General features: G+C 47.1%; 1 protein-coding gene across 5 annotated transcripts; it reads right to left on the bottom strand.

The window, feature by feature from the left end:
* Positions 1-4707: 4707 nt before the first annotated feature.
* On the bottom strand, positions 4708-114665 carry LOC108918519 (membrane-associated guanylate kinase, WW and PDZ domain-containing protein 3-like). 5 transcript variants are annotated; one of them, XM_018725861.2, is made up of 22 exons: positions 113414-113478; positions 94520-94593; positions 46621-46737; positions 42367-42486; positions 33633-33839; positions 32709-32877; positions 31605-31684; positions 31015-31072; positions 29175-29287; positions 23061-23252; positions 21160-21753; positions 16844-16875; positions 16205-16361; positions 15487-15581; positions 14913-15105; positions 14231-14425; positions 12971-13156; positions 12413-12509; positions 11070-11175; positions 9925-10062; positions 8374-8512; positions 4708-6631 (listed from the first exon to the last, which is right to left on the bottom strand). In XM_018725861.2, exons 5-22 carry the CDS (start codon positions 33706-33708, stop codon positions 5691-5693), a joined length of 3561 nt encoding a protein of 1186 aa, XP_018581377.2. In that variant the 5' UTR covers positions 33709-33839; positions 42367-42486; positions 46621-46737; positions 94520-94593; positions 113414-113478; the 3' UTR covers positions 4708-5690. The 5 variants fall into 5 exon arrangements, with proteins under 5 accessions (XP_018581377.2, XP_018581375.2, XP_018581374.2 ...); XM_018725859.2 differs by lacking the exon at positions 94520-94593 and having other exon boundaries at positions 15045-15105; positions 113414-114665; XM_018725858.2 differs by lacking the exon at positions 94520-94593 and having other exon boundaries at positions 113414-114665.
* Between the last annotated feature and the right edge of the window lie 14069 nt (positions 114666-128734).

Below are 128734 nucleotides of genomic sequence, written 5' to 3' on the forward strand. Positions count from 1 at the left end.
TTCTGTATCAGCTGTAGAGGTTTGATTGTAGTTGCAGGAAGGCCACAGAGGAGAGAGTTGCAGTAGTCCAGATGGGATGTCACCATGCCCTGGACAAGTAGTTGGACAGTCTGTTGTGAGGTATGGATGGATCCTGCGGATGTTATGCAGGATGTATCTGCAGGTCCGGGTTGTGGCTTCGATTGAGTCGATCATTACTCCCAGACTCTTAGCTGAGGAGGTAGGCAAGATGAGTGAGTTGTCCAATTTGATCGATATATCGATTTACTTTGTTCTGCTGAATGACACCTTGATTCAATACCTGGGGAGAGGGGTTGCGTTGTCAGGAAACAATCCATTTGGGTTGGACAGCGCTCCTGTGTGGTAGTACTGTCTGTTAGATTCCTGTTAAAACTGCACAAAGGATATATATGGAAGTGGGAATGAGGGTGTTGCAGACAAAAATGCCATTGCACTGAGGGATATAAAGGGTATGTATTTTTATAAGCCATTGTACTTTTTTGGTTGTACGGGGGCTGAGTGTATTTTCTCTTCTTGGAATGTGCTGTGCTGATTTTTTCTACATTCCGCTATACAGCCATGCAGCTGATCTTAATTATTTTTGTAATCATCTTGAGCAGAGTCGCAGTGATCCAGAGCCTATTCTTGAAGCATTGGGTGTAAGGCTTGGTTGGGGGGTGGGGGTGGGGCGTACACGCCAGTCCATCACAATCTCTCTGTATTCCCTGCTTCATAATATGTCGAATAACAATATGACAAATGAGCAGAAATTCTCAAACCCTTTTCATACGGTATTTTGTTAGAACTTTATTTTTAGTGTATGAACAGAATACCATGACCATGTTATTCACCTTTTCCCCAACTTTAAATCATCTTCTTTAGAATTACATACAAAAATAATGGAGCAATTTACAGATCTCATTTTCTTCTTTCTAAATGACGACTCAAGAGTATTTATAAAGGTGCTGTACAGTATGTAAACATTGACAACTATCACATGACAGGAAGAACACACAGATTATCTGTACCAAACCCAAGCAAAGGCCAAGTCGGTATACAGAGGAACACAGGTGATGGGGGCCAGAGGTGAGGAAAACGTGCAGAAGTGTAGATGACTCCAGAAGACAACAATATACAGCAGGCCTGTTCCTCTAACTGCACAATATTGTTGATTTGCTCTGATTACCTGTTAAGAGAGGGCTGTCTAAAAGGCACACCGGCTCCTCACCTTTCAAACACAATCTGGATTAGAGGTGTTCATAACTCGATTGGGTCGTAAATCCAAAGTCACTTTTATCGCAAAGTCGCAATCAATAGTAATACAAACATCCGTGGATTTATTGATGCCTTATGATGTTCAGTAAATGTCTCAGATACAGCCTTAAAAACATTAAAAAAAAACTTTTAATTTTGATATTTTATTAACTTTGAGCGAAACAATTGAAAAACCGAAATGAAAACGAGACTGAAATAAAAACCTCCTGTCTTCAAACTCCTATTCAACGTCAGCTATGATCCCTTAAACCCCTTGTGATGAGATCCCTTGATCCCTTGTGATCCCTGTATTTTCTATGAGATGTACGTCGCTTTGAAGAAAAGCGTCTGCTACATGAATACATGTAAATGTAAATGTAACCATGTGCAACTTGTGTCGTGTTACTGATCAGTGATAAGAGCAAAGTGAGTTGAACTAAGGTGATCTCACACTCCTCTTTGTGTGCATCTCACCAACACCTATCTGTAGGAAGCGTAGAAACATATATTCTTAGCTCCACAGCAATCAAATGTTAGGAGACAGGTACGTTAAGAAAACGCCATTAAAACTAAAAAAACCTAAAGTTTGTACCTTCAAAATGTCTAAGTTGGTTGTTTGAAACATGAGAAGCCAGCGTATCCCAAAGGAAAAGGCCAGCAGACGTGCAGCGAAGATGGATTGTGGAACACGCAGTCAGCTCTCCTAGGGATATATGACTTTAGTCAAAAACTGACCCATCTCAAAACCAAAAACAAGAAAAACCTGCAAAGAGGGTGGGACACGGTGTGAAGTGACCTACCATCAGCGTGAGTCAAGCCAGGCTGAAGGTTTGTAGTAACAATCTACATAGAAAAATATTTCAATGTGTCATTTATGTCATTTATATAAATTTTGAGAAGGCAATGAAATATATCATCTTCCTTTATTCAGTAAATCTCTTAAACACGTTCATGTAAACACTGGACTCACTGCTACATGTTGTGGTTTTATTACTTCTGTAACAAAAAGAGTTGTCGAGAGAACAACGTATGTTTCTAGAGACACGTCTACGAACGCGTCTTCCTTCATTTCGTTCGCCAAAGTCAAGACTCCGATGACATTGATTTATCTGTGTTTGGGTACTCCGAGGGGGGGAGCTGAACTTTTACCCTAGTTGAAGCTTTCTTCACATTCAAAGAGGCAACAGAAACAACAGTTACACTGTCTCGCAGTGACATGTAAACATGGTACGTTCTAGCGTCAGTTGATTCTGTGCGTAATCCAAAATTGGCGAGCGAACGTCCCAAATGACAGCCAAATGATGCGGCTAAAAACCTGCTTTGGCGTTGATATTTCAAGGGGAGTGAAAATGGGTGTATGAAAAGCCCTTGCGGAGCCACCTCTACGGGCTGGTATAGTCCAAACAAGGCCCCCCCCAGGAGACCTAATATGACGAACGCATCAAAACACACAGTGCATGCTAAAGACACGCCGGTCTGCTGTGTGTCACACAAAACTTGACCTAAGATGTTTGCTAACTGTGTACATGTTTTGAAGGACAGTGTGCGGTCAGAATGAGAAAACACACAATAGCTCACAATCAATGCACAGATTTATGTTCATCTATATTTTTTGATAATTGAATAAATTAGACACAATTTATTTTAAAGTAGGTAAACAATATACTTAGCCACAAGTCTCTGGTCTTTTATATATTTTTCAAATATATACATTAAAAAAATATTTAATGGAGTACCAAACAGTATATGATATTACTGTGAACAGGAATCTGACAACAGCACTCATTTTACACTTTGACAGTAATGTGTTGGGTGACATGATGGTTGAAAATATGAATACATCATGTCAAACTTGTAAGATCACCCTTAATTTCTGAAAATCTAAACCACTCACTTTTCATAACTGCTCATCCAAGTCAGGGCCATGGCAGTCAAGAACCTAACCTAGAAGCACAGGTACAAGACTTGGTGGGGTACAACATGGACCGGATGCCAGTCGATTGCAGGGTAGCCCCACACACACTCACACACTAGAGGCAATTTAAAGTCACCAGTTCACCTGAAACATATACCTTTGGACTGTGGGAGGAAACCCCCACAGACGCCAGGAGAACATGCAAACTCCACACAAAATGATCTGGATTCAAACCTACATCCAAACGGCAGTGTTGGCAGCACTACCCACTGCGGCAAAACGCCACCCAAAACCGAGCCATGTACACTTATCCCTCATTAACCAGTCTCAATATGTTCCTAAAAAACTGAATAGTGACAAAAGAGATAACAGATAATTAAGTACCTTATTCCATTATTTTTTAAAGGGAAAAACTCTTAATTCGTTCCAAGCCTATTCCAAATTAACCTCAAAATCAGCCTGAATGGTGCCGAATATGATATGGAATCACTTTAAAATTTTGAAAAATGCAGTTTCGCTTTTTTATCCCATAACCTCTACAAAGTGTTTTTCAGTGGCATGTGTGTCAGCAAAGGTTCTCTGAATCGCACGTGTGTGTGTGTGTGTGTGTGTGTGTGTGTGTGTGTGTGTGTGTGTGCGCGTGCGCACATGCCGGGCAGCTTTTTTCTGAAGCCGGAAACATAGGGCTGTATATAAAAAGCTTCCACACCATTCAACCTCAGACAGTTTTTTCCTACATCTACATTTGGAAAAGCAGTAAGAACAAGGAATATTCTTTTATTTCATTTTATTTTATGCTAACTTTACTTCTACATACAGAAATTTGTTGGAGATCCTTTATTCTGCAGCTGCTGTTTTTTTTTTTCTGGGCCGCCTTACTGCTGATGATGATGATGATGGTGTCAAGACCCAGTAGACGGTAAAGTAGAAGATTCATTCATTAAGAGTGTAGTCTATATGAAATAAATAGTGAAAAATAATGATTTTGTGAAGGAAACTTTGTAATCGCTTGTGCTGACTCCTTTCAGTAAGTAGAAGGCTGAAAGCGTGGGTACGCGGTTCCCACAATGCAGTGCGTCTCAACCTCTCTCGCGCAGCCACTTGGCACAATTTTGTATCGGACCGAATGCCACGGGTCCGGCCTGGACTGGACAGACTGGATAAATGACATTAATTGCTCGGGACCAATAAATGAAAAGTGGGATTACTAACCAGATACGTGAAAAACCCAATTTTGGGAGACTAAATAATGGGGGACAAGTGAACGCCAAAGTTTGATATTGGCTCCTCTTATAAATAGAGATAGGAATATTGACTAAATTTGAAACGTATGAAGTATGTTCTTCGCTGGAATTTCCTGAATCCAGTTAAACTGAAATACTGGTTACATGGGAACTATACATTGTCTGAACTGCTTGTCCCATACAGGGTCACAGGGAGCCAAAGCCTAACCTGGCAACACAAGGCGTAAGGCTGGAGGGGGAGGGAACACACCCAGGACAGGACGCCAGTCCGTCGCAAGGCACCCCAAGCGAGACTCGAACCCCAGACCCACCAGAGAGCAGGACTGCGGTCCAACCCACTGCACCACTGCGCCCCCACGCCCTCCTTATACATGGGAACTATAACTGTGCATAATATTATGAAAGACAAGCCTGCAGGGATATGAACAAAAAATTACATTTACACATATAGCAGACACTAAATTAAAACAAACTACAAAAAAAAATTAAAAAAACACTTTAAAGGAAGGACCTACCGTACGTGGTGACTGTGTGAGAATATAACCTATTCAACATGTCAGGAAAAAGCTGTCAACTTCTGCACCCCCAAAAACACTTGAAATAAATATTCACAGAAATTATTACATTTTTCTGTCTGTTTGGCACCCCATTTTATATGTTTTTCTGCAAACTATACATGATACTACGATCAGGAGATCCGACAGGACATGCACGTTCAAACTGGATTCCAACAAAAACGAAAGGCTACAGAACAAAAAAGCCTCCCGAGCGTCACGAAATGGCGCAGAGGAGGAAATAAAAGCAGACGAACCTTTTTTTTTTTTTGCATGCAACACACCAACGGCCCGAAAAAGCACACAGTGTGGAGATGAGCGGCGTCGTCCACAGAGGAGAACATCGCCCGTCCTTCTCGCCGACTTGACAGGGACCAGTGAGCGCCATCGCCTTTGAGTCAATTCCACTAGGAATGGGTATCCACGGCAAGGAGTCCGTAAGTAGGTAAGTTCATCTTGCCACGACGACAAGTCCCTGGTTGGCATGGAGGGGGTGGGGGGGAATGGGGGAAGTGGGGTTGAGGAGTGGTCACTGCATGGCTCCCCCAGGCTGGAACTCACTCCACGTGCTACGTAAGGCAAATTTTTGTACAGGAGGAGAAGGGAAAGAATAGTGACGCTTAAAAAAATCGACCTCCTCCCCCATCTCCCACTAGTTGGTGTAGGTTGGTGATAACTGCTCCCAAGTTTTCAAAAGGAAGCCCACCCCCCGACCCCAATGCATCAGTAATAGTCGCGCATGACTTCCGAATGGGACAGGATTCTAGCGGAGCTGGGCACCCTCCAGGGGCCGGGGGTGATAGGGCCCTTCTTACCAGGGGGGGTCACCTGGGAGCTGCTGGTGGAGCCTCTAGTATACCTTTCCCTCTCCCCCTCCTCTAACTCCATCTTGCTCTCCCTGCCCCTGCCCTCTGTTTGCACAGTTTTCTCCAGGACCTCCTCCTCCTCCTCCCCCCTGTGTGACTTGTTCCTCAGGCCCTGCTGCCCTGCATCTCGCCCCCCGCCCCTTCCCCCGTTATTCTTCTCTTTGGTGTGCCTCATCCCATCCCTCTTGCTTCTTCCCCCTTTCTTGACCTCCTGCTCCCCCCTCTCTCTTGAGTGCCCTTCCCCCTTCCTGCCGGCTCCACCGATGAGCTCCTGCTGCTCCGTGGGTCGTCGCCGCTCAGACCTTCGCTTTTCCTTTGCGCCGGTCTCTGCAAGCAACTCCATTTTTGGCTCTTTCCTAGGACTCGGGGACCGTTGAGATGACTTATCCCTGGTGGTCCGCTGCCCTGGGTTCGAGTCTGTGCTCTTACTGGGGTTGGTTTTTCTCTCCGTCGTCCGCAGCCGGTCTTTGGTGCCCGACGGTGTCCTATTGTCTCCTTGTGAGCCAGAAGGCCTGTGGCGGGAGACCCGAAAGGAGGCTCCGTTGGCCCGCTCGTTGGCCGGGTCTGGGACGGTCCTGCTGCTGCTTCCTGGACCGACGGCCCAGCTGGGCTGCGGTTCCGGTAGCCTAGGAGAGACTGAGCGGGCCTGCCGGTCCGGGCTCTCGTCTCGCCTGGTAGAAAGGGAGAAGGGCACCACGGTACAGCTGGCAGATGGAGAAGCGGGGGCCGGCAGCTCGGCAGAAGTGGGAACTTCTCTCAGGAAGCTTGTGGGTGAAGCGCTTATTTCGTCTGTTGAACCTGACATGAGAAATGGATAATGATGACTGCACACACTCTCTCAACACCGTGCCATTTGCTAAAATCAGATCTAAACGACGATCATTCATGCAAAAATGAGATTTGAATGTGTTCCCGACCCGTGTGTTACTGTAGCCCGAGATAAAACGGATTAGCTGGTTCTGAACTCGATTCAGGTTCAATTACAGCCTGCCCTGTCTCACATCTGTGTACAGCTCTCGCCTGCAGTACACACTGTAAACATGTACATAAATGCAATTTAGGGACACTCACGTTCATATAATGGAAGGTTATGAGATTAAAATTTCAATTTCACATCTGAACTGGGTACTTGCCATTTCTTAGGAGTTTTCCCTCATTTGATGCCATTCCACTCTCTGTTATCCTTTAGAAATCACGTCATGAGATGAGACCGGCATTTCTTTTAAGAAACAAGAGCCTGAACCCTTATGCCTCCTCTCTTTATGGATCGAGTTGCCTGCTGCTATGGGACAGAACAGCGTCTACTACATCACGTTTACTCATTTCCCTCACGCTCTTCTTCAGAGTGACTTGCAGTGACTGCTGCTCACCCATTTGTACACCGGGGTACTTTTAGTGGACCAATTCAGGGTAAGTACTTAAGTGCCCAAGGGTGCTATAGCTGGAGGTGTGATTCAAACCTCTGACCCTTGGGTCCAAAGGCAGCACCACTACAGGACTGCCGCATCTTTGCCCACAACTATATTGTAACGGCTGACGAAGAAGATTTCCAACCGAACCGTTTCCCGTCGCGGGAGATCACACTTGCTGCCGTATCCAGCGCTGCAATTGAAGCGAACAACACCCGTAGCGTACAGTACCATACCCTACAGTACAGTCCAGTACCTAGCTGCGCAAACGGCTAAATGCAACGGCCGCATTCGGCACTTTGAATAAAAATGCCTTTTGTACAGTTAAATAATGAGCGGCGCAGCACGTCTTGTTTCGCTTTGCATTGCTTGCACAAACAAATCAACACTTGGGGTTCATTCGTCGGCTCTAATCGGAGTACGGCGCGCATTTCCCTCGCGATCACAGACAAAGAGTGAGTCGACCGGAGCAGACAGAGGAGAACGAGGAAAGTCAGCAAGTCCTTCCCTGGAGAGAGGATGAGAGGAGCACTGAACGCAAGGCTGCGATACTTTCGGGACACCAAAGAAGAAGAAAGGGCAGGTGGGGAGAACAGGAAGTAAGAAGAGGAAGAAGAGATTTACCAGGGCAGTTAGGGACAGACCGAGAAGAGCAGTGGAGCCTTTAGTGATGGTGCTCAGCTGATGGGTAGTAGCACTGGGTGGAGGAAGCCAGGCCGCCTGGAGGAAGAGGAATAGATTGCAGCAGGACGAGAAGGGCAAGAAAGAGAAAGACCCTAGATTGGGCAATCACTCACACACACACAAACACACACACACACACACACACACAGGAAAGTGACAGCACCGATGGGCATGAAATGGCCCAAGGGAAAGCGCCAACGCAGATGGAACGCACAGGACAGGACGGAGCACACGGATACACACAGGTACATACCCATACACACCATACTAAAACCCGTGTCTCCTAGTGCACTATATAACCTCAATAGCTTTGCCAGTTCACATACATGGAGATGAACGTGCTCGTAATTCACACTCTAACACCCCCACAGAGTTTTTTGCTTTGCATATGCGTCAACGTGTGTGTACTTGCATCTCTGTGTGTGTGTGTGTGTGCTGTGCACTCACCGTGGTCTGGAACCAGTCCATGGCCACGCCTCAGCAGCAGCAGGACTTTATTGCCTCCAGCCTGGATGAGCTCGATGGCTCGGGTGTGTGTGATGCCTTGGGTGGGTTCCCCGTTGATCTCCACTATCTGGTCTCCCACCTGCCCATAACATATTTCATCACCATCAGATCAACAGCCTCAAAATTCTTAATAATAATAATAATAATAATAATAAGAATTTTTATGGATTAATTCTTAGGTACCACAGAAGTTGCTGCACCATTTCTGACAAATACTTCACAGTTGTTTTACGCTGCTGCTTCAAAGTGTGTGAACCCCTTGTGTCCCTTAGTTTTACCACGAAAGGGCTATTTAATGAGAACCAGTGTTTCTCATGTGACATAATAGGTGTGTAATGACCAATTCCATATGTTACTTTAGAGGAAATCATGTGTGTAGTAGAAACACAAAAGTAGTGCATCATAATTTATTCATTTTATACGTTAAAGGATTAACGTTCAGGTTTTATACAGAAATAATGATTATCCCTATAGGGATCACATACTTTGCAACAGAACTGTATTTACAGCCCTTGTTTCAGGAAAACACACAGACGCACACTGTCTAAAACCGCTTGTCCCATGGGGGGGTTGCAGGGAGCCGGAGCAGGACCCGGTCAAACCCACTGCACCACTGCACCCCCTTGCCATGAAAACAATTAATCAATATCCATCCATACTTAATCAATAGGGCTTTAAGAAATTATTTTTCATAATCATTTTTCAGTGTGGTTTGTTCATCATTGTCTCACATCATGAGCTTCACATAAGTATGACATTTACACACACACACATTTTCTGAACCGCTTGTCCCATACGGGGTCGCGGGGAACCAGAGCCTACCCGGCAACATAGGGCGTAGGGCCGGAGCGGGAGGGGACACACCCAGGACGGGACACCAGTCCGTCGCAAGGCACCCCAAGCGGGACTCGAACCCCAGACCCACCGGAGAGCAGGACTGCGGTCCAACCCACTGTGCCACTGCGCCACCGCGCCACCACACCCCTGTATGACATTTACATTTATTCATTTATTAATATACTTCTGCAAATCAACTTCCAATAAACTCTCTGTAATGTTATCAGCCCACAAACCTTATTCACTGCAGTGATTTACACTGCTAGATATGCTACTTACAAAGGGTCACTCATCCATACATCAGTGGAACACACTCTCTCTGTCACTCACTCACTGTGTCACACACACACACACACACACACACACACACACACACACACACACACACACAATGGGTGATTTTAGGGTCACTAATCCATCTGAACAGCACATTTTTGATTGTGGGAGGAAACCAGAGTGCCAGGTGGAAACCCACAGGCATGGGGACAACATGCAAACTCCACACAGACTGAGTGGGGATCGAACCCACATTCTCTCACCCCACCGTGGTGCTGTGTGACAGCAACGCTGTATGAGTACTTCGTAAAACAGTGTAATGGCCTTCAGATCCCCAGTGCAGGAGAGGCCGTCATCCAGTCATCCAGCCCGACTCACGTGTATCCTCCCGTCTTGCAGGGCAGGGCCGTCCTCTGCCAGCCGCAGGATGTACAGACCCATGTTGTACTCCTTCCCCCCCCGCAGGCTGAAGCCGAAGCCCCTGGGACCCCGTTCGAGCTCCACTTGGAAGCAGCTCTGTGCCACACACAGTACAAATATTTATTCACACTAAAGTACACAAATAGGGAAGAGAGCAAAGAAACACTCAGTGTAAGAAATGAGGCCCAGGGCTTCCACGTGTATTATTATTTATTCATTCAGCTGACACTTTCCTCCAGTGACTTACAGCGTTAGGTTTGTTAACTTAGTTATTTACCCACTTAGACCATTTAGACCTAGACTTACAGTCATTTACCTGGGGAAATTCAGGTAAGTACCACGCTCAAGGCTACCACAGCCGGAGTCGGGATTCAAACCCACGATGGGTCTAGCCACTGCGCCACCTGCTGCTCACTACTAATGACAACTCTGAGAAAACACCAGGGCCAGCCTTTACTGCGCTGCTTCCTCTTCCCGAATCTGTCTACGGGTTTTTTGCAGAACTGCTGACCAACTTGACTCGTACGTCTCCCGAAAACACACTTCTCAAACAACACTTTAAATGTGCTCTCTCACCCATGCACCTCATTAACAGTCCGACGGGAGAAGACTTTGCTAAATAACGAGGCGCTAATTAGGGGTGATGGATGCTGTAGGAGCCCTTGTGTACCACATTGTGAAGTCGATGCTGTGGAAGTGTTGTTAAGGTGGAAAGTTTGCCCTCTTATTTCAGGAACCTTCATGGACATACATACATACATTGCCTGAATCACATGTCCCATACAGGGTCGTGGGGAGCCAGAGCTTAGCCTGGCAGCACAGGGCGTGGGGTTGGGGGGGGGGGGGGGGACACCCAGGACGGGACGCCAGTCCGCCACAAGGCACCCCAAGCGGGACTCGAACCCCAGGCCCACCGGAGAGCAGGACGAGGTCCAACCCACTGCACCACCGCGCCCCCCCCTTCATAGACATTTTTTTTTTTTATCTGAAGGAGACAGAAAAGCGGGCTGATATTTGGGATATGAAAATGCGCACAGTCACACACCACCATGTAGTCACTGAGTCATTTGCTTCCATGGCCACTGGGAAGAGGTGTGTCTCACCTGTTTGGAGCCGATCACACACAGCGTTCCCTGTTCGCTCTGCGGAAGTGTCTTGTACTCCGCCCAAGCCACCCCGTCCCGCTTTTCTTCCAGCTCCAGGTTGTACCTACACACCACATGCGCCCAAGGGAGAGATGTGTGTTTGGTGCTTCTTTGGGCCAAAAGCGGCACTGGTAACCACTACACTACCAGCTGCCCCTTATAACAATAAGAGACACACACACACACACACACACACACACACACACACACACACACACACACACATCATCTGAAACCACTTGTCCCATACAGGGTCACAGGAATCCGGAGCCTACCCGGCAACACAGGGCGAAAGGCTGGAGGGGGAGAGGACACACCCAGAGCGGGACACCAGTCCATCACAAGGCACCCCAAGCGGGACTCAAACCCCAGATCCACTAGAGGGCAGGACCCAGGCCAACCCACTGCGCCACCGCACCCCCCAATAAAAGACTCATCGGATTTTCTCCACTCAGTTCAGCCAGTTCCAGGTGATTCAGGTAAGCGGGGGCGGGGCGAGGAGTGCTGTGGGCTGGTGAGTAACAGCAATAACTCCTCAAGTCGAGACCCCTGAATTCCTGTCGCTACGAGGGAAGCTGTAATGTTTGTGCCGCAGAGAAGAGGAAATGTTGCAGGAGCCCAAGTCAGTCATTCACAAGAAAGACACTAACCATGTATCTGGGATTAAAACACAAAAAGAGAAAGAGTCCGCGTGCGGCCCCCCAGTGTTTGGGGGGGTGGGGTCTGGGATAGCGTCATGGATTAGGGAGCCGACACAGGTAATCTTGTTTAAGGGGAACATCAAAGTGAGCGGGAGACTTGTGATCACAACAGGTGCCATTAATTCCCCCTAATCGCCCACCCGCTCTCTCCACGCTTACACAGATGTACGAGGGCCTGCGGTACTAAAGAACAGCACCCCCACCCCCACGTGCACGCACACCGAGCCTCCACCCCCAGCACTCAATACTTCCATGAGCTGGGCCTCCAGCTACGCCTTCAGAGGCATTTCTTGGAAAGCCCGATGCTTTCGCACGGCAGCGCAGACACGTGCATGTGTGTGCGTGCGTGTGTGTGTGTGTGTGTGTGTGTGTGTGTGTTGGGGGGGAGGCATTTCTGCAACGTTTGTTTTTTCTGGCCCTGAAGCATTTCTGGTTTGTAGGCATCAAGAGACATGTGTGGATAAGGAGTGATACTAGTGAGTAGAATCAAAAAGAGGAACCTTTATTGTAAGGCAACTTCCTGGGAAACTGTGCATGACAAAGCGTGACAAACGAAGAGGATGCGTGTTGATGGCCGTGATGCGGTGCGGCGGGTCGTACCGGTCTTCCCGATTGGCTGGCTGTTGACCCATTGCTCGGTGCTGCAGAGCTGGGCTGTGTTTGGCTGAGCTGGTTCCAGAAGGAGGACCAGTATACTCTGGTAAAGAGACAAGATGTTGTTACAGAGGCCACACAGCATGAAGTTCCACGTGCTGATACACACACACACACACTCAGAAGCACATTTCTGTCCTGGCCAACCCACAAGCTGAGATTCTGTTAAGTCTGTCCTCCATGTTAATTCCTTTAATTTAATCCTGAATATGTTTCAGTTCATATTTCGTTGTTAATACCAGTGCGTCAGGTCACACGAAATGAATTCCTACTCACTTCTAACTCGACACCACAACATACCATACACACAATGACACAGTGAAACAGCTTCAGTAACTGCAGTGCAGCAGCAGTATTATGATAACAGTATAGTAACCATCTCAGTACTACAGCATCAGTACTGTGGTAACGGCACTGTAGCACCAGCGTAGTAAGAGGAGGTACTGACACTATGAAACACATGCACGTTCAGTCTTTTTCCCTGCAGCGGTCGGGCAGACTTACCCTCTTCAGGCACCACAGACAAGACGACGGAATTGCCAGCGTCCTTGATGAGCTGCACAATGTCGTTGTGTGACAGCTGTACGATGGACTGGCCGTTGACAGCCACAATACGGTCACCTACGTGGAGTCGACCACAGCGGTCGGTGGGGCTGCCCTCGATGATGCGCCCGATCTTGTGAGGGATGGCTGCAGCGAGAGGGTTCGAGAACACAGCTCTGCCTCACACATGCACGTACATCCAAAGAGAGCTCACCGACCGACCCAGTAACTTATACCTTAAGGTTCTGGTCCTGGTCTTAGCCGACACCCAACGGAACTTCACCCTTTGCGAACCATAACCCCAAGGCTCCGACCAATTAAGGTCTTGAGGAGCGAGCAGACTGCTCCAGAGAACAGTGTGACTTCAACCTCTCTGGGAACAGGCTTTACCAGGGTAATCTTTAGCCAAGCCAACAGGCGGCACCTCCAGGGACGCAAACAGTGGTATTTTCCCAGGCCTTCGCACCCCTGTGCTACGCCACAGTCACAGCAGTTTTGAGCACTGACAGCCATGAAAACCTCAAAGCAGATCAACATGCCCTGTCTTGTGTTTGAGATTCGACTGTATGCCACAAACATGCTGCCGTTTTCTGTACGAACACGAGGGGTTGAGGGGGCGAGGAAACGCACGTCTGAACAGGAACGGTATCGGAAATTCAGGGTGGGGGACTCTGTCTTTGAGCTCGCTGATGGGTAGGGGCTGTAAGAGTGACCGAACGGCCTGAACACCTAAAAGGAAATGAAAGCTCCTCTCTCCAGTTCAACCCATCAAACTTCTCGTACAAAATTAATGGATTCTGCAGTTCTGGAATTATGAAATATCTAAAGCTGCAAGGAAAATCACTCATTCTGTTTACTGGTGTGGAAAACACTAATTGATACTAACCAGGGATTGCAATTTGTTGATGTTTCCTGCAGTTCCATCACGACCAATTAAGAGTAATGACCCCACTGTGACCTCTCAAACAGTATAAGGGGTGTAAGAGATCTGAATTATACCCAAAAAGTAATTACGAGGTATAGACACCTAACACTCCCGGGAGTCCTACTAAGCTACGTGAGATGCTCTTATGATGCTTCTAGATCCAGACCACAGATCTAAACAACTGAGAAATAAACAAAAGTAAAGACACCAGCTCTGGCTTTCAACATCTTTTTCATATTCAGGAACTTAAACATCAAATGAGGGCAGAGTCGCCAGACTACCAGAAGAGTCCTCACCTCCGGGCGGCGGCTTGCTCTTAGAGGTGAGGATCACAAATCCGAAGCCCTCGTTCTCCCTGCGCTGCAGCAGAATGTCGTACGAACGGTGCTCGATGGGGCAAGGCACCTCAGCACGGGGAAGCCTAGGCGAACCATTCGCCAGGGGGCAGGGGGCTGCCTGCTGCTGCTGCGTCCCCTCCGCGTCCCCGCCGTCTGAAAGAAGATGAGGTGGAGGCAGTCCGATAAGGACGGCATCAGCCAGGATGCTCCAGCATCCGCTTTGCTCGCATTACAAAGCTCTGCGATCTGCGAACACCTTTGAATGTTCATTAAATAAGAATGTCATCATATCATTAACATCTGGAGGTCTTGATGGAATTGTGAGGGAGACAACTGTGAAGAACTGATGCTAATACTGCCTGAATTCCCCTTTTTATTCAAGAGATCCCACATGTCTGGGTTTCTGATTTCGATGCAAATCCTTTTGGGATTTCTTTCATTGTTTGCCTAATTCCTTGTGAGACACGCACAAAACACGCATTTCTTGCAGCTTTATCAATTACACTGATTAAGGCACATCACACAAGTGGATTTGTTATCAACTGGATTATTCACAGATATCAACGCTATTCATAGCTGCTGTCACTCAGGTGAGATTAACCGTGTCTGAAGCCCTAACCGCCACCAGCTGTCTACGCACCCCTGTAGACCACTTTCCTCCGCACCGTCAGCATGACCTGGCCATTTCGGGCAGCAACAGTCATCAGCTCCAAAACCTGCTTGTGGGGCCTGCCCTTAACCATCACGCCATCGATGGCTATCAGCTCATCACCTGCCCGGAGACGGCCGTCCTTCTCTGCCGCCCCCAGGGGCACGATGGCACCGATGTACACCTGTGAGGACAAAACACGAGTATCAGTGCTCTGCCGATGTCAGTGGGGAAACGAGTATAGTATACATGTCATTTATTTAACACGATAAACTGTAACGGTCTGCCAGTGTGTCCAGAATATCCCCCGTTTTACATCCTACTGTATATTTCCTAAGATACGCTATCAATTACTATAACCGTGTCCTATAGGGCACGATATTTAGACGGACACATAAAAAACAGACAGAAAACCATAAATCATTCATTGCCCGTAACCGTTTGTCCAGTTTAGGGTCACAGTAGTCCGGAGCCTATTCCGGAAGCATGGGGCAAAAACACAAACTCGACAGAAAATAGAAGAATAAAGGGTATGGTGCGAGGCATGGCGGGACAGGGCACACACCGGCTGTTCAGGCCCCTCTCCGCCAAGAACTCGGAACCCAAAGCCGGATTCCTGGTTCCTCTTGATGAAGATGTCCAAGTCTTTTATGCTGGGGGCTGTACGGGAGAGGGACGGTTACAGTGCAGCATCACATACGTTAGCACATTCCTACAGCAGCCCAATGCACAATGACTCACACACAACAGTGTGTTCTACTCCAAGGAGTAACTAACTGCAGATGGTTTCAACTGTCTTTCCCTCAGGCAGGAAAGAACTGCAGTAAAGTGAGGATTCGCTAATGACCCCTGTGGGTGTCAGCCCGCCATAATCACACAGTGTGATTATCAAGTGTTTGTAGAAATTTACCATGCAGGACTTCACGTACTTCATGGTAAATTACTGCTGGTCTAAGTGCATGCACAATGTCTACCTGGAACCACCTATGGTAAATTTCAGGTACTAAAGACACTGAGCATTGATGAGCTCAATAGGGACCCTGTAGAGTTTTGGGTTTGTTGACAGCATTCTTACAGCAAAAAAAGGCAGGCTTATAAAACACCCCACATGAATTTCACCATTTTACTGCCATTCCTGTCCAACTCAGCTGAACGCGACTGTTTGGCATTTCAGTGGAAGTGGCACGATGGTAATCTCTGAGTGTATGAATGCTGCTTCAGCCTTGCAAGGAATTTGCCTGAAGGTGAAATGCTGAAACAGGTGTCTTGCTGGTCACACTCACGCCTGCTTTCCACCAGGGCCTTGGACTTGATGTAGAGCTCGGCTGGGTCCGGTTTGGGGGAGCCAGACCGGATGGCGCTGGGCGGGTAGGGCAGAGCCTGGGGAGCTGACTCCAGGGCACGGTCAAGGGCTTCTGTGCTGGAGGTCATTTCTTGCTTCTATAAACACAGAAGAAAGGATTTTCAGTTTCCAACCAAGTATAAGAGCGACAGCTTGCATGGCTAAGGAAATTTATTAGTTTCCAGAAGGTTGTTGGTGATCGTCAGGTGGAGACCTGGTATTGTATCCTGCATATCAATACATTTGAGCAACCGAGTTAGTAATTAGTCAACTGCAGCTGCTAATTTGAATGGAAAGAGTAAATAGAGTGAAAAAATGTGCCACAGGACTCACTGAGCAAACACGGAGACATCAACTAAACCACTTAGTTTCACTAGATGTGTCTGAACAGCTGTTCACTTGGACCAGTTCACACAATGTAGAACAAGAAACAGCAGCGGAGAGTTATTACCGCTTGTAAATATCCAGTGTACCTCTCACTATAAACCTGATTGTCAATGAGACCTCATCTTGAGCTAAGGAAGTCCAAAGGATTTCATTGAGCGGCAATCAAGTAATTTAATTGTTTACTGTAACTTACGGGTTTTAGAGTCTTCACCGGGGATGTCTGGCCTAAAAGTAGAGTGATACAGAAAGAGAAGTAAAAAACACAAAACAAATTAGAAAGAGCAGGGCTATAGAATAAATGCCAAGCACCTTAACTACATCTGGATAGGGGCGAACAAACCAAGTGCTTCTACGACGCAGATTTAACATATAGTTAACAATAAGTTAACAATAAAAAGCAATAAGACGTTATAACAATAAGAATAGCAGAGTTGACAATGAGAAGCCTCATGTCATAACTGCTTCAGTGGGCAGGAAATGTTCCAAATGTACATGAGTATATGATTTATAGTCATTCTGTGAATCCTTAACAGACATTACATCAGTAGTGGTATGAGCCAGCAGGTAGTTAGGTTAGGGCTGTTGGTTTGCAATGTGAACATCCCTTGTTCTATTCTCATTTCCGCTGTAGTACTGCTTCTCAACATACTCTGACCTAATGAGTTGGAATGCAACAGAAAAAAAACAGAAATAAAAAAAGAAAATAATGAAATCAATGAAAGGCCAGTGTATAAGCAATTTTGAACACGTGCATCTTAAGCCCGGATTTAAAGGTGTCCAAACCAGCTCTAACATTCTGGATTTGGTTTTGAAGTTCATATTTTTCTGTTAAGCACTCAGGAAATTTACATATGGTTCAGGTTTATTTGTTTGTTTATCTTTCAATCCCATTTAAATTGAAGGGATTAAAGAGTTCTTTTTTTAACAAGAACTGTTTTTAGGAGCAGACCTTCGCCAACAAATCACACTCAATCCATGAGGGAAGTGTGCACTTTTCATTCCGGTCAGGATGTTGACCACTAGATGGTAGTAGTATCATGTCAACAACGAGAGTGATGAACGCCAAGGGGCCAGACATTTTGGCAAACAGAGCTCCTCGGCGGAGGGTCATAAATACCTCTATCTGCACAGGAAGATTAAAGCATTTGAAAGGGTCAGACACAAAATCTAAGTGAAGAAGATGCCTCCTGATATCTGCTGCAAACCCACATTTGCCATCTCTTCGTGTGCTCATGCGGCCTCTTGGTGACGGACACGGACTGAATCCACGCATCCCACACAGTTGTGCAAGCGGCTTCCGTGGTGGTTAACGGTGGCAGGAAGTGTCTCGTCATTGAAAATATCCTTCTCAGGGCTTCTAGGGGGTTAGGTCAGTCGGACAAGGGCTGTGGCACTTTCATAGGGACAGGGAACCCAGTGACTTCTCTTTCTATTATGAAGACATGACCGCCGTGGCGGGAATGCGAGAATAAAGATGGTCCCGACACTCCTCAGTTACAAAAAATGGAGCTCCAACATAGTGAACTGCCTGCTGGAAGGAGAAAGGGGCTTTGGCCCAAGTGGAGCATGGTCACTCAGGGAGAGGGACTCAGACACCCAATCTGTGAACTGCCAGCACTTCCACTGAGCAGGTGCCAGTCTCCAGTGGGCGGCAGATAAAAGTGATCATAAATATCCACTGCTCCGTCACCTATGAGAGCGACTCAGGGCACCAGCCCGAGGCCAATGGGAGATCTCGGATAAGGGGCACCCCCACCCTCCCCGCTCACCTCTCTGCTGCTCTAGTGATAAGCCGGGACGTCTGGTGCTTATGTAATTCCTATGCAGAATGAGAGGGTAACGCTCCACTGCCTGGTATAGCGTCTCGGAAAAGCCTCTCTCTCTCTTTCGCTCTCTCTCTCTCTGGCTCTCTCAAATTACATTTGAGATAACATAAAAATAACAGTAGTAAAATAATAAAATGAACAAATAAATCAATAAAAATATATACATTAAAATAAATAAATAGAGAACACACACACACACACACACACACACACACACACACATTTTCTGAACCGCTTATCCCATACGGGGTCGCGGGGAACCGGAGCCTACCCGGCAACTCAGGGCGTAAGGCCGGAGGGGGAGGGGACACACTCAGGACGGGATGCCAGTCTGCCGCAAGGCACCCCAAGCGGGACTTGAACCCCAGACCCACCAGAGAGCAGGACCCGGTCCAACCCACTGCGCCATCGCCCCCCCTTAAATAGAGAACACACAGATGATAATAACTCCCTCTCTCTTCCTCCCCCTCTCTTTGTCGCTCGCCATGGGCCTTGGAGGTGAATAACTGAGGAAGACCAGAAAGGAGGGCAAGGCGGAGTATTCCAGGTAGAGAAGAGATGTGGGATGGCGTGAGAAGATGGAGGCGGGAAGCGAGTGTGTGCTGTCTCGCTGAGCTCTGCCTCTTTCACTTCAATGGGGTGAGCGAGCGACGGGCATGCAGTAAAAGAGCAAAATAACAAGAGAAGGGAAGGGAGCGAGGGTGATTCCATAGGAGCCGGTTCTCAGTGGCTCGTTCTCCAAGACGCACATGAGTGCCAGGAATAAAGGCAAACGATCAGCTCCGGCAGATCGGAAACACATTGAAACGCGTCTTCGCCATAGCAGGTACGAAGCGGAGGATGGTTCTGAACCAACCAAGGGTTAAGGACAATGATCTTAATGGCACCAGCAAACTGGCAGGAGACCATGTGAGCACCGCGAGCCAGGAGACCCTGCAGGAAATCCACACCCTGCTGGCCACCGAAATCTGAACTAATAACAAAATAATCACATAATAACAACACACAGAGTCTGAGACCGCTTGTCCTGAGCAGGGTTGCGGCAAACTGGAGCCTAACCCTGCAACATAGGGCATGAGGGGACACACCCAGGATGGGACGCCAGTCCCGTCCACCCCAAGCAGGGCTTGAACCCCAGACCCACCAAAGAGCAGGACCCGGCCAAGCCCACTGCGCCACCGCATCCCCCATGATAACAATACAACAATATCATAAATAATAACATCTCCACAAGGTTTCGAGACCAAAACTGTTAACAATGAAGAAAAACGTGTCGTGTCACTGGCTGCTCTAAAACACTGCCATCCAGCATGTTATAGGTACACACACACGGTACACACTCGTGTAACAGCTCCAAACACTACAGATGCTGCAAATATTGAATTTTAAACTCAACCGAGACACGAGAGCCATTGAAGAAGATGTGAGTGGTGACAGGGTGTAATCCCGCTCTTTATTCTTTATATTTCCTTCCATTCTATTTGGGGAGGGAAGAGCAGGGTTGGTTCCCGTGGGGTAACATTTTACTTCATCTCGCGTTATGCAACGTTGCTGCACAGCTCCTGCAAGGCGGCGAAAAGTCGTGCTGTGTTAACAAAGCCTGAGCGAGTTTGGGAAGGAGAGCGAGAGGGCGAGTCTGAGAGATGGGATCAGCAAAGAAAGGAAGAGAGGAGCTGCGGTACCTGCTGGGTCCCTGCTCTCTGCACCGAAGGTGAGTCGCTGAGCACAGCGTTACTACGGTAAACTCCTTGCTTACCACTACAGTTGGCTGCGAGGCTCAAAGGCAGAAGCGGCCCCCCACGCGTGGAAGGATCGACGCTGCCGTCTCTCGGCCACTTCTCCGATTTACTGCTACTGAACGGGTGTCTTCGCGAGCTTGATGACCAGTACGGACCAGGCGCGGTCCGGTGCGCTGACTGCCGAGCTGAAATGTTTCCGATCGAACCAACTGCCGTCAGGACTGCTGTGCCTCAGCTGCTCCGATCTTCCAAAGCGACAAAGTGCCGGTTCAGTGACAAATAGGTCCAGCTGCAAAGTTTGACTAACAAATGAACCACTCGCCACCGTCCGCAGCGACGCTGCCCAATCCAGAGTGTTTCCACCATCCTGGACGTGATCCTACCTTGGAGAGCTGCAAGAGACTTCATCTTAAGACTTTAGGACTTCATCTTAAAAGAAATGTAAATGTTAAAAAAAAAAAACAAAAAACAAAAACAAAAAAAAAAAAAACAAGGGTGCTCCAAGGGCTTAGTCTTTCAGTCTGTTTACTCTGTCGAGGGCAAAACAGGTTTTACAGCCTAGACTATGTTTACGGTCTCCAGAAGGGAACTGACTCCTGTTGGTGGGAGTGTCGCTCGCTTCGCTGTTGTGTTAACACTTCCACATGGACCGTCAGACAGGCCTATGACCGCAGCTGCGTGCAGGACGCAATCGCCAAACTAGCTCTGGCTCCTTTACCGCTGTACTTTACACTGATGGAGGGATTTAGGCAAAATCCTGCGTGAACCTACTTCGTCGAGAAGGTGGAGAAAGAGAAGCGGGAGGCAGGAGAAGTGCAGCAAATTAAGAAAGTCTACCGCTTCTTAACAAATTCATCCATAATCAACCTTCATTTACTTTGCTAGTTTTGCTAGTAGTTCATGTTATACCCCCCCCCCCCCCAAAGGGCCTCTCTCCCTCTCACCTCCTCTCAGCACCAGCACGTTGATCTCGCTGCCCACCGGCACGTCCTTCAGGATGTCCACCACCTGGGCGTGGCTCAGCGTCTGCACGTTCTGCCTGTTGACCTCTTTGATGACGTCGCCCTTGAGGAGGCCACGGCACCACTGGGGGTCCAGGATCATCTTGACCTTTTGTCCCAGAGGGCAGTCAGCAATGGCAAAGCCAAAGCCCCCGGGACCTTTCACCAAGGACACACTCACAAGCTCGGGCTGCAGCAGTGATGGGTCGGGCCTCTCCGGCTGGGCTGCCGACGCAGGTGGCAGGGCTGCCACCAGGGGCCGACCGCTGGCGTCGGTGGTGAGGTAGTGGAGCTCCTGCGAAGAGGCACGCAGGGCTTCGCCCTTAACCAGCAGCGGCTGCCCATTTATGAGGGGAACAGCAGTCATGACCTCGGCAGCGCCGTCGTCATCAGCGTCCGCGTCCTCAGGTAGCGGGTAGCCCCGGCACAGCAGCATGTCCACGTATTGGTTCACTGGAATAGACTGGAACATCTGCACCACGTCGGCGTGAGTCTTCCCCAGAACACAAGTCCCATTGATGTCCACGATAACGTCGCCTGGTGGGGTGGTGGATGAGCGGGTTGGGAAAATGGGTGAGGAGCAAGGAGGGAAAAGGAGACAGGGAGGACACGGGTGGACAGACAGCAGCGGCGGGTGTGCAAGGACGGTGTTGGACAAGTAGGGACAACAGAGGTGGGAACAAATATAATCTACTTTCAGATAATCGTGGTGCAGACACCTCCTGTGTATCCCAGCTCCTCTCTCTTCCCCATCACGGCGGACGGAACCCCGCAGTTTACTTTCTCGCCTCCTGGGCGGATCAGAGCCGGGGATGAGAACGATTCCTGCTGCTCTCTTTGCATCTCATTTCACCCAGAACCCCCAGAGTGTTTCCTCAGCGGCGCCAACCGAGTGCTGCTGCACGTGAACCCGATCAAGGGGAGCGAACAGCACGGTGCCTTGCATGCACTGTGCGTGCGGACAGGCGCAGAGGTGCAACGAGCTCCACGGGACCTTAATGAACCGCGATCTCTACAGGGTTCGCGCTTTGCAAAAATAACACGTTCAGCGCTCATCTTGCACCTCCGTACCTCACATACGGTGCGGTACCCGGTGACTTGGTAACACAGCTGTGTTTTCACCCCAGCTCAGTGGAACGGAGTGGACTAATCCCATTAGGTGTAGGAAAAAAATATCTTTGCAAATCAAAGGACCACAATGCACTGTCTGTTTTTGGGCGGTTTCAGTTTCGGTTGTACATCCGAAGTCACTTTTACGATCGAGACAAAATAAAAATGAGAAATAAAACCTTGATGGCAGGGATTCCCCTTGTTATGTTCTGCGTGTAGGTACAATAAATAAAAATAGTCAAATATTCGCTAAATATCTATGTTAACTTTGAGCTACATCAGTTAAAACCTCTTCTAAACGACTGAAAATAAATGGCAACATCTCGAAAAACTTCTTTAATGTTCATCCAGTAACTGATCATCAACACTCAGTAACACCAGACACAGGTTGTAAACACTGTGGAGGCAAGTTGAATCCAGCTGGTCCCTCACTCTTACTCGATTTGAGTGTGCTTTCCTGACTCCTATCGGTAGAACAGGACACGTTCACTCCGCAGCACACACACATGCCGGCGTGCTGTCCTAATGTTGACTTCACTGAGCTCAGAAAGTAAAGAACAACCCGCTGGCCGTCACGTCACGTCGCCGCACACCCTGCTCTGGAGGAGAGGAGAAAAGGACCTCGTCTTAAGTGACCGCAAAACAAAGTGCGAGTGCAGTGACAGTGCAGCGTGGGGCTGGAGGAGCCCGATGAAGGACAGCGGGAGGGGCAGGAGTGGGCGTGCCTCGCTCACCGGCCGCGATGGTGTTGTCGTGGGCGGCCGGACCATCGCTCAGGACGTTCTTCACCTGCAGGAACTCGTCGGGTCGGTCGCCCCCGATGATGGTGAATCCAAAACCCTGGGCGCTCTTCTTCAAGGTGGTGCGGATCATGGTCCCCTGCAGCTGGGAGGGGTCCGGCGCAAAGCCCTGCCCCCCACCCTCCTCTGTGAAACAATGACAGGGTAGGGAGCAAAACAAAAAGAGAAACGCACTCCTTATTAGGTGGTGCAGTAAATAAGCCTTTGCACTTCCCACAATGTTACACAATTTTTATTGTTTTTTCATTATTTGGACAGACCATAATATCACGTTATCATCTCTATGCTGCAGCCGTACGAGCACTTCCCCATCAGAAGCCTCCCCCTGCCTCACAAATAAGTTCTCGGGTGGAACGTGAGCGACAGGAACGGAAACATAATGAGATGCTGGCGCACCGCTTCAGAGCAGTCGGAGAAGGTTCGACGGAACGAGACACTGCGGGAACATTTAGCGTCACGGACTCAGACATCAAGTTCAACGTACGACACGTGTCGGTGCCATGCTAATGAGGGAAGGCACGTCCTTCACCATGTGACCGTACGCCGTGTGGTTTGCCAGTCCCCTAGCCAGTGCCTCAGTTACACGACACCTTGTACCGGGCACAGTAAATGAATGTGAGACGCGAGTGGGTTGGAATGACGAGATGTGATTAGACTGAAAAATGAAAACTCACAAAGGATCACGCTCAAGTCCTCTCCTGTCTCTGGGACACATTATCAAAGTCTAGAGAGTAATTGCAACAGATCAGGATGATTAAAAGTCAAAACATCTCAAAGGGAAGTCAGGATTTATTAGTCTTCCGCATGTGACAAATAGGACGTTTGCAAACAAGCGGTCAATCAGTGGAATGGACGGCGATCGCAACACGACCACGACCAATCCGGTGCAAAGTCCACTAGATGAGACATGGTGGCACATTGAGGGAGAATCACATGTTCCAATGTATCCTTTACACGATGTAAAATCCCAACATAACCCTTGTTGTCTCAGCTTCCACTCACTGTTGTAAGAAAGCGGGAAGGGGGTTGTCCATATGTGCATAAATTTGCATGTTTTGACAAAGAGAGTAAGCTCCACCCATGAAGAGGCCGGCCCTTCAGTGCTTAGTCTACAGTTGGCCCCCCTGGGGGGGGGGGGGGGGGGCGTGACAGTATGACTTCCTGCTCTCAGAAAGCTGGGTGGCGGGGTGACATGCATGGTAAATCACCGCACTCTCAGTCTCATTCCTACTGGAGATGCGGAAGTGCGCTTTGCCTTGTTCCTGCTCATTGATATTGGCTGGGGCTCCAGCAGCAAGTGGTGATGTTCTGCCAGTGAGACATGTGTGGTAAAGCAGCAAGACAACCCTTGCAGGACATTGTCAGGACTGCCAACTATGCCTAAAACTGCTGCCCAGACCTAGAGACACCTTGTCAGGCAAATTCTCCAGGGTGTACAACACCTGCTGCCCTCGACACCCCACCAGTAGATGGCACCGAGTCAGTGGCAGCGGCGGGAGGCGCGAGGCACGTGCACACGCCGGGAGGGCCACAGAAGCGAGTTTGTGAATGCAGGGCTCCAAAGCGGCGCGTAGGCCGTTCTTCCCGCACGCAGGCCTTCAACCGCATTATCGTTATGAATGACTCTCAGGACGAGCGAGCGAGTGAGTAAGTGAGGGGGTGAGAGAGAAAGAGCACGTGGCCGATGGAGGCAAGTACATCTGAACGCTGTCATGTGTTGCCTCGCAGCGTGGTAACCTCACTTTCCGTACCTCACACACAGCGTCGCTCGTCTGCAGCATAAAATTCTCTTTGTCTACTGACCACTTAGGATAAAGAATGTGTGTATAGAACGATGTGTAGCATCCCATGAAAAGAAGAGATAATATAGGATATAAAATTAAAACTCCTGTTTGGAGGCTCCGGACCTACTTTCCAGATGTTGACCTCCACACGGCTGAAATTTACTGCCCTGCGCAAGGTCTCCCGAAGCTTCGGCTGGACTCAGCGGTGGAGACCCAAGAGCGCGGTTCCGGGGCCCGGCCCCTCCCTCCCGGCATGCAGCTTGGGTGACCTCAGAGGCCCGATCAGACCGGGTTACGTGCCGATGGACACATGGAGCCCGAAAGGTCTCGGGACAAACGGAGGAGCGCAAAGTGCGGAGGAGGTGGTGAGAGTTGGATTGACTTTGCTCACATTCCCTCCAGCGATTCAAGAGTGTCGGTCGATTCTTTTTCTAAGGCCAACAAGGGAAGACAAAGAAACGGCTTCCTGGAAAAGCAGCACTCTTTCATAGGAGGGTCACTGTCCTGCAAACCCGCCAGCACTTTGCTGGCACAACAGCACCTAGACACAAGTGTTTCGGTGCAACGGGCGACCGGAACGTGTGCCATTGCGCGTGGACACACACACACAAACGCGCACGCACTCAAAAGCACAAACATTTCTCACCTGTTTTGAAAGAAATCCACGTTTGTTCCGCGAAACGGGAAAGGAAGAGATCAGAACCGGCACTGAGGATGTTTATGCCGGAACCTTGCAGTCGATCTGCTCTTTTTACACTATAACTCCTTCATGCAGAGTAATGAACATCATTTATAATTCAAACCAGTTATAGTTGCCGGGGAGCTGCATTTCATCTTTTTTCAAAGCAAAAACATCCCTGTCATGAAGAGCAGTGTGTGTGCCTTACTTATGGATGCAGTGTGTGTGTTCAAAGTGTGTGTGACGCAGCAGAGCTCAAACAGGTCTGTCTCCGGCCGAGAGCACAGGGAAGTCACGCTCAGCGCCGTCCTCGGTGAAGGAGGACAGACCAGCCGGGGGCACCGGGGAGGACATCAGAACACAGGCAGTCCCTGAGTTACAGGACAGACTTTCTTCTTGTCCTCTTAACAATGTCTCGTGTTACTGTATTTGCCAAAAAATTTGGCTTTAATTTTTTCGCTTTTACCCGCGTAACCACGGCACCAAAGCCTAAATGTGATGCAAGTGATGGTGATGCATGCAAGAAAAACGAAATGATCACAGTTGAAACAAAGTGGAAATAACAAGCGATTGGAAAGAGGTGAAAAGCCAACAAACACTGGAAAAGTGAACATTAAAGTTACTTAATGGTTTGCACACACACACACACACACACACACACACACACAGTCTCTCTCTCCGAGAGAGCACTCGGCTACAAAAGACACTTCTTCCCAGTTGCCGGATCCCACTCCAGACAAACCCCCCCGCCACACACACACGTTGTCAAACCTCCCTCGCCCTGCTCTTCCAAGTCCTGTCCCTCATCGTTTCCGGTTCCACGTCTCTTTGATGACAACTGCCCACCCGCCTTGTCCCTCGACCACGATTTCAAATTCTCGCCTCTGTTAGTTAGGCGATCACCCGACCGACACTGGCCCATCCCCGACCACGACAACATGTCCAGTCTTTTGATTCTTAATAAACGATCCTGCACTTGGGTCCAGTCTCCTCCATGTCCTCTGTTCCTCATGACAGTAGTAACATTTATTATTGTCTCTTTCTATGTCTCTCTATTATAAATACTGTACTTACATTTATTATCATTATTATTATTATTATTATTATTACTATTATCATTATTATTATATTAAAGATGTTTCAGTGTATCCAAAGTGTTTCTTCAGTATTTTTTTATGCACAGAGAGGTACACCATATATGATATACTAAGTCAAACATTTTAGAAACTGACGTCAGATACCCACTGTACCTAACTGTTGCGACTTAAAGACAGACTGAAGACATGGAATTTGTTTGTGATTTGGGAACTGCTTGTACCTAAAATGTATTGTACAGTGCTGGTCAAAAGTTTGATTAAAAATAAAGTTTGGAAAGTTTGTTTTCACATGTTTGGGCAGGAAAGCAGCCAGAATGCATTGGAGTTCTCGTGCAGCAGTGTCAAGTCCTGGCCTGTGGTTTGCTTTGCTTTCACCCTTCTGCCTAGCTCTGTCCAAGCTGCTCAGGTGCGTTCAAACTTTTGACTGCTACTGTAGATCCATGGTGTTTATTCACGGTTCTTAAGACAAGCATCTCCACAAACACGCAGTCTGAAACCACTTATCCTAAGGAGGGGGTCGTGGTGAGCCGGAGCCTAACCGAGCAACACGGCACGAGGCTGGAGGGGGAGGGGACACACCCAGGGCGGGACGCCAGTTTGTCACAAGGCACCCCAAGCACCAAGCAGGACTCGAACTCCAGACCCACCAGAGAGCAGGACCCAGTCTAACCCACTGCACCACTGCACCCCCCCGTCAGCATGTGCAGACCCATCAAATACTGTCTCATCTAAATAATAGTTCCTGCTTTGGATTAATTTAAGTTAATTTATTTATCTGACATTTTTCACCAACGCAACTTATATTGTTACCCATTTAGACAGCTGGATAATTTCACTAGAACAGTTTAGGCTAAGTACCTTGTCCAAGGGTACTACAACTGGGGTGAGATTCAAACCTGTGACCCCAGGATCCAAAGGCAACCATTCCAATCAGTACTCCACAAGTAGCATCGTTGATTTCACTGTACCTTGTTGAAACAAACAGTGGCAGGACTTGTGATTGAGAACCGCTTACCTGGTAGAGATGAATTCGGGACAAGAGGGCTGGAAGGTGGATTGTTCAAGATGGGACATCCTGTGTAACTTGTGACTGAGGTCCATTGTGTGTGTAAGTGCATGTGTTTGGTCGTGTATGCGTGTGTGCATGCATCAATACCACTGATTCACTCTCTCCATTCAGGATGAATCAGAGAAGTGAAAAAATGTGCCACGGTGGTACAGAAAGTAGTGCTGCTGTCTTAGAGTGCCTGGGTGGTGCGAGAGGATGTGGGTTCAATCACTGCTCAGTCTGTGTGGAGTTTGCATGTTCTCCCTCTGTCTGTGTGGGTTTCCATAGTGTGTGTGTGTGTGTGTGTGTGTGTGTGTGTGTGTGTGTGTGTGTGTGTGTGTGTGTGTGTGTGTGTGTGTTCCACTGATGTATGGATGAGTGACCCAGTGCAAGTAGTATATCTAGCAGTGTAAGTCACCATGGTGAATAAGGTATGGGCTGATAACACTACACAGAGTTCATCGGCAGTCGCTCCAGAGAAAAGTGTCTGATAAATAAATAAATGTGAGTGCAGCACAAAGTCAACATCCTCTTGACATGTGACAAGGAGGGGGCCAATTAAACCCTCTTAAGTGAACACAGTAATTAGTAACGCTGTGAACTTCTCAATAAAAATTGCTTCATGCTCGGTTTTGACAATTTCAACAGCACTCAGAAAGACGTTTTTCTAGCCTCACGACTGGGTGACCTTTCCATGGTGGAGCGCTTCAATCGGAACGAGTGCCTATTTTCCTGCTCATTATCGGCACGTTGATTAAACGTGTCGGGTGTGAAAAGGGGCCGGAGATCTGCCTGCGGATGAAGCGCACTGGTTCCATGCCAAGCGGTGCCTTCAAATCCCCCCCAACATATGCGGCCCGATCAGCGGGGACGCCCTGGTCAGGGCTGCCATGGCAACTGTGGCATAGGCTACAAAGGGCGGCAACGTGAGCCAGGAAATGCTGTAGTGCTGGTTCATCAGTCAACCCTCACCGTAGTGTTACGATGCAGGCATGACCGTCTTTCAACACTTCACACAAAATTTCATTTCGGTCTGCCTCTTCATTTCATTTACATTTATTGATGCGTTTCTCCAAAGTGACTTAAAAGATTAAGCTACTTACAACAGGGTAACTTTACCAGAGCAATTCAGGATAAGTACCTTGATCAAGGGTACTACAACTTGAGGGGGGATTCAAACCCACAACCTTTGGGTCTAAAGGCAGCAGCTCTAACCACACCACTACTGGCCACCACTACCATGACAAGTTTTTTTGCACTTGGACCTTATTTACTTCAACCTGATCCACTTTTTTGTTACTCTGTAGATATAAAGTATAGCTAAAATACAGTCGAATTAAAAACTGGTACAATTAAAAGTGACTGCAGACTAAAGTTAAGGCCTATTTCCTGTTTAGGATGAACTGTGAGGTCACGGGGCGGTGCTGAGCGGTGTGCTACCTGTTGGAGGTGCCGCCCCCTGTTGGCCTTGGGGAGCAACAGCAGTTTCCTGGCCCAGCTTCTTCTTGGCCTCCAGGACTGGGTTCTCAAACTGGGTCTTCTGGTTGATGTGACTGCAAAGGAAGCAAGCAGGCATCTTTTTCAGAACACCAGGGTCAGAGTGTCCGAGGTTCAACTTCCTTAAACGCACACGGACAGCGGGCCGAGCAATCGACCACCTTCGTCAGCAACGATTGTTAACGTTATCGTTTGCGTTTACAGATTCATGTCTGGAAGACACTTTTCTCCAAAGTTTACGCGTAGCGCACAGTGAACAGAAATGCATTTCACAGCAGATGAGGAGCCGCAGACACAAGGAGGTTTATTAGAGCACGGCTCGCTCGCACCACACTGCCGTTTGCCGGCACACACACTCCTCAAGTACACACACACACACTCGAAGCCTACAGAAGTGACATGTGAACGTGAAACACTGCCGGGGACGATCGCAGCAGGTGGAGTCAGGCTGATTTACAGAGCTGTCGAGAGACTCGGGGAGAAACGGATTGGACGAGATGGGTTTCGAGATCCTTCTTGACAGTTGGAGAACTAATCGTGGAGGTCCTCCGCCATCAAATGTGAGCCAATCGCTCGTCAATCACTATCGGGAACCGCTTGCCCAGGCTGGGGTCATGGTGGTCCAGAGCGTATCGCACCGTGGACGGAGCGCCAGCCCATCGCTGGGAGATGTGCCAAAGTGCACAGTTCCCGTGCTGGACATTTGGGCCTTTGGCTCAGCGGGTTGACCGTGTCTCTTCCCGGAAGGTCCCGCAGGCTGCTGCTCACAAGACGTGGACGGCCGCCACGCCCAGACCCACACCCACCCGCCACACAAATCCACGCTACGTGGTCAAGGTGCCTTCGTTGGCGTAGCTCAGAAACTCTGCTTGTGACAGTTTCTCTGACGATGCTGTTTTCCCCAAGTGTGTGTCATCTGTTGAGCTGCAGGAGCTTTTCATGTGCGGCTCCTTCAGAGAGAAACTCTCCACCGGGTGCTCTCATTAGCAGGCCGAGTCGAGGCGTGGAAACGACTTCGCCCTTAATTGCCGCGTCTTCCCTTTCGAGAAGCGCGTCCCCTCGCGTGTAATAGATGCTCTGCTGACTGCACTTCTCCAGAGCAACAGGACACGGGGATGGGGGTGCGGAGGTGTTCTCTCCCTGCTGCGTCGACACCCAGGGAATCGGAGCAGCCGAGAACCAAAAGGACGATTTAACTCCCGCCCCGCCGTAGTAGCATGTCTATGGATGTTGAGTCTGCGCTACGAACCTTTGCTGCCCTTCCACTGTCCCTTATTTAGCAAGAACAAGGCAGGGTTATTGAAGGGGGCACTGATCACACATTTACATCTATCTTGCTTTCCAAAGGCCGCACAACACTACCAGTTACCCCACACCATGAACACCTGGACATTGTTAACAGCTGCTGTCTCCTGGAGGAAGGCAGTGCGCCTGAAAAGCGAACACAATTTTACGCCCATGGTGACCACCATGTCATCCAATGACACTGAGCCACATTAAAAGCTGACAGATGGAACGGCTGCTGGTGTTCACAAACAGTGAATAGCCGCTGGTACCAACGAAAAAAAAAGCTCTCATTACAAGCTCACAACTGGCTGGATATTTTTCATACTTTCCATGGCGCTAATAAAATTATTCTGTTTTGCTGCAGACAAAAATTGTCTCAGTGGGTTTCTACTCAAGCGACTGGGAATTCCGGTGTCAAATCTGTGACTTGTCTTGGGATCAGCAGTGCATCGTGGTCTTTCCACTCGCCATCACGATGCACCACTGTGGGACTCACTCCACATAGTAGATGCCATACTGCGGATCCTCGATCTTCTCCCAGCCATACGGCAGCTCTGTGAAAAGAAAAGAGACGAGTCAAGAACCCTACAAGTCCAGTGTGATTTGGGTACACCTTCTAAAACACACCAAACATTACACATAGGCTTCAGGTGCATAATTCAACACATACACTTTATTCATGAATTGTTTCATACCTAAAAGCTACGGATACCGAATTAAAAAATGTGCTAATTATTAATTCCTTTACTGTGGGCCTGGATGGAATATGAGATGTGTTTTATGGCTTGACAAGAACATCACGCCCTGCTGGAGCCCCACCAGCTCCTTACAAATGACATCTGGAATCTTCTTCCAGGGGAAGCACATAAATCTCGTCTCTCGGTGTCCATTACACAGCCCATTAAAAAGAGTGCGGTCCAGCCCTGCGACCGTTCCTGTGCCTCGCTCAGCATGTTCAACGCCAAAGTCACCGCACCCAGGAGCAACGTGAGCGCTCCGACCGAGAGAACGATGTGCATGGTGCACCCCCTCCCCACCACCCCCACACCCACGCCATGGACTGTGGTTTTGCCACTGAGGCCTCACCTCCGTCCTCGCACTTCTCGGGCGGTTTGGCCTTCTTCGCCAGTCGGGGGTCCAGCCACGTAGTGGTCTTGGTGTTGTGGCTGTGGAAGAAGCAGGACGGTGCCGTTAACATCGAGACCCGTGGGCAATTCTGCATGCGCATACAAGTCACCTGCGGCGCTTTAACCTGCCCACGCGTTACACGCTCAGCCTCCGCAGCCACTAAAGACCTGCATTGGGACTGCGCCGGGATGCGAACCCAGCTGGAAAAACCCAGCAATCTCCACGTTGAGTACCCTGCCAAAACAGTCATTTAACGCAGGGTAAAAGCATTAGGGTGAAAAAAACAAACACGGAACATATTAATTCCCTCTGTGGGCAATGCTGGGAGGTGCTCTGGCTGCCAAGTGTGTGTGACAAGCTCACATCCAAGTATCTGGCGTTAAAAAGATGTTGTGCTGAATTGGTGCTGATCCCTTGTGAATGCAGTGCGGATGTTCTTGTCTCCCTTTAGCAGCAGTTCTCACACAGAACGTCACGTTACACTCAGGTCGGCTCACACAGAATGACATACAGTGGGAGGAATGTGAAGCTGCAGGTACAGGTGCAAGTACCTGGAGCCTGACGATCGAAAGTGAGCAAAGATTCTGGAAGCAGAAGAGGACCTAAAGTGTAGAGCAGAGCAAGGGCAGTTGACCTTGAGGCAGCAAATCACCACTGTTTAATATTCCTCTGGTGGGTGGTGGACACACGGCATACCTACAATCTGTTCAAGCCTCCTTTAGCAACTGGAGATGCCCATCTCACTGCATCCAATGGACATGGAAATGACCATCTCACTGCATTAATGGACATGGAAATGACCATCTCGCTGCATCCAGTGGACCTGGAAATGACAATCTCACTGCATCCAGTGGACCTGGAAATGACCATCTTGCTGCATCCAATGGACCTGGAAATGACCATCACACTGCATCCAGTGGACCTGGAAATGACCATCGCACTCCATCCAATGGACCTGGAAATTACCATCTCACTGCATCCGGTGGACCTGGAAATGACCAGTCCACTGCACTCAATCGTCTACTATTGCTGGATGCTGAAACCCGACCACGCGGCACTCACTCGATGAAGTACACCATGCCCGTCTCGGTGTAGGCCATCTCCCAGTTCTTGGGCAGGGGCTCCAGGCTGTCGTCACGGGGTAGAGAGCTCCAGATGCGCAGGTCCATGGCGCTGCTGGATTGCGTGTAGCTCGGTACAGTCTTCCTCCACTCGGATCCATCTCTGTGTTCTGCGGTCAAAGAAGGGGAGAAGGGTTTCATCCATGGTCTCAGCAGCTCTCAAACACTGAAAAGTAACTTTTGCTTCATCGAGAAGAAGGAATGCAGGTGTTCAGAGCCCAACATGGTAACAGTTACAGCATCACAACAAGTGTAAACAGCTCAAGAATGGTACACTTTGCAACCATTCCCCTATCTGTGTTCCTTCATACTTAGTCCCGATTTAATATTCATGTTGTCTTTGCAGCAAATATTTAATATTCATGTTGTCTTTGCAGCAAATATTTCATATTTAATTTATATGTTTAATGCAGTCACTATACATTTCCTGTGACTGAATACATAAGCAGTCATTAAAAATGAATGGATATACAGTATCACATTTGCTTCGGCAAAAACTAAAAATTGATGCAAAACATTGAGTTCTACTTCATAAAAAGGCAATATTACAAAAAATAATGTAATTATTGAGATTACTGTGGGCCAGTGTGACTTGGTTTTGAGCCAAAGGGGGGGTAACACTTCCAGCTGGCCAAAGCCCTCCAAACGCAGCAGAGCAGGGACCCGGGAGCGACTGCGAGAGGGTAAGCAGGTTTGGCACAGTAACCGTAATCTTCCCCGGGGGGCAAAAGCCTGGAAACTTCCTCAGAACTGGCAGCACAGGGACTGCACACTATTTGTTTGCGTTTTGTGTGTGTGTGTGTGTGTGTGTGTGTGAGAGAGAGCAAGAGAGAGGCAATTCTGGAGGAGGAGAGGGTAAGCCCACCCGAAAGTCCGTTGATCATGGGTGGCCTCTCTTCATCATCCTCCTCCTCGGGGGCAGCACTGTCTTTCCGGTCCATCTTGCTGACAGAGGTGGTGCGCTTGCGCTGCACTTCGCCCTCAAACTCTTCGTCGAACAGCACCTGGTCCACCAGGTCAGGCTGCACAGCGCTGGGCTCCGCTGGGGGCTTCGGGGTCCCATAGTAATTCCCTGCATCACAAAGAAGGTCCCACGTTAGCCCTGCAGCCACCTTGTGCATCATGGTCATCAGACGTGACCATTGTTACTGTAAATGCTGAGGCTTAGGGTTAGGGTTAAACAGTGCCTTACAAACAGTGTGGTTCCCTTTGCCACTTCTCTACCACACATTCCCGAACACTACCGTGTGTCGGGCACCTCTTGGAGTTCACATGTAATTATGCGCAAATAACACTCAAAAACAATGAGGAAATGAGCCGGAGTAGATATGTCGTAGTGCTGATATTGAACTTCTGAATTCAAATGGGAAATTATTTATTTATTTTCTGAGAGGTTCTGACAAAAATTTGTATCTATTGATAAGAGGTCTGGAAAAATTAGTAAAAGGCGTTTTTAATTATTATTATTTTTCTCATTATTTTTATTATTATTTTTATTATCATTATGATCATTACTATTATTATTATTATTATTATTATTATTATTATGAAATTACAACTGTGAAAAGACTGAAAAAACTGAGAAGATGTATCATGAACATCCGCAGAGCTGCGGCGAAGGAAACGCAACACAACTCCAGGCACCTCCTTGGCTCTGAGGAAAGGCTTCTTCACTTATTCCGGTGTTAAAAACATCAGTGGCGCCTCTGTTCATGTGTAAGATCATCAGCTGTGCTGTCGCTTTCAACTGCCGGTTAAACGCTCATCAAAACGGATCACCGCTGGTACAACAGAAGTCCACAAGAACTAAGGCCCCTCATGCGGGGAGAGCCCTGTGGTCAATGACACTGACTGCGTGACGATCAGGGTACCGCTGTGTCCAAAACACTGTACTGTGCAATATAAGAGGTACAGTGTGCACCATGTCAACAGCTGGCAAAACACACATTTATTAGGAGCACATATGCCCTGCTGAACACAACCAAGCACACACACACATACGGTGCTTAATGTCTGTTCCAGTTAAATATACACTATTGGAATTAATTACACTCCTTAGATAATTTATGTGAAGCGTAATTAAGGGAAAGAAAAGACACCATTTGGGGATTTGCCTTCTCAGGGCAATTAATAACTGCCGACGCTGTACTTCCTTTTACTCCACATGTTACTACAGTCGTACTCAACCTACTCACAGTCTGAATCGAGAGACAGGAAAAGTACCGCTGCCAAGGTCGCTTCCACTGTCACTCCAGGTGTTCACGGGAAATACGAGTAGCGACAAGAAACATTCCTCATTGTGAGATGACCTCTGACCCAAGGGTTGCAGGTCCAAGTTGAAGTTGCATTGAAACTCCCTGCAGTTATGAGTAGCTTACAATGTTAATCTACTCATAACTATTTACCCATATACAGCAGGGTAATTTTACTGGGGCAATTCAGGGTAAGTACCTTGCTCAAAGGTACTAGATTGAGGTGAGACTCAAACCCATACCCTTTGGATCCAAAGGTAGGCGCTCTGACCAACATCCTACCAGCTCCCCCAATGACCTGCTGTCCTGTTTAGGGTTACCCCACATTATAGCCGTCAGTTGTAGGAGACTGTGGACCGACACAACGACAAACTGGACAAGTGTTACTGAAAATGCTGCAGGGGACGGATGGACAAATGGGCAGACAGATGTTGAGTTGCTTGGCAGATACCTTTATCAGAGGTAACTCCTATAATGGGCATCCAAACACCTTACCCATTTAATCCGTGGTTATCTTACTAAAGTAATGAAGCAACCGTGGGGTACAACAGCAGGGAGCCTCACTGGCCTTGAACTGGAACACTTTTGTTCAAAGGTCAACTCACGGGTTGCTGCTGCTGCTGCACCCGCCTCGGACGGGGTGTATCGCCAGAGATACTTACATAAATACCCAGCAGCGGAACGAGTCTCAGAGTGCGTGACTAAAAGCTTTGAGCCCCAGTTGCTCCATCAGCTTGTGTGTGATGGAGACGGGACACTCGGCGACTGCGGTCCCGCGTCTCGCCAGTGAGAAGATGGGGTCCATGTCCAACGGCTCACGCTCACACTAAAGGAAAACACCCCCGAAACAGAGGTGAGAGCACCTTCCGTTGGACACGCAGTGCGCTTGTTCACCCTGACGCAGGCGCTGCCATTCATTCATTCATTCATTCATTCATTCATTCATACTGAAGATACGTTCATTAGGCGTTGGCGGGGGCAGCGATCGAGATAATAGATGGAAGCCGTTGGCTCGTTTGTGCCTGTCTCCATCCACCGGTGACATTTATCACGAGCGCTAACGTGTGATTAATTGCTTATAAACACCAGGCTCAGAGCCCATGATAAATGTACATTAGACGCGCAGGGAGGAGGAGAACAAGGGACGTCAAGGCAGATTTGCTCCATTATTTGTCAGTTTAATCTGCAAGGAGCTTCGCAATCCATCAGCGAAGAGACCGATATCCCGAAATTGGCTTAATGTCACCCCAATGTTCTCCCGCGGGCTGACAGTGATTTGACAGTGACACGCTCTCTTTCTCCCGTACTAAAATACCGCAAGTGTCAGACAGTTCTCGCCAAGGTGGTCACACGAGCACATACATGAGCACACACACGCACGCACGTACGCGCACGCTGATGAGGCCGCAGTGACCATCGGCAAGCTCCCACTTCACGTGAACGAGACCCAAAATAAATGCTCATGATAACATAGAAATAAAGACAACCACACGCTTATTGGGAGATATATTCTTACTGAGAAACACTAACACTATGGAGTATGAATAATGTTCATATATAGTGCTGCATGAAAGTGTGTGAAGCCTACAGGGATGCTCATTATTCTTTTATAAAATATTAATATAAACTGATAGGATGACTAAATGACCATGATTTACACCCCTGATTCTACTTATATATTCGGTATAACCAATGCAACTTGGGCTTCACTTATGTTTACACCTGCACTACTTGTGTGTTTCTACTACACACATGATTTCCTCTAAAGCAACATATGGAATTGGTTATTACACACCTATTATGTCACACGAGAAACACTGATTCTCATTAAATACCCATTTCGTGGTAAAACTAAGGGACACGGGGTTCACACACCTTCCAGCAGCACTGTATGTGTCTGAAAGAAATACTATAAGAAACTACAGTGTTTTCTACTAATTTACACTCATAGATGGTAAAAACAGAGAGGGTCGAGAAGAAAGGACTGTTGTGTTACTTCCTGTCTCTCAAGTCCAAGACGAGTGTGTGTTCCAGGGCCACGAACACACAAACAGCGGAGTCAGTGAGAGATCCTGATTTTCCAGTGTCCCCTTCATGACAGGTCATGATAAACATCGTTGCGTATGACTGCAGCTTTAACTCCAGTATCTCAAGATTCCTTGTCTGAGCCACTTTTCTACTCTCGCTCAGTTCACAGAGGGCCCAGCTGCAGTGGGAGAGAGCTACCCACAATGCAACGGGTCCCAGTGATCCTCATTGCAACCAACAGGGCAGAAAACCTGAGATGCGCTGCACTGCCTCCTGTAAGGCCCACTTGTCTGCGATCGGCAAATCTGTGCACCTTCCAACTATGAGCAACAGGAAAGAGGAAGTCGTGTCATCAGCGGGAAACAAAGATCAATGACATGTACTGTATTCAGGCTCCCAGTGAGGTGTGTGTGTCAGGGAGCGAGAGGCACATGAACTGAAAGCTACTGCTCAAAGTTCCCCTTTATGATTTTCTGATCACAGAGACACTGAGTCACATTATTGTTACAGGCTCATAAGTTGCTGGAAGGAAAGGAACAGCTGCTAGGGCAGTAATTAGGGCTTTTGCCTGTGGACCTCAAGGTTGTAGGTTCAAATCCCAGCTGTAGTACCCTTGAGAAAAGTACTTACCCTAAATTGCTCCAGTAAAATTACCCTGCTGTATAGAGGGATAAATAATTTTAAGTTGCTTTGGAGAAAAGTGTCAGATAAATGTAAACTGCAAGTTTGTCACTGACGAGAGCACAGAACGTGGTTAACGCACACCCCCCTGTGTGACCCATACCAGAAGCTGAGTAGAGTTATTTCTCTCCCTTGCTGTTGCACTCTAGGGTATCTTACAGAACGTACTGGACACTCACACAAGGACTAATTTGGCACCACTCTCAGCCCAGGGCCTCCCAACACACATCGGTTAATGCTGGAAGGACAAGAGGCATCTCAGTGTGGTGTCCAGGAGAAAAAGAGAGAACATAGTGTACAGTGGTACTGGAATGTGTGTAAACCCCTTGTGTCCCTTAGTTTTACCACAAAACAGTCATTTGACGAGAATCAGTGTTTCTCATGTGACATAGTAGGTGTGTAATGAACAATTCTATATGATGCTTTAGAGGAAATCATGTGTGTAGTAGAAACACACAAGTAGCGCAGGTGAAAAAATAAGTGAAGTCCAAGTTGCACTGGTTATACCAGGTAGGTAAGTTGAATCAGGGGTGTAAATCAAGACCTGATCAACCGCTACACCCCAGCCAGACCCCTTCGCTCGGCTACTTCTGCCCGCTTGGTGGTCCCGCGCATGAAAAGTAAAGCACGGAGGTTCTCGGTTCTGGCTCCGTTGTGGTGGAATGCCCTCCCTCTCTCACTCAGAACTGCTGAAACTCTGTCTACATTCAAGAAGGGTCTGAAAACTCACCTTTTCCAGACTCACTTCGCTCAAGATCGCTCAAGCTCATGTCGGGTGTAAAAGTTCATGCACCGTAACTTCATGATCATCCTCAGATAGGCCTTTACACAGCCGCTACTCCTGCATTGCATGTGATTGTTTTTCTGTGTACCTTATTCTTAAAAAAAAAAAAAAGAAAAGAAAAATTTGGTAGGACATTATCAGGATTCATCTATCCTGCATTTTATGCACCTCCTCGAGCGATGAACATCGGTGCATAAAGTGGAAAGAAACAAACTAGGTTTGCTTAAGGATCACACGTCTGTAGCTATGCCTCTTCCTCCTAATATGATGCACAATTTCGCTGAGATGTGCGTGGCTTTGGAGAAAGCGTCTGCTAAATGAATAAATGTAATGTAAATGTAAATCAGTCATTTATTCATTTCATAAGTTCATGCTAATATTTCATACGAGAATAATGACCATCCCTGTCGAGTTCACACACTTTCAAGCTGCACCTCATGGTGTCCAGCTGGAGCTTAGTGTTAAAGGGTTGGATGTTTCTCTAAGGAACTGGAGGGCGGTCACATCTGCCCTCGGAGACTGGGTTTGAGCTCACGTGACACAGACATTGGTTAGAAGGAGTGCCACTCAAGGAGCTCAACGCACCTCTTTGTGTGGACCTGCTCCATCTGTGTAGACGTAGTTGGCGTGTTCTATCCGTGTTCACAACCCAAAGACATGCTGGAAGAAGGCCACGGTGAACCACTTGCGGACCCACCCTTACGAGGCGGTACTGGGCAAGTGTGGAGCAGATACCCACACGGTCGTGTAGGAACTGTGACTGAAAACCAGTCAAAAGTTTGAGCACACCCGGGCAAACTGTGCGAAAACGGGAACGTGATGGAGCCACAGGTGTCCTACGTGTCTGAGAACTGCTGCACGAGAGCTGGGGGGGTGAGGATGGGGGTGGGGTGATTCCCTGCTCAAATTCATTAAACATCTTGCGAAAAAAAAGTCGCTCCGGAAACTTGTGACTCGCTGTGTACTTGTGACTCGCTACGGTATTTGCAGCATTTTTTTCGAAGATTTAGCAGGCATATTTGCTTTATATGACATTATTTGTTATTCATCCAACACGCCCGTTTCTGTGCACCCCACTTTGCTTGTTTGGTGTTGAATCAGCACTGCCTGCCAACCGCCCCGATGGAGGGGGGGCAACATCCTACAGGCTCCACCACCAAAGAGAACACAGGAGCATGGAGCAACACATTAATATGCCAGGGCATCTACAAATCTCCAGATCTTTGCTTTGCCAGCTTTTCCAGAGATCCAGTGCTCCATTTTTACCCTGCTAAATTTATCTTACCACCCCTCCCCCCCCCCAACAGCCACCCCTTTCTGCGCACACTGGTAATCTTCCTGCTGAAATAACTGCTTGTGCTGTGCAGCAGCTCTCACTGTCAGTTCTCCTGCATCTCTAACAGAACCCAGAGAACCTGCCGGCTCCCCTGAGTTCACGCTCACGCGAGGGAAGGATGTCTGATGCTGGGATCCGGGCCTTTCTCATGCACCAATGTGCCGCTCTGCCCTCATTGGGTCTTTACCGCCTGCGGTCGGCACTGTTCTTCCGGCCGGTCTGGTTTCCCCAGAGAGTCGAGGAAGGCAGGAGGCCGGCAGTGTGGGCTCAACATTGGCCACTACCACTCACCCATCTTTCCCAAAATAAGCTTCACGCCTTCTCCTTGGTATCGCAAAGCACGAGAGCTTCTCAAATAGGGTCGTGTGCAGCAGGGAGCACTGACTGCACCCTAGGGTGAGACCTACTCCGAAAGCCAAGGGGAACTGAGTCCCCTGGCTGTCTAACCCCTCAGAGAGACAGAGTACAACTGAACTGCTGACACACCATAATGTCATCAGTTGTTCTTTTTGGGTGTGCAGAATAAACCTGTATGAAGAACCCAAATGATGTGTTTAACTCCACTGAGTACTTCCGTCAATATGTTCGGTCCCCCGAAATACCTGACAAACTGTCAGGTCACTTTAACAAATATAGAAGGTAAAGCTGATGGTACAGCAGGAAAACTGAAGAGCAAGAGTAGAATTCAGCCACAGAAATAGAAATGTAGTGGTTACAGCTGCTTCCTTTGGAGCCAAAGGTTGCAGGTTTGAATCCCACCTCAAGCTGTAATACCCTTGATCATGGTACTTACCCTAAAACTGCTCCAGTAAAAATCACCCAGCTGTATAAATGGGTAAACAAGTGTAAGTAGCTGAACATGACAAGTCATATTGGAGAAAGGTGTTAGATAAATGAATAAATGTAAATGTAAAAGACTCTGATATGCCATGCTCAGCCTTCTTCCGATACTGAGGAAGGAGCAATAAAAGCTGGTGACCGGAAGCAGCTATTCTCCACCCAACACTTCCCCGCTGTAGATGTGAACCAACAATCTATCTAAAGGTTTGAACCTGTGCGAAGCTGCAATGTCTTATGTTTCCTTCATGATAAATTAAAGGCAGGAATGAGCGGATGGACTCCCACTCTCAAATGTGCCTGGGGTGGTGAGCAGAACAAATTGTTATTGTCACACCATAATTAAACTGGATTTTAACAGGATTGTTGTCACTGCCGTTCTCTTAAATGAGCCAATTTACTGTTCGGGCTGCAGGTGGCCCCCGGCGTATTGCTCCACACGGGACTGCTGGCGTCACCTGTGCGAAACAGCGCCCTCCGGGAAGAAAAGAACCACCTCAGCAGAAGGTCTGAGATGTTCTTCCAAAAAGCCTGGAGCCGCTCCAGTCAGCAGCGAGTCATTAGAACGGCCAGAGGACCGAGCAAGTGTTTCGACCGCTGGGCAAAAAAATTCACCCAGCAGCTCCTGTTCCGGCACATTCCTCCACAACAAGGGACCAGAGAGCAGTTCCTTCGCTAACGGTAACTTTCAGGAGCGGAGTTACATTATTGTCATACAGTGGAACCTATTGAAATGAGCATAATCAAATGTGTTTGTCATGAAATATTTAAAGTAAAAGCTAGAACAACTTATTATTTCTTCCAAATAATCCATGTTCATTATTTGCCATTTTAAAGACCCCAAATTTGGTAATATTTACGATGTGGTTCAGGAGCCATGGCTAGAGGGACAAATAATATACTGCTAAATTCACACAGATTAGTTTAAATTAATTAAAATGTATTAGTCATTAAATGTTTTAGGGTCTAGTACAACTTAAACTTAATCTTAATTATTCTTAATAATTGATGTTAATTATTCGGAATACTCAATATGGGCAAATATGTACGAGGAGGTAACGTTCAAGCAAAGACATTAGAAGGGTCACGGCAGGGGAAAGTGCTGTATTACTACATTTTTACTGTGCTAAAATTAGTTTGGAAATAATTAAAATGGAATTAGGAATTAATTATTTTGGGGCCCGATACAACTTTTAATTAATCTCAGACATTCTGAAAGTACAAATGGAGTGCAGATTGGTACAAAGAACAGAGGGAAGAACATTGGCTCAGTAAGTGTCACTTCACAACTCCAAGACTGGGGGTTCGAATCCAGCCTCGGTGCCCAAGTCCACACAAGGATTTTTCTGCATGTATTTTGGCTTCTTCCTACATTTCAGGCGCACGTACGAGGTAAACCGATTATTTCAAATTGTCCCAACTAACTGGGTTTGGGTGCCTTTCTTGCAGAGGAGTGGTACGTCATCAAGGACGTCCCGTATCCTTTGTCTGTGGGCTTTGTGTGTCTGTGGCCCCACCTGAACTAGTGGGTGCTGGAAATGTTTGGATGGACGGGAGCTACAAACACCTCATGTCTGAGCAATGGCCTTTTCATGTTTTTAATAACACAGCCGCTGTCAAGCCACACAGACTGGGAGAACTGGGAAAACTCCAGTCCGCTTAGGAGGAACACGGGTCTTACCATCATAAGTGCCACTCTCCAGCAGCAGGCCGCTGTCCTCCAGGATGCGGAATTCGCCGACGCTGATGAAGTTGTAGTCGACCCCGGGCACCTCCCCATCTCTGGGCTGTCTCGTGGTACCTGCCAATCAAATCAAAAAGCAAGCGGGAAATAATGAGCCGGTGAACATGCAGTGAGGAGAACGGGAGCGGAGGAAACATTCACCCAGAGGATGAAACCACAAAGTACCAGGGCAACCATTGTGTCACCGTCACCTCTTGGCAAGGTTTTCACAATATTTGTTCACGTTTTTCCATCCAATACTTCGCCACACGTTCTTTTCCCCTCTGCGTCTCTATTAATTCCGTTTTGCAAATGCAACATTAATTACATAAATCCCGTAATAAGCCACCCATTTGCTGAAGCCTCAGCTACATGGAATTTATGTGTCTAATATGTGAACTTGTGAACCTCATTCAGGAGTTGCGATGAAAAAAGCTAAAAAGGAAAGCGGGGAAACTTCTGCCCGCTGATGAAAAAACAGGGCCATTTATCTTCTGACAATCTGCTTTAAATATTTACTGAGCTAAAAACATTTACAGGGAATTGAGTTTCCTAAGTTCCTTCCTCCTGTTTCTCCAAACATTGTTTCGAGCCACATGTCACCAAGTGATAAAATACTGCAAACTGGCTGAATTACAAGTGGTTGTAAACAGGGACTGTAGGAGCAATGAAAGTTCACAAATCTTGTCTAGTCATGATTCCCCACACACACACACACACACACACACACACACACACACACACACACACACACACACACACACACACACAGACACACACGCACAGATGGCCCCGACTTATGATGGGGTTACATTCCACAAAGCCCATCGTAAGTCAAAAAATGCATTTAATACACCTAACGTGCCGAACATCATAGCCTAGCATACGTGCGATGGCCATTATGGCCTTGCTGCCTTCATGCTGGGCAATTATCTTGAGTTTCCCCTCAAGAGTGATTGCCCTCCTCTTCTTCTTCCCACCGGTAGCAGGAGACACTGATGGGCGTTTCTGTGACATTATGGCTGCACAAAACACAACCGCATGGCAGACTAGGAGATGCGGATCGCAAGAGAGTATTGCACTGCATATCGCTTGCCTGGGAAAAAACTAAGCTCAGAATTCAAAGTATGGTTTCTACTGAATGTCTATCGCCAGCTCACCGTTGTAAAGTTGAAAAATCGAAAGTTTAACTATCATAAGTCGAGGAGCATCTGTATACGTATATATAAACCTATACTTTTCTCCAAAGCAACTTACAAATTCGGATACTTAAAATGATGTACCAATTTAAACAGCACGGTAAAGTACCTTGCTTAACGGTACTAGGGCAGGAGGAGGGACTCAAACCCATGTCGTTCCAGTGCAAAGCAGTGTCTATAACTTATATTCACAGGTACTGAACACTGGTTTGCCTCTCAGGTTGCTATAGCTTATGCACAAACTTGCTTTGAAAATAACAGTTTAACTAAATAAAGCAATACGATAAAATATTACTGCATTAATACTACATATAACATCATTTTTGATAATGAAGGTAATGAAGTTTCAGTGCGATAAATTGCATAATATTTTCTCTGAATTTATTTATGGACATTTTTCCAGGAGGGGAGTCTTAACTTTCATTGGACTCTTAAAGGGTTCTGTGACCTAGAAAACGGTTAAGGAACTGTGTTGTAGAGGAGCGTGTCGGTACAATGGTGCCCCCCGATGGCTCACCTATTCTCGAGCCCTTAATTCATCCGGCTACACGTTCTCTGATACACGTCTCACCAGCCCTGTAGCCTTCCCCCCAGCCAGCAACGCCCTGAACCAGCTCTGCTGTGCCAAACTCCACCACCGCTGAGAATCTTCTCCCTGACAAAGCGAAACTGGAAAACCGAACCTCCGGCTGGACAACAGAGGCTGATTGATGCAGACAGGCAGGGGAGGCGAGTTCACCTTTCAGCACCCCCCGCCCCCCTCGGGCAGGTACGACAGTTCTGCCTTTGTAGCACCCACCCCCCCTCGGCGACGGGCAGCACGGAGCCCTTTTCGCTCGACCATGGCAGCGTTCCCCCGCTTTCAGGCCGTCCTGAAATTGAATTCCTCCCGAGGGCCTCTTTTTTTGGTATTCAGACCTGCTTCCTTTCTGTCCTTCGAAAGGAGCTTTTAAGCACTCGCTGCCGTGCCGTGTCAGACGCGACTTCCTGAGGAGAAGGGAGGATGTGACTATGGATGTTGTTCCAGGGTTGTGCGGCTGCTTTGGACCCCCCAGGTCCTCTTTGCCCCTATTGGGCTTGTGGAGCCTTTATTCCCCTTTCATGGCCTTTAAAGTCAACCCCCCTCCCCTCCCCTCCCTCGCCATCCAGTTTGGCATGGCTGGAAGACGGCACCGCTGGGGCCCATAATGGACCCGGGCACAAAAAAGCACACATTACGTCCTGCTGTAAAAGGCCACTTTCAGGCCGACGCGGGAAAATGTTCCTACTGGCAGAGTCTACTCATTCACAACATTTTCCTTTTTCACGGCATAACAAGATTGTCCTCAAAAGCTTAATAAAGACTGTCAAATGAAAAAATGGATAACTGAGGGCAGGAAAAGAATAGCAGCGCCATTTCAATTGTTTTACACAGCATACGGGGTGAGGAATTCCAATATAACCTTCAGACGGCCATTAAGAAAGAGTGCATTTTTATATTCAGCACAGCCAAACAACAATCTCGCAAACACAGTCTGACCTATCAGAGGCTTTCATTGACTTTTACTTTCATTGCGGAAAAAAAAATGTTTACACATCCAAGAAGACTGTAGTGAGGAGATGGATAATGCATTTCTTAACTCTCTTGAAAGTAATAAAGTCAACATTCAAACCCAGTCTTTGTACTATTGAAACCGCCAATTTGTAAATAGTATTGTGGGAAATGATAAGCAAGACACCGGATTCAATGAAAAAGAGAGAAAATGATGCTTCTTTGGGAACTCATACTCTGCAGAGCAGGTTTCCCAGATGTTTGGCATCTACCGGGCACTTGCAACAGTGAAGCCAGCCAGGCCGCCATGGGCTCTGCTATGGAACAAACCACATGAGCACCTGAGCTGGTTTGGATCTCCTGCTTTGGACCTCCTAAGGAAACAAGCAGTGAGAAGACTGTGGAACACCAAAAAATTATGAGGGAAATAAAGACCACGGATGATTAAATCCCCAATACAACACACATTAGCCTCAGGCTAGATCTGCCAATGTGCCAAATATCACAAATTAGAGAAAATACAAAATAAAGCACAATTACAAATATGGAACACAGTAAATAGCTGGTGGTCCAAAGTAGGACTGTAAGGTGTGTGTTACCCACAGGGGATGTTCTGACCGCACTAACTCAGAAAGGCAGATATACAAAGCGCTGCTCCCAGGAGGTTGCCTCGGCTCTGTGGCCACTGGGATCTATTAAGGAGGATGGAGATGGATTTTCTCCCAGAGAGTGAGAAACACCGAGAATTACAAGAACAGGACGGACGAGTGAGCCTGACTCGGGGGGTGAAGGGGAGAGAGGATGATGGAGGAGTCCTCATTCTTTCCACCTCCACTGCTTCTTCATTAAGACAACAGTCGAGGACAGAGATTAGAAACTGCAGCCATGTGGCAAAGCCTCTGCAGCTGATTTATAGCCAACCTGGATGTGATGGGGAGGGGGGTGGAATACAGAGGACTGGGTGAAGTATGAGAGGTGATGAGCTTTGGTGGGACATGCAGTAAGATGCACTGGAGACTGACAACGCTGTGAGTTCAAAGTGGATTTAAGGACATGAGGAGTATCTGACACAAGCCCACTGAAAGCACTCGTTCGGGATTTAACACCACTGCCTACTTCACACAACTCCAGCTGTACAACTGACCAGTACGATTACATTTAATCTGACACTTTTCACCAAAGTGAGTTACAATGTTAAGATACCTACAGTCATTTACCCATTTATACAGCTGGGTAATTTTACTGGAGTAATTTAAGGTAAGCACCTTGCTCAAGGGTACTACAGGCAGAGGTGGGATTCAAACCTGCAACCTTTGGTACAAAGGCAGCAGCTCTGACCAGTACGCTACCAGCTGCCCAACTGACCCTATGCTTCAGGTGGAATGGCAGAATCTTGGTCCTGGTGGGTGTGGAGGTGTTTTCTGGATAATATAGGTGAGAAGAACAAATGTCCCAGGCAGGGGGGGTGAGGGTGTTACTCACAAGGGATGGTGCGCAGGTATAGGTTATCCCGGATGACCTGCTGTAGCTTGTGATCCAGGGAGCCTTTCTGGAACTGCAGGCTGAGGTAATGACGTAGGTCTGTGTTTAACACCTTCCCTGTGAGAAAAAACACATATAAACCCACACACGTGAAGGTTACTTGAAGGTTCCCACCGAATATATAATTCGTACATCGTCAGATTGAAGAGGGGAGCCATGATTTCTCAACCTGAATACAACCGTGCTTCTTTGTATGAAAAGTTGGGCTGTCATTTCAGAAAGCTTCCAAAAACAGTAAAGTCTACCGGAAAGACCCAACAAAGTAAAAGTCAAGTCCCCTGAAAAAAAGAAACACAATACAGACCTTGCTCACACTTGGGTCCATAAAGACCTCTGAGAAAACTGGAGAAGTTGGGGCAAAGCTCAAGAATGTGAAGGTAACAAAGAGAGTTGAGAGTGGTCTGCTGAGATGGGGTTGAAGAAGAAGTGAAAGAAAGAGCTAAGACTCATCTATATGCTAAGTCTCAAGTCTCTCAGATGTTTTTTGTGAGACAGGACATTTTTCAATAGATGGTATCGACAAGAGCAACCAACAGCACCAAGCTACCAGATGCATGGAACACCAGTGCTCTAACCCCCCCAGCACAATTGTAATGCTGAACCAGGAAATCGGCAAGTCTTCCTTCAGCCTAAGGGCTCCGTCAAGGTGTCACCTTGAGTAATAACCTTGAGTAGTAACTCTTTTTGCCAGAAATACAGATGGGAGCAGAATCTGGAGTTTAAATCCAGTCACAGGGAGGTGAGGAGAAGAGAAACAATAAAAAGACTTGATTGGTATGTTTCACTAGATCTGAGTGTTGGGGGAATTTTAGGGTCTAACAACCACACAATGACTTCATCCATTCAAACTTGAAGCAAAGGAACGTTCACAAGCCATAGACACATAGACACGGAAAAAGCGCCCACATCCTCTGAGACGATCACACTGTGAACAACGATGTTTTTTTTTGCATTTGTTCCACTGAGAGGTAACAGATGAACACTGATAAACACGGGCTCAGACAGCTGGCTGGGGCACGTGTAAGTGGCCCAAGAGAGACCATGGTAGAAAGGATGCGCCAGTGCACATCAGCAGGGAGGGGATGGCATGCACCAATGTAGATCAGCAGAGGGGGGGTGGCATACACCAATTCAGACCTACAGATGGGGGAAGCAGGTGGCAGGACAACGCGGGAATATGGGTGCACATGGAGCACGTAGAGCGGTGAGCATTCCAGGGCAAATGACCCATGTCGTTCTCTCCCAGGACAGCCAGACCCCAGCTGGTCAAGTCTTGCAGAGACCCTAGGGGGAGGCAAAGGCATAATGATGCTCACCTGACTCCCTCTTTACATTTCATAAAGCCATAAAATTGAGCTGCCACACTGCATGCAGGGCATCACTGCACATCCCTTCTATACATCGTCATTCAAAAGTACATAATTTCTACACTGCAATGAATGATTCAGCCACTGAAATCCAAAAAACTTGGTATTCACATTAATTTATACTGCTCCTCTTATTACTATATTGCACTGTTTCCGGTTTGCTTGGTGGGTAACTACCGGTGAGTCCTATATGCTGCTCATATTTTGAGGTGACAGCGGATTGAGAGAATGATGTCCTACCTGGCAGAAGAACCCAGAGCTTTTAAGTCCACACTGGCTACATGTTTTTCAAACGCACTGTTAGGCGATTTTATCATTCTGCGAATACCATAGAGTGTACTTATACACACCTAGATGGTATAGCCTCGATCACAGAGTGTACTTATACACACCTAGATGGTACCTCCTTGATCACAGAGTGTACTTATAGACACTAGATGGTATAGCCTCAATCATAGAGTGTACTTATACACACTAGATGGTATAGCCTTGGTCATAGAGTGTACTTAAACACACTAGATGGTATAGCCTCGATCATAGAGTGTACTTAGACACACCTAGATGGTATAGGCTCAATGCAGTCGAGAGACGCGGTCCATCCTTGCTTTTTCCGCACCGACTTCAATCTTTCTTCCTTTCCATTTTTCGTTTTCTTTGCCAGCAGGCATGGTCCCGCCAACTTATCCATTACCCTCACGTACCATGAGTGACATTTTTATCCAGGGAAAAAGCAATGAGCCCCAGGCTCTAACAGAGAGCTTCAATACCTGACAGTGCAGCCAAATTCATACCTGCAACTTAAACCAGCACTGATCCCCTGCTCACTCGCCATGTTGTCCAATTTGCTCTCATCTTAAATCGCTCTTAAACTCTTCCTAGGTCTTACATCATCTTATGGCTTATTATAACCAGAAAGTCTTCAGTTCAGTTTCTTCAATTCAATTCAATTCAATTCAATTCAGTTCAATTCAATTAAAATCTTCTCTCCCAGTGACACAGAGCACTGAACAAAGGATTAAAGACATAATACAAATAAAAATCTGTCTATGCATTACATTACTACAGTACCCATATTAGTTGCTAAAACTATAAGTAGGCCTACTGTCAATGGAGGAAAGCACACAAAATTCCCAACCGAAAGGCAAGGGAGAAAATAGCCTTTGGGGCCCAAGTGCCAGTAACTACCCACCCCTTCTGGACTTTCTAGGAAAAGACTTTTATGCCGACTTAAACCACTATTTATAGCATTACTATGGTCGCTAGATAGTAACAAGTTGATGAGTTAATGCCCCGGTTCACTTATGCAGGGCTCATCCACCACACCACGCAGCCATCAGCCTCCGTCAACATGGTGTACAGGGATCATGGCCATTTACCTCTTTCTAATACTATCTCAGGCATACTAAACTAAAAAAAAACCCTAAGGGTCACCATAATCTTAACCCTAGGTATAAGCCTAACTGCAGCCTTTAGAGTACACACCCTGTAGAAGCAATAAAACAAAGGGAAAACGAAGAAATGTTTGTGAAAGGCAGCACTTCCATTACTTCCATGGAATGTATGATGGATCTTCCTGCACCTGTTTCTCACGAGGACACATATTGATTCTGGCGTCTAAGCTTAAGCTCATCTTTACGGACAGGTGGACGTGCGTGTAGTAAGAGAGGGACGTTTACATTTACTTCTTTAACAGATGCATTTCTCCAAAGTGACGTCCAATGAACTCCATGTAGTGTTGTCGGCCCACATACACTATTCACCACGGTGACTTACACTGCTAGATCCACTACTTACAATGGGTCATTCATCCATACATCAGTACTCTCTCTGTGACACTCACACACTAGAGGAGAACAGCATGTCTTTGGACCATGGGAGAAAAAGAAAGCACCTGCAGAACATGCAAACTCCACATAGACTGAGCAGGGGACTGAACCCCTGTCCTCCCACACCACCCAGGCACTGTGAGACAGCAGCATTACTCCCTGGGCCACCTTGCCACCTGTATCTGGGACCTGTGAAGATCCTTCCCTGCAGGTAAAGAGCAAGTGGGGAATCTTCCTCACATACTCCTTCCTCTCCACGGCTGCCCCTGACCCATCACTGCAGTAGTGCAGGGCACATGGAGACCGACAGGATGCAGGCAAGCCGTGCTAGTGTTCACCCCCCGACACCCACACACACCCTCCACTCTCCAGAGAACAGATGGCGGTCTTCTGAAGAGCCGCTGTCCTCAGAACATCATCTGCACTGGTCTGCTGAGCACAGAAGTCACAGCGTCTGCACAGCATGCACTTCCACATGTTCAACCTACCATTCTGTAGAGTCACGCTGCATATTACAAAACGTTAATGGTTTTGACTCGTTTTAAAAAGTGTTCGGCAAACTGATGACTGTGTGTGGGGCGGATAAGGAGGGAGGCTTGATGTCCTTTTAAAGAGATTTTACTTTCTATGAATTACTTTTGCAGAGCCAAATAGAACATTGCGGTATTGAGGTTATAATAATGAGGGCACATGTTATTTTTTATTACTAAAGAGTACTCAGAATATCAGCAAAAAACCTCTCAGCCGACAGCGGGACCATGTCACATCCATTTGCTTTTTAAATACGCCACAGTGACAGCTGTTAAGAGCTGAGGAGTCAACTAGTGATACCCTGCCTCAGTTTTACACTCTGTTCTCATAAAATCTAGATGAAGCAAGCATGAGGCAGCAGTTTCCAGTACTGGCTGTACACTGACAGCCTTCTGGTAAAAGACTAAGTCCAAAACCCATCAGCTTCAGCTCCTACCTGACAGCTCATTTTGCATTCCTTTTTGCGTGCAACTCTTGCATTGCTCTCTGTCATATCAGCTTCTAGGAATCAGGTAGAAGCCAACATGACAAGACCTTAAATAGCTATAGTTACATGTAGAGGGATGCAAAGCATGTAAAGGTACCAGGCTTCTTGGTTAATGAGACCAATAGCCCATATTTTATTTGGACTACCACAGTGTGAGAGAAGGAAGAAAACGGACGAAGGAAGAGAACGGACAAAGCATACAGGGAGCACAAAGTTTGCCCTTTTCTACTGTAACTCAAGCCGGAATCAACGCACATGCCTACATCCCAGACTTGTAGCTACATCCAGGAAGAAACCCCACATCCAGAAAAACAAGCACCAGGCATAGTGAATCTAAACACAGTCATACCCCAAGTAACACTCATTTCGTTTACGAAAATATGAGATTATGAGGATTTTCATTTAATACCTGTACTTCTGCTGACAAGGTATTTCTTCACATAAAACAGAGCTGTCTTTGAGTTTCATGTGACTCCAGAGAGTTGATCGGATCAAGGCCACGGCTACAATATGGTCTGCTTCATGGTTATGGATTGGATGATGCTCTGTGAAATCTTTAACCTCTAGTGCCCCTTTCTGGCAGGTTCTGCTATTATAATCTCAATAATCATGACCATGTTTGAACTGTCCAAACAACGTCAACTTATTCGGTGAGTGCAAATTCATCTGCATTTATTTAATAGAGTTCTTTTGTCGTCACTGATCTATTTTGAGTTTTTCCATTAAATGCAACCCTTAAACACTGAGTGTCCCATGTATGTATGTTTTCTTTGTGAGCACTTAAATCTACAGTTTGATATAGTTCCAAAAGCGCTGAAGAAGTGCAGATAGACACCCATACAGTATTACAGAGTAATTAATGACGGGAGACTAACCTGTTATGTCGTGTTATGAAAAATCATGTTAGCTATTTCAACAATTGTGTCCATTTTAACGGGATCTGCTGATATTTTAGCATAAAAGAGAAGAGAGCGGCCTGAAAGAAGAGGTGTCGGGGGTTGTGGGGCATGAAGACTTGTGCTGAGTATAGCGTGTTTGGTGTAATGCCAAGAATGTAAAATTTTTGCTGAAGCCCGATATGGAAGATTAAGATTTATTTTTTATTTTAGCAATATTTAGTAGAGCCTCCTTTTTATTTTGCCTAAGAGCCATCTCATTTCCAGTTTCTTTTCAGTTAATTAATTGGTTTTGCCCGAACTCGTCACCGCCCCGTGTGTCATGTTAATGATAACTCAGCTATCAGCAGAACTAGATTGCAAGAACACCAACAGTTTCCATCACTTCAGGACTTCTTCCATCCACAAACCATTTTACAGAGCACTTGTGTGGGGCAGACAGTGCTAGAAGAAGAGTGCTAAAGTAATAATACCCCAACCCTAAATCCATAAATATCACTGCTGTCTCCGAGTGCTGAAACTGGACAAGCCACCTGTCTACACTCCATCATCTGTTTCAAGTGGAATGCTGCCCCTTGTCCTCATGTAGATTCTAAAAAACAGTATATTCACTTCTAAAGTGTTAAGGGAACATAAATCTCAGCTGAAGAGAAAAGGAGATGGGAAAAAGAGAAAAAGAAATGAGACACGGGGCATTTTGGGAAACATTTAAATTTCACAGTTTACACTATCTCTGATGGTTCTGCACCAGCTACTGACATGGCATGCAAAAACAAAATTAAACAAATTTAATGTCAACAGACACATTGGAAACATATTCCTCATCCTCTATCCGTTCGGCACAGGATAAGAGTTCCTCAGAAAAGGGTACGGAAAACCAATTTCAGAACACACTCCTTTGAAAGATTAAATACACACAAACACGCAACCGTGTAATCACACTTGACTTTTTTTTAACCGGCCTTTTCATTCTTTGACACGTCACCAGGGGAAACACTGGCTTCCAGGAGGAGGTCTAAAAGCCCAGATTGAATGCATCACAGTAAGCTGAAACCCCGTTTCTTCTGAAGTGTGGGAGCAAAATCATTCACGCATTTAAAATGCACGAAAAAGGTTACAACAGAATTGAAAGCAGCAAGAGAAAGAAGTTGAGGGCCTGGTCAAATCCTTCTGCCCTTTGGAGACTCATCTTCAGCCATCTTGAGTTGTCATCCTTTATGCCTCTGCACCACAGGCTGCCCTTAACCTGTATGCTTTACCAGTGGATGTGTACTCAGATTCTCCCCTACGCAGATAACTCTAGGATTCTTTGAAGAACTATAAGCAGGAAACTTACAGTATGTCTTATGTGAATGTGTACCGACCATTTAGGTTTTTTCTTATTTAACACAATCATGCGCCACTTAATGACGTTTCGCTTAATGACTGACCACATATATGACGGTGGTCCCATAACATTATAATGAAGCTGAAAAATTGTTATCAACTACCGACATCGTAGCGCATCTAGGTGCGTATAAGTACACTCTATAATCGAGGCTATACCATCTAGGTGTGTATAAGTACGCTCTTTGGTGTTCGCAGAATGATGAAATCGCCTAACAACGAATTTCTCAGACCGTAACCCCATCGTTAAGCGACGCATGTCTGTATAGGCCTTAAGAGGAAGTTGGCATTGTCCTTGTCTAGAAACTCTCCCTCCATTTCTTGCAATGTAATGATTTTTAACTTTTGCAACATTACGATTCTTTCCCTTATACAGATTATTTTGCCCCTGAGCACCTACATGGCTTTGTAAAGAAATATGAAGTCTCAAAGCACACACGCCATTGGAAGGAACATTCTGTGGCTTTAGCGATAAAAATGGCGGCTGTCAGGAGTATGGCAGGAGCCAATACATCATGCTGGTCTTTGGTCTGAAGGGTGTCAGAGACAACACAAGGCGTTCGTTGGTGCAGGGTGTTCAGCCGGGGGGTTTGTCACTGGTATTCAGAGCGGAGATATTACATTATTTCATTGGTATGCTCAGGCAATATAAGAGATGGGGAGTCTTCAGTAAAAGAGAAATGTCATCTGATGCAGAAGAGGAGCTCAAATACATTAAAGACACAATGTTCAAAACTGTCTTAAAATGCAGCTTCCTTTAGTGTCGACTCTGTGTCAGAAACGTCCATCAGCAGCTTTTTCAGGGTCTTTTTATGGTTAACACATTGTGTTTAACAGGGAACAGTATTGGATCAGGGGGCGCAGTGCTAGTCTGACAGATGCAATGTGACAGGCATGGATCCAAACACAGATATGTCGATGCCGTGTCAGCAGTATCTCCCCAAATTTGAGTGGGTTTCAGCCTTTCACCCACCTTTTGAAGACACGCTGATCTGACCCTTACTTGTGAATGTGTGTGTATGCTGTATGAGGGGTATATTCTGTGCCCTATGGGTGTCCCTCTGAAAGGCCACCAGCACAACTGAACAAGTGGTTCTTAAAAGCAGAATGATGCCATTTCCTTCTGTGAGGCTAAATTAAATTAAGTTAAGTTAAGTAAAATTAGCAACAGATGAAAGGTATGCAAGACTAGAATACTGTGGAAACTGTACCCCAACCATCATTTACCCTTTTGTTTGTTTGCTAGTTTGTGAAGATACACAATATCAGGAGTTTTCACCTCTTCTCTCACTTTTGCTGCATTGTTCTAATCTCACAGAACCAGACAGGAGGATTTACCTCCCACGGCTTTTTAAACTCCTTTAAAAAAGACTATTCTGGGGATAATAAGAGAAAATTTGAACCCCTCACCCCTCTTCAACCTCAGCGTAAATCACCACCCAACCATTTCTTCTAAAACATCTTTCATGTTTGGCTGGGATGTCTGCAGAAGTTGAGGCACTGGAAATGTGTTTTGTTTTGCACAGCAGGGATGGAGGTGGGAGGTTTAATCTAAAAATCCGTTGGACCAACGGTTTGGTTCAAGTCGTTTTTCCATCCCATGTGGGTCAATTAGATTCTTGTGGAAGCAACTCTCTTGCATTAAAGCCCCTCATCAAAACAGTGCTTGGGAAGCTGAAGCACTTTGCAACATGCTGAAGAAATGAAAGGGACCAGTACATGCACAGAGGCAGAGAAGAACCCTGTCTTCTTTCATGGTGTGGATATTTAACAAGCTCATTAGTAGGCCAAAAAAAAACAATGAATGGCCTGTAGCTGTTAGTAATATTACTCAGTTATGAGGCCTTCATACTTTCACACCACTACGGCTCCTGCTTTTCTTTGAACTTGACTGAGATCTTGACCTAGGGGACACCCACCATGGCAATCTTGTGCAGGCAGTTACTCAAAGGTGTTTTTACTGAGGGCTGAGTAAACAAAAGTTAATGTTTACGCTCAAATCCAGGAACACCAATAGCAAAATGAGTGGACAAAACACGTTCAGTAAAATGGTGGGAGTACCGATGAAAACTGAACGACTTGGGCAAGTCATTCTTAGCAACAAGTCCAAGAAAGTAAAAGGCTGAAAAAGAGAATCCATTTCAGCATTCAGCTGATTTCATAAAATTGAAAAAAAAAAAGAGAGAATTTCAGCAAGCCTCTGCCTACAGAAAGGATTTTATCGCAATGTGTCAGACAAAAGAAAACACTTAAGTTTAAGGAGACAGCCAATTGTTCCATCGGTATAACCACATACAGACAGTCCTCGGATTACGAACAAGTTCCGTTCCTAAATCTGTCTTCTGTCTTTAAGCTGGATTTTGAAGCAAGTCGGAACAGTTATGTATGGTGGGTATCTAACGTCAGTTTGTCAAATGTTTGTCTTAGTATATAGTATATTGTGTACCTTTCTATACATAAAAAAACAATAGAGAAACACTTCCAAATACACAAAAACATCTTAAATATAACAATATAACAACAACAACAACAACAACAATAATAATAAGAATACATGTAACTAGAGTATTTATAATGGAGAGGGAGAGAGAGAGAGAGGAGGAGAGAGAATGTGTGTGTGTGCGCGTGTATGCGCACGTGTGTGTGGGTATAAAAACATTAAAGAAACTTCCCTTTTCCAATGTTCGTTGCCATTTCCCCTTTAGTTTCAATCGTGATCGTTTTCCTTTTCTCTGCTGCATCACCATAACTTGTATCACATTTACGCGTTAGTGCCATGGTTAGAAGGGTAAAAACAAAAAAACAAAAAAAAAAAATTAGCCAAATACAGTAACACACGAGAAACTGTTAACAGCAACGTGGTCCGACGGAAAAGAAGGAAGCCTTGGTCCTACCTCGGGCTCACGCGCTCACGAGCCAACAAACTAATGTAGACGAGCAGTGTTTTGATGCTCTTCGCAAAGTAGCGCCTGTTTGTTATTATGAGTCACTGTATGTAACTAGAATTTTTAATATAGTAGGCTTTACGGGGGGCGGTTCGTAACTACGGGTCGTACGTAAGTCGGACGTTTGTAACCCGGGGACTGCCTGTATATGCAATATGTATAAATGGGTAATAAATCAAGTTGACCGAGTGAGACAAAAGTGGCTGCTGTGGAACTAAATAATGCAAAGCAGAAAAACTGAACAGCTGAGAATTCATCTTCATTCAGCAGACTTCTCAGAGTGTATGGTTCCAAACACTGGGCAAATTAATGAGAGAAGAGTTGAATGCTGACCTCAGAAAGTAAGGATGGCCTGTACTTTGGGAATAGTGCAATACTTCAGGAACATTCTGACTCAGCTCAGGTCTAAGGTGAAGAGGAAAAAAACTGCCTATTTGCATCCTGTGGTACACACTGCATAATATACCAAAACAATTCCTTTTAATGGGACTGAAAAGTGTTGAAAGTTTCCTGGGTGAGTCTCAGCAGGCTACTAAAAGTACAAGGACAGCCGGCAGTGGATGCAAAGGTCGTAGGTTTCATTCCCATCTCCAGCTGCAATACCGCTGAGCCAGGTACTTACCATAAGTTGCTCCGGTAAATTACCCAGATGTAAAAATGGGTAAATAATTGTAAGCGGCTTGGAAAAAAGCATCAGATAACTGAAAAAATGTACAATCAGACATTTGAGTTGATGCTGGACTTTGAAGTGTTAGTGTGAGCTTGTGTACTTCAAAGGATATGGTAAAATGTTGATATTTGTTGGATGTGAAACAGTGCATACAAGGTGTGTGATGAAAACTGAGCTGTTAATGGACCAAGAGAGGCACGATCAAACGTCACTGGTAACTGTGGCATAAAAAGAAATTGCTAAGTGAGTAACTTTTGGGCAAATATCAAGAAGAAAGTCAAGGGAGCGCTGCGGTTAATAAGAGTTCTGTTAAAACCATAGCCGCCTTCTTAAAAACCACTCACGGCAACATGTCAGCCCCTGTCCCCCCTACCCATCAATTAGAGCCTCGAGTGAAAGAAAGTCCACAAAGAACACCTTCAGCCAATCCGGCTTAGAAGTTGCAGCGTGTGCTACAAAACCTTCCTCGTCTTTGGAGTGACAGTTCTCATAAGAGTTGCAGAGAATTCTTTAAGCTTCTACCTCTGACATATAGAAAACCCGTGGTGTGCTCCATAGAGGGGGTGTGGGGCGAAGGGGGGGCAGAGAAGCCTGGCACGACTGCAGGATTCTGCTGAAACTTGAAAGCCTCCTCTTTCGAGCGAGAGCAAAGCGCCCTCGCTGTGCTCTTTTTTCTCTGCTGGAGTAAAAATAGCTCCAGCACTCCGCCTGTCAAGACAAAAGGGGATTGTGGGACTGAGCGACACCCAGTAACTGATGGAGGCCAGGACGTTTCGGAAGAAGTCGGTCAGTCTACAGTGACTCAGGTGAGGGGAATCAAGGCAAAGAGAACAAGCAAGCGGTTTGTGCCTATGCAGTCCGGGGGTCACCAGGACTCTCCGGCAGTGGGCTGTACATCAGTGATGTGGCTTCAGGCGGAAGATGCCTTGATGCCAAATTCCCTGCATGAAAGGAGAACAAACAACGTCACTAATTTATGGCCTGTCACCCATGGATGAGGGTCCTCACTGCTGTTATAGGAGAACAGCTGGTGGTGTAGTGGATTCAGCTACTGCCTTCTGACCCAAAAGTCAAAGGTTTGAATCCCACCTCTGGCTGCAGTACCCTTGAGAAAGGTACTTACACTAAATTTCTCCAGTGAAATAACCCAGCTGTATAAATGGGTAAATAATTGTAAGTAGTTTAACACTGTAAGCTGCTTTAGAGAAAAGCATTCAATAAATAAAAGAAGGCTTGATGACGGTGGCATGATGGCACAGTGAGTACCACTGCTGTTTCACTGTGTCTGGGTGGTGCAAGAGGACATGGGTTTGATCCCTGCTTAGTCTGTGTGGGGTTTGCATTAGTTTGCATGTTCTCCTGGTGTCTGCATGGGTTTCCTCTAGGTGCTCCTTTTTCCTCCCACACTCCAAAAACATGCTGTTCAGGTTTTCTGATCTTGTGTGTGAGAGAGAGTGTGTTCCACTGATGTATGGCTGAGTGACCCATTGTAAGTAGTGTATCTAACAGTGTAAGTCACCACAGTGAATAAGGTGTGTGGGCTGACAAAACTACATAGGAACTGTTTGTTGCAAGTCACTTTGGAGAAAAGCATCTGCTAAATAAATGTAATTTAAATGATGAGCTCTCAACTGACTTTGCGTTGATTCAATTCACAGACTAAAACTTTACCCTCAGTGTTAACACACGGTTTTCGATTCTGGCAAATAACACTGGCAAGCCACACTAAAAAGTGAACACCAGTATCAGTTACGAGGCATCAGAATACCAAAATGTCAAAATTAAGTGGTGCACTGATACACAGACAGACAATGGGATACCTGGCAGTACGAAACACAGTTCTGGTTCATGGATTTCAAGTTTGACTTTTAACATTCTTAATGGTCAAACGTGAGTCTTTGTGCTGAGCAGAAACTCAAATGTATTAAACGAAGGCGCAAAATCGCCTTCAAGGCTCCCTAGATTCTCTTGCCGGCAGACATGGTAACAAAAAAAATCCCCCCGGTGAGGAATATCAATTAAAGCTTAATTACATAGCCCGGATTTGGATTTATTTTAAACAGACATCCAAGGGGAAAGACTGGAAAGGTTTTTGGAAGACAATGATAAATTTAATCAAGTGTGAGTGAACTGTGCCGAAATTCACACAGCTCTGCGAGGTAATCCTCTTTCCTGGAATATTTAAAAAACAGGATTAGCACTGGAGGAGATCTAAAGGGCTTGGAGGAGTCAGGGAGCAGCAATCTCTTGCTGAGTGAGGCTCCCCAAAGGAGACTCGGGGGAGGGGCACCCCGTCACCAGGGTCCACAAGGCTGACCATCTCCCGTGGGCTTACAGCTGTGCCCGGAGCAGTCCTGACCATACACTGGAGAGCATCATCTTTTTGTTTGTCTCCCTGGAAGACTTATCCAAAGCCACTTACGCTAGTAATCATTTTACACTGTTACTTGTTTATTGAGCGAGATATAAAGAGAGGCCATTGGGGTTAAAAGCGTGTGCCCAGGGAGACAACACTGTACAGTCAACGTTAAAGAACACATGGGTAACCTCAGCAATATTCGTTTGGGACACACTTGACAAAACAGCTAGAGCGAAGCAATGGACATCCCGAAATCCTTGCCACTTTCTGCAGAAGAGCAGGGAACACATGTCAGCTGATTTCTTGCTGAAGCAGGTGAGCCAAATACTGGGTACTGTACAAGTCACTTGTGCAATATTAATGTACATTCGTGAACCCACCACCTGGAAATAGAGGGCTGTCCATTAGAATGTGGGACTTGGAGGAAGGTATGAAGGTGAGGAAGAAAGGAAGCAAGGATACCATTTCCAGAGCTGTAATCTGTCCTGCACCCCCCCCCCAGCTGGGTGATGTCGGGGTGAAGAGTGTAACTGCATGTAAACGCAGTACTGGATACAGTTATAAATTATCACTTGGAATATGAAAGTCTCTGGGTACAAAAATGAGCACAACCCTCTTAGGTCCTCCTCTGGTCCATAACCCAACCTTGCCTTCACTATCCTGCACGTTGAAAAACTGTTCCATGCTGCAGCAAAGGGTGTGTGAGCGTGTGTGTGTGTTTCTGTGTTATCTCCCTAGGCTACTGCTCCAGGACTGAATAATTCACAAGGTTTGTGAAAGCAGCAGTCTACATGTTACAGGCCCGCTAACCACGTTAGCCTACAGAAGATAATACGATAAAGCTTTCGCATACATAATGCAGGATGACCTTGCCAGCAGAGACTTCCTCCCTACAAGGGTCCGATTGTTATGTCACCAGGATCCCTTTTTCACTCCTCTTCTTCCCCTCTTTTACATTTCCTCCCAACCTGCTTCTTTCTCTCCCAATTAACTCCATAGTCTGTTCCACCTCTCCAAGCTCCAGCGCTTCCTCCCCTTCGGTCCTCTCTCCTTCCACGTCAGCCTAATCTCCGTGGAACGGTAAATTAAATGTAAACACGGCAAGGACAGTGGGTCAAAGTCAGTGTTATCGGGCAGCTGCCTCATTTTGTTCAAGTGTTATTTAGAGTGCGATCAGGCACCACGCAGCCTGTGTGAGTGAAATGCTTAAAAGGACTGTTAACTGTGTACGACCTTCGCTCCACGGACTTATTGCACGTTATAGATGGGACCTTCTGCTGTATTTGGTCTCCTTGCGCCCTCCGTTTCTCTCCCACAGCACACTGGCTGGGAGCACGGGTCCAGTACGGTTAGATCTGGGATCATCGTCTTGTTCGTAATTGCCACTTTGGATTGGATGCGTTGAATATCTGTCTCTCAGGCTGTGTGTGACATCTTCAGCAGGACTCACGCGTAACAGAGCTGCAGTGGAGACAACAGCCATGTAAGGGATGTTCTTTTACTTGAGGTAACTTCATCACTGACCAGGCTCTGACCATCAAGCATCATTAACTGGAGGTTAGAACGGAGCATCTTGCTGTCAAACCAACATAAACCATTGAACGTGTACCATCCCAATCTTAGAAGCCTCAATACCGACTTCTGACATGGACTGACAGCTGAATTTTGGATTTTGGTGCTCACTCTTCTTTATCCCAGACAGGGCGTGACGGTATGATGAAGAGATGGCTTTAAAACCGGAACACATCGGAAGGAATAATAATGGGAAAACCTGTATTTTAGCAGCTGGGGCAAATGACACACTGAGGCCTCTGCCTGCGGCGCTGATCCAATACAGTTTCAGTTTCACACACACACACACACACACACACACACACACACACACACACACACACACAGAGCCTAACCCGGCAACACTGGGCGCAAGGTCAAGGGGGGAGGGAACACACCCCAGACGGGACGCCAGCCCGCCGCAAGGCACCCCAAGCAGGATAGCCACACGGTGGGCCCCGGCCAAACCCACTGTGTCACCGCGCCCCCCCATACGCAAAAAATAACTGGACTTTAATTAAGGTTTGAGCAGCTCATCTTGTATTGGCACTTGAGGGTAAACACACACACACACATTTTCGGAACCGCTTGTCCCATACGGGATCATGGGGAACCGAAGCCTACCCGGCAACTCAGGGCGTAAGGCCGGAGGGGGAGGGGACACACCCAGGACAGGACACCAGTCCATCACAAGGCACCCCAAGCAGGACTCAAACCCCAGACCCACTGGAGAGCAGCACTGTGGTCCAACCCACTGCACCACCACACCACCGCACCCCCTGAGGGTAAACAGGAAACCTTTATATATTATTAGCTGCATTGCATTGTGGGATTGGCCCTGCCCACGCGAGTCATCCTGCTTTTCATGCAAGGCTGCTTGGCGTTTTAATCTCGGGCTCAAGCAAAGAAAGAAAGCAAAACAAGAACAAGGAGATAACGAAAGCTGATGGGGGAATTAGAGGGGTGTCACAATCGCTCGCATCCGATCTACCGCATTGGGAGGCCTCGGGGCCCGTAGCTTCCCACAGCTGCTGCATCTCAAACACCCGCTGACCTCTGACCTCTCTGTGCCGGCAGGCTCTCAGGACAAAGCCTGGTCAAAAAACCGAGCATGCACACGTGAACGTTGACTTTCCACACGTGCGTCAAATCCTCAACGCTTCGGCTCCTGTGCATCTGAATCGCTGTCCATCCAAATGCAGATGGGTCTAGTTTGTTGAATTAGTCATTCTCGTGTTTTCCTCCGCACACTCATCCCATCTAAAGCAAGCAGTCAATCAAACCGTGCTCACCCCACAGCCTCGGGTGCTTTGCAAAGTGGAGCCAGTTCGAAAGGTGGCTAAATGCCAGAGGCAGATCCAAACTTCTCTGGATTTTAATTTTGGTCCTTTTTGAGTCCTTTTTCTGTTTTAACTTCAGTCTTGTACCAAAGACTGACATTCAGCACTTGAGAACCTTAGTCACTGTGGAACACACTCGGTGGGTGGGGCCTGTGCGCACAAAGGGGAGAAGCGAATCTGCCATATGGAAGTCAGGTGGGGTATGAGATGTAAATAAGTCAAACCTCTGCTCAGCTAGACTCCAGTGAGCGCGTGCAGGAGCGCAGGGTCTTAACTCTCTGATCTCCCCACGATTACAGTAATTATAGTGACAGTGTGTGTGCCTAGCCAGAGCTGAGGATCCACAGTGGCACCCCAAGGATACACACTCAGACAAGTGCACACATACACACAATATAATATCCAGAATACACACATGCTGCGCATAAAGGCGACCATGCCCGTGCCATCACACTTAATCAGTGCTCTGGAAACCTTGACTACTGTATGTGCAGAAACACTCCAACCCACTTGTACAGACACACACAGGTATGCAGTAACACAAATACATGTGCAGATGCGAATATGTATTAATTCATATAAATATCTACAGCAAGCGTCAGAAAAACATTCATGAAAAATTACTCCTGCACACGTTACATGGAATTTAACATGAAAAACGAACATGCAGATACCCAAGTGCATACATGTAAGCACTAGCAGACATATACTGTGCAGAGAAGTTCATTTGAAAGCAAAAAGTGTCTCGGACACAAAAAAAGGCACTCAAGCATACGCGAGCGCAAATTTACACAAAGGTCAGCTTCCCGAAAACGCAAGATGGACTCTAATCACCTCCATCAGCTATTACACCCAAAGAGAGGGATTTGGTGGTTATACAACGTCTTCTCATTATCCTCCACACTGCAGTAACTCCCAGAAAGGCATCATTGTTAAAATTCTTCACCTGGCTTTGATGTGTTTCCCATGCAGCGGGTCCCCTTCCATTAAACCATCTTCAAGCATCTACATTAATATGCGCAGCGGGGGAGGGCTGGATCCTGCTCATGGCAGGGCGGTACAACAGTAGCCTGCAACTTGGGTCACACAGAGACACGGTGAATTCAACTCCATTAAACACCTTCCTTATTCATTCTCCAAGCCCGGCAGGCTGACGGTGGCTTCCGTCAACGTTTCTTCTAGGACTCTCCTTTAGGGTGTTTGACGTGACGCAGGGAGCTCCTTGCCACAATCATGGCCCACAGCAGGATGCCTGATGGCCGCGTGCAAAGCGGCCCTTCCGAACACCACGGAGGGCATGGAAAAGGCACGGCTGTTGACGCGTCTGAGCTTCGGGCCAAAAGACCCAAGAGCACAAAAGTCAGGTGATCTGTCACCAAACGCACACTTTCATTTCAGACCCTTTCACAATGCTTGCGTATGAACTCCATCTAAATTAATCTGCATTTCAAATGCTGTTTGCACTTCAAACATGAGCTGATGCGATAATGTGGCACGGCATTGCAACCATGTTGGCACAGGAATATCTGAAAGTCCCTCCATTGGGTGGAAACGCTGGCGTAAAAAAAAAGAAGGTGGTATGTTTGTGCATGTGTGTCTCCAAAGTTTAGAAGAGAAGGACGAAAAGATGAGGTAGATCAGCAATCACTTCCTTAAAAACGTATCGACCAACTTGACGGCTTATACCTTCAATACTGGGCCTTGACCTTCTGAGCCGACCCTTTTTTGCAGCAATGTCATTAATGAGCGAGGCAGCCCCCTATCGCTCCATCAGACCTTTCAGATGTATTGCATATGCAGTGATGGGTGACCTTTAAATATAAACAGAATACACAGCCTTCTCTGTGCACTTGTATGACGTTTTGTGCCCTTCACAAAAATCAGTGCACGCTGGTAAAGAACATTCTTGATGTGCATTTGGGCTTCCAATAAACCTGCTGAGATGGAAAAGCAATATGACTCCAGGTTGTGATTTATGACATCAAGACAAAGTTTTAAGGGAGTGCAAACAACAAAATGTAATTGAGGTTCAGGCAGAGAAAGGTGATGATGAATGAACTTTCAAAATCACATTTTTAGCAAGCTCTAGCGCCAAAAAGATGACTTATCTTGGTTGCCAATCATCAGCTGCAGAGCCTAATCTGGGAAAAAAACAGTGTGAGGAACCAGGACCAGGCCAGGTAGGGTGGATCTATGCAGGGCTGAGGGGTAGATAGAGTCAAAATTCACAGCAGGTTCTCAGGATAGATGGCCACTTACTTGAGGTTGGAATAACAATCAAAGTTGTTGGCTTCACCCGATCACAGCAATCATTAAATGATGGCGACCACAACAATCACACGGCAGCTCATGTTCCTCTTAGTTCTGTTCACTACACCTCTTAGACAAGTTCAACACAGCTGTAAACAGTCATTCTGAGTTAAGTATTAAGTGCATTTCAGGGAAAGGCCTTCTGTCACACTGCAATGACCAGTCAGCAATAAAAAATAAAAACCGAGATGTACTTATGAAACTCAGGAAACACAAAAGGAAATTTTGATTTTAATTTTCTGCATTATGTGTGACCCCCAGGCCTTTCAGAGAAAGATAGCGCATAAAGAAATTAAGATAGGACTGGAAAAGTGGAGAAAACCAGAGTGAAGATAGTGCTGCTTTCTTTGCCCGACTGGACGCATATTCACGGGACACTGGGAGCTCATAGTCTGTTTCTCGTCTGCGCCAACACAGTATTTGCCACCCCCGGTCATGTTACTCTTGAAATAACTGAAGAGCAAAATGTAACCCTGCAAGGTGCATACGGTGCCAGACTCTTCTTGCAATATGAGTGCTGATGGAAAAGAAGATCCATCCTTAGATAAGCAACGACTGCACATTGTGAACACATTTTATGCCTAAACCTGCCTGAGCAGGATGTGGAGACGGTACGAACGGGAAAGCAGGTTGATCATTGATCAACTTATAGGTATGACTGAGGTCTCGTAACCAAGAAAGGAGACAAATGCTGGATGCGTTCAGCCACTCTGTGCTTAACATCCATCCACAGAGCTGGGTTTTCAGCCTCTAAAAATTACTACACAAAATTCAGACTAATGTGACTGTGGCATGATGTGAGCATATTTCTCCATGCAATTAAGGACATGGCTCACACAACATCCTTATCGTCAAATAAGAGCCTTGAAGCACCAACCAGCAGCATCACAGAAGCTGCTCGTGCAGACGAAGCCCGGAGCCACATGGAGGACTAAATTAAGCATCCCTCTGGCAGACCGCTCGTTCATCCGGACCGACGGAGTTCCTCGCCCACATCTCTGGCATCACAGATGCTGTCTCTCTATCAAAACTGCGATGAAGGAGCAGCAGGTAGCCTTTGGAGCCGAAAATCTAATTTGTGACCACACGACTGATGTGGTACCATTGAGAAAGCTGAGCAAAGTAAAATACCCAGGTAAGAAAAACGGCCTGTTAAGTCTATTTAGAAATATAAAACTGAAAAATAAATACAAATCATAATACAGGCAGTCCCCGGATTACAAACGAGTTCCGTTCCTAAGTCTGTTTTTAAGTCGGATTTGTACCTAAGTCGGAACAGTTAGGTATGGTGGGTATCTAACGTCAGTTAGTCCAGTGTTTGTAATAGCATATAGTATATCGTGTACCTTTCTATGCATAAAAAACATTAAGGAAACACTTCCAGATACACTAAAACATCTTAAATATAACAATACAGCAATAATAATAATACACACACACACCTTCTGAACCGCTTGTCCCATACGGGGTCACAGAGAACCAGAGCCTACCCGGCAACACAGGGCGCAAGGCCGGAGGGGGAGGGGACACACCCAGGACGGGACGCCAGTCCGTCGCAAGGCACCCCAAGCGGGACTCAAACGCCAGACCCACTGGAGAGCAGGACGAGGTCCAACCCACTGCACCACCGCGCCCCAATAATAATGATAATACAATGATCTAATTATGTATATGCTAATGATAACAGTAATAACAATAATAATAATAAATTTAGCTACAGTATTCATAATAGAGAGAGAGGAGGAGGAGCGAGAATGTGTGTGTGTGTGTGTGTGTGTGTGTGTGTGTGTGTGTGTGTAGGTATAAAAAAAAACATTAAAGAAACTTTAATGCTCACTTTTCCAATGTTTTTTGGCGTTTCATCTTTTTCCGATCATTTTATTATTTCCCCTTTAGTTTCAGGTGTGATCGTTTTCCTTTTCTTTGATGCATCACCATCACTTGCATCACATTTATGCTTCAGTACCATGGTTAGGAAGGTAAAAACAAAAAAAAGCCAAATACAGTAACACTTACGACACACTTAGCAGCAACATGGTCCGTGTCATACCGAGCGGGCAGGAGACTGAGGTGTGTGTGGATGCAATTGCGGGATCTTTATTGTCGGTACACAAGGGAGCAGGCAAGATTCGTGGTTGGGGATATGCGTGGGTTGGTCCATGCACAAACATAGGTCTTGGGGAGAATCCGATGTTGTAGTCGATGAGGCGATGCAAGTGCCGGGGGTCGTCGACGTCAGCAGCGGGAACGAGGGATTGAGGAGAACAAGGACGAGGGACTGGGAAGGACAGGTAGGTTGTTGCGGGTTCACTCGAGAGTGCTGGAGAGACGGGTTTCTCAAATGAGATTCTGCAACCAGGGTGTGCAGGTGCCTCTTCTTATACCCCGCCGCTCTGATTTCGGGCAGATGCGGATGTTCGGGCCAAGGTCATGGGTATGACAGTCCGACTAAAAGGAAGGAAATCTTTGTCCTACCTCGGGCTCACGCGCCCACGAGCCGAGGAACCGCTGTAGATACGCAATGTTTTGATGCGAGCCGCAAAGAAGCGCCCGTTTGTTATTAGAACCATCGTATGTAACTGCAATTTCCAATACAGTAGACTTCACGGGGAGTGGTTCGTAACTACGGGTTGTAAGTAAGTCAGACGTTTGTAACCTGGGGACTGCCTGTAATATTAAGGAAGTTCTAACATAGTGTATTTTAACATTACTCATTCTGCATTATAATATGGCACATTTTTCTTCGATGAGGTAGCAGCATAAAAAGAGTTAAATGTGGAACCTTTTATTTGTGTACAGAACAACTATAAAAACTTTAACTTTTTCGTTATCTTTTTCTCCAGGTCCCCAGACTCGTACACGTGCCCCCCCCCCCATATATTCTGACTACACAATCTGAAAAACGTTCCTCTCCAATTAGATTGCATAATGCTGGGGGTCTCCCAGGTATTTGGTGAGCATGTCAGTCGAGATCAATGGGAGCTTCAAAAGCCCACGCAGGCCTCACATGGGCCTTACGAGACCGGAGCCCCCGGGGATTACGCAATCCTTTTCGTGGGGATATTTAAGTTGCAAACGTATTCTCTCACTGTGTGGGGTGGGAGGGGAGTTCCAAGTCGGTTGAGCTCAGGACCTCCTCATGATCCTCAGGGTACAAAAAACATTTCCTCACTAGGTTACCTTGCTAACCAGATGTGCCACTCAACTTCCACTTCTCTTTCAATGAAACGAGGCGACAAGGGTCTTGATCGTAAGGTGCAGGGCACCAACGGTGCGAGCTCCAGAGCAAGGCGCTCAACCAGGGTTCCGCTTGCTTCTTCTGCTCGTCGAAAGGCAAGCTTGCTACACAGCACATGAACACACCCCCTCCGCCAGGCCTCCGACTGATACGGCCATCCTACGCTACACTAAACTCCAGCTAAATCTCGTTCCCACAACCGCCCCGTTAGAGAGATGGAGGCAGACGGCATTTGGTACGTGTCTGAGGCAGCCGGCAGGCCAGATGGCAGGGGATGTTATTTTAGGCAACCGGGCGTGTAGCATCAGCCAGGATGTAGCAAATTCGGTAGGATACAGAAACAGGCGAGCGTTTATGCCTCTCAGACCGTGGTAGGACAGGCAGAGGAGAAAGCACTCGGAAGAGCTAGCTAATGATCGGCGGAGAATGGCGTCGAATGTCCTCATATTCAGGTGACAGAAGCTGATCGTCAGTCGACTGTTGCAGTGGGTTCCCCTGCCCACCGGTGCAACGGGCACTGCGTTACCATTAACCGCGTCCCTCAGCATCCCTCCCTTGCTCCGTGGATGGTGGGCTGGGGGTGCACTCCATTCCCAGACGCTCAAAAGTAAATAATAAATAAGGCAGAAGAATGAAGAAGAGGGTGGGTCTGGCTAATTCCACTGAGCCACGAGAGGGCTCCAGACACAGTCCTCAGAGCTGTGGGTGAAACCTTCCCGGACTCGTGTTGACATACGGTAAAAGTCATTCCATTAGTTCTCCGTGAAGATATATGACCCACTTTGCCCCATTGTCTGGGAGTGCAGCAGGCTGCTGTAAGCAGAGTGGCAGAGGACCATTAGCATACCGAGACCAGATGATGCTGAAGAGCATCCTTTCCGACAAGCATCCTCTCCATAATATATACTGTATACATCAATGCTACAGGCAAGACATCGGCAGTAGAGCACGGTGGAGGGGAGCAGTACACCCTCTGCTGTTACTGACCATGACCCTCAACCCAGATGATCCTTTGGCCAGTCATGTTATGTCAACTGAATCCTCAGCTCTGCTATCGAGACCCCAAATCCGTCACGATTTCTTTGATAAAACAGTACAGACGACTACTATGGAATAATAGAAACGGTCATAAAAGCAGAAGCAATGGCAATATAATGTATACTGGACAGAGTACAATATCCAAACTGTACATATGTACAGTAATAGCCTCAGTGACTCAGGCATTATACGATTTACTATGTGCTGTGAAGATGTACTACTATCAGTGGAAAAATCAAGTAAGTGAACTAAAATAATAATTAATAGTGGATAGCAGCACACTATTTGATACGGAATAAACCAAACAGACTCAAAGTTCGTTGCAGGCTGCGAGCAACTTGCTTCTGATTGATTAGATTAGAACAAGACTTCCAAGGACTGAAAACTAGGACTGGGCTGCTGGCCATACAAACGTCACATCACATGTGAGATGAAGCTGGGCCATGACTCATCCACATTCTCATGCAGTCTGAGGAGCTTCTCAACCTTGAGGTATAGAGTCTGAGTAGAATTAAAGGTTTTCATGGTTTCCATAACTATTTGGAAGAGGAATTAATGAAGCATCATAAGCCACTGTCCTGATGATTTGATGCAATACATTTTCCCATTGAGAGGATGCCTTTGAGGGCATCAAACCAAGCCCAAGTTCCCAACAGGTGAGTAGAGGGATACACAGATACTCGTCTCCAGCGGCCCAGATCATCACTCCTGCTCAGCCCTGTAAAAAATCTCTGAAGAAGCTGCCTAGAGATGCTCTTTCAGCGGCACGTTTCCACCTCCATCACAGCAGTGAACCCTTGAAGAATGGAGAGAAGAGTCGTGCTCGAATCCTGCACAACAGTTCCAGATCCCTGCTGAGTCCGTGCCATGTGGCATTTCTGCCAACCTGGCTGTGCACAGAGTCCCACTTGTGACACTCCCTACTGAGTGACATTTTGTTGTATAACTTTCCACTAGCCGTACATTTCTCCTCATCCCAATCCTCTATCCGAAGCACCGCCTTCCCTTGCCGCAGATCAAGCTAGCTGCACATCGCCAAGGGTCATAAAGCCCCACTGTGGCAAAGAAGCTTTCACAGCCTGAAAGCTGGACACCGCTGCGCTGCCTTATAATTGGGATAGCAACGTCAGGTGGCATCCTGTCCGGCTCAGCGCGTTTCCGCAACTGTCAACTCCAAGGCAACCCCCTTGGGTGCATTGCGGTGGGGGTTTCAGCGCCGACAGGCCTCTCTCTCCATGCATTCGCAGTATGTCTCTGTCACTTCTATTCCGCTAGGACTCTGCATGGGGGGGGGGGGGGGGGGGGCTGGGTATGAGAAGGGGGGTAAAGGGGTGGTTTAGCCATTGCACAGCCACAAGGTGCATTAGTGAGACACGGGGGTCCCTAGGAGCTGTCGCTTGCTTGGTGTTGACATGGGGATCACGGGCAGACAACAAGGGACAACGAACTCACTGACTCATAGGCAAAGACAGACTGATAGACTCAAGCAAACAAATGACCTGGTGGCACAACACTGCTATTTATATCTACAGCATATCCTAGCAAACATTTATACGAAGCTAAATATTTCACCTTTACAAGAAACGTTGCTTGATTAAAACTATCCAAAACGCGAGGAAGGGCCAAGTTACTTCCACTATTTTTAAGAGCTCTGCACAGCAGGTATTTCAAGGTATTCCTCTGAGTTGATCATTGTGTACCTCTCCAAGCGAAATGTGCTGTCAGCACCACAGCCCTACCAGGCCACGGCGCAGACTGTACACTGCATTCCTTACATGAATTACTCATGTAAGGTTACTGCACTTAATACGGACTACACGGTGAGGCCCATTTTGAAGGGTGCTACGCGAAGACTGTGCTACAGGGAGGGGGATGGGACAGCAAGCCCTTCACATCAGGGCCGACTCGTACATCTCCTTGGATTGATTCATCCCTGCACAGGGATGAGGCTTATTCCGCACATCACACAACTCTCGTTGGTTGTCTCATACACTTCCTGTGCGAGCTCCCAGATGTTCAGCATGCGCAAGGGTCAAATGGCAGTAGTCAGGGGATCTGTGGGGCAAGGGCCAGGAGCAGGGTTCAAGGATGAAACAAGACTTCCTGACACGTAGCATCTGGCTCAGAGTGACGGGTGACGCTGAAAGGGATCCCCCATCAATGTCCAAAATAATCAGCGCTGCCCATCCTCCTGGGCTCACAGAAGCCTTGTTAAGTCATTTTAAGACTTTCCTAAGTGCAGATTCATCAAAGTGACTGCAGCGGTTCTTCTGGCTGCTAAGAAGATGGATCTCCTACTGAGTCGAATGTCACACTATCTGGGACAAGTATATCACCAGGGAGGCTCAAGAGCCCAAGACTGCTTATATCTGCGTTACTGTGGGTCCTTTCTCTCTCCACTTCACTCGGCTCCAGTAGAACAATTCCCCAGACAAAGAGAAACTTTAACAAGATGATATAGTGAAATAAACTTTCACATCCATACGCAGGACTGGAAAATCATTAACACAGCTGCATTAATATGTAACTGGCAAGGGATTCGAAATGTCTGGAATGTTGACGGTCTTCAGAAGCGGCAGAGAGACGATGACTGGTTCTCTGGATTAGCAATGAAACAGTCAGCGTACCTTCCAACATAAGTGCTCTCTAAAGAGAGTATTCTCAAAAATGACCTCAGCAAATGACACCAGACAGGGAATGGAACTAAATTCATAAACACGCATAGACAAAGTCTACCTGTCCAACACTGTGACCTCAGCAATCAGCTTATTCACATCAGGTTTCTTCTTGACGATGATGAGACACTTATCGGCTATGTTAATCCTGGCAAACGTCTGTTCCTGCTTGTGCAATAGGCAACAAATATAGTCATGTTAATTTTAGGAACCAATTAGGCTACTGTGACTCTTTTCCAGTTACTATGGTTATAGAGGCAACATAGCCAGTGTAGGTTATTTCAGAAAGTGTTTTATTTATTTACATTAATGCAGCCATATTATATAATGATTCATATTTTGTACTTTAGCTAAATATTAATGTCTAACGGTGTCATCAATGTTTATGGAAATTACTAATTCAGTACAGTGGTTTCCTTTTTGGTCACCTCTCTGTAGGTTAAAAATTAACACACAGTGTAACAACAATGAGAAAAGTGTGTTATTTAAATCCCAAACACAAACCACACAACCAGACTATGTATAGGTATCAAACTGGCTCCAAAGCGATTTTTGTTTTACTGAAAGCACCAAATTACATGCATGCCCAAACAGTGGTCAGTTTGAAAATGTACTGTTATTAATGCTTTTTTTCAGTGTATGAAAATATTTTCAATTAATGGGTGCTGGGTCAGAGTTGACCACCTTTTTTGAGATTGCTTACCGATTTTAAACCAGTTTATGTTAATGGCCCATCCTTGGATAACCCTTGTTTAACCCTCACAGCCCAGCATCCAGTGGTTCCTGGACAGGCTCTGGAGCTCTGACATGGGCAAGCAGTTAATGAAAATGAGTGAGTACGTGAATAACGGCTGATTAAGGGCAAAAATTATAGTTACTTTCATCCCTGTGACATCTGAGTTTTTATTCATTGTTAAAAATAAAGTTGTAGGTGCATGTGAAACACAAGTTTCGAGGTTCAGGATTAGGTTCTTATGAAAGCAATGCACATAATGACCAGGTGGGCTTTGTGGAGCTTCCCGATTTCCTTTTATTGGTCACCTCAAGCAGTACTGGCAGCCAAGTGTCTGAAAGATGTGAAGAGGATTTGGTTTTCAGATTACCACATCGACTTAGCATACATTGTCACTCAGTTGGTAACAGAGAATAATTAGAGGTCTGTCGAAGGCCTGGAAGAACAGGGTTCAGAGCTACAACTGTCTATATAAGAAGGCCTGCAACTATTAGAGCATTAGCAGGCAGGAAGGCACCACGTTCACTGCAGCTGCCTTCCTGATCCCCGCACCAAGGTGATCTTTCATCAGGAAGAGTGTGTCAGACCCCCCCCCCCCACCCACAGTCTGCAGACCACCTTGTTTTTACCCACCTTAAGTAGGTTGTGAGTGATGAAGACCATTAAGGAGCCATCATTGACACACATATGGGGTCTGACACGTTGCGAGGGCAACTAAGAGTTTCAGGCGAATGTCAACCTGACTGTAACTCAGGGTCTTTACTCAGATCAACACTGAAATCTTTGCTTCTTGAAAGTGGTATTGGATGTTTTCTCAGAGAAAATTAGCTGGAAATCACATATTTGTACATTTGTCCTTTTGTACTAATCACATTCAGCTGCAATTTTCACGCATTTTCAATTACAGTTCTTATGAAACGTGCCCGTTAAGCACTAAAACGTTTGATTATGAACTCAGTTTGTGAGCTGGAAAACTCGTCCTCATTGCTGACCTCCAAAACCGTTGGCCAAGCTTCTCAAAACTTATATTTAGAGAAGGAGATTGTCTGCAGTATATGAAGAGTAGCGCTCAAGTGTGTGCCTGGCTTGCGGGTCACTCCACAGATGGTACAGAAGTCTAAATGAAAGGGAAAAAGTCTAAAAATAACTCAATCATTTATTCTACAAGAAACTATAACCATTGATTTTCACTACCTATCTAAATGTAGCATACAGCTAAGGCTGTCCAAATCTGCAGAATCTATAAAATGTGTTGAGAATCAAAATTTAAGTAAATGAAAGACACTTTACAGCAACTATTAAACACACACACACACACACACACACATTTTCAGAACCGCTTGTCCCATACGGGGTCACGAGGGAACCGGAGCCTAACCCGGCAACTCAGGGCGTAAGGCTGGAGGGGGAGGGGACACACCCAGGACGGGACGCCAGTCCGTCACAAGGCACCCCAAGTGGGGCTTGAACCCCAGACCCACCGAAGAGCAGGACTGTGGTCCAACCCACTGCGCCACCGCACCCCCACTATTAAACAGCAATATTTAAAAAAAAAAAAAAAAACTCTTTTAACCTAAACTTAGACCTTTTTCCATTCAAAATGAGCTTAGCTATGAAAGGATTTCTTCTTCTGTGTTGCGGAACCATTTAATACCACAGTCAAAATAGTGGATTGATGTGGGTGTCCATCACATGAGCTGATGGACATCACTGGTCCACAGAAGAAGTGAGTGTGTTGCCATTCTGCATTGTTGGGATTTAAATGTTATTATGGATTTTTTAATTTTTTTTTTAAAATCAAAATTACAGTTAGAGGCTGCCTTTTGTCAGAGTACGAAGCCTTTCCCACTTAACACCTTTCTCATTCCCTGAAAAATGGGAGTGAGGTATGCGCTCCGCTTTCAGCCAGTTAGGATGACTCCATCCACTAGAAGAAATCATGCTGCTGCAAGTATGTAATTAAGTCCAGGCTGAACTCCTGCTTTTCTCAATATTTGCACAGTTCTGCTGAGCGCTATTTCAGTCAAGGCTGCCTGACACTTTCATTGAAATGCTTTATTCGGTAGAAGCCCCATGCGGATGCCGATCACATCTTTTGTAGCTCATTTAACACATATTCCAATGAGCTTGGACTACCCGTGTGCTGAAAGTTCACCCACAGAGCATGAAGTATGTCACAGGGTGTAGTAACAATGCGGGGTCAAGTGGTCAAGGTTAAAGCAGATCATGGTTACCTGGAACATGGTAAAAGTTCACTAAATTGGACAAAGCCTGTTTCTTCAGACTTTCACTACACGCTGACCTTCGTAGGGTGATGACCAGAGCGACTCATCAACCTGATCACGCTTGCTCCTCACCATCCATGTTCTGACCTCTGTTTTCTGGACCCAGTCCAAACGTTGGCTTTGGATTTGAGTCGAAGCACTCCGGTCCTTGTTCCGCATTACCATTAAACAGACATCAACTGCATCTGAGGCTTCATCAGCAGCTAGCGCTAATTAGTGTCAAAATGCCAATTACTTACAGAAGAGCTTCAATTATACACATCATTACTTTGCTTCTGAGCCATGATGTCCTCTCCTCCCATCTCTGTATGGAAGGAAGTAATAAGATGGGATGAACAGATGCGGTTTTGCACGAGGGGCACACACCCAAGGTCCACTGCTGCTGTGAATGGGTCTCGACTCCACAGGCAGTCCTTAGTGGAGGGGCAGGAAGGCCTGTACAATTTCACTTTCCCCACCTCATCACTGTGGAGCCATTTCATTAGCAGCTGGCGGCTGCCTTTCATGCCGCCAGTGCAGTGGCACATTAATAATCCGCTCTGCGCGGGCGGGCCTGATTCCGCAGGGCTGCAAAGTTAAACAGGAGCTTAGCTGCAGCACTATCTGATGGCGTGTCTTTCATGCGCTGCCACATCCTGCTTATCCAACGCTCTCCTCTCTCACTCCTCATTCCCCTTGTGGTACCCATTCCCTGTCGTAAAGCAGAAGGTACTTCACAGCTGTAGTGCCAGGGTTTCTTACGACACATGCATCTCTAATATCTCCACGGAAGGGATGAAGGTCTATAACCCTTGCCAAAGTTCATGATCTGGCCATGACTAGCCTCCCATCCTCCTCAAAGGAATTTGTCCACTCATTGCCTTTTGCATCCCTCTCTTCTCTGGCCTCATCTCATCTCTTGTCAGTCATCTTTAAGATGACTGGCTGTTTGCTCACTGATTCAAATGAATGATGACCAGAAAAGCCCTTACCCATTTCTTACTGCTTCACCACACGTCGCCCACGCTCCACCCAATACTGTGTACTCTACCCATCTTTACCATTCCCACTTTGGCTGTAAATCAGCTAGAAATCTTGAAGAATCCTCCATCATCCTCTCTCTCATTCAGCCCCACCCCCCTTCCACTTGTCTCACCTGCTAGTCAGCCTCACTCACTCATCTAGTTCTTGTAATTCTGTGTGCTGTACACCCTGTGGGAGAAAATTTACCTCCATCCTTCTTAATAGATCCCAGTGGCTAGAGAGCTGAGTCGGCCTCCTGGGAGCAGCGCCGTAAATACCCGCCTTTCTTGGTTATGCTCAGGTGTGGCGTCTAAGCCTGAGTAGACATCAGCCATGATATTTGATCTATCATCTAATGATTTCTGGTGCTTTCCTTTACTGTTATTTGCTAGCCTGTATTAGCAGTGGGTTTTCTATATTTTTCAATAAAGGTAGTTGATTTTGATCTTTGCGGTGAGCAGACCTGAGACATTTACATTTACTCATTTAGCAGATGCTTTTCTCCAAAGCAACGTACATCTCAGCAAAAATACAATTTGTGCATTACATTAAGGGAAAGAGACATAGCTGCAGACATGTGATTCTTAAGTAAACCTAGTTTGTTACTTCCCACTTGATGCACCAATGTTCATCGATCGAGTAGGTGCATAAAACGCAGGATAGATGAATCCCAATGACCTCCCCTCAATTTTTTTTAGAACAAGGTAATCAATCACATACAATGCCGGAGTAGAGGCTGTGTAAAGGCCTATCTGAGGATGATTATAAAGCTACAGTGCATGAACTTTTACACCCGACGTGAGCTTGAGCGATCTTGGGCAAAGTGAGTCTGGAAAAAGGTGAGTTTTCAGACCCTTCTTGAATGTAGACAGAGTTTCTGCAGTTCTGAGTGAGAGCGGAAGGTCATTCCACCACAACGGAGACAGAACCGAGAACCTCCGTGCCGAGACCAGCGCATGTCTGCCTAATGGAATGGTCAGTTATAGCCGACAGCCAACAAATGGATATTTTTTATATTCTCCTCACCTACTCTTTGGGACATTTCCTTCTTCCTTCTCTCAAGATGTACAGCTGTATTACCACACCTGACAGGGACATTGTCCATTTGGTAATTGACTGACTTCCAACCACGAGGTCGCATATTTGATTCCCAGCCAACATGCAACATACCCTTCAGCAAGAAACTTCATCAGAAATTGTTACTCACTTTGAATGAACATCTTAGATATTATTGTGTTATCATTTTGGTGATACACAGCAATGTATCAAAATAACAGCTGCTGTTAACGTAAAATAAAGTGTTTCAGAATGATGGTGAATATATCTGAAAGGGCAGCGGGATAAAAGGAGTCTGACCTCGGGAACACCATGTATATTTCAGACTCCAGAGTAGGGGGTGGGTGTAATCCAGGACAAACTGTGTGAAATACACACTTTTTTGGAGCATAACTGTGCTGCACACTGATTGTGACGTCTCTGATGTACGATGCAGGTAGCTGGGAAAATACCATCAAAGCTGGTCGTTCACAGCGTAATGGCACAAACACTCTCGATTCGGGTGTTGGGAAGAGTTTGCATAACTGATTCCCGGGCAGCCGGCAGCTTGCTGAATCCCCAAGGTGAGTCCACTCCAAAGCCCAGCGCCGTGGACTGCAGGAATCGGCGCAGAAGAAGCAGCTGGTGAATATTCACGAACCCTCCTGCAGCGATGGGGTCAAGGCCCCATTGAGCAAGGAGGCAAGGATGCAGGTCTAAAGTGAACTGGAAACGTTCCAAATACATAAGCCGCATAATTTTATTGATCTGCAGCCTTTTTCCTCAAGCAGATGGGGAAAAAAACATTGCAAATCACTGACATGCATTACAAACAGCCGCTTTTAACTAACTTGCTTCCCCAACACTTTCTGGGCTACACATGCAACGTGTCCATTTGCACAGAAACACAAAGTCTGACATTCTGCATTCTGCTCAGTGCTGGAGAAAGATGCAATGCAATAAAGCCTTGTTTTCTCAGATCCCAGGCTTTATGAAACAAGACTACCGGTGGCAAACAGACGAGGAGGGCCAGTGACCTACGACCTTTGCAGTACTATAAAAAAGCAGCACAGATGCTAAATCACACCCCAGGGAAATGCTGACCTCACTGGATTTATCAGCTGCAGCTGAAGCAATGGAGGCTTAAGTATGGAACCCTCTCTCTCTTTGTCAGTGTGTGATGCGAGTGTGGTGGAGTAGGTCTCAACTCAACCGGACAAGTAAAAAATAACCGCTGAAACAATATTAAGGGAATAACTATCATACAAAGCTTTAGGTGTTTTGCCTCTTCATGCTACTACCTATAATCCGGGGATGTTCCCACATACTTGTGGAAATAAGAGAAAGGTCCCAGGGAAATGGGATCGTGTCGTTTACAGTGCGTTCTGGGACGGATCGTAGAGTCATAACATCGAAGGGACAGAGCAGCCGTTCAGGGAAAAAGCCCATTTGTCGTGATTTCGGCAATGGCTGCTCTTCCCAGTGCAGCCACTTGGATATTTCATAATGAAACTCCACAGGGTGTAAACAGGGATTTGCACTAAATTTATTTTCTATGCTGGCTGATCCTCTTAAAGTCTGAGGCAGCAAATACCAAAGCCTGTCCCACAGCGATGGAATATCAAGCCTATACGTGTAAGGAAAATAATGCCCTCATCCAAGTTGGATTTTGTTATATGTTGTGAAATTAATGCTTATTTTAAGCAAATGCAATGGTTTTGCCTGGAAAGAGTTCAAGATTTTTCAAAGTCCATGAACCTACATTTTTTCCCCCAGAACATATAATCTCTTCGGGGGCCTCGTGGAACAGGCAAGCCACAATTTATAAAAACACTGGATTCCCTCTCATATCAGCCACTTCATGGCAACATCGGCAGTATTTTGACAAGTTTAGGAGAGGGCTGCGGGCTCGAGCCTGGTTCCTCCGCAGGCTCCAGCTTTCCCATCAAATCCAAACACACTTCTGCTCTCCAAGAATGCGGATCAGTCACAGTGTCTGCCCTCGGGTGCCCCTCGTCTGTGGTGGCCTTGGAATGAACTGGGGTTGAACCACCTTTTTGTCGGTTAAGAAGGACCTGGAGAGAGCAAAATGCAGCTCCTATCTGATACGGCTGCAGAATTCGGCGACATGCATCCAGATCAGCTCCAATTTTCTCCCTTAGGGGTTGGCTGGGACTCCTGTAGACGGATCTGAGCGCCACTCGAGGGCTGGTTTGAACGCAACACCTCATCAACGAGAATGCTTTTCAAATTATTTTTCCTCAGAAGCAGACTTCTAACTTCCAACACGGCTCTATGCCAGCCCAGCTAAATAATCAAAAGCTATTCCTCAACAAGCAGGGGAAAAATAAGAGTGGTAAATCACAGCGAGCAACACTCTTTACAAATGGCAGCCTTTAAATAACATGATACACCCACAGGGGACATCCAGCCCCAAAAATTTGGTTGAGGCACAAAAAAAAAAAAAAAAAAAACATTTTAGAACTAAGGACTTAGGGGCAAATGTTCCACGGAGGAAATATTCGAGGTGTGAAGTTGAAACCACTCACTTTAATCCAGGAGCCTGTTTACTGCCCATTGCCACACAACTCACACGGCTCATTGACAACCGGCTGCTCTGACTACTTCCTCAGGCCCTACAGAAATCAGCAGTCAGAACCCGACCTTGTATTAACTTGTATGTTCATCTACATTACATTTACTCATTTAGCAGACACTTTTCTCCAAAGCAACATGCATCTTAGAGAGCAATACAAAGAGTGCATTACATCAAGAGAAGGAGACATTTGAATGCAGACATGTGATTTTACGGTAAAGGCCATTTGTCACTTACCACAGTATGACCCAGTATACGTTATACAAGTAGGTGCATAAAGGTTTGTCCATTATTCAACAAAACGTAATTAAAAAATTATTAAACATAAACACACATTTATCATGCCCTTACAAGATCAGGGGAGAAGTGAGTCTGAGGATCACGTACATACGGAGCACCTGCCTGCACGCCGTACTGGGACAATGACCCAGGAATGGCCCAGGTAAGGCACCTGTGGGGCTCTTGAAAGGGGGAAGCCATAAACATGTACAGGACTTAGGGATGTACCATATTTTCTCTTTTTACATGTCAACAATTCCTTTGAAGACAACGTGCTCCTCTGCATGTTCATTCCGCAGGCTCACCTTCATGGGCCAGTTCAGGGGTTAATTATGTTCCAAAGTCATCTCGGTGTACATCAGAGTGAGAGTACAGTTCGCTGCCACTCCAGCCGAAGACCCTTCGATCCCTGAGCCGCTGGCATCTCTACGACTATAACTAACTGTTAGCAGAACCACATTATGTAAGGAGGACCGAAAAGTCATTAATGAGGCTTGTTAATAACTTCATGTATACGTTTGGCTCATTGTGTCTGATGGCAGCTCATCTTTTTGCTCCTAAAACTGCTAACACAGTCATTACGCCATATGATTTATTTACTTTGCACACACCTTTATCCACAGAAACCCAACTACTGTAGCAAACAATTGACATCCCCCTCAGCTCACAGGTTTCTGACACATCCTAAGCTAAGAACCTTACTTAGGGGGAACAAGAAGAGTTCCTCTTCCGAGATTTAACCTGGGTTATCTGTGTGTCTTGTGTTATTTCTGCAGGCACAATAAAATCTAATGTCGTGCAGCGCTGAGAGTTCTTCTCTGTTGAGATGGTGCGTCTGCTGGAGCACAGCTTTGGGGTAAAAACAGTGTGAAGGTACAGAGTGCGGCAGGGAAGCGCAGACTACGCCGAAGAACTTGCCTTCCCATTTCTCAAGAGCCTCATTACTCAGAACCCACGGGAAATCCTAACTCCACGAAAATGAACAGGCACTCGTGACGGTGGGCTTCCGGGAGTTAGAGGGGGCACGACGGCAGCAGCTCACAATCACTGTGATGTCCCCAGCGCAAGCCCCCAGGGCAGATTCGCTTGGCACCAAAGGGAGCCTGCCACTGTGCCGCCGGGCGTTGTTTACCTCTGTGCTCTCGCTGCGGAGACTGCTTTAGCTGTCATCATCTCACTCGCCCCCACCTCAGCTCATGGCAATACTTTGGCTACCGAGATGTGCGGTGCAGTTTCTGAAATCATCCAGTGGGCAGAGGGAAAAGAGGCAACTGATAGGGAAACACAAAAACCTCTCGATGAAGCAAAGACAAAAGCATCCATGTGAATTTGTCAAAGTCAGAACTGAGGACGACCATCTCCAACATTAGTTAGAGAACAGCATCATAGAGGAATCGAGGTCCTCTGTACCTTAACACACTCTGCAACACGCAGCCACAAAAACCAGATAAAACGAACAGCCAGCTTCTCTCCTACCCAGTCTCCACTGCTCCTCTAGTGAAAGAGGCACTGATGACTCTAAGCGAACTATACCCGAGAAGACAAAAAGACGGGTTCAACGTATACTACAGTAAGGACTGAAGAACTTGGGTTCCTGAAAACCCTGTTGTATATACAGGATTTTTAGCAATGATGGTAGAGCACAATTGAAGCTCACAGAAAGATGTTTTTATGCAAGAAGTGTTTTCTCCCATCATTGCTCAACATTCAAAAGAAACAATGCTGCTATCTATGGAGCCTCACAACTATTTTGCATGAGAAGAGCACACTTCACTGCTGAGTAGTTACTCCACATCGTACATTTATCTGACACTTTTCTCCAAAGCGACTTACACTGTTCCACCCATTTACACAGCTGGGTAACTTTATGGGAGCAATTCTGGGGTAAGTGCCTTTCTCAAGAGTACGACATCGAGAGAGGGCATTCAAACCTGTGACCTTCGGGTCCAAAGGCAGAGGTTCTAACCTCTACGCTACCAGCTGCAATTTTGAACCAAGCAGGTTTGTTCTTTATGAGTATCTATGACTCCATTTCTAAAAGTAGGAAGGACAGCAGTGGCCATGTTAGCAGTGACCTCCAAGCAGAACCAGTGCCTTGGAGTACTAGTCACAAATCACATTTCCACTATTGACTGAGATCTAAATGGTACTCAAACGTGAGCGGAGAGAATGACAGAGACGCTTAACAGGATGCTGGACTAGGTGGTGGGGAAATAAGGGTGACGCTGAGGAAATGAGTTGCAAAGCTGACTGATTCAGTTTTCCAAAAGATAAGCCTGGTAAGCCTGGCCAGGGTCCACAAGTTAAACCTTGTTAAGAAGGATAACTCAAAACCAATGCATTAATGCTCCTGTACCCCTTGTGAATATAAATCATTTTGGGAAGACTGAAGCAGACCAGTACTCTCTATGAATCCTGATGCCCCCTCTATGAGTCCAGGTTGCTCCATCAATATTCTGCAGTGACCCTGCAGAGGAAATAAGCAGTAGTCCAGGGCAGCACTCACAATTTTGAACAATGACAAGAAGGTTAATTTCAAATGTGCAATAATCATGAACAGAATGGAGCAGGCAGCTCATATCACAGAATAAATGTGACTAAGAGTGGCATGATCCCATCTTGCACATATTAGATGGTGCTGTCTCCATAACAGATGACCGCAGTGACATCAAGGAAAGCGGCTTCCAGAACCTACTATGTAGTCGAATCATTTCTCACCTTAGGACACTCAAGGTCTTTGCTCAACGGTCTCCTGGCAGCTTCTGCCCCATGACCAATGGTAGGCACGCACAAGCAATTACATCACCCAAACCAAAAGGGCTTGGTTAATGGACTTGAGCTGAAAACAGGTCCTGCATGTCAGGACTTTCAGACCTGATTAAACCAGTATCATCCGTCTCTCCGACACCTCGGATGTGCACACATGGAAGTGGCACTCTGAATCTGTAAAGGCTGCAGGCTTCTCAAAAAACAAAACCGTGTTCGGCTGCAAAGCCTCCCAAAGGAAGCACCATTGGCTCTCTGCAACTGCCACTGAATGGCAGGTGCACCTTGCGTTCCATTTGCTGTTTCCTGTCATAAACGTGGTGGTATTTGGGAGTGGGCAGGCCTGCTGATGGGGATAGCAGGTTGTTGGGAGACAGACCTCTCTGGAGAAGGTCACTGTGGATGCCAGTAGTGGGTGTTAAGGTTACACAGTTTGGCCATCGGTGGGTGGGCTTAGTCCATGTCATGACCCTGCCTGGCTTCAGTATCTTACATACTCAGTATAGTGAGCAAGGTACGGCGATCTGTAAAGTCCTCCAATAGTTGCTCGATAAGGCTAAGACCAAGATGCCGGACATTCTGATGAGAGATTCTGACACGCAACACAATAAAAGTCTTAGTACAGTGATGTAAAATACCCCAAATGGTAAGCTACAGGATGCAAAGGCTTTGGTTACTTAGCCCAATCTATGTGTGGTATGCGCAGAGGAGATGAAACACACTCCTGACACACACCCATGATCAATAACCATCAGCACCATTTAACCTCTCCCTGCAGAAGCGGTGGTTTGGCCAGCTAGGAAACCAAAGTCAAAATTTGCGCTTTCCTGCTTACATCTTGACCTCCACACGTGACCCAAATGCCCACGTGTTCCCGATCCCATGAACAGCTCCCGTCACACAAATACAAGAATTTTTTTCCCCTTCTGGACGGACCCTGTGTCGTCCTGTCCGGAAGATCCAGGGAATTGCCAGAACCCTTGAATCTGTCACCAAAAGGCAGTACTACTACAAAGCTGGGACAGCTGGTAGCATAGTGGTTCACAGTTAAACTCCTTAAGAACAAGAAGGACCTCAACGGATGAACTGCGTGCATGACTATATGAAGGTTACCCAAAAAACCAGGTGAAAGCATGTCTCATTCCGCTCCAAAAACAAAGAAAAATTAAATATTATGAACTTTTCCAACAGACCTGGTTCCACTTTGAAGTCTCTATTTTTAGGATCTTTGAGTCCATCTTCTCAATTACCCTGATTTGACAGTAATTTCAACAGAGCAAAGAGCTGTGCGGGAGGGGCAGCGAGTGCCTGAGCAGATTCCTGCCGGCAGTGTTTGGCGTGTGTATCAGTTTTATTTGCGGACCAAATATTTCCAAGATATTGCAAGTCACAGTCTGTGTTGGTGGGTGCGAATTGGGAAACAGTGTGCTAAGAGTTGATAATTATAGACTTCTAATTAGAATCAAAACCTGTGATCAATATACTGCAATTTCATCATTATGTCACTTATGCTACTTATAATTATTACTAGGGGCCATTTATATTTTTTCATACCAATACAACAATATTCTCAAATGACTCTGGATTAAAAGTCAGATCTGCAGTTGATTTCTTTCCCCTTTTACTGCATCATTAATTTTTTTGGTTAAAAATATTTGCATTTTATCTGGAAACTGTGAGCAGTCAATACCGTAATATAACTTCAGTGTGTATTTACTGTGTTTTGCCTTGTCTCTCCTTGCTTTATCTGAAAAACGTACATATAGAGACATTAATTTAATCCTTTTTTCCTTCTTCCTTGATGGATTAACAGCTATAGGGCAAGTTTTTTCATACTTTTTTATTTGCCTCATTGATCATCCTGCTGCATGACATGATGTAAATGTCATGCCAATATGTATTTTGATTTATGGTTAACACAAAATGTCAGAAAATGATCCAGAGTACCCTTTAAGGAGCCATGTGACCTTTATGTACTTTATGTACCAATAAATTTTTTACTACTTTAATATGCACCAAGTAGCTACTTCTAGGTGGAGCGAAATCTCTGTCCAGCTCACAAGGAAGTTCACTAGGAATGATAGCCTTGAATGTCAGCCACTCATCTGCTTCTTTGCCCCTGCTTCCTTCTCCTTACCTTCTTGTTGTCCATCAGGGACTAACCCAGGGGGTCTTGTCAAGATAACCGATATTCCTGTTGGGTTCCCCTACCTGGTTTATCTTCTTACGGTAATCTGTCATTTCATGCCGTGCTGCAGTGCCTTTCTTTGGCTCATGCCTGACCTGAGAACTGTGAATGGAATTCTTACGAATGCAGCACACACACAGACAGTCGGTGGTGCCATCACACGGTACCTGTCTAGTGTTCCTGAAGCAGACAGCACGGAGATAGCTATTGATCGCAGATGAAGCTGCTAATTATGTGTCCCACGGTTTTACGACCATAAGCGGTTTCTTCAGCAAGTCAGAGGACAAGAGTGCCCGGCGGGAACCTGTGCCGTACCCGATGGAGGCCAAACACCAAGCTCACTGCTTCGATGGGTCGATGCTGCCTCATCAGGCCCCTAACAAATGCGGTTTGTAGACGGCTTTGGTAATGAGATCATGAAGCTCAGGCCCTCTGAGAAGCAATAAAGAGCACATCTTGATCACACTTTTGTTGGACATTGATTTTTCTCTGAGTAATGCATGTGTACATGGGGTGGAGGTCAGGGCTCTGAAAGTTAACTCCAATGACATCCCATACAGAATAAGAATAAACAAATATCTGAAAATGTCACTGTGGCACATGGCAGGACAGAGTATGTACACATATTACAGTACGAAGAACGTAGCGCAGATGGAGAATGGATCATAATGCTCTGCATGTACCATTACACCACACACACACACACACACACACACACACACACACACACACACACACACACACACCTGCTTACCATGCTGGGAGCCATGCCACCCAACACATACACCTAGTTACTGTTAATAAACAACTAATTGTCATGACTCCCCATTTTAAGTCCCCATTCAACAGTGAAAAGCCATTCTGATTTGCTCCACCCTGATTCCTCGGCTAATCTAAGGATTCCAGAATAAAGAGAACTGAATACAGGAATATGGAGTCTGTGCTCGTGTCTCATGGACTGTATATTTCTCACAGTCACAAAAATATTTCTTATTTTGGCACGATTTGCAAAACTCTGCATTTTGATAAGAATAAATTAATTTTCATTTTAAGGTGACTTAAAATGTTTTGTACCCATGTGACATTTACCGGAGCAATTCGGGACAAAATACCTTGATTTAAGGGTATGACAGTGAAAGTAAGAGTTGAACATAGGTCCTGCGATAGAACAGCCATTTGATCAAGAAACACACCGTGGTTAACGTTCCCTCCGGAACACAACACGCAGCCCAGCAGCAGCATCAACAACGGATCAATGTTTGTGTCCTAATAAAGATGTTATTTTACTGTTTGCCGGAGAGTGAATACAAACAGAGGCAACGTGAGGATTACAGCACCTTCAATCACCAGGCTGATGGTCCCACTCATACTTGTGCCGGCAGCCGCATGGCACGTTAGATGAGGTCAGTGAAGTCTGAATGATCGCTTCATCAGCTGATCGATCCAGTCCCTTATGGTAGGTGGGTAGCGGAGAGCCATGTGAACCAAAAGCAAGTGAAGCTCACTGGACGAACGGAGCAGCTCACTGGCCTCTTTTCCACAACGATGAAACTTGTGTTCTCAGCAGCAGCGCTAAATATTTTGGTAGGTCAAAGTAAGATTTGAGGGGGGCGCGATGACGCAGTGGGTTGGACCGGGTCCTGCTCTCCGGTGGGTCTGGGGTTTGAGTCCCGCTTGGGGTGCCTTGTGATAGACTGGCATCCCGTCCTGGGTGTGTCCCCTCCCCCTCTGGCCTTACGCCCTGTGTTGCCGGGTTAGGCTCCGGTTCCCCGGGACCCTGTATGGGACAAGCGGTTCAGAAAGTGTGTGTGTGAAAAGTCGGGTTTGCTTCTTTCCCAAGACGGCACTGCCTACGGTAATTCAGACTGAATAAACTCCGGTTACGGTAAGTGCTTGTGGCAAGTAGGATTGACCCGGTTGTTAGGGACAGCCACAATTTTCACTGAAGGCTGCATCTGTGGTGTTCCTTTAAAAGGTTGCCTTCGTTTCAATCACGAAAGGAACACATATGTTCACTGCAGGTTTCCGTGGTTCTAAGAGCTGGTTGAAGTCGCAACTCTCAAGAACGGGATGCTTATTCCAGTCTGAAAAAAACAAACAGCAATTCTATCACTAAGCGTAGCACAAAAATAAACGCTTTACCTTTTTACTGTACAAACGAGCCTTTGGCTGTTGTCGACGGAAATCAGAGGTGCTCAGCTGTTCGGCACCTCAGCATTTGGCCCTGCCTTCTATTCTCATATCAATCATTTCTTACTCATCACTGCTCACTGAATGAAACAATGAAGCCTTTCCCATTTCAGCCATTATAAATTAACGCCCCAAGAATATGACGACATTCTTCGCCACAAGTCCCTTCAGCAAAAAAAAAGAGCAAAGCTTATAGTTTCCACAAGAAGGGTGTCTGTCTGTTTATTTATATTTGTGATAATGCCAGCAACAATCCTGAGTTCCTGGATTTAGTAAGTTTTATAATAATAATAATAATAATAATAATAATAATAATTACAGCCTTCACCGTGACATTGAATCTCACCCAGCTTTATTCAGTAATTTTACCTTTCAGTTCAGATGGTTGGAGTTTGTGTTTTTTGTTTTTAAAAACAGAGATATTAACTGCTGCACAAAATAAGAAGGAATTTTAATGTCAGAATCTTATTTATTAGAACCACTTATGTAGGCCACCTATGTAAACTGGCCTTTATAAATTATGTCTATGATGTGCAGTATAGCCTATCAAACTAGTTTTCTCCCGGTGTGTTTAAGACTGCCTTTCTGTAGGCTTCAGCAGAACATGACAAATCCTTGTGAAACTTGCACCCTGGCAGCACAGCACACATGTCACACTGACTTTAAACACAGCACATTTGCACTGATGGCACCGTGCTATAAAACTTGCTGATCTTGACACTTGAGGTATATTATACTGATGTCAAGTGAAGCGCATCACATGCTGCCTGATGCATATTGGCCATTTCCGCCGTGAAACGGCCATTAAGTTTCCCCTTGACAAGTACCTTCCTTTGAGTGTCAGCAGAGAAGATGCTGGAGTGGAAGAGTACTTGGGTCCGGTGGCTACGACCCACTGGAAACATTAAGAACATTCTGTACGTCTAGAATGGCTTCATCATAGCAATCAATGGCACAGAAGGAGGCAGACACTAAAGACAATGATTATATATAAAATAAGGATGACTTTTGATTAGGAGACCATCCTTGTGATTTGAAGCAAGCTGTGGACATTAAAAGCAGGTTCTCATGACTGTCTGAAACGGTCAGCAAAGTGTAGCCTATTTGTATAATTTTAAAGAGACCGAATATGGCCTAGAATGCCGCTGTACAATCGCTATGACATGAAGGGATGTTATAAGGTCTCTTACCATGACCCCCACCTTCTCGCGATCATGGGTCCCGCTCTTTCACAGGCCCTCCGGCAGCACTGAGAGAGAGATCGTGACTCAGATACATTAAAACGTTCATGCAATTCCAGGTTTGAGACGTAGCCTCGGACCGGAAGCCTAGAGCCTGGAGGAATGTCAAACTCACAGGGGAAAATTACAATCAGACCCCCGATACATTGCTTTCATCTTTGCACCATTCAACACTATTTATTTCTGTTTGTCATTTCCTGTTTTTGCCATTTTCTTCTGCACTGTCATTTCAGAAAATTCCTGTCAATTTTATGCGAAATCTTAATATAACATCCTTGAGTCCCCATTTATACACTGAGAAATTAATAACTATGCAGTACCTACTTTGCAAAAATTCTTTAATATGCCAGTGTGTAATGATAAGGTGGGAGATTGATGAATGTGTCCTTCAGGCTCATGACTATGAAACTGTTCATTGCTCCATCACATCTAACCAGCCATTCTCCACACAGGCCTAACAAGCACGTCCCATCAAGGTAAAGAGTAGCCTGTGTGTTGCTATGGTGATGAAGCTATCCTTGCACCTGGGAAAAACACGAAATCCCCCCTCTCCCCCAATTCTCGACTCCACCCGCCCCTTGAATCCATTCATCTTTCCGCCATCTTCGCAGCATGATTCCAGCAATCCCCTCCTTGTACGCCCAGCTGGTTCAATGTAATCTCCACCTAATACTCTGGCGTTTAGCCCCTCGGCATGAATAAACCCCCTAACTCCCATCAGCTGGTCTCAAGGTGTCCTCATCACATCATGGCTCAGTCCACCCGTACGCAACACCTGAGAGGTAAACTGGGCTCCAATGAGAAACAGCAGAATGACAACTGTGAGGTTGCTCTGTGATCTGTGATAGGAAGTGCCCCCCACCCCTGCCCAGCGTACACATGGAGCACATGGCTGGCAGGCAGCTTTGTAGACGCAGTTGCTGCTGTATGGCTGACGTCGGGCTGTGATGTAGCTCTCGGAAAAGCCTTTCACTGAGAATCTCGTATTTTAGTCCCCGTCACCTCTGTACAGCTCAGAACAGCTTGAACAGGCCACGCAAACCGTGTTCCGAAAAGAGCCGTGACAGTTCATGACCCGTCACAAGATCCACTACAGAGCTTCGGGAGGCATGAGACGGCAAAACGCACGCCGACGACGACACGTTCATCTCGCGCTTCGCGACATTTGTCATCGGCTGACATGAGCTGTTACGAAGTCACGTTCGTGACGGCATGATGATGGCGTTCACGCACGCAGCTGGAGCGTACAGACTTTCCGAGCCATTGTGAGAGATCGGTTCCCGTTCCGACGCCTTCCTGCCCGACTCCTCAAGCGAGCGTTAGAGGACGAGCAGCTGTTCTCGTTTACTCAGCTCTTGCAAACATTTGCTCTGGCTTCTGGTGCTTGGGCTCTATGGCAACAGGGTTCAGTCAGGGAAGGGAGGGGCCACGGGGGGGGCGTCACATGACCAAGGAAACGGCAAGGCGGATGGAGAGAAATAAAGCGAAGGATCGGTACAAACATAGCAATGAGCTCTTTTCGGACCTCGTGGTTCGTACCATGTATCTCACGAGATAGAGAGCCACAAAAGCTCACGGTACACTGGCAACATCATGCTCCTCTAATCAATGGTAAGATGTACATAAAACATTCAGCTGAGATTAAAAACATCCTTGAAACTCCAGCTTGTAAATTCAGCAGTATCATTTCCCATTATTCTCCACTGCTAATTGCCCAAGATAGAAACCTTTTCTGCAGAGGAATTCTTGTACTTCTATTTTTTTTGTCCTGCTTTGCCTATTGGCAAACGCATACAAGGCTTACATTTTACATCAAAATGCATATCTTGCATTTCTTCTCTGTACTTTATTCAAACGCAGCGTAGGACTATGTACTGTATTTGGAGCAGCAAACTTTTGAGATGGTATGAAATCAAAAAAAAATATTCTGGGAAGCTGTCAGTGAAATTACGTCCCTTACAGCAGCAGACACAACCACTTGAATACTGTTTCTAGACATCTCTGTAGTCTGCTGGAAAACAACGGGGAAAACAATGTACTGCATCAGCTATTACATCCGTTTTTGTATGGTGACGTCAACCGTCCTCCATGATGGAAATAATCATTAAACATCAAGACACAAGACCGCAGTAACTTTACAGTATATTTTGTCGGGCTGCATAGCACATGATTTAAATGACTTGAGTGGTTTACAGCTGTTTGCAAGAACTGGCCCAGCCACCCCAATCAGATGGGAGCTGCTGCACACAGACCCACACTTGAATACACACACTTTCTGAACCGCTTGTCCCATACGGGGTCACGGGCGTAAAGCTGGACGGGGAGGGGACACACCCAGGACAGGACGCCAGTCCGTCACAAGGCACCCCAAGCGGGACTCAAACCCCAGACCCACTGGAGAGCAGGACCCGGTCCAACCCACTGCGCCACCGCACCCCCCACACTTGAATATTCTAGAAAAATACCTCTGAAGTCTGCAGCTACTGTGCTCTGTGAAGCAAGGCATCCAAAGGACAGTGACAGCGTTTTGGCCCCCCGAGGCCCACAATCCTTAGGAGGACCAGAGAAACGTCCCTGACCTGTAAAATGAGGACTTGGCAATATTTCTCCCACCATCTCGGCTCTCCAAGAGGACGGACTTCATGGGCCAGGAGCCAAGGGCAGTCTGGAGACCCTGGTCGCTTGGCACTCGTCTCCTGACAGAGCTCTGGGACTTTGAGATCCGCTTGTGACCACCACCGCCAGGGACTAGGAGCTGCCAACCTGCAGTCTGTAGGCCGTTCTTCCACTGATTTGCTGAGCCTGGGCTCCACTGTAAAACTGCTCAATGCTGCATTGACAGCACCTGGAAACGTGGTCCTGGATCTATGTGCATAAACGAAATGGGATGGGAATGGGAGCGCTTGAAGTCACTACGGTATCGTGAGCACGTAACATGACATGTGACATTTTAAAAACGCCCCCGCTTAAAACGGAACAAAGGACTCGGCTCCTCAGTCACGAGTGCCTTGGAAAAGCCCTGTCACTTCCCTTCTCAAGAACATGGAGGTTGTTCCATTCCTGCACGTAGCAGGATTGTGAAAATACTGTCATTGCTCAGCATGGAGAGAAAGCAGCGAAAACAGGCGAGGAGTTTGAGCTCTTCATCACAAAACGGTACGTTTGCTGAAGAACACATGGAGACGGTACGAAATTACACCGGACAGCGGACAGGACCGCCAGCAAACACACACAAAGCACATGTCCAGCAAACAGGTCCCATCACAACAGTAATGTCACTACTAAGAGAAAAGCCTTGTTCGTTTTGTCACTTTAATTGTCATTATTGACTCAGTCCATTCTGGCCTTGCTGTTTTCTTCATATCTATATCTAATATTATATATAAAAGTGCTTATGTAAAAAAATCACGTAGTGCCTGTTCATTTCAGCCTATTATAGCGTAGTATGTATACCACGAGAAGTAAGTAGTCACATGTTGAAAGCGACTCGGAGAAACATATCGCCGATCTAAATGGCCAACTGGTTAAAAACCAACAAGAGCCTCGGCGGTTCTATGGAAAAAGACACTTATATAAGAATGCTTTAAGCACACTTTTGGGAGTGCACTTTGATGTTACTTTTCTGATGTCAGCTTAAATCATGGTCTGAATTTAAAGTACACTTTTTGGAAGGCTGATTATGCACTTTTTTCTGTTCAGTCAACTTTACTTCAAGAAAGAATAGAAAATCCAGGAGAAAGTCGGAAAAAAGACAAGTGTACAGAAACTGGGGTACATGTCATAAGTAGGCAACTAAAATTGGACCACAGTGAAAAACGACAAAATAAATAAAACAAATATCATAAAGTGAGCTGAATATAAAGGTTTACTGTCAGTACACAAAACTTAAATCGTACAAAGCGCAATATCTACTAAACTTAAAGCAGTTTACCCCCAAATTCCAAGGTAGTGAATGGAGTTGGGTTTTACTCTGCTACTAACAAACTTTATCCAGACTACATTTCCAGTACAACTTTCGTACACACCCATATCCACTCACCCCCATCATTTGGTTTCCTGATATTTGGATTTTCGTGTATCCAGCCACAAATTATTAATATTGCTTTGTAACGTTAAATCTTGGGACACGAGGGGTAAATCCGGTGCATCATGGCTCCAGAGCTGCTTGGTGGGCGTGGGGTTTGAGTTCAGCTCATGGTGTGCAGAGTTACCATGTTTCTCCTTGTGTTTACACCCCTCAGACACACTCGCAAGAAGGTTCTGGTAAACCGCTTCCACTCCTCCCTAATCCTGGCGTGGTAGTTATGAGTCGGGTTCCACTATACACTAAACCACTATACACTTTACGAATTGAATTCCAATGCATGGCTCACAGTCATCCTCTAGACCCAGAATGTGTGCTCTGTGGGGGGTCCTGACACCATCACCATCAGCGGTGACTGCTCCAAACTCAGCACAAACACACCCAAACACAGGTTGCCTCTTCTCCCCGTTGGCCAATCCCACCATTTAATGAAAGTCACACGAGGTTTGCTGTGTGCCAGATTAACCGAACAGAAAGGGTGAAACAAGAGAAACGTTTCTGCCGAACACTGAGCCGAAGAAACCCTCAAACACCCCTCCACCGAAATCCATGCAAACTGCCTCTGAAAAAATACTGGTGCAAGCTCCAACTGTGAAAAATGCAAATACACACAGACATGAAAGACAAGCTCTCCCAAGACATTCTTGTGACTCCACCCAACACACACAGCACAAACACACCCACACACAGGTTGCCTGTTTTCCCCTGAGCACCAAGGATCTATCATCCCCCCCTCCCCCTGCTGTTCTCCCTCCACTGGGCAAACATATTGGCACAAAGAAAGCCTACGCACCATCCTCCCACATAGCCTTGCTGCACAACGTGCACCACCCAGTTCAGAGAGGGATCAGCAACAAGCATTGGAAAAAGGTCTTCTTTACCTCCCCCAGCTGCTGTAACCCCTAACCCACGAGTGTGGAGCACTGAAACTCACCTGTCATACTCTGCTGGAGTAGAAAAGAAGACACGTTTCAGACAGAGAGCGACTTGCAGTACTTGGAGCAGCACAGTGCTGACGCCTCCGCTTCACACATTACACAACAACAGGTTGGGGGTAAGAGCAAGGAGATGGGGTTAAGAGGAGGACAGGGGTCTTACGGACCCTTACGGACCCATGCATTATGAAGGCCAGCTATAAATACACAGAGAGCAGCTCATGGCACACAGCGGAACCTTCCTTCATCCTGCCGTCCTTCTCCTCCCTTTGCTGTCGAGTGTGCGGCTGTAGAGAGTGTCCGGCGTCAGAACACACAAGTTGGGACACGGAGGGATGGACAATCCTCCAGAGAATGTCGACTGAGTCCAAATCAGAGATTCTGCCACACGCAAAATGAGACATAAATACATACACACAGAATGACTCACGAAAGCACGCACACACACACACACACACACACAGTCAGAGGTAACAATTCTCCCTGCAGTCTATGTGACATAATTACAGGCCACATATTTACGATCCATTTTCCCCGTAAACAGAAACAACGTCAAAGGAGTGGACTCAAATGGACCAGCTGTTCAGTGAAGCACTGTCCGTAGTTGGTTCTGCCTGTGCAAATGTTTATGCAAAAGACTGTTTGGTCCGAATGAAAAGTGCTCTATCTTGTCAACGGCGAAAACACATTTATAAGCACTTCACAAAAAAAAGCTTTCATTTTCATAGAACAGGACCAACATCCAAGCACAGAACTCAGTGGGAGGGGGGGATCACTGACCGTTACAAAAGACCCAGCCACTTAACTACCTTTACATCAGTATCAAAAGTGCTTCTCCCAACAGTGCTGTTCCCCACAAGTCTTCTAGTGTCTACCTATGAAACAATCAATATGACAATATGATTCATGCATATATGCTGTTTTTCTGATTAAATTTTAGGTTGATGGAAGGTCATATTCATACAGTACCCACTGTCCACTCTACGACCTCACAAGTCACTCCTTTGAGATAGAATTACAGGACCTTCCGCTTTGGTGGCCTTCTTACGACAACGACAGCACTCTGTGCCTCTCTGTTCTCTTCATGTGACTTGTTCGTTCCAGGATCCTACTCGCGCACTTCTTCTGGAACATCTCAGCCTAGTGCTCTTCCACCATGCAGCAAGTGACCGCTGTGCCATTACAGCGCTGCGTCAAAGTGTGTGAACCCCTTGTGTCCCTTAGTTTTACCACAAAATGGTTATTGAATGAGAATCAGTGTTTCTCATGTGAAGGACTGGCATCCCATCCTGGGTGTGTCCCCTCCCTCTCCAGCCTTGCGCCCTGTGTTGCTGGGTTAGGCTCCGGCTCACCGCGACCCCGCTTGGGATAAACGGCTTCAGCAAATGTGTGTCTGTGCGTGTGTGTGTGTGTGTGTTTCTCATGTGACATAACAGGTGTGTAATGACCAATTCCATATGTTACTTTAGAGGAAATCGTGTGTGTATTAGAAACACCCAAGGAGTGCAGGTGTGAAAACAAGTGAAGCCCAAGTTTCATTGGTTATAGCAAGCGGGTAAGTAGAATCAGGGGTCTAAATCAATCATATATATAGAACCATTTATATGTTTATTTTCATTACTCATGTGATGAACATCGGTGCATCAAGTGGAAAGAAACAAACTAGGTTTACTTAATAATCACATGTCTGCAGCTATGTCTCTTTCTCTCCTAATGTAATGGACAAATTGTATTTTCGCTGACATGTATGTCGCTTTGGAGAAAAGCATCTAGTGAATGAATAAATATAAATGGAATAAATGTATTTTGAAATATAACGTTCAGATTTTATAAGTTTAATATTTTAAACAAGAATGATGATGTTCATCCCTACAGGGTTCACCTACTTTCAAGCAGCACTGCAGCTGGGAATTGCTGCCACTCCTTGAGGCCCGGTGTTTGCCACACTGCCTGAAGATGCCTTTAAACACAAAGAGCTTTTTTTTAATAATCTCAGATAGACAACAACAACTGGTTTTATATTACAAAAAAATGTAAATTCTTGGTTACGGGAAGCAGACAAGTCTTGACGTGATTCATAGATCTGGAAGCATTTACTAAAACGGCCCTGTTTGCAGATACGGTCCTGTGAAAACCGTGGTCACTTGTCCAGTCCGTTCAGCGGGAACAAGCAGCAGTACCCAACAGGAATGGTGTGGAGACAATTGTAAAGAAATGAAAAATGCCAACGGTGAATTTTGAGCTAAGTCCCAAAGAGCAGTGACCTTCAGCAGCGTGCCTTCTGCAGCCGAACCGAAGACGAGTCCAGACAGACCGCTCTACACAGACTCACACAAACCCTCCTGAGGCATTTGTTGCTGCTTCTGCTTTCTTAAATGCAGTTTGACGGACTCTGTATTTGTTCTGATTGTCACCCAAATACAATTGCTTCCAATTTTGCATGAGACTCAGCTAACCGCTACACCCCAGAGCCAGCCTGGAGCATGTTTGTCATCCTCTGATACACTTTGTGCCAAAATGATATCGTTCTTTTCACACTGTTGTTTGCATGGCAGAGGATGGGACCGCTGGCACCAAGGCACCTATGGAGACCCAGCTGTCCGGGCCGATTGAGTCTCAGCGAAGAGACCGTCTGCTGCCCGAACCACATGGAAAGCTCAGGAAAGACTCCATTGGGTCATATCAGTCACTGACCTTCTCAATGTCCTAATCCTAATTTGTATCATAAAAGCAAGGCCGTCGAGTATCTGTCAGTGATGAACAAAACTTTCTTCCTTTCAAAAGATTCTCTTGCTCCCAGCTCCATGTATCTGCATGAGAATCTACGCAGTCTTGGGGAATCTTTGTTTCCACTCCAAACCCTAACCACCAGTGAGCGGACATGTAATTCCATCAGAGCTCACCGTGTTAAACCACGATTGCCACACCCACCTAACCCCCAAATTATTGGCTATTACTATCAAATGAGACTGGGGTCAAACTCTAGTGCTGTTAAAAGAAGAGACGAAATGACCTGTTTCACACCCCAATGTAGTATTTCCTGCCCCATGCAACAAATCCAACAACAAAAACCAAAATACACCTAAAACAAAACCCTGAGGCCCCTTATTATTCAGTTTCTTGTGCTGCAGAGGCCTCATTCAAGTGAAACCCAGGTTTCCTGTTTTTCAAAGGCTTAAAACTAGAAGAAAGCATTGAACGGCACACTGGCAAACAACGGAAAGGCACAGATTAGGGTACAACCTTGTCACCGACTGGCCTCGGTAGGAATTTGGTTGTTATGTAATAGAGGGGGAGCGGAAGTCCTGGAAATGCTAGAGTGAAAGAGAGGGGATGCTGCGAACGGAGGGAACACCGCCGCCTCCTGGGAGACGGGCAGAGAATGCAGGACTCTGGAAGGACATCACCCTGACCTGTCCTGTAGAGACTCCCAAGACTAAGCTGATACCAATGGCTCATCCCTACAGTTATTAGTAAGCCTCTTAAAGCGCCTCTGCCTTAGCTGAACAAAGACTTACTTACTGAACAAACAACCTACTGACACATCAACACAGCAGCGGAGATGTCTGCATCACGCTCTTATTAAATGACCTTTTTCGCATCCAGTCATCAGACCCAGTTCGCAAATCAATTAGAATCCATCGCTTCTTAGCTTGGATGAGAGCCAGCCGAGCTGACTGACAAGCAGAATGACGTTTCCGGTGAGAAGTGTTCAGGGTGTTATAAGCTTAGAGCGCTGGCTGCGTCTTCTCATTGACACCCCGAAGCTACGCGTGGGCAGGGGGTTTCACAGCTCTTCACAGACAAACACGTTCCGGCACGTGGCCGAAGTGGAGGCCTCTCGAGCGAGGGATTCCCTTCCCCTGCTCATCCCCTGCGCAGGTGGCACTTCCTGCTCGTTCCCAGGCCACGATGTGCACAGAGCAGCCAATGCAGGGTTACAGAATGTGAAGCCAGTGCTCAAGGGGGAATTCATGGGAAAAGCAGCAAGTCAACTTAAAGAGCCTGATCCACTGCAACTGTCTCAGCTTCTCTCCCTCTTGGCCATGAGCTAATCCTAATTTGGCAAAATGACCCTTATGCCCTTTGACCTCTAAGTGAGGAATCCACCCCGACTGCTACTCTGCCCCATGCAGCACTGTTAGCAAGAGGATTGATTTTTTTTTTACTCTTTCATTTGATTTCATCTCTTCTTTAAATACACAACTGTACATTAAAAGGAAACTAAAAGTTGAATGTTCTTCTGACGTCAACCCATCTTAACGCCAACATTCCTTCCACTGAAAAAACGACAAAGCTTCATGATCATAATAAATGCTGCCCTTGCCAACAGCAAACAGCAGGTATCGCTGTACAAAAGTGCTTGACTCGGGGCTAGAAGGTTCCCAGTTCAGTTCTCAGGACAGGCCATCTTACTGTGCTCTCAAGAAAGATTTTACCCTGGTAAAACTCTGAACTCAGTACATGGGTAAAGCGTGAAACAGCATGTTGGCTTAATTAAATTACATCAATACATCTGATAAGAAGCAATGAATTCACTGATTGATAACGTGAATCCGGGTCAATTTACATCCATGCAGTCGAAGAAGTGAGAAAGGAAGGAGAATGAAGGCTCACTGGAGCAGAGGCTGATCTTCCTCTGCTCCTCTGCCTCCTGTCGCTGTGCTGGGAGATCTGGGGTGGGGGTGGTAGGAAAGCTGTGGAGCGGAAAGCCACGCCGCTTCTGCGCACCGCCACCTCGCATCACCACGTCAGCGGCTGACGGGAGAGCGCCAGCGCCCAGCCAGAAATAGCCTCTGAACGGGGCCGCTCTCCGGCTCTCTTAAGAGCCAGTTAGGGTGGGGGGGCACTCATCGGTCAGAAGGACGGGGAGGAGCCTGGAGGCTTTGGGCACATTCTCTTCTCCTCAGCATCCCGGTCTTTTCTCCTTGTGTCTCCTTACCATTATTCATCCATATTCATATTCAGCTATGACCCTTTCCAGTGACCTTTTTATTCATTATCCCTCCACTTTCATCTCGATCTCTCAGTAAAAGGTTCTTACAGACAAAAAAGACAGGCACTCTGCAGGACCATATCATCTACCACAAAAGCAGTGAAACTGGCCTGACTGTAGAGGGAGCTGACAGGGCACAGTGCTGGGCAAGGTCAAGGTCAAGGGGAGAACTCATCTGTATGCAGGGAAGGGTTTGGGTAGGAGACTGGGTCACATCAAGCTCTCAAAGTGGTCTATAAAACTTGTGGAACAATTCTATGGAGAGTATCAAAGTTATTAATAACAAGACTGATTATGCGCATCCAGACAGTACCCTCATCACATGGATGCAACTTTTCGTAACTCAAAGCATTCAGTCGTGGAAACAGTTATCATTAAACGCAACGCACTCGCAGCACTCCAAGTCCTACTTCCGTGGACACAAGGCATTTCTCAAACAGCTGTAACTTTACATTTTGACTGCATCCTTTTAAGTTCTGCTGATGCTGTACTTGATGTGACCGTGTGTCGTTCACCAAAAGCACATGCTGAGAGTTGGTCACCCCTCCTGTTCACCAGCATAGAAAAGCTACAAAACTCTGTGCGACTGAATGCATTAACACTACTCACATGCAGCAGTAGAAGAGGAGCTCGGAATAAATCACAATATTAGTTGATTAAATAACTGTTTCCCGACCCTGGTCCTGTGAGCCTTGCTGTGCAGGCTGTTTGTGTTCTGAACGACCTCTTAATTTATAAAGCATTATAAGCCTCTAGACTGAGTCTGAATATACACCACTTGACAGTAATCTGGCATAAGCCCCTTTTAAGAGAAAGATGCAGTAGGTGTGCTTCATGTAGAAGAGCACTAAATGGAAGAAGGTTCTTTGCCTTATTGTTGGTAACCGCTGTCGTGTTCCACCGATGGGAACCAAAGACACGGTGAGGTCTCTGAACCAAGGTGCACAAACAACTATCTGTGGCATTTTGTCAAATTAAACTTATCAAAAAATGACCTTGCGTACCAGAATGTGTGCATATGCCTCGTCAGAACATGTATTAGGCAAGATTGTCACCATGGCACCTCATGTCTTGAGGTCAAACTACCTTTGGGATCCAAAGATTAAATTTTTCAATCGCTCAAGTGCTTGAAAATGTAAAAGGCAAATATTGTGCCATAGAGAAGGAAGGAAGGAAGGAAGGAAGGAAGGGGAAAGTATCCTGCTGTCTGCTTTTCTCTGAGTGCTTGGATAATAGAGGATTCTGGAGCCCAAGGAAAGTGAACTCATCTAGATGTTGGTAAGGACACTAAGAACATGAGAAGGACTCAGAGCCTCCTGATGAACATAAAAGTGATTTCAAGTAGAAAAGGCCATAAACCATGTACCTTTTCATAATTCATATGGGTCATATTTCATTACAAAACCATGTGCAGGGCGGCAGGTAGTTCAGTGGTTGGAGCTGCTATCTTTGGGCTCGGAGGTCACAGATTTAGCGTCTACCTTCTACTGCGGTATCCTTGAGTAAAAAAAAAATTGTAAACGGATTAATATTATAAGTTGCTTTGAAGAAAAGCATCTGCTAATTGAATAAGCATAAAAATTAGCCAAAGGTTGGAAATAAAATAAGGACTGACCACCAAGAAATACTTTTAACTCTGGCAAAAAAAAGAAAAAAACAGCATTTTAACAATTTGCCTGTAAATTACTTTGTTGAAGTTGCAAGCGCTGCTGACTTCTCACTGCAATGCCTTCCCTACTCTGCCGTCTTAGGGCTTTACTCATTTCTTCAGGCTGATAACTCGAGGCTGGGTGTGAAACGCTACAGCCGAATGAAAACACCATGGCGTGCAGATGCTGACTCACAGTGAGTTTCGGAATGCGCCGAGTCGGACTGGACCGGATTCTCCAAAATGTGCGCTTGCGTCTCCATTTTGAGCATTCCGGCAGTCCGCATTCCGTCTGCTGTTCCGTGAACCCCACCAACAGCACCGTCACAGTGGTACTTTCCCCAAGAGGGAGCAGTTCCTCAATGCAATAAGCTGAATTAAAGAGTCTTGGTTTTCCCATCAGATGTGAACTAAGATACCTGTTTATTCCCGACTATACTGACACAATACGAATCTGCCCATTGACAGATATGGAAGAACTGGCCGAGAGATCCCAAAGCCCACTGTAAAACACAATCCCTTGACCATCTTGACATGCTGTAGTGAGGTGTACCTGCCCAGTGCCCTGACATCCTTGCGCTAGCCTGGGGGATACTGAATACGGACACTCAACGGTAGAGCACTCGAATTCAGCCCGCACATTCCTGCTTTCCCAGCCCAGCAGACGGATGAATTATGACCCATCCTGAACCAATCAAAGTCCCCAACCCTACAATCCTGGCACGAAGTGGCTCAACCCTGAAGCCAAACTTTTGAAAAGGACAAGCTTAGCCTTGGCATCTGTTTCCATGGCAATGCATCCAAGCTTCAGGACAATGTGTTATGTGCAGTGAAATTGTTCAGTAATTGCACCATGGTAGTCTAGAGTAAGACACCAGGGCATAACACTAACAAAACCTCTATCAAAAGCAATGTTAATAGATTACAATACTATGTTATTACACAGCTGTATATTCAGGTTGAGCACGTTACCTGGAAAGCCAACAGCAGTCCCCGCCCCCCTGCACGAAGGATTTGAACGTGCAGCCAAACGTGCGGTCACAGGGGCACAAGATCAAACTGCTGCTGAACACAAAAGAGGCATATTCACAGAATAATCTACTTTGTCCCATATATTTTACCTCGTTCCCTTAATCCTCCAAAGCAGTCTTAACTGACACTACTAAAGCTTGACTGGGAGCTGCTCCGAAGTCTTTAAAAGGGATATTATAAGGTAACCTTTAACAGCAGCCTCTTCACATGCATCTTAAGAGGTGTGCAGACCAGTGACTCTCACCACACGCACTACCATTCGTGAGAAAGCATTCTGGAAGCATATACGCACTCCCCAGTTATGAGTGTTATGAGGCCTGGGGAGGAAGCTCTCGCAGAGCCTGAGTTCCCCAGGGGGGTCAGAGACAAGAGCATCACCCAGCCTGCGAGAGCAGCGCGGCAGAGGGGTTGACTGAGGCTCCCTTGACATGACCGGAAACCCGAGATGTGACTCTACACACATTTACCACATCACCCCAGCCCCAAGGTCAGGGCCAGACGCCACATGCATTTGGACGTGTGGTCACCCCACGCGGAGCCCCAGACATTTTTCCTGCGCAAACAGCTGGTCTAAAGGACCAGACCTTAAACACTGTTTAAAAGGAGCACTTGGCCTGGGGTGTTTGGGGTTTGGTGGGTTTAGTCATGCTAGGTACAGTGTAGGTAGGCAGGTTAAGAGAGCAGGTATGCTTAGACAGGGGGCAGATGGGTGCCCTGTCCTCTGCAGACTAGTAAGGAAGGGCCTGGGAACTTTCGAGTCAAAAGTTGCTTGCAATATTGAGGAACACATGGCTGCGAAGATCTCGAAATACACTTATTCACCATTGTTTGGATGACATTCGGCAGCGAAACGTTCTAACAGGCATGAGTCATAGAAAAAAATGAAGACTGTCATCTCTGTAATCTGTGATCTCGTGCTGAAATCGCGGGGCAGTGGACACACGTGACTTTTGCTCGGAAAACACATCCTGAAATAAAGAAATAAATAAAACATTTTCCATGGGAAAATTATATGTTGTCACATTCTCATTCAGCGATTGTCCCATGCCTGCCAGTGGCACAGATCACAAAAGGATGACTGTTCTAAGCAAATAAATGAACAGGTGCAAAAAAGATTTCAACGGATGTTCAAAATGCACTCTGGGAATTTCATATTTATTTATAGAATTTCACCTGCGAACATCTGCGTATCGGTGCTGATAAATCCTTGTCTCGGGCGGATGATTGAATTGTTTTGATGGAAATGGCTTTGCGCAAGGGGACCATACGGCTGCGCTCCATCTCTGTCACGCAGTGCTGATGTTGTGCAGTGCGAGTTCTCTGACAAACAGCACAAATCCAGCCTTGCAACAGAGTCAGGGAAATATCAAGCTCTGGGGCAGCAAGTCGATATTAAAAAAAAAAGAAAAAAAACCTCCCTTTCCAGACACCTGATGGCTCTGCAGCTGGAAGTCTGTCCGCCGTGACAAAGCAATGACGAGGCTTATAAAGTAGAATCGTTCAACTGTGATGCAGTTTTCAAAGTCTTCAATGAACACGTGGACCCGGAGAAAGACAATGCACTTGCCAATTATGTTAAAGATCGGTTCTGAAAGGCCTCCTTTCGAGGTCTTCTTCTATTAACATAATCTAAATAAATAAAGTTCTCTGCATTTCAAGTGAGCACGTACAACTTATTGTTGGTTTAAAATGAATGCAGTCTGCAACGTGCTATTTTTGGCATGATGTGTCAATGCGATGGAGTTGTTTTTCATTTTGGAAAGACTTCTTTATGCTGTTCTGTGTAGGCAACTGCAGTTTCAAAAAAAAAATCGAGGCATGGGAAGATGCCGCAGCAGTTCTGCAGGGCAAAGCGCTGCCATCCCATTAAACAAGGTCTGCTGAAAACTGAATATTATGCGGAGCCGAGAGAATAAGATGCGTTAGTTGTGTTTTTTGGAGATGTGGACCACAGGTGCTGCAAGATCTCCCTGGTTGACACACTTGATAACGCACCCCAAAAAAAAAAAAAAACCTCTATCCCTCTCCCTCAGTCCCTCGGCGGCTGCCATTAGTCCATTGCTCCCTGTTTGCGAAAGCTTACGTATTCCCAGGGTCTGAATTCGCCCGGTTGTCAAGTGCCGGCTCCGTCTCCCACAGCGCCTGTGGCCAGCTTCAGGCTCCGCAGAGCTGACGGGAGCTCGGGTCCATCCAGTAGACTGATAGAATCGTGTGTGCAAGACTGGAGCCCTAAACAAACCCCAATTCTCATGAGAACATGAAAATCTTTCCTGGCCATTGGGGTACTTTCCTTAGTAACAAGAGCCTCACTGGGGTTAATACTAGGGTATTATAGGTGCTTTCCTACTGTTGGATCCTGCCATAATAGAGGCACTGTGTTTCAGGTAGCGCTCAGTAACACTGTCAGCTACAGCACGTGTCTGACGAAAATGTCAATGTGAAAGAAAGAGAAGGATCTGACTGATGGCCAGAGATATTTGTGTAATTCTGTGGGTTTCTTAAGGGTTTATTTCGGCAAAACAGCTAGGACCTCTGTGCGGAAGAATGTGAGGAGAGAACAGGGCCGAGGGCTCTGGAAGAGCAAAGTGCGAGGAGACGCAACAAGAGCAGATCGCAAAGAATTAGGATCGATTGCATAAAGCCTTTGGGTGTCCCCGCCGCCTGCCTCGGACAGTTTGAACAACGCCATGTGCCTGGGGTCATTACAGAATGCATGAGTTCAGATGCGTGCGTGCGTGCGTGCGTGCGTGCGTGCGTGTGTGAGAGAGAGAGAGCGAGAAATCAATTTTATAGATGGAAGATGGATCTTGTCCATTTTTTTTTCCTTGGATTTTCGGCTCATCAGGACCCTCCAGAGAGATTAGAAGCAGCTCCTCTAAGTAGCAAGGTTCACACAGCTGTCCAGGCACCGACAGTTGATGGAGCGTGTTCGGATCGGATGTGACAGCGCCCGCGATTGCGTTTCCGTGTAGAGTTTTCATTACCGGAGGCCTGGGGACACGAGTCTCTAGATTCCCAACAAACTCAGCACAACTCAACAACACAATCAAACCATCAGCAAGAAAAAAAAAAAAAAAAAAAAAAAAACAGCAGATCACCACCTATGGATGACGGAAAAACTAGGGGCATCATCAGAGGTCATAATGATGAGAAAAAAGGGATTTGCAATTTTGTCCCAGCAAACAAAACTGCATTATCAAAGGAAAAGCTCTGCTGATGATTCCTTGTCTGTTTACTGGCAGCCCAGATTGCACTGGGATCGTTGTCCAGGGCAATTGAGGCTCAGCTGAGTTAACTGCTCTCCTGACACTACTCTATGGTGCCAAACGCAGGTAGGAGTAACCAAACATCTGGGGTGGTGCTGGCATCTTGCCATCTATGGCACCCAGGGCAAGCATTGAGCCATTCGAGAACATCAGCCAGCAGTTATAATGCAAGTGCTGATGTTTGCTTTGTTCCAATTCATTTGCATTTGTAATCTGCTTTCAGTCACTGCAAAAATAAATAAATAAACAAAACAAAAGCTGTTTCTGAGCTGCTGGGGTGCAGGTAAATACGACAATTTCCCACCAGATATCCCAGGTACCCGTCTTCTCTGCTATCCTTGGATTGGCTGAACAGGTTAGGCAGCACCTTCAGCACCTGTAAGAACTGCATGGACTCCTCTCCAGTCTGATTTTCCACTCAGCTCTCTTCAGCTTCAACTGAGATCCCAATGAAGGAATCTTTCCTTCTATCACTTGCATTCATCTTCTCTTTATTTGCAAACATCTCCCTCAATCTAATCCCCTCCCTCTCCTGCCAATTCTACATCACAAACCCCATACTGCACCTGTCCAGCTCATAGATTTTTCCTTTTCACCCATCACCCACTGCTGACATCATGGCAACAACACCCGGTGCCAAACTCTGTCCTGCAAGACTTCTAACAGTCTGTATGATGCACATCCATGCATGGATTCAAAGAAATGAGAAAACCTCTCTATGATGCATAGATGGGCCACAGCATATGACTACGCATTATGATTTGAATATCTGCCGGCATTAGACATAAACCATTTATAGAGGACCACAATCTCATCAAGAGAAGTTGTAGCATACACAGTGTGCGAAGGGCACATGGCCAAAAAAAAAAAAGAGATTTAGCTCATCAGTGTGGTCATCGCAACATTCCCCTAACTCAACAAAACAAGACTGCAGACATCAGTCAAATTCTCATGAATTGTAAGTACGCATGGAGTCATAGGTATGATGGACAGTAATGACTGGACAGAGTATGTTGTGTTAAAAGGATATCCAGCTGCACTAGTAAAATAGAAAGAAGTAACCCTGCGCATATGGATGTGTTCTTATAGTGTCACAAACAAGAGAAAAATCAAGTTCTATGAAGAAGGCATCTGAAAGGGCAAGAAAGTTTCACCACTACGATGGATGGATGGATGGATAGAGGGCTGGATGCCTCTTTTCAAAACATGACCAGTGTTGGCTTCAGGTTCTGAAACGTGACCAGTGCTGGTCGATGGCTGCGGAGGTCAGCTGTACCATGACTGGCTTAGGCACAGAAGCATGGAAAAATCATTCAGGAAGGTCATCAACTCCTGCCACCTTAGTCCAAGAGGCACGAGTGACGTGGTCTGGGAGCGGCTCCAAAAGTGGTACCGGCATCAACATCTGCAAATTGACCCACCCACTGGTGTGAGCTGCACTGTTGCACTGCTGCACAGCCATGACAGAGCCATTAGCAGAAACAGAGGGAGCTCCGTGTTTACACTCCAAGCTCTGAAAAAGCAATCCAATAAAAGCACCTGACACCACACGCATTTGCAGCAATCCAGAGACCTGGAATAGATGTTCAGGTTTTCTTACGTGCAAAGTGGGCTCCTCTTCTCCATTATTGCTCATTAGGCCAAATTCTGCCAAAATTAACTCCCGAAGAAGCGCTGTGAAATCCAAACGACCACTCCAACGGCCAAAGCAGTGACCCAAAAAGCTGCTTATTGTCTTGTGTTCCCCTAACTCTGACGCAGGCAGCCTTTGCGACATTTTCATAACAACAAGACTTGGTTTAACTGGGTGAACTAATGTGGGAACAGCACCAGCACTCTTCTCTTGTTCTGAAAAATTAGAAGGGCGCAAGGATTGGTATGTAAAATATTTGCATTTAGTGAGAACATATGTTTCCCTCTCACAGTACTGACTATGTAAATTGCCACTCTGATCACATATAATCAAGTCATCTATGAGCCGGGACTCAGTACCCAATGAAAAGATACATCATTTTTAGTTGTATAATGTGAACGTATCCACTTTTCAATAAATCCCACTAGGATGCAAACCATCTAACTGCATACTGTATTGACAGCTTAAAATGAACCGAATCAACAATCCAAATACATCATAATGAAAACAATCCAAGATGAAAATTAATAACTACATTTTTCAACTGCATCACGAACATCAGCTTAACATTCTTGTAGAAACTAATTAAAAGGAAACATACAGTGAGCATGAAAATTAACATGAGCCTGCAGCTAGTGAAAGATGTAATTGAGGTTGCCCATCGCACCCTGTGTCACTGTCTCCTTGTTCTTAACGTGTGTGTGGTTTTGAATCATACAAGCCATTTAAGGCAAGTTCCTTCGACCGCACCGTACAAGTACCCAAATGCCTGCGTCCACCTGCCCCACACAGTCCTGAAGGAACAAAAAAAATTTCTTTTGTCGATTTTTTTGCATTTTCCATTATTTTGTTACATTAATCATACATCCGGCGTTAGTTCGTATTATATGTCGAAAGGTAAAGCACGGAGGTTCTCGGTTCTGGCTCCGTTGTGGTGGAATGACCTCCCCCTTTCACTCAGGACTGCTGAAACTCTGTCTACATTCAAGAAGGGTCTGAAAACTCACCTTTTCCAGACTCACTACCCCCTGATCTCTCCAGCTCACGTATGGTGTAAATGTTCATGCACCATAACTTTATGATCTTCTCCAAACAGGCCTTCACACAGCCGCTACTCCTGTATTGTATGTAATTTTTTATTGGTGACAGGGGGTGTGGTGGTGCAGTGGGTTGGACTAGGCCCTGCTCTCTGGCAGGTCTGGGGTTTGAGTCCCGCTTGGGGTGCCTTGCGATGGATTGGTGTCCTTTCCTGGGTATGTCCCATCCCCCTCCAGCCTTATGCCGTGTGTTGCTGGATTAGGCTCCAGCTCCCCGTGACTCTGTATGGGACAAGCAGTTCAGACTGTGTGTGTATGTGTGCACACGTTATTCTTAAAAAATAAAAAATAAAAAAATTGTAGGAGGTCATCAGGATTAATCTATCCTGCGTTTTATGCACCTACTCGATCAATGAACACCGGTGCATCAAGTGGAAAGTAACAAACTAGGTTTACTTAAGAACCACATGTCTGCAGCTATGTCTCTTTCCCTTAATGTAATGCACAAATTGTATTTTTGCTGAGATGTATGTTGCTTTGGAGAAAAGCATCTGCTAAATGAGTAAATGTAATGTAAATGTAATGTCAGATTTATAAAAAATATTCCACATTCTTGACATTAGCAAATCTTGGCACTGGGTTCCAAACATTCCACCGAACATTCCAGTACTTTTTAGGATCTGATGCGTTCTAGAATGTTCTGATGCCTTCTAGTATCTTCCAATGGCTGTAAAGTACAAAACAAAAATGACACTCTAGAAGTTGTTTTTCTAATCGGTAATCACAATCAATGCAAAAAAAAAAAAAAAAAAAATTCGACATTACTAAGAACTTTGAAAAATGTTGTTGCGTTGTGTTATTTACATTTCCTTGCAATTTAGGAGAAGTAACTTTCTCAGCAGGCTGTCCCAGTGACTTCATCAGCCAGGTCTACAATCAAGAATCCAGACTCTTAACCACTACGCCATCCTTTCCAAAATATGTCACATTCTTCATTTGTGAAAAGTCATCTTTAAGACTGTAGACAGTACAGCAAGTAAGGAGATGTACTTGGAACCAAAAGACTGTCAAGTTTACATTAATTTATATTTACATTTATTTATTTAGCAGACGCTTTTCTCCAAAGCGACTTCCAATGAGCTCTATGTAGGTTTACGACCTTATATACATTTACAAGCCTTTCCCAACATCGTATAATGTAACGAACGGTTACGAAATGAATTAATGAAACAAAACTTGTGGTGAAGCACTGATCTTCGGTCATTTAACACTAAGAACACACTAACGTACTAACGTACCATGTACTAACAAATGGTGAGGCTATTCAACTGAAAATGCATGTTTGCACGTTCAAGCTTGATTAGAAAGGTCATTGACTACATAAACAGAATTATATACGTATATTTTGAAACTTATCTTGTTACCTTTACTGTTGCATGGTATATCACTAGTTAATGGTGCTTTAACGGAAATTTAATTTGTTCCGGATCAGCGCATCTGCTAAATGAATAAAGATAAATGTAAATGCTACGTGTCTGGCAAGTAATTGCAGCAAAAAGGCTTAGCAGGTACACGCTTGTAAACTCGAGGCCTCTCAGGATTGGGGGGGGGGGATCCACAAAGGAAGGTTCTATAGCTTCTGTACCTCGACACTGCGAATCACCCCTAAACGGGCCAACGAGGCGGTGCTGCAGGCGGCACTCACCGCGAAGGACACAGGCCTCATTTGCACAGCGCCCTTTGGACACGGTTCTGTCAAAATGCTCCGAGTCCTCGGCCGACAGACACGGGGGCTCTGAAAAGGCCCATTTTTCACCGCCCTGCAGTTGATCTCCTCCGTACCCGTTGACACGGCAACCGCATCCTTTGCAGACAATCGGTTTCGCATGCGGCGTGCTCGTTCAGAAAGCACTTGTAAATGTGACCTGATTTAGGAGGCGGAAGGCAGAGGGGAGACGCTAATGAGAGGCATTATAATAGGAAGGGCCGCGAGCCGGCAGCTCGGCCGTCGCGAGGTTCTCGCACATTAATTGCCACGTTCTAGTTTTGCGGCAGCTTGTATCCGACTGTGCGACGAGCTCCAGCGCCTTTGTGAGATTCGAACATGACCTCTAAATACAATCCACCGATCAGCAGCGGGGAAGCACTAACAGTAAATTCAGGTTCTAAATTATATTACTATAATTTTTATTTTTCCTCATTACCAGGAACCCGTATTACATGGAACGCGGACAAAGGGCTGCCCCTGGGTTTTCACGGAGAAAAAAAAAAGCAATAGGTTACATCATTTTTTTTTTAAACTTGCATCAGAGATAAAGTGAAATGAATTTTTTTTCACAGACAACTGAAAATATTTTTCATATTGCAGTATCAATGGCCAAAAAAATGTATTCCTGGTCGTCTCATAGTGTCGGGCTCAATATTGCAACCAAGTCAATGAATTCCATATCTGACCCTAAATCACTGATATTAAACCGATATGAAACTCCAGCTCTAAGTAACTTAATCCCAGATCTTAATACGAAAACATTCACTCTCACATAAAGAAAACAGCTAATATGATTTGAGAGCGACTTCAATACATAAGAGGAAAACGCAGAAAGGCGGATTTCTTTAGAAAATATTTTACTAAATTAACTGACGCCATGCGAGTCTGCAGGTACATCGGGATTAGTGAATTGAGTGAGAAAAATGAATAAAACACATTATCTTCTGAGAAACTACTGCAATACTGTATTAAGGCACCCAGCTGAAAAAAAGGATTAAATATCCCAACTGCTTTCAATTCTTTTATTCACTCAGCAGGTGCCTTCCTACAAAGTGACTTACAGGTTAAAAGCATGAAGATACAATAAAGCAGAAATATAAGAAAGGTTATAAACATGTAAAATGGGTAAAACGAGAACAGATAACTGTAACCTCGCAACACGGAGTGCACAAAAGGACAGTAAAACAATGGGTTAGAAGGACAAGAGGATCAGCTCAGTGTCTTTATTCCCTCCGCCTTTCCTGACAAAACTGTCAGTCTGAGAAAATCACAGATGCCACAACGTAGAGGAACAAGTATCGGTGTCCTATCAGAACTGTTACACAGAGCGGAAAGCGCTCATATCGATGCAATACCATCAGGTACACAACTGTTATCGGGGGAAACGTTGCAGGTGAAGGCAAGCCACCTGTTAAACAGTATGTTCTGTTTGACCATTGTCTCTCTATGGGATATAGTTCTACTACCCTCCTCCAACTGTGTCCCCAAAAATTCAATCTTTCAAGAGGGCCACTGGAATCAGGCATTCTTAGCACCTTAGCGAGGACATACGTTTGTCGAACCCGGGGGCCCTCCTCCAAAGGAACCCTATCTTCACGGCCTGTACTTTAATCCCGTTTTTATGCCTTCCTCCCTCGCAGTCACGGGACTGCCGAGAGCGTCGTACGAAGGCCGAGCGGCGCTCTTAGCGTAGGCGCTCCGGTATCGCGCGCCTAAGCGCGTCCACCTCGCACAACATTTACGTACGATACCGTGACGGCAGGCCACTTCGGCACAGGGGGCACGCAAATATCTCCTCATCATGGTCAGCAATCCAAAGGAAGGGCGGAAAGGAGAGTGGAGCAGAGCAATAAGGAGAGAGAGGCGGCGACACAGGGCCCGGGGCCACCGCACACGCTCAGTTGCAGTCTGGCAAGCCCGAGGTGTGTGAAGCTGTTATATTTCATACTAATAACAGCTTCCATAACGCGGAGCACAAACACAACCCTCATTCAGAGCAGCTGACATTTATGGAGCGTTCATCCGAGATCCAAGCGGCCGACTCGCCGCCGACCCTGTGGTCAAGCCTTTCTTTTCCGACACTTTAACTCTCTTTCCACGGGTAACATTTATCGGCCTTTCTTTTGTACCTTTCGAGGTTTAAGGCGTGTGCAGCAGCGATGACACGCGGCGACGTCGGCACCTGCACACACAGCCAACTGACACAAATCAACAGGTTCATGGGCTGTACTTGACTGAACGGACCTGTCATTCCAGAGCCTTCGGCACATGCCAAAGGTCCTCCGCAAAACCATTTTAAAGTGCTACTTTCACGTCTTGAATGTACGGAATGCCGTTTGGTTGGGCCGAGCATGTGGCTTGACCGGAAAGCCTTGCTTGAAATGGCTTCTGAAGGTCGCCTGGCAACCGGTCTAAACAACATGGTTATCATCACGCACTGCGTGAGCAGATACGACCGTCCGCACGGTAAATTTGTGCAAAGAGTGACAGAACAGGTAAAGTGACTTACTACCAGCCACTCACCCCATCCTCCGTGCAAAAGAAACCTTGACTTGTTCTTGTTCTCCTTCCTCATCAGCAGAGGGTCTCTACCCTGGAGCACTATCTTAGAATACACCCCTCCAACCCACCCACCCCCCATGGAGCTTGCAGTCAGACTCAAAGAGGCCTTCTCCTCTCCACTGATTAGCCCTGAGGCCTGGGTCTCCGCAAGGGGGTGGACGTTGGGGGAGGTGGTACCGAGGAAACGCTCGGGGTGCCTGACGGATTAAGACACGGCTCTCTGGTGACACCCAGCTCTCCGCCCAGACACGGTGGAGCAGAACTCTTCTCATCAGTTGCACAAGTCTCCTGAATTAAAGATGAGGCCACAGCTCTGTTATAAAAAAAAAAGAAAAAAAAAAAAAAACACACGGGCCCAGCAGACAACGCAGGCTTCAGGGTCTAAACTTAGACTTGAGACATCAAACCAGAGCAGGTTGTTTCATCACAGTCAAAGAGGGAGGGAAGTGGAAGTAGAGCCTTTTGGTTTTGGCAGAAGCGGAGGAGAAAAGCAGTGGTCGAGACCACCGGGTCACCTACAAGCCCGCAACATTTTTTTGAACATCGTTCCATATGTCCTCTTATGCCACATGAGCTCCACCTACTCCGACGCATGAGCTGCCATCACGTGGGGCCACTGGACCGCACGTAGGAGGAGCAACGCAACCCTGACTGCTAGCAAGCAGTAACTTCCAGGCTCCAGAAAAACTTGAGGAAGGAATGCGCGGTGGGTACCCTGGGGGCGCCTGCAGCCAAATTCCTGTCCTCAGCTCAGCGGGACAGAGACAATCACTTCTGCCACTAGAAGATTTGTCACAAGTCTCAATCTGGTCACCATAATGCAGTCTCCATCATGGTAAAATGCCTTAACCCCCAAGTAAATCGCATTTACATTGGAGACAGAGATGCCAAGAATGTCTCCATTTCTCCCTGGGCCTCAGTGACATCACACCTAACACACGGCGTTTCTCTGAGTTAACATGAGCACACACACACACACGCACACACACACACACACAGTATACTGAGTCATCTGCACTTTTACTCACTCAAACCTGCATTATAAAGCTACATTTTAAAAATGATTTATTTTCTAACTTCTCAGCTCTGTCACTTTGATTTGCGGACAGTATTATGTGGAAAGTTACTGTGAATTGTTTCAATTTTCATTCGTCCATCTATAAAGAGGGTTTGTAATCTCTAACGATACGAGAAAAGGATAATAATGAGATTGACAACCAACGACATGAGCGGGACGGGGGCGAATTATGGCACTGGAGCCATTAGAATGAGCGTTGTGGAGTCCCGGAGCAGAGTCTTGATGGCAGCTCTTCTTTCATTTACCGTACTTCACCTCTCCTTCCCAGGCAGGTGTGGTAATTCGCCTCAGTCGGTGGGACACGGAGAACTGAGAGCTGCTGCAAGAAATCAGTGAGCAGCTGGACTGCTGTGGAGGCACCACAATACATAGTGGGTCCAGACCTTGTGCTTTACAGCACCTCCCCCCTGTGAGATTACAGATGCTTGCAATTTGTGTAATCCCTATAATGCAAACACACACACACACACACACACACACACACACACTGTCTGAATCCGCTTGCCCCAAGCAGGGTCGCGGTGAACCAGAGCCTAAGACCGCAACACAGGGCGTAGGGCTGGAGGGGGAGGGGACACACCCAGGACAGGATGCCCACCCCAAGCAGGACTCCCCAAGCAGGACTCAAACCCCAGACCCACCAGAGAGCAGGACCCGACCAAACCCACTGCGCCAACCTTATAATGCAAATAATTCCACAATTTTCTATCGGACAGGAAGACGGGCTGCATTGTGGGATTCGTGGGTCAAAACGTGTTCTGTCTGCATGTGAAAAAACAAAATTCTTCATTTCCGTGCTCAGTCCTGCACAGTTTATGTGGTATAGATACAAAGCGAGTGCTGCAGAGAACATTATTTTTACTCTGCTTGACTGCACTCGGATGCCCAGTCATCTCTGGAGCTCAAACCTCGGTCACTGAAAGAGGTTGGCAACTGAGTCCTGCTGCTTTCTCTGTCACACAGACACACACACACACACACACATCTGAAACCGCCCGTCTCATATGAGGTTGCGGCAAACCAGAGCCTAACCCGGCAGCACAGGGCAAAAGGCTGGAGGGGGAGGGGACACAGCCAGAACGGGATGCCAGTCCGTCGCAAGGCACCCCAAGCGGGACTTGAACCCCAGACCCATCAGAGAGCAGGACCCGGTCCAACCCACTGCGCTCTCCTATAATGTTAAATTACTTCTAATTATTCACCCATTTATACAGCTGGCTAATTTTACTGAAGCAATTCAGGGTAAGCACCTTGTTCAACGGTACGACAGCTGGAGGTGGGATTCGAACCTCTAACCTTTAAGCATTATGCGATCGGATGCCCCGAGGGCAGCTGGCTGGTGTGCTGCTTAGTGTCGTCTCCCTACCATCTGAGGGCTGGATGCCCCCCTCCTGCTGAAGCACCCTTGATCAAGGTACTTACCCCGAATCAGTACAGTAAGAATACCCTGCTGCATCAGTGGGTAAATCATGGTGAAGGTGGTTGCTCTCCCGTACTTCCAAGGTTAGGAAAAGGTTTCACGGAAAGCATAACAGGGAGCGCTAACTGGCCGCGTTTCTGAATGACACCTCACGGGGCCAGGTAATGAGGAGCGCGTGAGGACACACTGCGTGGGCGCGTCCACTCAGCATCCCTCCGAGGACGAGCTTCGCCCGTAACGCCACGATCAACGAGCGCTGTCCAACACTTCGGACTGAGCGGCAAGGCAAGGCGCGCTGTGGAGCGCGTACGCGGAGGTGAACGCGGGCGAGTGCGCGCACCTGGTTTGACGGTCTTCAGTCGGACGGGCTCCCGAAAGTGGCGGATGACCGCCAGGGTGTCCCGGTTGGTGAGGCCGCTCACCGGGGTTCCGTTCACCTCGAGCAGCACGTCCCCCGGGGCGGGGATCTTGCCCAAGTGGCACGTGAGCAGCTCGGACCTCACCTGGCCCACGTGCGGGAACTCGCCGAGCTCGGCCCCCCCGCGCACCTCCACCACGGAGGCGAGCTCGCTCGCGCCGCCCCCCCACGACACGGCGCACTCCTGCACCTTGCTGGACCAGTGCTTTTTCTTCTTCAGAGTCTTGGACATCATAAATCCACGCGGGGGCTCGTCCGGTCACACAGTGTCGTACGCGCGCGGGCGCGCTCAGGCGAACGAGGGCACGGCGCTTCCCCGGCGACGAGGAGGCTCGCGGGAGACAGTCCGCCCACTCGCGCCCACTTCCATCCTTCTGGAGTTTTTTTCGAAAAAAATGTATTCTTATAAATGTTTGATTAGTTCGGGTGTTCGCGACGTCAACTGAGAAGGAGCGCGAACGCTGGGGAAGCGAAGGCGCGAGCGCAGCGTGAGCGGCGCGCGGCAGCGGGAACGCGCCTCAGTGATGCTCGAGCTCCTCAAAATTCAAGTGTCATTCCGACGCTACATCTTCACGGATGTCTTGCGAATGTCGCAAGAAATTATTGTGCACTTTCTCAGTTGTTGTTTTCCGACAAGCCTTATGCAATTGATGCTGCGTAAGGGAAAAAAAAAAACTAGCAAAATTGTCACGCACAAATTTGTTATCGGCGAAAAAACACGAAAAAGACCCGAGAGGAGAAGTTGTTTTTCCCACAACGAACTGCGTCTCGTCTACTCAGTCAGCTCGTCATTCCTCCACTGCGTGGCTGGAATTACATCCCAACAACGGCTGTGAGCTTCGGGTCCTCAGCGCGCCGCGGTCCGCAGGTCTCTCCTTCCTTCCCTTTATTTCTCTCTACTTCTCCTGATTCATTCCCCCCTGTCTGTCCCAGCGGCGCGTGTCGCGGTGGAACTTGGGCGGCTCGCACCTGTGCTTTCCCACGCGATGCGAGGAGCGTGACATCACGCACCTGACGCGGCTGGAATGGATGCGCTCGCGTTCGCTCGCGTTCGCTCGCGCGCGCACTCGCAGGACTCGTTCGGCCGGTCGTCTGCGTGCGCGTACGCGCGGCGTTGCCCCCGTCCAGATGTCTGTGTGCAGGACTGCGCTCGCGCCCTGAACCCCAGCTTCGCTCTGCACGCTTTTCACGTCACGCGCATGAAGCTCCGTCACGCTTCGGCGGGTAACTCATGATGACGCGCAGCGGTGACCTCAATCATTCGAGAACTTTTGAAATAAATTGAACAATATGCGTATATTTGGCCTGAGCCGGGCGGAGGTTGATTGCTGTCGCCTGTGACCAATCGTGATAAAGATTCGGCTAAAAACAAGGGGAACCAGCCAATAAGGAAAAAGGTGGGTGGGTCTTCCGCAGTGGGTGTTCTGTTGCCGAGCAGCGCGGTAACGCTGTCTGCACCAACCTGTGCGCTCTTGCTAAGAAGTTAACGTTCCAGTAATTTATACACCCATCAAGTGACCTGACAACACTGCTCGAAGAATTCATAACAAATCTAGACATATTAAGGCAATCTGTTAACAGGTTGCATTAGTTACTTGTGAATTAGACTAAAACTGGGGAAATTACTTAAATTTACACTAATTAGTTTTATGATAATTTGGGTTGAGGTAAATCCGCATTTATCTTCCAAAGTTTCTAAAATCACTTAAGGCTTATTCTACCCTTGGATAAAAGGGAATCATCGTCTTACTCATTTTACCCTTACACTAATGTTAATCTGTTGCCGGGAAATCAGTCAAATTGTGCCTAATAAGGCATAATGTGCGTGTCAAATTTGCATTTTTCAATTCTACTGGGGATCGCGGGAAAAGGCGCTTCTGCAATGAAGAATGAGGTGAAGGAGGTCGGATTCACGTGTCACGCGCGTCGCGTTACGAAAGCGCCATCTAGCGGCCGACAGCCGCGGTAATTGTCTCGGAGCGCGCGAGGTTTGTCATTCGCGGCCCTTTGGGATCCGCTCTACTTGCTCTTTGTCTACAGCTGATCTATTAACTGAACTGGTTTAACTCCGCTCTGCACTATACGTGTCTTTTAATTAATTATCCTTACTGTTTTTAGCTTATCTGGCACTTTTTAATTATCCATCCATCCATCTTCTGTCGCGCTTGTCCTAAAAGGGTTGCGGTGGCAGCACGGAGAGCAGAGGCCCAGCCGCCCCGTTCCCCGCAACTTCCTCCAGCTCAACCTGGGGGATCCCCAGCCTTTCCAAGGCCAACTGTGAGATATAATCCCTCCAGTGGGTCCTGGGCCGACCTCGGGGCATCGTCCCAGTTGGCAATGCCTGGTATACCTCCAAAGGGAGGCACCCAGGGAGCATCCTTATCAGATGCCCATACCACCTCAACTGGCTCCTCTCAATGTGAATGAGTAGCATCTCTACTCTGAGCTCCTCCCAGATGTCCGAACTCCTTACCCTGTCACGGAGAGCGAGTCCCAACACCCTGTGGAGAAAACTGGCTCTTGGTACGCTTTTTAATTAGATTTTTTATTTTATTTAGCTGATGCCATTGTGCAAGGCAGGGGGGTGCAGATCCAGATCCAGGATGTCAGTTCTGCTTAGGGTGCCCTGCAGTGGACTGGTGTCCCACCCAGGGTATGTCCCCTCCCCCCTCAGTCCCGCACCCCTGTGTTGCCGAGCTAGGCTCTGGCTCACCGTGACCCCCCCGCTTGGGACAAGTGGCTGTAGACACGTGTGTGTGTTGTCCAACGCACGCACACACACGCTTTCGGAATTGCTTGTCCCATACGGGGTTGCGGGTAGCCGGAGCCTAACCCAGCAACTCAGGGCATAAGGCCGGAGGGGGAGGGGACACACCCAGGACAGGACGCCAGTCCGTCGCAAGGCACCCCAAGCAGGACTTGAGCCCCAGACCCACCAGAAAGCAGGACCCGGTCTAACCCACTACGCCGGGGGGTGTGGTGGTGAAACTGCTTTGACCAATGCCTGCTGTGTAGCAGGTCTGGGGTTCGAGACCTGCTTGGGGTGCTCTGCGATGGATTGGTATCCCCCCTGGGTGTGCCTTCTCCCCCCTCAGCCCTGCACCCTGCGTTGCTGGGCAAGGCTCCGGCTTGCCGCAGCCCTGCTCGGAACAAGCGCTGGTTGGGTAGTTGGTATGTTTACCTGAACAGTTAGAAGGAAATATCTTAATCAAGGTCACGACAACAGGAAGGGGGGTTCAAACCGGGGACCCTCAGATAGGAAGTCCAATCCAGTCCAAGGAGTCTTCACACTACACTACACACAACCTAAAGGCATCAGGGTATTGCTCAGCAGCAGTACAGATCATTGTGGGACACAAGGTAGGGACCTTTATTTTAAAGTGTAGGTCCTATGTCAACTCTTTAATGGTGTTTCTCTCAGCATGACTTAGCAAACGAAGATTAGGAAGGATTGGATCCACGTCTGCTGCAGGCACGCTGGTGGCTGATGAGGCCAATGCGAGATAGGTAGAGTCTGCCACAGCGGCTGCATGGGAGGGACTGGTTTATGGTTGAGGGAGATGAGCTTTGTTTGGACCACCTTTTCTAGGTCCATCTCCATGTGGAGCAAGCAGCGCTGTTCCTAAAAAGGGCTGCTTGGTCGCTCAGGGTGCTACCGGGTGGTGATGTCATCTCCAGGTCAACACTAGATGGCCCGTACACCTGAGCCGCCTGCATGCAGGGTTGATACTGTGGCCTGTAGTGACATGTGGTGTCTAATAACTGCTAAAAACACATATGATGTGTCCTTGGAGATACCTTCCAGCATTGTTCATTCTTCGTCACGAGCCTGATGCCTATTAGGGTAAAGTATATACAGTAGTAATAAAGCCACCCCAACATGTGTATTACAGTACACACATAGACTAAAATCACATGTCCCGAGTGGGGTTACAGCAAACCAGAGCCTAACCCGGCAACACAGGGTGCAGAGCCGAGAGGGGAGGGGACACACCCCAGGCGGGACACAAATCCATCGCAAGGCACCCTAAGCAGGACTTGAACCCCAGACCCACCACGCAGCAGGACCCAGCCAAGCCCACTGCACCACCGCACCCCTACGTTACAGCACCTTCAAGCCCAAACTTTTTTCTTCGTCAAAGAAGAGTCCCAGTAGCATCCAGATGACCACTGCATATGTTCTGAGCACATGGCGAGACATCCTGCAAGTGAAAATACCATAAAAAGACCACAGCTGCGCACCTCTTCGCATGAGGCAGCTCGGGTCACCGTGGAATTTGGCATCGGCATTATCATCGTCATTATCGCTTGGGATGAGCAGGTTGCCAAGCGCAGATTATTTCACCGAGGTAGACAAATTATGAGCCCATCTGCATAACAAAAACACTAATTCAGCCTCAATAGGATACAACCTGCAACGGCAATTAGAGCTTCTCCGCGACACAGTAGAGTACGACAAACTATTATGACAAGATTTTGGCTCTGCACGTGGCTCTGCAGCTGGGAGAGAGTGTCTATCGAAGGCTGGTGCGTGTCAGAAGGGAAACCTGCTCGCTGGCGGTTTGTGCTGGAAACGGCGGAACTGCTTATGAAGGCCGACTGGGAGGCGAAGGCAGCGGTGTCGCCAGGTGGAGACGCATGCGGATAAGCTCGTTTATTCAAGTGGTTTTTACTGAAAGATATATTCGTAGTGCTTTACATAAATGAGTGCGGATCAGTGTAAATGGCCTTTCATGAACTGCTCGGTTAAAAGCTTATCGGCAAGGTCGAAAAAAGGGACCTCTGTGTGACGTTTGCAATGTTTCACTGGAATCCTGCCACTTTATCAAGACAAAATTTCTGCGAAGGAAGATGACAGTTATTCCCTCCCACTGGGACTTGGTCTATGATACAAGTAAAGTCCTTGTCTCATACTGGGGTCATGACCAAGCATTCATATTACATTTATCAGACATTTCTTTCCTAAGCAACTTACATCATTTACCTACTTCCAATTATTTACCCATTTATACAGGTGGGTAATTTTACCAGAGCAATTTAAGGTAAGTACTTTGCTCAAGGGTATTAGAGGAGTCAATGAGATTTGAACCAGTAAATTCAGAACCAAAGATAGCTGCTCAAACTACTGCACTACCAACTACTGCCTTTCGATACTCTATCTCTGTGGATTTCATTGGGAGTGCAAGCTGGTCCTTCCTGAACTCCTCAACAGCTGCTCACCGTCAATGTAGTGTATCTGAAAAGTAGATTTGTTGCAAATTAATAATTTTTGTTTTGATCTGTGTTGTACTGATGCATACAGTACATAACATAGTTTATGATACAGGTGGCATAGCAGGTAGCACTGGTGCTTCATAGCTCCTAGGCTTTGCATTTAGATGTTGCTTCAAGTCTGGTTCAGTTTGTGTAGAGTTTGCATGTTCTCCCCCTGTCTGTGTGGGTTTCCTCCAGGTGCTCTGGTTTCCACCCATAGTCCCAAGTCCTGTTTCCAGTGGCTCGGTGACTCTAAATTGAGCCCAGTTTGCAAATGTGTGAGTGACTGTGTGTGTTTGTGTGACTGCACTTCAATAGACTGGTAGCTCATGGTTCCCTACCCTAGTTCTGCATACTTCCAGGGTAAATTCTGGCCCGGCATACCCCTCTTCAGCAGAAGGGATTATCAGTACAGCAGATCAAATCATCTACATCCATTTAGTTCATTTACAGTGTTAAGTTACCTACAATTACTTACCTGTTTAAAAAGCTGGGTAGTTTTACTGGAGCAATTTAGGGTAAGTACCTTGTTCAAGGGTACTGCAGCAGGAAAGAACATCTGAGCATGTGACTTTCGGCCCCAAAAGCAGCAGCTGTAACCATTACACTTCCAGCAGTCTACAGATTATTTTCAGCATGTACAAATATGGTAAAACATTCGTACAGTCTCTGGTGTGACCTGTTTCCAGATTCATCTGACATGATGACTATATTGACTCAGATGGCTGCACATGTTCAGCAGGTTGTAATACAGCAGGAATTGGGCTCAGGACTGGGGGCACAAAGTTCCATCCCGTCCCTGCCCATAATTCAACGTGGAAGATGATGAAGAAATCAACACACTCCTCTGGGGTGAGATCAGGAGTGGGTCTCAAGGTCACCATGTCTCCACACTCTGTGTTGCCATGACAATCCATCACATTGAAATTTTCTAGGAGCTCCTGCCCCCTGCTCCCATCCCATCCCATCATCACACTGACATATGCACCAAGACTTAGACGTGCCTGTTGGGCTGTCAGATGGCTGGCTGGCGATGAGGAGATGTTCAAATGACAAAGGAGTGCTAAGAAAGAAAAAGGAAACTAATGTGGAGAAATCACTGCCTGTTGTGTGGGCAGGAAAAAGTGGCTCCCAGTGAATTTATTTGTAAAAGAAAAATCATGACTGCTCATTTCAACTGCTGCTGTCAAGTCAGACACAAAGAGGCAGAGTAACACTCATTGTGGGCAGAATATTGCTTTTTTTAAATGGTAGGGGGTTATATAGGGCAGCTGCTAGCATATTGCCTATAGTGTCCAGTAGTGTAGTGGTTAAAGCTGTTGCTGGTGGCTGGAAGGACCCAGGTTCCAATGCTGCTTCTATCACACTGTTGGACATGGTACTTACCCCAGTTTGCTCCACCAAAAATGACCTTGTATGTATAAATAATGTGTGTGATGGGTCAATAATTCGTAGTATCTAAGAACACAAGCATTGTTAGTCACTTTGTAGGAGAGTGACACATGAATTATAGGCCGTAAGCGAGATGACTGTACGTAAATCTTTATCCACTTGGTCGAAATAGTGATTTTCCCAACAGAACTAATTCAGCCATCTACCACAGGCCTGAGGTTATTGGGAGTTTTAACAAAAAGGGAAAGTTGTGAAGCTGTACACACTGCGTCCCCACTGGAATGATCCCACAGAACACACACACACACACACATTTTCAGAACCGCTTGTCCCATACGGGGTCACGGGGAACCAGAGCCTACCCGGCAACACAGGGCGTAAGGCCGGAGGGGGAGGGGACACACCCAGGACGGGACACCAGTCCGTCGCAAGGCACCCCAAGCGGGACTCAAACCCCAGACCCACCGAAGAGCAGGACCCGGTCCAACCCACTGTGCCACTGCGCCACTGAGCCCCCTGCCCACAGAACACCACAGGATAAATTCAGCTATTAATTAATCAATGATTGATGGATTGACTGATTGATTGGCTAATTGATTGACTGATTGTTTGAAATGAAAACCCAACCTCCCTTTTCCCTCTCCAGTGAACCTGAAAATCTCCTTCTTGCAGATCACAGATTCAGTAAGAACAATAACCAAATTAGTACAAAGCAGAGAATTAATTGCCAGCTGTGGGAGAGCAACTGAGTCACTGGTATATCATTTCAACATTTATTTGCCTGCATCTGATTTTAAAGGACTGCTTTGCTCTGAACTGCAAGAGTCGGAGAAGAGTTCCACCCACACTGAGAAATCCGAAGGTGTTTATGTAAAGATAAATAAATTATAATTAATCACCTGCAAGGTGATTAATTTTTTTTTTACCAGCACATCTACAGAAACACCCATGTAATTCAAGAAAAGGGAGGAAAATGGGATCTATTAAATGTTACAGCATAAAACCCATGAGAACTTTTGAGGCACCCAGGAGAAATAATAATTTGGAAAATTCCCACTAGATAAACATGTGCAAACAAGATAAACACAAATGTTTTGTTTTCTGCTTGCCTGCTGTATGGTGGGTCTGGGGTTCGAGTCCTGCTTGGGGTGCCTTGCAATGGTCTGGTGTCCTGTCCGGGGTGTGTCCCCTTCCCTTCAAGCCTTGTGCCTTGTGTTGCTGGGTTAGGCTCTGGCTCGCCGTGACCCCGCTTGGGACAAGCGGTTGTAGACATTGGTTGGTTCGTCGGTTGGTTGAATTGCTCAAGTAGTAGTAAAGACAGACTGTGGTGTCCAGCCTTTGGAAGCACTTTTGTTCCAGGGTACAATAGAAGGACCTGCTGCAGAACACAAACCTGGAAGTGCTTGACAGTTCACTTGCTGAACACATAACCTACCTGCTGCTGAATAGTGCTTGCGTACCATTTCTTTTCCTTTCCTTTTCCTTGTCTTCTTCCCAGCAGTGAAGATTCAAGCACAGCAGCATGGTTTACAAGGCTCAGAAAGGACAGAGTAACAGTAACCAAAGTAGGTCATGGGTGCCATCGTGGTTGTGTGTTAAGGTGTGGCAGGCAGGTTCCACTGTGACCTTAATTCTTCCTAAAGTACTAGGGGTGGTATTTCTGGAATGAAGGACAGGGGACAGGAATTATTGCTCTGATCTGGAGACTGGTTGTAGTCCACTACCCATCTTATACAGATCGGTTTATTCTGAAGCAGCATTTAAAGACATCTTCGTGTCCAGGCAACAGAACACCACTTTTATATCCAGACCGATCTGCACTGTCAGACTGTAATTAATGTAAAGAATTAGAAAATGTAATTATTCAGTGTAAACCCTATTAACGTTTGTAAATTTTCAGTAATAATTATAATAACTGCTACTGCATGTTTTTCTAATTGATTTTCTTACGCGGCCACAATCATTAATTCGACATGAACACTCTGAACGCTTTTGCAATGTGCAGTCCAAGAAATAATAGGATGGCAAGTCATTCATCAGGGGAGTTGATAAGCAGACAAGAAGTACCCATAAAGATATTGCACTCTGAAAGATGAATGCAGTTTTGTAATGAGAATGAGATTTAGCGGATTAAAACAATGATGACACAACAGTTTATTAGAAATAACTCTTTATGTTCAACTATTGACATTTTTGGCTTTTTCAATAATAATAATAATAATACACACACACACATTTTCTGAACCGCATGTCCCATATGGGGTCACGGGACACACCCAGGTCGGGACGCCAGTCTGCCGCAAGGCACCCTAAGCGGGACTCGAACCCTAGACCCACCAGAGAGCAGGACCCGGTCCAACCCACTGCGCCACCACGCCCCTTACCATAATAATAATAACAAATATTAAATATAATGAACCCTTCCTGCATTGGGGCCTTGGCATGGCGGAAGGGCTTGCGTGATCTAGAGATCTCCAGAGCTATGTCGTTGGGAGCAGTATGCTCCTGGTAGGGTCTCCCAAGGCGAACGGGTCTGGAGTGATGATCCAGACTAACACGATCCAAAAAACCCCTATGAAAAATGAAAACAGAAGAACGTTTACCCTGCCCAGAATAGGGTCACAGGGACCTACCCCCGGAGGCAGGCCTGGGGGTAGTGTTCCTAAGCGAGCGCCTGGTGGCCGGGCAGCCCATGTAACCCGGCCGGGCTCAGCCCGAAAAGGCATCATCGGGGGGCCATGTGGGCCCACCACCTGCAAGGTCCAACATGGGGGTCGGGTGCAATGTGTACCAGGCAGCGGGAGGGGGTGGGGTGGTGCATGCCGTCACAGCCCCTCGTGACAGAAACTGGCTCTTGATACGTGGAATGTTACCCCACTGCGGGGGAAGGAGCCAGAATTGGTGCGGGAGGTTGAGAAATACCAACTAGATATAGTTGGGCTCGCCTCCACTCACAGTGTTGGCTCTGGAACCAAACTCCTCGATAGGGGGTGGTCTCTCTCCTACTAAGGAGTTGCACGGGGTGAGAGACGCCGGGCAGGTGTGGGGATACTCATAAGCCCACGGCTGGCTACCATACTGTTGGAGTTTGTCCCGGTGGACGAGAGGGTCGCAGAGAGGAAAACTTTGACTGTTGTGTGTGCTAATGCACCCAGGGCCCCACCTACAAATTCCATAGTCCTGCTGGGGGACTTCAACGCTCATGTTGGCATCCATCCATCCATCCATCCATCTTCCTCCGCTTATCCGGGACCGGGTGGCGGGGGCAGTAGTCCAAGCAGAGCCCCCCAGACTTCCCTCTCCCCACACACCTCCTCCAGCTCCTCTGGGGGAACCCCAAGGCGTTCCCAGGCCAGCTGGGAGACGTAGTCTCTCCAACGTGTCCTGGGTCTGCCCCGAGGCCTCCTCCCAGTAGGACATGCCCGGAACACCTCCCCAGGGAGGCATCCAGGAGGCATCCGGAACAGATGCCCGAGCCACCTCAACTGGCTCCTCTCGATGCGGAGGAGCAGCGACTCTACTCCGAGCTCCTCCCGGGTGACTGAGCTCCTCACCCTATCCCTAAGGGTGCGCCCAGCCGCTCTGCGGAGGAAACTCATTTCTGCCGCTTATATCTGTGATTGGGGGCACGGTGGCGCAGTGGGTTGGCCCGCGTTCTGCTCTCCAGTGGGTCTGGGGTTTGAGTCCCGCTTGGGGTGCCTTGTGACGGACTGGCATCCTGTCCTGGGTGTGTCCCCTCCCCCTCTGGCCTTATGCCCTGTGTTGCTGGGTTGGGTCCAGTTCCTCGTGACCCCGTATGGGATAAGCAGTTCAGAAAAAATCTATCTGTGATCTCATTCTTTCAGTCATGATCCAGAGTTCATGACCATAGGTGAGGGTAGGAACGTAGATCGACCGGTAAATTGAGAGCTTCGCCTTATGACTCAGCTCCTTCTTCACCACAACAGACCGGTACAATTACTGCAGATGCCGCACTGATCCGTCTGTCAACCTGCCACTCCATTTTTCCCTCACTCGTGAACAAGACCCCGAGATACTTAAACTCCTCCACTTGAGGGAGCAACTCCACCCTAACCCGGAGGGGGCAATCCACCTTTTTCCGACTGAGAACCATGGCCTCGGATTTGGAGGTGCTGATTCTCATCCCCGCCACTTTGCACTCAGCTGCAAACCTCTCCAGTGCACGCTGTAAGTCTTGATTCGATGAAGCCAACAGGACCACATCATCTGCAAAAAGCAGAGACGAGATCCTGCGGCCACCAAAACAGACACCCTCCGTTCCCTGGCTGCACCTAGAAATTCTGTCCATGAAGATAATGAACAGAATCGGTGACAAAGGGCAGCCCTGGCGGAGTCCAACATGCACCGGGAACAGGTCTGACTTACCGCCGGCAATGCAAACCAAGCTCCTACTCCGGTCATACAGGGAACGAACAGCCCGTAGCAGCGAGCCCCGAACCCCATAATCCCGAAGTACCTCCCACAGGATACCACGAGGGACACGGTCGAATGCCTTCTCCAGGTCCACAAAACACATATGGACTGGTTGGGCAAACTCCCATGAACCCTCCAACACCCTAGTGAGGGTATAGAGCTGGTCCAGTGTTCCACAGCTAGGGCGAAAACCGCATTGCTCCTCCTGGATCCGAGGTTCGACTATCGGTCGGATTCTCCTCTCCAGTACCCCGGCATAGACTTTCCCAGGGAGGCTAAGGAGTGTGATCCCCTATAGTTGGAACACAATCTCCGGTCCCCATTCTTAAAAAGAGAGACCACCACCCCGGTCTGCCAGTCCAGAGGGACCGTTCCCAAACTCCACGCAATGCTTCAGAGGTGTGTCAGCCAAGACAGCCCCACAACATCCAGAGACTTGAGAAACTCGGGGCAGATCTCATCCACCCCCAGAGCCTTGCCACTGAGGAGTTTTTTGACTACCTCAGCAACTTCAGCCAGGGTAATGGACGAGTCCCCCTCAGAGTCCCCGGCCTCAGCTTCCTCTACGGAAGGTGTTTTGGAGGGATTGAGGAGATCCTCAAAGTATTCCTTCCACTGCCCGAGGACATCCTCAGTTGAGGTCAGCAGCGCACCACTTCCACTGTAAACAGTGTTCGTGGAACACCGCTTCCCCCCTCTGAGTCACCGGACGGTTTGCCAGAATCTCTTTGAGGCCGACCGAAAGTCTTCCTCCATGGCCTCACCGAACTCCTCCCAAGCCCGAGTTTTTGCCGCGGCGACTGCCAGAGCCGCGCTCCGTTTGGCCCGTTGGTACCCGTCAGCTGCTTCAGGAGTCCCATGAGCCAGCCAGGCCCGATAGAACTCCTTCTTCAGCTTGACGGCATCCCTTACTTCCGGTGTCCACCACCGTGTTCGGGGATTGCCGCCGCGACAGGCGCCGGAGACCTTATGGCCGCAGCTCCGAACCGCCGCCCCGACAATGGAGGTGCGGAACATAGTCCATTCAGACTCAATGTCCCCCACCTCCCTCGGGACCTGGTTGAAGCTCTGTCGGAGGTGGGAGTTGAAGACCTCTCTGACAGGGGCCTCCGCCAAACGTTCCCAACAGACCCTCACTATGTGTTTGGGCCTGCCAGGTCTGTCCAGCTTTTTCCCCCGCCATCGAATCCAACTCACCACCAGGTGGTGATCAGTTGACAGCTCAGCCCCTCTCTTCACCCGAGTGTCCAAAACATATGGCCGAAGGTCAGAAGAAATGACTACAAAGTCGATCATCGACCTCCGACCTAGGGTGTCCTGGTGCCAAGTGCACTGATGGACACCCTTATGCATGAACATGGTGTTTATTATGGACAAACCGTGAAAGAAACAGAAATCCAATAACAACTCACCACTTGGGTTCAGATCAGGGAGGCCGTTCCTGCCAATCACGCCCCTCCAGGTGTCACTGTCGCTGCCCACGTGGGCGTTAAAGTCCCCCAGTAGAACGACAGAGTCCCCAGTGGGAGCGCTTTCCAGCACGCCCCCCATAGACTCTAAATAGGCTGGGTACTCTACACTGCCGCTAGGCGCATAAGCACAAACGAAAGTGAGAGACCGTTCCCTGACCCGAAGGCGCAGGGAGATGACCCTCTCATTCACCGGGGTAGACTCCAACACATGGCGGCTAAACTGGGGGGCTATTAATAAGCCCACACCTGCCCACCGCCTCTCACCCTGAGCAACGCCAGAATAGTGGAGAGTCCACCCTTGGTCGAGAAGAGTGGTTCCAGAACTCAAGCTGTGAGTGGAAGTGAGGCCGACTATATCTAGACGGTATCTCTCAACCTCCTGCACTAGCTCAGGCTCCTTCCCCGCCAGTGAGGTGACATTCCAAGTCCCAAAAGCACCCGAGGTTTGGGTCAGCCGGGCACTTGGCCCCGACCACCGCCCAAATCACAACGCACCGGCCCCTTACGTTCTCTCCGGCAGGTGGTGAGCCCACCAAAGAGCGGCTCCACGACTTGGCTTCGGGCTGAGCTCGGCCTTGGCCTGTTGGCATAGACTTGGCCACCAGGCGCTCCCCCCCCCCCCCAGACCTGGCTCCAGGGTGGGGCCCCGGTGACCCCATACCGGGCGGGGTGAACGAGATCCTTGATTTAATAGTCATAAGGGGATTTTGAACCACGCTTTGTCTCATCTGTCACCCAGGACCTGTTTGCCTTGGGAGACCCTACCAGGGGCATATAGCCCCAGGCAACATAGCTCCTGAGATCATTCAGGCACTCAAACCCCTCCACCACGTTAAGGTGGCAGTTCACGGAGGGGTTCACGTTGGCAATGACTGGGAAATCTGGCGGGGAGTGATTGGGAAGAACAGCTTGTCTGATCTGAACCCGAATGGTGAAATGTTATTGGACTTTTGTGCTAGCCATGGTTTATCCATAACAAACACCATGTTTGAACACAAGGATGCTCATAAGTGTACTTGGGACCAGAGCTCCTTGGGCCAAAGGTCAATGATCAACTTTGTAGTCGTTTCATCTGACTTGAGGCCACATGTTCTCGACACTCGGGTAAAGAGAGGTGCTGAGCTGTCAACCAATCACCATCTGGTGGTGAGTTGGATCAGATGGCGGGGAAAACTGATGGACCGGTAGGCCCAGACGTTTAATGAGGGTGTGCTGGGAACGACTGCTGGAGGACCTTGTCCGGAAGGATTTTAACTCGCATCTCCGGGAGAGCTTCTCCCATGTCCTGGAGGAGGTAGGGGACATGGTGTTTGAATGGACCCTGTTCAAAACCTCCATTGTGGAAGCAGCCAGGCACAGCTGTGGCCAAAAGCTTGTTGATGCCAGCCAGGGCGGCAACCCGAGAACCCGCTGGTGGACACTGGTGGTGAGGGAAGCCGTCAAGCTGAAGAAAGAGGCCTTTAGGGCCTGGTTGGCTCTGGGGACTCCTGACTCAGCAGACAGGTACCGTCAGGCGAAAAACGCAGCAGCAACTGCGGTTGCAGAAGCAAAATCCAGGGCATGGGAGGAGTTTGGAGAGGCCATGGAAAATGACTATCGGTCAGCTTCAAAGAGGTTCTGGAGAACCATCCAGCAGCTCAGAAGGGGTCGGAGGAGTTTTGCTCAGGCTGTGTTCAGCAGGAGTGGAAAAACTCTGACCTCGGATGAGGACATTGTCAGGAGGTGGAAGGAACACTTTGAAGAACTTTTAAACCTGAGTGATATGCCTCCCTTACAGGAGTCAGGGCCAGAGGCTTTCGGGCTGTCAGAGTCCATTTCCTTGGTGGAAGTTACTGAGGTAGTTGGTAAGCTCCACAGTGGCAAAGCACCGGGGGTGGATGAGATCCGCCTGAAACTGCTTAAGGCCCTGGATGTTGCAGGGCTATCATGGTTGACACACCTCTGCAATGTTGCATGGACCTCGGGGACAGTGCCTTTGGATTAGCAAACTGGGGTGGTGGTCCCGATTTTTAAGAAAGGGGACCGGAGAGTGTGTGCCAGCTGTCAGGGTATCACACTTCTCAGCCTCCCTGGGAAAGTCTATGCCGGGGTGCTGGAGAGGAGGCTCCGGCCGATACTTGAACCTCTGATTGAAGAACAACAGTGCGGATTCCGCCCTGGAACAGTGGACCAGCTTTTTACCCTCTCACAGATAATTGAAGGGGCATGGGAGTTCGCTAATCCAGTCTACATGTGTTTTGTGGACTTGGAGAAGGCCTATGACCGTGTTCCCCGGGAAATTCTATGGGAGGTGCTTCGGGAGTATGGGGTACCGGGGCCATTACTGTGGGCCATTTGGTCTCTGTACATATGGAGCGAAAGCTGTGTCCACATACTCGTCATTAAGTCAAGTTCGTTCAATGTGGTTGTTGGACTCCATCAAGATTGTGCCTTGTCTCCACTCCTGTTTGTGGTTTTCATGGACAGGATATCAAGGCGCAGTCAAGGCCAGGAGGGCATTCTGTGTGGGAGTCGGAAGGTGACATCTCTGCTTTTTGCAGATGATGTTGTCCTTTTGGCACCATCACATGATTGCCTCTAACACGCACTGGAACAGTTTGCAGCCGAGTGTGAAGTGGCTGGGATGAGGATCAGCACCTCAAAGTCTGAGTCCATGGTTCTCTCACAGAAAAAGATGGCATGCCCCCTCTAG

This window comes from Scleropages formosus, chromosome 22 (assembly GCF_900964775.1).
Source record: "Scleropages formosus chromosome 22, fSclFor1.1, whole genome shotgun sequence".
Classification (NCBI taxonomy): domain Eukaryota; kingdom Metazoa; phylum Chordata; class Actinopteri; order Osteoglossiformes; family Osteoglossidae; genus Scleropages; species Scleropages formosus.

Excerpts from the sequence above, each read along its gene's own strand:
- LOC108918519 (XM_018725858.2), bottom strand. The coding sequence starts at position 113,726 with ATGATGTCCAAGACTCTGAAGAAGAAAAAGCACTGGTCCAGCAAGGTG. Across the intron at positions 33,840-42,366 it reads GGAGAGTGGCACTTATGATG|GGAATTACTATGGGACCCCG; the intron begins GTAAGACCCGTG and ends TTTGTGATGCAG. Across the intron at positions 23,253-29,174 it reads GGGGGCGGCACCTCCAACAG|AGGAGGGTGGGGGGCAGGGC; the intron begins GTAGCACACCGC and ends ATTGTTTCACAG.